This window comes from Rhopalosiphum maidis, chromosome 1, assembly GCF_003676215.2.
Source record: "Rhopalosiphum maidis isolate BTI-1 chromosome 1, ASM367621v3, whole genome shotgun sequence".
Classification (NCBI taxonomy): domain Eukaryota; kingdom Metazoa; phylum Arthropoda; class Insecta; order Hemiptera; family Aphididae; genus Rhopalosiphum; species Rhopalosiphum maidis.
Genome location: NC_040877.1, coordinates 84,938,663 through 85,072,492, shown reverse-complemented (window position 1 = coordinate 85,072,492; position 133,830 = coordinate 84,938,663). Strand labels below are relative to the sequence as shown.

At 27.1% G+C, this 133,830-nt stretch overlaps 11 protein-coding genes across 20 annotated transcripts; 5 read left to right on the top strand and 6 right to left on the bottom strand.

Moving 5' to 3' along the window:
• Positions 1 to 6,467: 6,467 nt before the first annotated feature.
• On the bottom strand, positions 6,468 to 12,335 carry LOC113556985 (deoxynucleoside triphosphate triphosphohydrolase SAMHD1). Of its 2 annotated transcripts, XM_026962244.2 has the most exons (10): positions 11,978 to 12,335; positions 11,661 to 11,907; positions 11,017 to 11,197; positions 10,707 to 10,871; positions 10,378 to 10,646; positions 9,694 to 9,756; positions 9,019 to 9,193; positions 8,365 to 8,600; positions 7,067 to 7,185; positions 6,468 to 6,613 (listed from the first exon to the last, which is right to left on the bottom strand). In XM_026962244.2, the coding sequence occupies exons 2-9, from the start codon at positions 11,855 to 11,857 to the stop codon at positions 7,068 to 7,070; spliced, it is 1,404 nt and encodes a 467-aa protein (XP_026818045.1). In that variant the 5' UTR covers positions 11,858 to 11,907; positions 11,978 to 12,335; the 3' UTR covers positions 6,468 to 6,613; position 7,067. The 2 variants fall into 2 exon arrangements, with proteins under 2 accessions (XP_026818045.1, XP_026818046.1); XM_026962245.1 differs by lacking the exon at positions 11,978 to 12,335 and having other exon boundaries at positions 11,017 to 11,183; positions 11,661 to 11,795.
• Positions 12,336 to 15,889: 3,554 nt separating this feature from the next.
• LOC113556344 (3-oxoacyl-[acyl-carrier-protein] reductase FabG-like) lies at positions 15,890 to 17,062 on the bottom strand. The gene has a single exon (XM_026961219.2). It carries the CDS (start codon positions 16,776 to 16,778, stop codon positions 16,008 to 16,010), a length of 771 nt encoding a protein of 256 aa, XP_026817020.1. The 5' UTR covers positions 16,779 to 17,062; the 3' UTR covers positions 15,890 to 16,007.
• Positions 17,063 to 40,830: 23,768 nt separating this feature from the next.
• LOC113558457 (NAD-dependent protein deacetylase sirtuin-7) lies at positions 40,831 to 47,466 on the bottom strand. Its single transcript, XM_026963913.1, has 7 exons — positions 46,719 to 47,466; positions 45,215 to 45,312; positions 44,724 to 44,939; positions 42,798 to 42,969; positions 42,473 to 42,709; positions 42,055 to 42,175; positions 40,831 to 41,982 (listed from the first exon to the last, which is right to left on the bottom strand). Exons 1-7 carry the CDS (start codon positions 46,818 to 46,820, stop codon positions 41,045 to 41,047), a joined length of 1,884 nt encoding a protein of 627 aa, XP_026819714.1. The 5' UTR covers positions 46,821 to 47,466; the 3' UTR covers positions 40,831 to 41,044.
• A 138-nt stretch (positions 47,467 to 47,604) lies between these two features.
• On the top strand, positions 47,605 to 49,397 carry LOC113558458. Its single transcript, XM_026963914.1, has 6 exons — positions 47,605 to 47,920; positions 48,007 to 48,161; positions 48,230 to 48,287; positions 48,387 to 48,497; positions 49,035 to 49,157; positions 49,248 to 49,397. The coding sequence occupies exons 1-6, from the start codon at positions 47,881 to 47,883 to the stop codon at positions 49,373 to 49,375; spliced, it is 615 nt and encodes a 204-aa protein (XP_026819715.1). The 5' UTR covers positions 47,605 to 47,880; the 3' UTR covers positions 49,376 to 49,397.
• Positions 49,398 to 49,719: 322 nt separating this feature from the next.
• Positions 49,720 to 59,406, bottom strand: LOC113557138 (transmembrane protein 94). 5 transcript variants are annotated; one of them, XM_026962465.1, is made up of 25 exons: positions 59,345 to 59,406; positions 59,127 to 59,280; positions 58,794 to 59,062; positions 58,517 to 58,710; positions 57,858 to 58,130; positions 57,589 to 57,783; positions 56,352 to 56,513; positions 56,116 to 56,287; positions 55,815 to 56,046; positions 55,627 to 55,720; positions 55,300 to 55,529; positions 54,982 to 55,205; positions 54,337 to 54,461; positions 54,051 to 54,220; positions 53,772 to 53,906; positions 53,587 to 53,709; positions 53,390 to 53,519; positions 53,119 to 53,327; positions 51,661 to 51,838; positions 51,459 to 51,579; positions 50,778 to 50,902; positions 50,444 to 50,705; positions 50,279 to 50,372; positions 50,052 to 50,213; positions 49,720 to 49,984 (listed from the first exon to the last, which is right to left on the bottom strand). In XM_026962465.1, the coding sequence occupies exons 2-25, from the start codon at positions 59,231 to 59,233 to the stop codon at positions 49,912 to 49,914; spliced, it is 4,059 nt and encodes a 1,352-aa protein (XP_026818266.1). In that variant the 5' UTR covers positions 59,234 to 59,280; positions 59,345 to 59,406; the 3' UTR covers positions 49,720 to 49,911. The 5 variants fall into 5 exon arrangements, with proteins under 5 accessions (XP_026818266.1, XP_026818269.1, XP_026818267.1 ...); XM_026962468.1 differs by having other exon boundaries at positions 55,815 to 56,034; XM_026962466.1 differs by having other exon boundaries at positions 59,356 to 59,391.
• Positions 59,407 to 61,737: 2,331 nt separating this feature from the next.
• Positions 61,738 to 70,919, top strand: LOC113557279 (BAG domain-containing protein Samui). 2 transcript variants are annotated; one of them, XM_026962719.2, is made up of 4 exons: positions 62,184 to 62,322; positions 64,521 to 64,616; positions 69,073 to 69,964; positions 70,452 to 70,919. In XM_026962719.2, the coding sequence occupies exons 2-4, from the start codon at positions 64,554 to 64,556 to the stop codon at positions 70,640 to 70,642; spliced, it is 1,146 nt and encodes a 381-aa protein (XP_026818520.1). In that variant the 5' UTR covers positions 62,184 to 62,322; positions 64,521 to 64,553; the 3' UTR covers positions 70,643 to 70,919. The 2 variants fall into 2 exon arrangements, with proteins under 2 accessions (XP_026818519.1, XP_026818520.1); XM_026962718.2 differs by lacking the exon at positions 64,521 to 64,616 and having other exon boundaries at positions 61,738 to 62,322; positions 70,452 to 70,918.
• A 3,946-nt stretch (positions 70,920 to 74,865) lies between these two features.
• LOC113555509 (peptidyl-prolyl cis-trans isomerase cyp11) lies at positions 74,866 to 79,617 on the top strand. Of its 2 annotated transcripts, none has more exons than XM_026959866.2 (9): positions 74,866 to 75,114; positions 76,156 to 76,477; positions 76,548 to 76,635; positions 77,409 to 77,438; positions 77,508 to 77,653; positions 78,301 to 78,418; positions 78,472 to 78,817; positions 78,885 to 79,019; positions 79,081 to 79,617. In XM_026959866.2, the coding sequence occupies exons 2-9, from the start codon at positions 76,171 to 76,173 to the stop codon at positions 79,558 to 79,560; spliced, it is 1,650 nt and encodes a 549-aa protein (XP_026815667.1). In that variant the 5' UTR covers positions 74,866 to 75,114; positions 76,156 to 76,170; the 3' UTR covers positions 79,561 to 79,617. The 2 variants fall into 2 exon arrangements, with proteins under 2 accessions (XP_026815667.1, XP_026815668.1); XM_026959867.1 differs by lacking the exon at positions 74,866 to 75,114 and adding an exon at positions 75,393 to 75,502.
• A 540-nt stretch (positions 79,618 to 80,157) lies between these two features.
• Positions 80,158 to 87,098, bottom strand: LOC113556213 (probable serine/threonine-protein kinase clkA). Its single transcript, XM_026961031.1, has 3 exons — positions 86,624 to 87,098; positions 83,671 to 83,785; positions 80,158 to 82,762 (listed from the first exon to the last, which is right to left on the bottom strand). The coding sequence occupies exons 1-3, from the start codon at positions 86,660 to 86,662 to the stop codon at positions 80,265 to 80,267; spliced, it is 2,652 nt and encodes an 883-aa protein (XP_026816832.1). The 5' UTR covers positions 86,663 to 87,098; the 3' UTR covers positions 80,158 to 80,264.
• Positions 87,099 to 92,449: 5,351 nt separating this feature from the next.
• On the top strand, positions 92,450 to 95,423 carry LOC113557034 (isatin hydrolase-like). Its single transcript, XM_026962312.2, has 3 exons — positions 92,450 to 92,886; positions 93,798 to 93,993; positions 94,214 to 95,423. Exons 1-3 carry the CDS (start codon positions 92,598 to 92,600, stop codon positions 94,497 to 94,499), a joined length of 771 nt encoding a protein of 256 aa, XP_026818113.1. The 5' UTR covers positions 92,450 to 92,597; the 3' UTR covers positions 94,500 to 95,423.
• A 4,901-nt stretch (positions 95,424 to 100,324) lies between these two features.
• On the bottom strand, positions 100,325 to 106,452 carry LOC113559358 (casein kinase I-like). Of its 3 annotated transcripts, none has more exons than XM_026965081.2 (9): positions 105,927 to 106,450; positions 104,337 to 104,447; positions 104,119 to 104,267; positions 103,401 to 103,629; positions 103,171 to 103,341; positions 102,961 to 103,109; positions 101,722 to 101,917; positions 101,396 to 101,537; positions 100,325 to 100,521 (listed from the first exon to the last, which is right to left on the bottom strand). In XM_026965081.2, the coding sequence occupies exons 1-9, from the start codon at positions 106,000 to 106,002 to the stop codon at positions 100,491 to 100,493; spliced, it is 1,254 nt and encodes a 417-aa protein (XP_026820882.1). In that variant the 5' UTR covers positions 106,003 to 106,450; the 3' UTR covers positions 100,325 to 100,490. The 3 variants fall into 3 exon arrangements, with proteins under 3 accessions (XP_026820882.1, XP_026820883.1, XP_026820881.1); XM_026965082.2 differs by having other exon boundaries at positions 100,331 to 100,602; positions 105,927 to 106,452; XM_026965080.2 differs by lacking the exon at positions 100,325 to 100,521 and having other exon boundaries at positions 100,632 to 101,537; positions 105,927 to 106,451.
• Positions 106,453 to 114,287: 7,835 nt separating this feature from the next.
• On the top strand, positions 114,288 to 114,930 carry LOC113557808. Its single transcript, XM_026963357.2, has 2 exons — positions 114,288 to 114,483; positions 114,553 to 114,930. The coding sequence occupies exons 1-2, from the start codon at positions 114,413 to 114,415 to the stop codon at positions 114,842 to 114,844; spliced, it is 363 nt and encodes a 120-aa protein (XP_026819158.1). The 5' UTR covers positions 114,288 to 114,412; the 3' UTR covers positions 114,845 to 114,930.
• The last annotated feature ends 18,900 nt before the right edge of the window (positions 114,931 to 133,830 follow it).

Genomic DNA, 133,830 nt, shown 5'->3' with positions numbered 1-133,830 from the left:
AAAAACTCATCGTCTTGTACTCAGAAATAATTAAGATTTTTTTATCTGACGGTTGACCAATCTTTCTTATCAAGTTTCTACTTTCTCTCTCTCTCTCATCATTTTTCGGGCAACTATCTTAGTAATTTTTTATAATCATTCAACACGTACTGGTTTATATCTCGAACCATTCTATCGGATTGCCACGTGATAAAATTATCCAAATTGTTAAGCTCTTCAGTCAGTTCTTGATTGCGTACTACTGACGCGGACGTTGACTGCACCATCTGCACCGGGTTCTGTAGTAATTCCAATATTTTTTGTAGAAACTTGGGGTCCATTTCGATCATGCCGATCATTTTACCAAACTCTCGAAAAACTTCAACAATGTTGAAATTGATCATGTTCATAATGTCGACCACATTGATATTATTGGCGTACATATTCAACGTTACGCCCGCTGTTTCATTTGCCTTGGTCCTCAGATATTCCTTACTGTCTATGAAGTCTTGTACGGCGCTATTCGTAACTAACCACAATTGAACACTATCGCCGCTCGCTACTTCTATCTTGTTGTTGATGGCTATCAACATGCCATTCAGTTGGCGCCGAAAACCATAATATTGCTGATAATTATTCAAATTATTGTCAGTACTACCGCGCTTCATCACGACCATCATTTCCAATCTGCCTAAACCGTATTTCGATTTGTATATAGTTTCTATGCTTTTACGTTTTTCATCGACAACGTTCCGTTCTAACCTGGTATTGACGGTTTCACGTAAATTATCAACAGTCAAATTCAAATTTTCCAGTTCTTCAGTGAGCTTGATTATACGATTTTGGAGTAAGACATTTTCTTCATTCAACCGCGCGGATTCGGTTCGATAATTCTCGATTTCACATACCTTATTTTTGATATCGAGATTTTTTTGATCGAGTTGTTCTTGTAATTGTCTTACTTGTGCCTCACTGTCCATCAATCGTCGACACCATTCCAATTCGCGTAACTGGTTATTTTCTAGTGTAATTTTCGACAACTGTTCACGTAACGCTTCCATCTTTGACTGCACTATTTTTAAGTCCAACTTGTATTGGAGTTCTGGTGACTATGGTCGGTGTTCATTTTCCATTTCATCTTCAGTGTACATCGTGTTATGTCGATTCTTTCTCGTACACGCACTGTTCGTCTAACACAATTGTAAATTCGGACAATTAATGACACTACACTGAAACAACTGAACAAGAGCGAATGGGCAGATGGCGACTCCCTGACTGCATTAAATAGTATCATCTTCATGATTATAATTTGTTTTTACAACAATAAACACGTTATATCGTATGGAAATTCCCAAAGTTCAGTACATATCCAGTATACATCACCCAGCACACTTATGACGGTATGCCACTGTCTATCAGGATTTACAGAATCAGAAGTGGGGACGATGACTCATAGCTCATCGGAAAAGCAACATACTGGATGCGGATGAACATAAGTGATAGGAAAAAATCAACGTCAGGAGCGGGGGTAACGGGTCCACAAAGTCGTCGTATCACCGGTCGGCTCTACCAGTTTCAACGCAAATATGCGATAAAAAACCAGTTGATGATGACTAAAGCCTTGGTGTAAAACTCTTCACTCCTCCACAACATATTTACATATAATATCTACAGAAAAAATATTTACAAAATAAAAAACTAATTATTTAATTCGGCTTCTGCTTATTCAACGTTTCAGTTTCCCCGAAAAATTCGAAATTTTAAAGTAAAATAATTTTTAAAGAATTTATATACATAATATATTTACATTTATATATTAATATTATATATACTCACCCTAAAGAATAGTGCCTGTTAGCCAAGTTATATATTTTGTCTTCAAGTATAGATAACCCTTTTTCATTGTCAAAACTATTGTAGATAAATTTATCGGATTTAATTGTCTTTAATTTATGTTTGAATAAACGATTGAACGAATAGAAATATTCACAATCTTTACCTCCAAAATAATATCGCCAAACAAACACCATCTATATGATCTTGAAAGCTTATATTGTGGTTCTTCACCACATGCTCACGTATTCCTTTTGCCTTGATATTCTTCTTTTAATTTATCTTGAATACATAGGACTTTGTACGAAGTGCACAAGAATCTGTCGGTAATCGGTCAAAATATCCAAATGTGTCCATTTTTCCGAAAATAAGTGCATTACACTTTACTTTCTAATAAAATATAAATATATTGTATTGTAATACATAAATTACGTAAGTCATTAATAGTAATAATATCACAAAATATACTGCACATACATTAATCAAATAATCAAATAACATATAATAAAATGTAAAATAATTTGTTTTTATAAATACAGTATACACACAATAAAATATTAAATAATTTGCTAAAAAAATAACTTCACTATTTTCTAAAAATGTAGAAAAACGTTTTAAAAATAAAAAATTTTATTTTATTTTCTAATAAAATTAGCAATAGCATTTAAACAATTTGGAATGTCCCTACTGTCATCATTGTATTCTTCACAAAGATGTTTTAATATGTTTATTCTTTCATTTTTCGGTGGTGGTCCAATGGTATACCCAGTTGACGCTGTACAACTTTAGTTTCGTATGATGCATTTTCATGCTGCATCTTTGTAATCAATGTTGACCTAAATCAAAATTAAACAAATTATATTGAATTATTTAATTTTTATACTTAATAATAAATACTTACTAAGTTTGAAAACCGATTATTCCATCCTACACATACATTGTTTAATTGTTAGTCCGATTACCGTTGAATTGCATGCCGTGTACCTATAAGCTTATCTTTATTAATCATGCACTTACGTGCACAATTTAAACTTTATTTTTTATTTATCTATTTTTTTTTTAACGCATGTATAGAAACATTAGAAACTGATTAGTTTCTAAATTGAAATATTTTTATATTGCAGTAAACATTTTACCAAATTAGGGGGGGATAACACTGTGGATATTAAATAAAACGATTGTAGTTTAAGGTATAATCAAGTAAATGTATTTTACATTTTTACATGGCATTTCAAATAAATATAATACATATTATAAAATAATAAAAATGATAGTTTATAATAATAAAATATGTCGATATGGAATATATATAAATATAATAGTAATAGCATTTTGTAAAACAGTTAATATTAATAAAGGGGGAATAGTTTAAAATTATTTAGAGGCCTAAATTACACTGAAAAATTACATTACAATATAATATAATAATAATAATAATAATAATAATAAATCAAAAAACAATAATAATAAAATTATTTCAGATTAATATAATAATGCTTATAAATTTGAGCAACAAACATTGAAGTGACCGATACGTATGTCTGTGAGACAGACCACAATACACCATAATAGGTACAGTTTTGTAAAACGTTTACTCGGATATAAAAATATTTCAATCTAGAAACTAATCAATTGTAACAAGTACTAACAACCATATTATAAAGCATTTCAGCGTTTCTCTTCGTGATTTTTTTTTTTTTAAATAGAAAAATCAAGTTTAAGACGTTCACATAAGTACCGTACATGATATAAATAAACTTGTGGATACACGGAATGTAATTTGGACATATCCCTCTAAGAGGTGACACACGCACTTCGGATATGAACGCTCAAAATATTCCAACAAATATGTAGCTTCTTCAGGCATGACACTTTTTAAATATAATATTAAACCTTAAAAAAATCAAGCTATTTATATTTTATAGACATTTAAAGTTTTAAATTATTTTTATTCTTTTGAAGTTAAACTTCTTTACGCAGGGTAGTGAGGAAAAAAAAAGCGAACGGGCGGCCGTACGAACGCAAACACGGACATGTCGTTGTGCGCAGCCACGGATTGTCGTAGCTGTATTTTGTAAACATGGGTTGTGTCATTAAGCGACAGTATTTTTGGTTGGGTTATTAAACAAAGAATACTCAACAATAATATTAATGAGATAAATATTTCGATAAAAACGGAATGATCGTCCGAGATGATTTCATACGGTCGTCGGGGCGGCGGTGCGAAGCGTATCAGTACGTCATATACATAATATCACATAATAATAATAATAATATTATGTATTATAAATTATAATGTTGGACGGTGACAGCTGATGCGGTTTCGACGACGACGACGACGATGATAATAATAATACCATACACGCGCAGTTGCGACTTGCGATTGGCGGTGGCGGCGGCGGCCCGCGTATATATAATATAACATTATATATATATTATATATTATATATATATTATATATTATATATTATATATATATTATATATTATATATTATATATATATAATATTGCATTGCTGAATGCTTGTTATCAAATAAAAATATTATAATAATGGTTGCAATCTACATCTCCCCAAATCAGAAAATGACTGATATCATCAAATTTATTCATAAAGCATTTTTAGTGTATAGCCATGAAGGTGCAGCTCTTTATGGTGGTGACGAAGATACATGTGCAATGGTCATGGGTGGGGATTTCAATGTTAATTTTGCATCTAGGTAACTTTATTGCGAGACAAATTCAGTTTGCAATTGAATAATGATCCAACAATATCGACTACTAAATCATGCACAACAATCGATGCAATTTTTACGCGATATATCGATAATGTTCAGTCGCAAATGTACGTTTCCTATTTTAGTTATCATATGCCAATCATAACTACTATACCAATTGAGCAAAATGATAATCAATCATTAGAATAAAAAAAATATAAAAAATATAATTTACATTGTTTCTTTTCTTTCTTTATTATCCTCATTACCCCATTCTATCTTTGCCTTACTTTCTTTTTCACTCACTCAGTGAGTAGCGTTCAAAAGAAGTTTAACTTCCCGCGCGCGTACTGGTAACACACACACGAGTTTTTTTTTTTCTATAAATATCCGTTGACTCAAAAAGCTTGAAAATGTAATACAATGTTACTCATACCTAAGTTAGGACTTGATGACCAGAAAAACAAAATAAAATTCAAAAAGTACTAAACTAAATTTGTACTATAGCCTATAGGTATTATATATCTCCGTTGATTATTAATGACAGATAGAAATGATCTGTATTTTCTTGATTTGTCACCTTTAACGGAAATACTTCATACTTTGAGAATTTTTACGATGATTGAAATTTTTTCTTTCTTGAAACTTTAACAAATACGTTTGGATTATTTTTTTCGAAAATTTTAACCAAACGGAACGAAATGTAAGATGACCCGGACATCGGCATATATTTATATACGGCTATTACGCCTAATAATAATCCATCAATATACCGTAAGGTAAATCCACTTCCCTTGCTAGAATACGCGTCTTGCTCAGTCATTGATTTTATGAACCCTTTTTCAATGCACTCCAGTTTCGGAAAAATTGCCATAGCTGAGATCTTAAACGAGCGGTTTTTAGAAGAATTATCAATATTTGGAATATTTGATGTAGGTAGCTTTTAACTTTAATTAAAATTGATCTGATATGTTTAGATGCGTACGACTTTAGTAACTTAACTAGTTCAGATTTAATCAAATTAAAAAATACATCGACGCTGCTAAGCGGCTATAATTTGCACCATTACAACCCACATACCAATCAACGATGCAAAAAATGTAGCAGATACAGTACCCAAACCTTCTGCTGCATCTGTGTGTACGCATATGCTCAATAATAGCCTTGCAGAGTTTTACATGACTAATTTTTTCCTAGTAATTCTGGGACAAATAATAATTAAACTTAAATAATTTGTTATACATTTTGCTTTAGTAAATAATAAGTCAAAGATTTTATTGCATTTATATTCTATTGCTTTCTAGTATTTCTAACAACTACACAACATGTTTCCGAACTTAATAAAGTTTCATTGATATGTCTTGTAATATATTAATGATTTTGTAATTATTTTCATTGTACTTATAAATGAAAAATTCAGGGTTGAGGAATATAGATAAAGTGCAGATTGTTTTATAATAAAATGTATTAAAAACCATTAAAAGACAAAGACTGAAGGCTTGATGGTGAGCATGTGCTTTATATTATGCTAAAACATTAGAAAAAAAATATTACAATACCTGAAGTTAAAATTAAAAAAATGGCACACACAAAGTAAAATGTTAAACATACTTTTTGTTATTAACATTTTTAAAATAAATAAAATAGAGTATAATTGTAATATAAAAATCAAAACAATTGTAATTTGTAAATAATAAATAATGGTTTTAAAATAAATAACATAATTTATTAAAAGCTATTATCACAACTAGCATCATAGATCAATGGTTACAAATAAAATAAATATTAAGCAAAATATAATTAGTTTTAACAAAAGTATGATTATAAATTAAAATATAACAATGTCATTATGTTTATTTATAAAAATATAATATTATAATTGATTGATATTTTATAAAATAAAATAAAAGATAATATTAGATACATACTTCGATTAGTGATCTATTTAATTTAATCAATATTGACTTAATGTAAGCGTAATACATTATTTATTCTTATTATTAATATATATTGAATCTTAATATTCTTTGATCTGATGTAATGTTTAGTCATAGTATTTAAATTGAATGTATACTTGAACCAGAAACTATAAATTAAACAATAATAAATTAATTTTTCTGATGTAGTAAATAGTTATTTATAAAAATATAACAAATATGAATGCATTGTTAATACTATTGAAATTTATGATTTATGAATATATATATAAATTAATGAACACAATCAATTTAACAATCACATATAATATATGTTTATAATAAATTATATATTTTATTCAAAAATTCTAAGGACTAAGAAATAAATAAGGACGAGTTTTTTTTTTTTTTACGGAAAAATATAATATATTAATCATAAGAGTTCAATAATAATATTATATTATATTATTATTATATAATTATTATTAAATTGTAATAAAATAATAACGTTAAATAATATAATTTCAATTTAATACTGAATTGGTTATAATAAAATTATAGTAATATGATAATATTTTATTCTATGTCTAAAAATGAGATAAATATTATATAAACTAACTTACATTATGGCCTGAAATCCTTTAAAAATGAATTGCAAGCAAGATCAATGTCTTTAAGCTGAATGTCATTTAATTTAAGTGATTTACTAAATACATTGATATCTCGTTTAAAAAACTCTAATCTGGAAAAAAAAAATGACTTATTAATGATAGTGCGATATAAATATATAATAAATGTACAAAATACATAACTTAATACCACACAAAAATAGCTCAATGCATCTCAAATTTATCAAATTGTATTAGTTCTATTACTGAACATGTACGTTTTATTTGATATACAAAAATTAATGGATATAGATTTTTCTATTTTCAAATTAAAATTCATTAATGAATATTTATTGTATGAATGTTTTTAAAATTATTAAATTTAAAGATTAAATACACAATACCAATATTTTATCAATCAATAAAAAACCAATATGTTAAATTTACATAAATTTATGTTATCTTATTCTCTATCAAAATTTTATTGTTTTGCCCCATTACCCTAATGGTTAATATTTCCTATATTTTTGATTCATTTTTCACTAGACGATTATAAGTCAAATATTATGTTCTAAAATTGTACTAGTGTATATAAGTTGATAATAATTTTGATTATTTATAAGCTATAACAGTGAACCCAACCAGTGTCTAGTGGTCTTTAAGTCTGTCGGCAGTCTTAAGTGAACTGTAGAGCTAATGATTATTTATTTAATTTGAAAAACAGTTTTAACTCACTAATTAAAAAATAAATACATTTTGATACAACAAAAAAATAATACTCCTGAGTTCTGACATAAAATAAACTTTAGAACATTCAAATAATCAAATATACTATGGACTTATGTGTATAATGGAATACTAATTAATTTAATTTTTTATTGTGATCAACATTTGAATATGTCAGTGTGTAGAACAGATAGCTAAAACTGAGAATAATTCCTTTATTTTATCTCTATGATTGAACGAGTATCGAGTATGCCAATAATAATTGTTTATCAATTGCAAACATGAGTTTTTTATTTTCTCTACAAATTATAATTAGATACAATTTTCATTGATTTGATTTTATCCTAAAATGTACAATAGAGGTTGTCCACGAGTGATCAAGTTTTCCTAAGTGATTCATAAAATATAAAAGACTAGAAAACACAGACCTACACTGATAGTTCAATTAAATTTAAAATAATTGAATGACTTTCTATGTTTGTGGTTTTGTCCCATGTGTATATTAATTGATCATATGTGTGATAATGTTTAATACCAAATAAAATAACAATAAAAATATACAACTAAAATACTAAACTATAACTTACTCATTCATAGGATATACATTTTGATAAGGTGTATCATCCAATATAACTGATGTATTGTTACATAATGGTTTCTTGAAAAATAATACTTTTTCTAATGGATTTATAAATGGATATCCACAATTTAGCCAAGTAGCTGTAATGCCAAATTCAATACCAAATTGTTTTTGCAATTCATTCTTAAGATTTTGTTTTAAATTTTCAACATCAATAGACTTGTTATAAATTTCTTTGTTAATCTTTAAAAATCATTTAAAAGTAATATTATTGCTATTACCAGTATTAAGTTTAATGAATATTGAATAATATTAATTAAAATTATTTTCATGGTGTCTATTAGCCTACAATTATTTAATACATATATTATAATTTATAAGTCTCAAAATCTTTATGTTTTCTGATATATATATATATATATATATATATCATAACCATTATTCAGACAATAATAGATAAAATAACATGCAAGAATTTTTCGCGTTGTTGCAAGTTGAGACAACAATTGTATTGAACATTATTTTCTATTTTTTCTCAACAATAGTTTCCAATAGCAATTTGTGTAATTTCTTCATTATTCATTATTATGAGATCTCACTGTATTTAATTTATCCTTAACAAACAAATATAAAACAAATATAAATTTAACATTATACTCACAAATATTAAATTATAAGAACCAATAAATTGATATAGATGTCTTGTATGTAATCTGTTTAATAAACTTTTGGCTTCTTCTAATTTTGGGTCATTGCTATACTGAATATCATACAGTATGTGATCAGTTAAACGAGACATTGCTTCAATATTTGTATGAGCTTCATTTAAACCAAACCTAAAAAAATATATAGTCTTAGTTTAATTGAATTATTACTTATGTTTAAATTAATAAAGAGAATAATACATAGATACATGCATTTTATTATGTAATAATCATAACTCATAATAAATTTATATAAGGTTAGGATGTTTATGAATTTTAAATATTTAAATATATTTTTTTTTTTTTAGTTTTAGATCAGATATTTTTAAATCATTGGTTATGACTGTTAAGAGTATTTAAATTATTTAACACATTTAGTGTATAATTATTGATTTAAATTTACTAATTTAATTTTAACAATTGTAATATATAAAAATATATGTATATCTAAATTAATTAATTATTAATCCATTTTACTAAGAATTTAAAGTATAAAATTTACAAATATTAATTTATATTGAAAAGCAATGAACTGTTATTCTTTAAAATAAAACTTTAAATTGAACAATTAAATAATATAATTTTTCTATAAAGTCAATAAAAAATTCTAATTATTATTGAACAAAACTTACTTGGTACCAGATGGAATTTGTATAGTGAAATAATTTTCTGCTTTTAATAACACATCAATCCACCTAAAATTTAAAAAAATAACAATGTTTTAATTACAGCGATACAGAATTTAAGCTATTTTATAAAATTAATTTACAAACAAAATTATCAAATCGTATTTACATTTACCATACATTAAAAATTAAATATAATCATAATATGTTATAGTTTATGTATATCATCTCTATGTACACTCGCACGAGTAATCTCTGTATTACAAATATAAGACATAGCAAAAACTATTTTGCACAGGAAATAACCAAAAAGGCTACAGTAATCATAAAAAAACAAAATTGTCACCCTATAAAAAGGAGAACTATGTCTGTAAAATATAATTTTTATTTTTTTTCGATATCGGAACTACTAAAAAGTTATTTAATTTTTAAAATAATGGATATTGAAACAATAAGAATTTTTTTCATTCAAGGTATACCAAAAAAATAAAAATGATATTTCACAGATAATGTTCTTTTTTTTAAGTGGAAAATGTTTGTTTCTTAGTTATTACTGTAGCCTTCTCTGTTTTTTCTCGTGCAAAACAGTTTTTGCTATGTTTTATATTAGTAAGATAGAGATTACACATGTGGATGTATCGTCCTCTAAAATTTTTAAAATTAATCTTAATAAGTATTTAATTTGCATACATCAACTCTGTGTTTTGAACTGCTGTGTGTTGGTAAGCTCTCAGATGTAAATCTGATCTCACTCTAAACATGTCATATATGTTTCTAGCCTCTTTATTTCTGAAAGCTATAACTTGTTTTGGTTGGTTTGAATTAGGATCCACAACTACTCTAGAAAACTGCATCAATCTTTTATAATCAAATGATATGCTTAAATTTAAACAATTTCCATCACGTAAAAAGTAATCCCATTTATCAACATCAATGCCATTATCTTTATTTGATACAACCTGAAAATAAATTTACTCGATTAACTATAATTTGTATTAATAAATTATAAACTGATTTACCTGATATAAGAAATGGTTTACTTCTAATAACTTTCCTTCTCCTCTAATAAATTCACAAATCAATTCAATGTGATACTCCACATTAAGTCCATACTTTTTAAGCTCTTTTTCTAAATCATACTTCTGTATAATATATTTAAGCATTTCAGTTGAACTTTCTTCATGCTTGAATAATATGTATCAATAAACAATTAATATAGTTTTAATTCAAATACATAATATGCACAAACAACTTTGTATATTATAATATACTATTTGGTTAAATAAATATATTATTATTAGTTGTATTAGGTATTACAAAACATTGTACCTTCCAATTGACTCCAGACGCTTTAAGATACCTTTCCCAACTGTGAGACAAAGGACCATGTCCAAGATCATGACAAAGACCTGCTAATTCAACACACAATTTTTCTTCTGGAGAAACATTAATATCATCACCTGAATTTTGACATAAAGCTTCTATCATTTGTCCAGCTAAATAACAAACACTGAAAGCAGTTTTGAAAAGAAAAAATATTTATGGTATTACAGGCATTAAAATCAAATGCACTATTTGCTACTTTCCAAATTGTATAGTAGAGCATAGACAATATTAAATTGTAAGATTCTTATGGTCATATTACTCAGTTTTTTTTAGCACACCTTCTTAATTTTTGCATCAAATATGGTTACAGTGATTATTAAAACTTAAAAATTCTATAATTTAGACGATAACATACAGTAAAATATTCAATTTAAAAGAGAAAAGTCTACTATACTATATTATGCTCTATTCAAAATAAACCGATTTTTGTATGAAGATAGCAGTGCCAGTAGTGGAAATGGAAATGTACTCTTTTCTGAATAGAATGTAAACCTTTCTATTAAATGCCCACAATATATTCTATATAATTATGAATAAATAAATAAAAAGGTAATGCTAAAAATAAATGAAAAACTAAAATTAATTACCCAATAGAATGTTCAAATCGATTAATGCTTGCACATGGGTAGACTAAATATGTAGTACCGAGCTGTTTGATGTTACGCAATCTTTGAAATTCAGGCGTATCGATGAATTTCACACATAGCGGATGGAGCAAAATGTGTCCGTGTATATTGTCATTAAAAACTTTGCCATAATCCGGACAAGACACATTCGTCGACATGACAATAGCAATTTCCTTTGAAATTCAACGACACGTATAAAAAATCTTACCTGAAACATAGTGTACGTTTGATTAGAAAAAAAAAATGACGTCCAGTTTTAAACGCCGAGCAATACCGACCTACACAGTCCGATTGTAGCACGAAAACAAAGTATAAACGAAGAAAACGACTTCGAGATGTGAAAAGCCGAAAAGTGGAAATACCTATGACGACTGATAAGAATATTTCAAATTTGGAGGACAATTCCACGTTGTGATAAACACGATCTGATGATAAAAATATAACCAAATCACGGTCACATATTTTAGTATTAAATTCTTTCATACAAGACCGCGGTCAAAACGATAATAATATTATTGTTGATAGTACGAGAAGAAAGTCGACTTTCGTGGACTATACAGGAAAAAAAATGGAAGTAAGAACTACTTTAGCGGCACTGTTATATAGGCCTGTGTAGATATTATTTACAGTAAGTTGTACTACTTGTACTGCAGCTCGCTAAAGCTAATGTGTCATTATAACGTCATGAAGGCGCGTCGCCTTAGTTATTATTTGTTAGGTACCTTACTACCAAAATCTCAGATATTGCATCCTACCACCTCCATAGATCCACTAGCTTATTGGTCGCCGAATAACAACTACTTAGTAGCAAGTCTACTCACCAGTAGGCATTTGGAATTATGACAGCAAGTGAATACTATAAATTATAACTTAATGTTTTACATATCCGCATTTCCACATTTTATATTGATTTTATTACAATGCGTATTTTTGTTATTTACCTATTTAGGTGACCGCCTTTTGGAGTAGTATGGGTAGCACGGACTAAGATACTATCTTAGTCCGTGACGGGTAGGTACTAGGTAATAATGCTCAAATGACCAATGTTCAAATTCAATATGTTTTCTGGTAGGAAATGAGTGAACTTATAGTTCACAGTAGGTACTTTAGAAGTCAAAACTCAAATAATGTTCAATAGGTACTTACTAAATAATTGGGAAAAACAAAAAGCAATTAGGAAAATGAGAACTTTCACAAAAAAACAGTTTTGGTTAGGTGGCATTTTGGTAAAATCGATTTTCTTATCTAGTTTTATTTAAAAAAAAAAAAAAATGACTTCGAAATAACAAAATACCTACTTAAAATTTTCAACAGATGTTTAATTATAATATTTTCTATGCCTAGTAAATTGTTTAAAAGTCTTTTTAGAGCGTTCAAAATTAGAATTTTGACGAATTTGGATATTTAGACGAAAAATAATGATTTAATTATTCTTTGTAACAATTATTCAAAAATATTTGTAAGGATTGAAACTTTTATGGATCGATCAGTGACGTAATTACAGCAAGAAATTAGGTGTCGTCCCTCCAAGATTTTTTGAAATAGTGGCCCACGGGCCACGATATATAATATATATATACTTATACTACAACAATTTACAATAGTACCTATATTTTATAGAAATAATAATAAATAACTCGAACCTCCTATGCTAGCTTTACATAACTAAGATAATATTACTTCGTAATAAATACTATTGCGCAAATAGATAGTATATTGTATCAGTGCCATTCCTAGACCCTTATACGGGAGAGGAGGGCGAACTTAATACATTATATATTTATATAAATACTCGAATTAGTCGAATTACTAGGTTAGTAATATAAACTATGAACATTTTAAGGAAAAAAAAATTAAATTTAAGTGTAATTCTTTAGTTATTTATATATTACTCTTGTTATGTTATAGCTATTCATATTTCATAAAAATGTTAAAATTGACCATGAAAAAATATTTAACGAACTAGTAATAGTAACTTAATGTAAAGCGTAAGTAAATATTATACGAAACTGTTATGTAAGTACTAATCAAGTATATACTACAAATTTGTATAGCCGGATTTAAGGAGAAGGAGGCAAGTGGTTATCCTTATTCCTTGCCTTAGGCGCTGTTGGTATAAGGGCGCTGTTGGACTTATGAAAAATATAAACAAAAAATTTGTATAAATTATAATATATTTCCAAACTTCCACCAAGAAAAACATAATGCATAATACATTGGTAATTTTAAAACTTATGTTTATCTTTTAACTATTTTCATTCGGTGTTAATGTATTTTATATAGTTGCTAAATTTCTATTAATTTATTAGTTTTCGGGGAAAACCCAGTCCGATGACCGACGAAAGTTGTATATTATTGAAATACGATGTGCGAATATATAATATAGTATATTTTGTATCATTAATTTGTTTCTATCCAGAGTAGCTAGTCGATTTAATTTAAACATTACGATTTTGTTTTTTTGAATTTGAAATTTAAAGCACGATAAATTAAATTGAATGAACTTGTGAGATTTATCCCATGCTGAGCTCACTCCTTAAATTTAATTGGAACCGTGTTACTAAATTAAAATAAAGACATTTTTTAATGATGTTGAAAAAAAATGTACATGCATTTTTCGCTCAGAATTGTTTTTTATTGAACTCAAATTTAACACATTCATTATTGGCTATTGCGGCGACCTAAAATTAAGTAGTACATTCAATTTTTTTTTTATTACATTTTGGTATGTTATGTCCTATGTAAAATACCAATATAATATAAATATTTATTTTTTTTATTCCGTCTTAAATATATTGTAAGTGTAGACTGACTCAACTCACTGAAAAATTTCTTTTTTTTTTATTAATCATCATGAATACATTCAAAAAAAGATATAGAATATATTATATACATGTTCACCGCTGTTTATATAGGTATTAAGTATATATATAGCTGAATATTATACAATATTAGTTATTCATATGTATCGATTAACTTCGCTTGATTATATTCCGAATGTGTTTATATATTTAAATTTAATAAATTCTTTTAATTACCAAAAAGGAAAAACGGTCTACCAATTTAAATTCGATACCTACAAAACCGGTATAGCTAGGTGGGACTGTGCGAGAGGTTTGATAGAATCCAATGGTCACCATGCCACCACAAGTGTTCTAACGAAAACTACATTTTTAACAAAAACATTGAAGTAAAAATGTTATATAATAAAAAAAATAAACATATTAAATATTCACCATAAGAAACCAATAATTTCATAGATTACATATTTTTATTTGTAAAAGTCAAAATTAACATCTACAACACTGATAACCGTCTGTAATTCTGCAAGGTGTACACAGTACACCTACCTACTCGGGTAGGGGACGTCTAAGCATACTTGACAAGAATCAACTCATCACTTATCAGAAATTCTATCATAATTTCCTAAAAAGTTATTAATCTTAAATATTGAAAAATATTTTTTACAATTTTTGGTACACTGTTCCTACCTAAAGTTACCTATCAGTTCAAACAATATAATTTTATTTATGTACAATGAATGTATGATCTATAATCTAATGTTTGAACGTTTTTATACCTTATTACTTAATTACTATAATTGTGTTCTAGTAATACTTAATACCTACTATTGTCCATTGATTATATAAAACATATGTAGTGTATTATGTAATCAATTTCAATACATTATTTAGATACTTAAAATAATCATACTATATGATATTTGCAGTTGTAAAAAATACCTTATGTATGTATTTTATTTTTAATTGTCGAGATATTGAAATATTTTGTTAAAATCTCAATAAAAAAAAAAAAAAAACTTTATTAAATGTATATGAGTAATTACTCAAATACTTATAAAATAAAGTATTTAAAATACCATCCAAATACTATCTTAAGAATTAAAAGAATAAAAAAAAGTATTCAATAATAAAAGAAAAGTGTTTAAAACATCATTCAAATACTTCAAAATAAAAAGTATTTGAGTACTTTTACTTAAATACTTTACAACACAGGATATATGAACTTATAATATTTTGTATAGGGATTAAGTAAAATATATTGTATATTTGAATGAAACTTAAAATTATAAAACTTTCATTAATTATTAACAATCATGAGATATTTATTTAAAATTCACAATAATGTCCAGGATATATAATTAAAACATATATTTTCAATTAGCCTTGTTAAAAAAAAAAAAAAAATTATTAAAAAATATTATATTCATCTAGATATATTTAGGTATATAGTAAACAAACAAAAAATGTTTCACTATTAAATCATATCGTATCATAACCAAATATTTTATCTTGGGCACATAGCGTGTCTTCCTCCATCAATAAAAACTGAATCGCCTGTTGTGAAACTAGCATCATCACTAGCTAAAAATGCAATTGCTTTAGCAACTTCTTGGACAGTACCAGGTCTTCCTAATGCATGTGTGAACTTGGTTTTTTCTAAAAATGTTGAATAATCTTCTTGACTCATTCCTTGTCTTGTCAAAAGATTTGTAACTACAACTCCTGGGTTAACACTGTTTACACGAACTCCTTTTGGTGCCAATTCCAATGCAACACATCTTGTAAATTGATCCACTGCTGCTTTTGACATACAGTATGCCAATACATTTGGAAACGATCTGGTTCCGTTTACACTTGATACATTAACTATATTACCTTTAGTCTTCACTAAATGGGGAACAGCCAACATGGTCAAATGATAGATCGATCTCACATTGGCATTCATTACACGATCATACTGATCAAGAGATGTAGACTCAATAGTTCCATTTTCTAAAATACCTGCATTATTAACTAAAACATCCAGTCGGTTATAATGAGAAATAGTAGAATCCAAAATTCTTTTAGTATCATCTTCGTTTGTTAGATCACCAGTAACCACAAGTGGTTTCAGTGAACAACTTTTTTCGCATTGATCTGCTACATTCTGTAGGTTGACAAGATTGCGTCCAGTAAGTGCTAGTTTTGCTCCCAATTTGGAAAAGTGTATAGCAGTTGCTGCACCAATACCTGAACTGGCCCCAGTAATTAAAACTATTTTACTATGAAAACTCATTTTACTATTACAGATACTATACAGATTAAAAACTTGCAAACGTTAAAGTAAATTACCTGTTTTTTTAAGTCTTAATCATCAATAATTTAAATTCAAGTTTTAATATCGTAGGTACACGAATACTTCGATAGTTCAATGTTCATACGTCGTCTTTAATTTTATCAGTTTTAAAATAAAAACTTTCGTAATCAAACTATATAATATACATTATAATTTATAACATACAGGAGGTTGAAATAATTATTTATTTATAAAAAGGTACAACATATTATAATGCCATTATACTAAATGGTAAATGCTAATCAAATATATTAATTATAATTTATAATTAATTCCTATGGTTTATACATCATTACAGAATTACTGTGTATAACATTTGATAGCTGCTAATGCATATTCTCATTATCTTAGTAATTTCTGGTACTGGCAGGTTGTTGTCATTATCATGAATTTATCAAATTTTAACAAACTTTTTATGGTTAGTGGTTATTCTGTGGTTCACTATGATTATTATTCTGAGTTGGTGATTAGTGATAAACTGATAACTTATTATTCATTGATTTTTATTCATTTTTAGCATGATTTAAGAGTAGGTATATCTTAAATCGTGATCTTTAGTAAAAGTAAGATATGATGGGCAAGCAACAGGAAATGAAAGAAACGGCAAACTTAAAATATACTATATATTACTGGCTGTACTTTACTGTTATATCACATGCTTCAATTTTTAACATGGGTTTTGAATAGAAAATTAGACCTAGTTTTTGCTTTAGACACACATATCAAAATTAATAATTCACAGTATTTTTTTCAAAATAATCGGTTAAAATAAAAACAAAAAATTATAAAAAAAATAAGGAAAACTGGGAATTTGTACAAAAATTTAATTTAGAACAAAATTGATTTTGTTTTTTGGTATACCTAACTTAAAAACGAATAACCGCAGATACATGAATTTTTCACTAAATGTATAAGACGTTTAAGTTATCATTTTATATTAACAACACATTTCGAATTTTTTTAGGATGTTTAAATTTTAAGAACTTTTCACTTTATATACTATACTATTAACTGTTATAAAATATACCCATAAACCCAGTTACTTTAACCAGTAATCAATTGATCAATAAATAAGTTTTAATTTTCAAGCATTTTAGTATGTGTTATACAAGCGCAACTGATATACAAAAATATCGTGTTAGGCGCAATTGGTCTATACCCATCGGCCATCAGTATTGTGTAGAAATTTGTGGTACCCAAACTACTAAATCTGGCAAAGGTGAAATTTAAAAGTGCCAAGAAGTACGTCTAATTATTTTTAAAAGAGTAGAGGTCCAACCACACCAACTCGAGGTCTCAAAATCTGGTTCTATGATCAAACAGAATACAAATAACTTCATCAAGTGGATACGCCAGGAAAGTTTTACAAATGTATATAACATTCAGATTGGTTTGAGTATTTGTTCGGCTTCGCGAAGTCAAACGCGTCACCCGTATCTGTGAATAATATGTGAAAAAAATATAGAAAATAATTAGGTACCTACCAATTCATCCACAACAGTTATTAAAATATCTACCTTTAATCTGTTATCATTTTTATTATAAATGATTATAAAAAACTAAAGTAAATTGATTTTTTTATTGTGTGAAAATTTAATAAAAAAAAAAAAATTGGTGGTCTACATATTGTCGGATAATAATTTCCGACTTCCGTGTTTAAATATAAGTTGTGTTTTACGTGTGATGTCACCTTATCTTAAATATGCGCATGGTATTTAAATATTTATTCCAAACGACTAGAAAAATTATAGATAAATATTTATTTGATGAACAAGTCATAAATGTGCATTTATAAAAAAAGTTGTATAACTTTTAGTTCATATTAGGTACATATTTTCATAGTATTAATAATGTTGTTTCAGGGGATAGCTTATAGGAATGATTAAAATTAAAAATATACAATAGGTAGATACTATAAAAGTAAAGATAAATTATTATTATTACCGGTCAATTTGTTATAGTGTGCTATGTAACCTTTAGACGTGACCGACGAAATCGGAAATTTTAATCAAAACCAATCAGCATCGTAAACTGGATATAAGCAAATAATAATTTCAATAATATTAAAGTTCTAGTTCCTTGCGTTAAATAGATCACCGCCTCATGTAGTACGTATTAACAACATCGATTATGTAGGTATATACTATATTTAATGATCGCGTAAGTAATAGCTAGCCAATGGAGTTATTTATTTTAGATTTAATTTACTATGACAGTTTAATTAAAACTATTAAAACTATTATGATTATTATATTTTCCAATTATTATTATATACACATGACAGAGCCGCTGTCAATATAGTCTATATATTACATGTGTAATATAACACGCTCGCAGTTTTGGACAGGACTGACGGCGGTGACGACGATGGGCTCGTGCGTTTACTGTCGCATCGTCTACTGGAGACTGTCGATCGAGGACAGATGTAGGCGATCACGTGGATGGATTACATATATTATATGTATATTATGCGAGCTTCTACGGAAACTGTTATAAATATTCTTGAACTAACTCAACGAGTTGGAACTCAATTATTCAAATATTTGAAAAATTTATGTTATATCCGTTTTGTACTTTTGTGCGTGATTTTTGTTTAGTTTTTTAATTAGTTGTTTAATAATTATTATTGACAGGAATGAATTTACAATCAATAGATACATATTAATAATTAATAATTATTAAATATTTCTCATTATCATCAATTTTAACATTTATATAATATTAAGCTTCGTTTTATCCATTTATTTTATTTAGTATTGTCTATTAATAATATTTTACGAGTTGTAGTTCTAAAGCATATCCTAAAATAATGTACATTTTATATTTGTATACAATTCAAATAAATTTTTTATTTCAGCGTTTGATCGGTACTTGAATTTTAACAATCAATAACTCTGACACACTACCCGACTACCTTGTAAAAATATGATCCCATGTGGCCATGTTCCAAGTGGGACTGTGAACTACGACTTATACAGTGGCGCATCTAGAGTTCAAATCTTGAGGGTGCCACAATTATGAATTGATTACAAAGTTTATACCCCAAACTTAACATAATCCCAGTAATTAGATTATACTAGTATTATATTCGCAATATCATTTTTAGAAAAAAAATATGACACAATTCATTTTTTTATTATAATATTTGATTATTTTAATAATATTAAATTCTAAAATGTCAAAAATCATTTTCTATCAATATTTGAAAATTTGTTTAATATTTCTTCAGAAACAAAGTCATTAGCTAGGTCTTTCTCAATATTTATGATTAGGGCCCGGAAGTTAATGCATTTGCGTGTTTTTACTGAGTGCATTATAAAGTTGCTAGATGAGATAACAATTTGAATCACAATCTAACGAGTTTAAAAATTAAATTGTAATGTACATATTTTCGCATACTTTGAGGTTTCTTAAAAATAAAAATAAAATAAAGGTTGTTGTTTGGTCGGACTGATAATTGTCGTTCATTTGTATTAGAAAACCTATCAAAATATTCAAAATCCTTAGTTGTAAATTTTAATTCTTGAAGTAAATATAATATATTAAATCATAATAAAATTGTGGATATTTTCCCCCATTTTTAAAATATTATATTTACCAAAAACGAAAAAAACTTAACGTAAATTTAAAACAAAATACATATTTAGCGCATATTTTGATAGATTTAATGCATGAACTTTCAGGCTTTATTTATGATTTTAAATTGCGCTGCTGTAACTTGTTGCTTCGCAACCAATTTTTCAACCTCCTCATTGAGGAAAAACTTCGTTCACATGTCGCAGAACTGACAAGTATGGTTAATGCAACCTGCATTAATTTGTATAAATTTGAAATATTTTATTATTTAGTATTTTTTTTTAACTATTGTTTGATGCATTTCTGTTTTTAAGCACTCTGTGTTTAAATGTATTATGTCTTAAAATAATAGAATATTTTGTAACTTTATGTATGTACCTATAATTTTTTATGTAAGAGATCCATTTATCCCGCCGAATAATAAAAGGTACGAATACGCGAATCGTTCTATATTATAGAGAGAACTTACAGAGACGATGGAATTATTCACAGAATATTGTAAACTAAGTAAGTCGGGTCAGCGAAGTTATAATATATAAATACGCTTGTAGGCTTTCTATTCTTGTGGGTTTTTTAGAACACAACAAATACTTCTTATTCATAACTACTTTACACTTCACCATATTAGAAAACTACAAACATATTTTTATGTTTAATAATATTTTTAAAGAAACAAAACAAAAAAATTAATAATAATAAACCTATGTAATACCTATAGGTATTTTATTTTTCGTTAGAGAAATTAGGTACGATTGATATTAGACACGTTTATAATGCTACTGATTTTTGCAGTCACCTAATTTTTCAACGGCCTTCTTGGGTTAACTATAAATTATAGTTGGCATTTTGAAACGTGACATAGATGAATTATTCTGTAAACAACTTTTGTTTTTAAAAATACTGAAAGCAAACACTTTTTATTTCATTCCTTTTACAGTATAAATACGTATTTGGATTACATTACAAACACTTAGTTTAATTAATATTATTTCTATATATTTAGGTTATATTATCTGAGATTGTCTAAGACAAACCTATATGATTATGATTATATTAAAATTAGGTACTTTTTGTTTTGGAAAATAATAAGTTCACAACGTAATTATTCATAATGTGAGTATATTGTATTATATTGAATGATAACTATCAACTTACAAAAACAAATTTGAATTTATTTCTAGTTTCATTCATCAATCTAAATATAAATTATTAAAATATACAATTTGATTTTAAATTATAATTATTTTTAAAATAATGACATTTTATTTAATATAATGGCTTAACACCTTTGGCCTCTTTTTCACAGAATTCCCCAAAAGGATCTGAAAAAATAAAATATAATTTTCAGTGGCGTTATAGGGGAGGTTAGTGGTTACCTCTCCCCTATATATAGGGGTTAAAACCCCCCATGAAATGTATGGTTAGTACAGGCATTGATTTTGATTGTATAAGTAATTGGAATTTAAAAAATGAAATTTTTTTTACTATATCTTTATAAAATTAAATAAATCTTCTATTAAAAAGTTTAAGATTGTTTCAAAAAAAGTTTAAATAAAATTACATGATTGAATGGGAAAATATATTAATAATTTAAAATCATAATTATTGTTAGCTATTACTATTTGAAATTAATAATTCGTACCCTTAGAATCGTTATGTTTTCTGATAAAGCGTATGTAACCATCTGCTTTATCTGTAAAATATAAATAAAGTAGAAGTAATTCCATATTAATTAATTTTTTTAAATTTTTTTTTTTTAAATAACTTATTATTTATTGGATATATCAATTATTACAAACAATTAATATAATAAATTACTGACTACAAAGAAAAGTGTTAATAGGTCGTAGAATCCACATGTGTTGTGTCCGTCGTACACATATTTTCGTTCACCAGATTCAGTATTGTGCTGTTAATTTTGATATTAGAGTGAACTCGCCTATTATACAATTTAAAGATAAGATTATTATCCAGGACCCCATGTAGTTTTTTATTGATATTGTTATATTGAAGTTATGATCATTTTAAAATGTGCAGTTTCAAAAAGATCATAACTTACTTAAAAATAATAATATCAATAAAAGGCTAAGCGGGACCCTGGATAATTATATAACCTATGAATTTTATAATAGGCCAGTTTACACTAATATCAAAACTAACAAACCAATATTGAAACTGGTGAACTAAAATTTGCAATGTGGCATGTGTGTAAGACGGAGACAACACATATGGGTTCTACGTCCTCTTAGGTATAAACATATAACATCACTAAATTACGAAATGTTTAAAATATATAATTAAATTTTATTTTTATAAATAAGTGTTTATTATTTATACAGTAATTAAAATACTTGTATTATAGTCACTTTTCCTGATTTTGGAATTTTGGAAAACACTTTGTCATTGAATTTTCAATATCCTACTACCCTACAGTTACTATTTCTTTAGTTTTCTACTTACAAATAACTCTCTCTTAAATAAAAATAGATATTAAACTAAAAAATAAAAAATAATATTAAAATAAACTGAATGTATCATGCCTCATAGTAAATTTAATTTCAAGTTTTAACCCACAAAACAACTTATAAAATTGTGAAAATTGAAGTTACTAAAATTTTTATTATCATTAAAATGATTCAGGATATTACATGATATTGATAGATTTTATATGATAAAATCAACCCAATCGTACAAGGGCAATAATACTATTTTACCCACATTTCTTCGCATTATTATAATAATTAAATTGGACGAAGATAAACTGACGATAAACTGATCGACCGCTGCCAATATGAGGAATGGGCATGAAACAATATTGAATATGACATTTATAGTTTATTGGTCGGTCTTGGGCCCCCAACTTACTTCATATCATAATTAAAAAAAATTCTTGTTGTGATCTCGTATATTAACAATGACGTGATAACTGTTGTTAAGACATATATTCAGATTTTTTAAGTATTGGAATGTGATATCTGAATAATTCAATTTGAAAAATTCGAATATTCTCGATTATTCGTAATATTCGGTTAGATTAGGTTAGATTATGGATTCCTACTCGAGTATTCGAATATTTTTAATATCTATTCAGATATCTGTGTTTTCAATGTTTTTCAATTAAGTAGATCTTTATTTTTATGGCGACTCGTGAGATAAATGTTAAGAGACTCCGGGATTAACACATTGCAATATCTGAATAGTAGGTATATTATCCGAATATATCCAAATGGTACGATTACCAGAATATTTAAATATATTAGGATTCCAAATATCCCAATTAATTTTTATCCAGATTTTTAATTATTAGAATTAGATAATTCCAACACTAGCGATAAGTAATAACCCGAAATTATTACTGAAAAATAAAATAAAACTAAAACATGAACGGTGCCACGTATTTCCATTATATCGACTCCGGAAAAATGAGATGTCGCAACTTATCTATTGTGAGGATACTGATAATATTTTAATAGTTGTTGAATTAATGTGTACGTATTTTTTTAAGAATATTAATATAATATTTCTTTCTTGTCAGGATACTACCTACATGCCGGTTTTTTTTTTTTGCGGGAACTGACTATTAATGAGTATATATAGTGCCATTAATGATTTACTCATTAGTACAATATTTTATTAACTATATTATAATTTATATAGTAGTATTATAGTAGGTCACCATGATAAGCATTATATTATTATTATTGTTGAGCTACACGGGGTAATCATTTTAGTTATCTTCTTGTATTTATTTATTAATAATTTATTACAATATTATTGTACAGCAATGCAGTAAACAAGTACTCAATTTTCATATACAATATAGGTATTTATTATTATTATTAAAAGATTATCAACAATTTGTGCTTTAATAGACATAATAATCAAATTAGATACATACACGGAGAGAAGGAATACAAACATGATATATACATGCATGTATATATTGGGGAGAGAGATCATCCAGTAATAGAACCGAACGTTTATTTTTTTTTTTTTTATTAAAGATTCTTAAAAATAAATTTTATAACACAATAGATAAAAGATGATTACATTTTAAAAGTTTAACTATTAAATGATAAAATAGTGATGAAACTATAATTGCAATGAAGTCAAAATAAAATAAAACCCATACTAAGAATTACAATATAATTATTGAAAAATAGTACTGCTTTTAAAAATTGCATTAATTGATTAAATACAACCATACAAGTTACAATTAAATGAATGTAAGTTTTTTTAGTGGTGGTAATGAATAAATGATGTTGAATCAACAAAAATAAACTTTAAATGCACAGGTCTTGTAAATGACAACTAAAAAGCTATTAAAAGATAATAAGTCATTTAAAGCAAATAACATTGGTATTCAACTGAACTTGAATTTGTTATTGTTATCAATCTATAATTAATAATTATTAAACAAAATATTTATTACTTTTACAAAGTATAATATATTTTTTATACGTTTAAATCTCAATTCTTATGGAAATAAAAAATACTAGATACTAGATAATATATTTCTCTCGCGAAGAACATTGAGAGATCATAGATATGCTTTTGGGTATAAACCATAAACCATATAAATTCTTCTCCACTAATAGATTTTAAATTAATGTTTAGGTCACTGCCAAGAATGATGTATATTTAGTGGATTTAGTAACAAAATTTAATAAATAGCATTACACTTACACGAAATTAATTACGTGTAATTGATTAAAAAATATAGTTTTTGTATTCACCCAAAAAACATATCTATGTAAATAAAATAAACGTTTACTAATTTATTTAAAAAAAACACACACAATCCTTATCCTTGATTTCTTGTACTTTCTAAATCTGAAAATAATCAATTCATAAAAATCAATGGAATACGTAATGTGAATTGTGATGTGTGTATTTGTGATAGAACTAAAATCTTTCATACATTTTTTGGTGTATGCATGACGAAATTGTGATGGACTTTGCAAATTTTTTTCTAAACACAAAAATTATAGTTTATTTATATAGGTATAATACAAAAATACCTTCATAATATTATTATGTATGGAATAAGTTTTATATTATTTTTTCCGATTTATGTAGGTAATATAAATTATAACCCCAATACGTACTAAAGACATTATTTTTTGTATTATTTATAAAACTTTTTATTGGCTCTATAAACGATTTGAATTTGATCAAAGTAAATATTCAATGTTACTTTATTAGTAATACATATTATGTTTACATAGTTATAAGTTATAAGTCATAAATATTGTAACTGCTTTACATTGTAAATGTTTTATTGATCAAAAAATAATATTATAATTACAAATAATGACGGTTATAAAAATTGAAAATAATAATTTACTATTGTAATCTTCTGCATCTAAATTAATTAAGTAATATAATACAAATAAATACCAATTTACGGTTAATTAGTTCCCCGTTAACTAATGCAATAGTATACTCATTTATACAAGTATCATTGTGAAAATTGGACTAGAGTCAAAATATGCTTTCGAAGAGTAGGTACCGTTGGCCGTTTCGGAATAGTTTGATCTGGCCACTTTCTATTCCAACAATTTAACACTGTTGATAGTGAATATGTCCAAAAATGTAAATACTAATAAAAATGATTTGCGCCCATTGTCTATTGTCAAATTTACACATTTATTCGGGAGTAATAATATGACATATTTTTTTTTATGACTATAGTTTGTCCAGCGAAAGAATGCGACCCAGGCTGACAAAAATCTGTTTTTCTACGCATTCCTCGAAGATACCCATTTATAGGCGAACCAGTTTTGTTAGCATAGTGACGTTGCACAGAATCGGCGCGTTCTCTCGCTGGAAAAGCTATAGTAAAAAATTCTTTTAATTGATTAATTAAATCATCAAAAAATAAAAATTGTTTGACAGTAAGAAAATATTTTTTAGGGCAGTTATAAATCCTTATCTTCTAGAAAATGCGAAACCTAACCTAACTACGCTATAATAGGTTTGTTATCATTATCATCATCGGTAGAGTGAGGATTTATATGCATTAAAAACCAACCAAATATGTGTTAAAAAATCTTAAATATGCAAAAATATATACACTAAATTATTAAAATGTGTATGAAAAATTAGCTAAAAAAAATTTATTTTTTGATCATTTAATTAATACAATATATTTAAAAAATTACGGAGCACAACGGAGCAGTAGATATTTATCTACTTTTCTTTATTTGTTTGTTTTTTTTATCATCTTGGTATTCGTATTTTATTCCCTGATTATTGATCTAAATTTTAAGGTCATATTTGGTAAAACCGTTTTTACCTAAAAGTATGCCGTCTATAAATTTATTTTGATTTTTGATATTTATCGAAACTATAAAAATATGATACTTTTTTCTTATATTATAATAGACAATACTACAATAGAATATATTTAAAAAATGTCTACAAAAACAAAACAAAAAAAAAAAACATCGAAATATGCACTAAAAAATTTTCATTATTTTATCGTTGTGTCATATAAATACATTTTTACTCATTTAGTACATCATATGATAAACTAGAATAAATATGCAAATGCATACAAATCCGCGTTCTAATCATCAGTCAATAATTGTTCTTATGAATTATATTATATTATATTATTATATTAATATTGCATATTACGTTGTCGTGTCAATTTATTGAGCGGAATAATATACCGGTCCTTCGTAAGTCGAACTCGTGTGTTATTATCGAATAGGACTACAACGTGTTTACCCGTAAATTTAAATTAAAATTTATTTTTTAATACGCATGGCCACTTTAAGCGCAAGCTACTATCAATTTTTCAGGCCAATCAATTTATAAAGTGGGCCAAATTACTACAATATTGGATTTCAAATACGCAAATGTATACCTAGCGTGGTTAAAATTACGCCACTGCAATAAGTAAACTACTTATGTCGGTATAAGTCCATTACGCACTTTATTCAGCCACCCAAAGACTTTAGCGGCATGATGGTGGTCAGCTGTAAAATGCAACGACGCCATCCGACTACAGTGCTACAGCATAGGTACCAAATATTACCGGCGATTGTAAATTGCGCCCAAGGCACAGGTAAACATAAAATCACACATGTAAACTGCGCCCGAGTTTTTTTCAAATATAACTGTGCCGTAGTAAAATTTTAAAAATGAAGAGCTATATTTTTGCAAAAATAAAAAAAAATTACAATTTCTAATTTATACTTAGTTCAATACAGCAATATAATATTAACAGTTAATAGAATAAAATTAAGTCACGCGTCCCAGCGTGACACCACTTCATGGCAACCAAATTGGTGTTAAACGCTTCAGTACGTGTTTTTAATATTTTTATCATCGTTGTCCGGTTTCTTCGTCGGTTGTTCAATCGCCCGCACGCCAACCTACATATAATACAAGTTTCTGAACTTATTTTTTATGTAGTATTTTTAATTGATAAAACACCATGGACATTATTTATTTGCTAAAGATATTCATTTGTTGTTTTATTCTAACCGGTAATGGTAGTGCGAGATTGATGAGAGGAATGTGCATGTTGAAGAGTTATGTTTGGCGATTTGCTTTAATCTTTATATTTCTAATCATTGTGTATAATGGAACTAAATATAGGTATAATATATATATATGTTTGTATAGTAAGCTTATTAAGTACCTATTATATTAAGTATATAGCAAAATGTATTTCTCATATAATAATAGCTTTTATTTAGTTCTTTACAGTTAAAATTACTAAATATATTAATGAATCTGTTAGGCTTTATGATTAAGTATAAAATATGATGTGCAATATGAATTAAATTAATAAAAGATACGAAACGATTTATGAGCAAGTCAGAAATTAAAGAACAGATAGGCCATTATTTATTATTTTTTAGAGTAGAAAAACTTAAAATTTCAAGTATAAATAATATTTTGGAAGGGTGGAATTATAAATTTGCAATACTGGTGCACAGACGGTACTTTTTTTACCTAGGGGAGATTTTTCTGTTTGCTATAGGAGAGATGCACGGGGAAGGTTCTAAATTCTTCTTTTCCTTTTTTTTTTATTATCATTCTTATTTTTCTTCTTAATATAAATATTACTATTTTTATTATTATTATAATTATCTTATTCTTATAATAACTTTTATTTAAATGGTGCGTTTATCGTCGATTGCACTATTGGGGTTTCGAAGCTTCTTGTTGTGTTGTGCGCGTGGCTCAAATTCAAGTAACTTTCATAAGCATTTGAAATTTATTTAATTTTTAATTTTTTTTTATTTTTCGTTTTATCAGAATTATTATTATTATAAACCGATGAATCTTCCATACAACGAAGTCGCATAATGGAGAATAGGAAAAAATCGTAATACAGGGGAATTCGTTAAAACATAAATATTTCATACATACAATATTGTTTTAAACAAAAAAAAAAAAAAAATTAACTTAAAAAAAATATACATCAAATACATATCATAATATCATATATCTTATTCTCTTATTACATATTTATCTATTTAATTTATTATTGAGTTTCGTTTGTTTATTATTATTATAAATTATTGTTGTTTTTTCGTAAAATGTTTATAAAATGTTTATAGTTGATCGTTGAACCATCATTCAAAGTGCTGAGGTAATACCAATATAGAAATATATATATTTTTACAACACATAATTATTATCAAAACTGTATTAAACTAATATAATTATATATTGATACAAGCATTAAGTATTCATTTTGACAATATTAAAATAATATTAGTAATAACATTAAGCCATTATTTGTGAAGTCTACCAAAGTATAATAAACGATTACATATTTTACTTTACATTCATCTGATGAATCCATTAGTTTAAAAAGTACCTAAGGTCATTTTTCTTACTATACACAGTCTTTCATGACAATAATTAAAAACCAAATGTTAAACAGTTAATAATGAAAATTGATTTGATTATAATGCTTTCTATATATATATATAAATACCTAATATATATGTTGATATTAGTATAGTATAAAAAATATACATATTTTTGTCTAGAATACTTTTTTTAATTAATTTATTTGAATGAAATTACTTTAAAATTCTAAATATTATACAAGTGTATATCAATATACAAACAAAAGTATGTTTTATATTATTTTTTTTTTATTGTTTTTCATTAAAATGTTAATACATTTTAAATTCATTTTTTGGTTTAAAAGTTATTTTTTCATAATTCATACTAATTACAAAATAGAGTTAATAATTTTTTTTTTTAGCTTCATTATTCCTTAGTCAAAAGCTTTTAGTAGAATGGTAATTATAATTTTGAATTATTATGGTTTTAAACTGTAATTTAACTTAAAGTGGAGTGTTAGGCATAATATATTATTATAAAAAATATATACATATATTTTTAAACATTTTATTATTTTTTGTTTATGATTTTATCACAACTTTTTATTATGTTTTCAGCATTTTATTTTTATTAGTTTATAATAGTTATACTATTTAAAGTTTTGTCTTAATTAATCTAAATAATTTTTACAGATGTTGTTGTGACACGTTTACTTTTTATGCAAAATTAATTTTTTTTAGTCAATAAAAATATATTTGTTAATAGTTTAATAAATATATCTAAAAAAAAAAAATGCTTTATTATTCTTTTTCTTGTTCATATTATATTAAAACATGTTCTTAAACATTTATTTTTATTTTTGATAGAATGCTTAAATTAATTTTTTAATTTCTATTTCTATTATAGGTAATGTAAAAAAAAAATAATAAAACATTTATTTTATTTGTTTATGAGAATTCAATAATGTTTATTATTTTTAAATTTGAAATAATTTATTTTATAAAACTATTTTTCTATATTTATATAGACAATTTAATTTACAATATATTTTATGAGTATATTTGGTTGCATTTCTAGTAAAATATTTTAAATAACAATAATAATAATAATAATATATCACTATTTATGTGTCATTTTGGAAGACCTTGTATATTACATTGTTTTAATTATAATATAATTTATATAATTTAACTTATAAAATTTTAATTTCGAAATTAAATTTTTTTTACAATTATAACCAGCTTTAAATCTGTACTAATAATACAAATTATACTCTTTCCAGAGTAAGAATTTTTTTCATTAAGTTTCAACAAAATGATTGAAGCCAAATATATTTATATTAATCAATTACTGGGATGCAGTTGCTAATGAACCAGAGTTCTTAGATCAGGTAAATTTTATGACCATATTTAAGTAAATATTATTATTAAATACTTAACCTTTTTTATGTTACTATCTTTCCATCCAGTTTAATAGCCAAGACCAGGTAAGAAAAGCATTGTTTTTGCCAAATTTTTCTAAACAAATAATTAAAAATAATTATTATGTTGTATTTGTAATATAAGTAATAAGTATATATAAATATATATCAACATTTTACAATTTCAAGTTTGAACTTTTATAATGATTATTTTATTTTACTTATTTAAAAAAAAAAATTATTCAACAATTTAATATTTAAATATTTTTATTAGGTGCGTAAACAACATATGAAGCGCATTACGGATTTCTTGGTGAAGGAGCTGAAAGTTTGCACACCTGAACAGGCAGTGTTTCGTACATTTTTTATTTATGCTAAAGAAGTATTACAGGCTTGTGTTAAAGAACGTAATGGATTACCTCTTATTAGTGACACATTAGCTGAAAGTTTTGGTGCTAGATATATGGAGTTTGAAAAATTTGAGGAGTGTACTCAAAATCTGTAATCAAGACTACTAAGTTTTTAAATTATTCACAGCAAGGGAAACATTTGATCGAATGAGATTTTTATCGACTATTAATGTTAATGTTACTAACATTACTCATTTATTTAAAAAATGTATTTCATACTATTATAAAATAGTAATTACAATTTTTATTTTTTATCTATAATCCATTTTATATTCATTTTAAGAAGAAACTTCCCTGGTGACTAGTTTTTTTTAAGCAATGGTAAAGCATCATCCAGTTATCTAGTTATACTCCGTTCTAAAAGAGAATACACCAGTTATACACACTTTTTCCCTTATATTGGTTAGGTTAGCCATTATGTAGGAGATGTGTACCGCTGGACGGAAACTGGTCGCCACCTGGTATAATCTCTTTTGGAACAGAATATAGTTAACTATCTGTACGCATGTCTTATAGTAGATCTATGATCATGTGCAATATTCAGTAACCAAGATTCTTTTTAAATGTGAAGAAGTATAGAGAATAAACATTAAAAATATTATTGAAATAATTTGCATTATTTTAATACTAAAAGTTCTTGTATTATTTTTAGAGAAATGGATAAACTTATAGGAACAATTTACAAAAGAATTCAAGAACAAACACGTTTAAAAATGTGTCGGAAAAAATAATTGCAAGAAAAATTGAATTTTACTGAACAACAATTTCAAAAATCAAATGGATATGAAAATCGATAAAATAGTTGATGATGTGGAGGATAAAGTGAATTAAACTTTAAGTAAATTTAAAGCTCCTCAAGCTAAAGGAGAAGAGGAAGGCCAGGGAGCTAATGGCGAGCCAACAACACCGGCTAGCCAAGCGACCTGTGCCCGAAACAAATCCGGCGGCGACCGCTAAACCTCCGTCCAAACCAGCGCCGGTGGAAGCAATGGAGGTGGACGTACCGGCAGCAAAAGGCGAAACGCCCGATAACGTCCACCACCCCGGAACGGCTAAGCCAAGCCGCGGACTTGGAGTCAATCTCCGAGGACGCCTGGTTAGCCGCGCCAGGGCCATCGCTAGGGGGGCTGCCGGAGATAGAGTACGACAAGCCGTTCTTTACTCCGGCTGGGTCCCTCGATCGGTCATAAAGGGGAACTAGGGAAGCAAGCAGCCGCAAGCGGTGGTGCAAGCAAAACCTACACCCCACGATCCACGGTACCGGTACAAGTACGCCCCGTGTAGTGGTTTGGAGTGGGAGTATGACACGGTACGTAACTCCCAGTCTGCACCTTATCAACCGCCACAACGAGCAAAGACGAGCCGACATAGTCAACTCTCCCACCACGCCGCAAAGGCGCAGTGCGGGACGGGAAGACAAGTCGGTCTGGGCGAGTGCCGGCCGCCTGGTATCGGTCTCTTTGCTTCAACTATGTAACGTCACGGAATTTTCGGCCATTTTATTATTATTATATTATTGAACTTGACAAACCCATTATATAATCTGTTATCGAATACGCGCTAATTCAATATGACAAACAACATTGCTATGCAATACCTGTCCCCCTACCCCTTCACACAAACAGTGTCCTTCGCATCGATATCGCAGCCGATTGCCTGTCGTCGCCGTTGCGCGACGCTGCCGCGGCCGCCGGCACTTGCCGACAGAGCAACCTGTTTCCCACTATATTATGTAAAATATCCCAAAAAAGCTCGCGATATGACGAAACCGAAGGACTCCCTCTCCAAACACTGTCACCAAATTCCCACCAACGGCCAAGCAGAGACGACGCAAATCTTTTACTTTTTCCACGACCGCTGATTCTAAAAGACGTATTTTCGAGTCACGCCGCCCGGACTCCTGTACCTTGGTCAACAAACACTGTTGGCATTTTCAACCGACACTTGTTATTTTGCTAACACTACACTTCCACTGGTGCATCATTACAACTACATGGGCTAAGAACAACCGTGTGGGACCATGGCGGTCGAAGCAGCCAACATCTCAATGCACATTTACATCGCTGTCGTCGTCGTACTTGTAAAGTATACCACATTTTGCTCCCCCCCCTTTTTCTCTCTAAACGTAATGATCAACATTTCCCTTTTTCTTTCTCAACCCCACTCCGTTTTTCTTTTATAATTAGATCGTCTGGAATTAATATAATCTACATTATACCGCATTGATGTACGTTAAAATGCAATTATATATATATCGAACGTGCTATACTGTTCCTACTGGTAAATCTGTAGTCACGGCACGAGTGTTCGTGGACCCTGCGGAACCACGTAGTAAAAAATTGTATTATATTATTATATGCCATACGGACGAATTCTACTGTTTATCCGTCAATACTTATTTAATATTACCTTACAATATTCACCATTCGGTAACATAAAAAAACATTACTTCTCTTTCCCAACTTATTGTCTTTTCCCTATTTTCTATACCTCAACCATGTGCTAAAAATCTAATATTATATGTAAACAAATGTTGCGATTAAATATTTCATACCTGTGCATCTGCCATGTGCCAAAATCGAATCACATTCTGTTAAAATTGTTATTATTCTTATATATTTTAAATATTTTATTTTCCCCTTTTTATTAAATCTTTGGTCTTCATTGACCACCGCGTGTGTAGAGCCTATAAGTTCCACCGATTTGACTTTGGGGTCAACACGCGGTGCGGCTTATAGGTCACGAACCAAGTGTTCCCCTTGGTTTGTGGGTAGTTTTTGAGCGGTACAATACTCAAATTCTTACAACCGTCACGATAACGATAACGATCTATGTAACACATATCATATACACACATACATTTTTAATCACGCCTGTTTAAAAGTTTGAACCTGACAGTCCTAAGCCTGTTAAAGTGAGAAGGAAAATGTGTGCGCAAACGAGTTGTAGCCTTTTTTTTTTTTCTACTAGCGGTGTCAATAATTATTTTGTGATTATATACGTGTTAATAAAGACTGTGTATTACACTTCCACTAGTGTTCGTCTTTTTATTTTTTGTTTTTACCAACGCACACCACGAGTTGACCGGCCCACCGCGGAACACTCAGCTCCAACCACCGCCGTGTAGCCGTGTCAAATTGGCTCCCCGCTGAGGAATCACCTCAAGTCAGCGTAAAGGTGAGAGTTTTTATTCACGCTGACTCATACCTCGGATTAATTGCTCATTATGTTAGTATTAAGGTATTTTAGCCAGGTCTGTGTTTTCCGGTTAGCTAGGATTCTCGAGTTACAGAATTACATAAGTATTGTGGTACGTAAGGGGGATTCCGTCGCGACCGCGAATAACCGTGAAACGGCTGTGGGAAGTAATTATAATATAACGTTATATAACACAACCCCGCCAAACACTTGCCTTTAGTCCCGTGACACCACCGCAGATAACAGCGCAGCGTACAGGTGAGAATACTCAAACCGGTACCGGCGACGCCGCAATCAGCTGCACAGCCGATTATCATTTGCGCGAGTGTAATCAAAACATTGATTGAAAACATCGCGCAAATTTCGTTTTTTTTTTATTATATATTTTTTCTCACTTCCTCACCAAATTTTCTCTGAGCATTCGTCCCGTATAACAGGCACAGGCTACCGTCAACGCAATAGTTTAACGTCCACGTTTGTAATTTTATCACAATAAATACAACATGACGGGAAAATCGTTACAACATTTGACGACGGCGGAGCTACGTAGCGAGTGTACGGCCCGCGGTATAAGCATGTCTGGCTTTAAGCCGGATGTAATTATCAGGCTCGAGGACCATATTCCGGAAAGAGGATCGGACCCCGCGAACGTCAGGTTCCATCGCGTGCAACCGTCAATCAACATATTGGCGAACGCTTCCTCGACGCTGGTAGGCACGGAAGCGAACTGGGTCAACAGGCGGCTGCCATCCGAGAATAACATTGCTGGCAGTAGTGCAGGGCAGTCGTTCTCGGGTGGCGAGCCAGGGCACAGCGCGCTCCACCCACCGGTGCGCCAGAGAGAACCCACAAACGCGGTGAGTTCCGACGTTTTTAAGACCGCGGCGGACCAACTGGCAATGCTGAAACTTACGATGCCTCAAACGACACAAAGTCGTTCGAGGCACGTTTGATGGCACTGGAGGCAAGCATGACGCGTTTCTTCGAAGAAATGCGCAGTACAAGCCAACAACAGCCACAGAGCCACCATCTCCCCCCCCCAGCACCTGCACAAGTAACTTTCCGTCCACACGGTAGTCACCAGTCTGGTGGTACTACGTCCGCGCGCGATAAGCGCGTAGATTATACAAGTAAGGCGGAGGGCGCGTCCAGCTACGGGTCATACGACGCACAGCACCAGGAAAGATCGGTGTTAATACCTTACGACGACTTGCGTACAGCGAGGTCATCGCTGCTCGAGTTCTCCGGAACAAGGGCCGAAGACCCCGTCCGATTTATAAATAATACAGAATACATTTTAGTACAAGCGCGTATACGCCCATCGAGTTGGTGTAGGGAATTCGAACCGCAATTAAAAGGAATGGCTAGTAAATGGTACTATCAAAATACTCGACCTATTCTGGGAAGAATTTTTCGAAAATTTCAACAACACCGAAATTCTATCTCAATTGCGCGCAGACATATTAGTGTCAAGACGACAAACGCCCGGACAATCGTTAACGGACTTCGTACTGATTAAAAACCAATTAGCGCACCGCGTAAATACTGGCCTATCCGAAGCAGAATTGGTAGGTATTATCGCCGGGTTAAGGCGCGACGCATTCCGTACACATGTTCGTTTGCATAGGCCATTAACGTTCAGCGAGCTACAACGCGTCGCAGGCGTTTTGGACCCACCAACGACTAACACCAAACAGTAGACCCCAAAACCGAAGGTCGCGCCAAACACTTCACGAAGAGCCCCCCGGTCAAAAAAAAATTTTTTGACAGTTCACAGGAACGCCACCGGGGCCGTGCAAATTTTGTGGGGAACTCCATTGGCACAACAAGTGCCCGCATAGGCGGATTACGTCGGGAAACGGAGGGGGAGTCGACGGGAACTAGTCCGCTCCATCGACTCAACACCAACCCACCCCCCACATCACCTAAATTCGGTAGTACTCACTGAAAAAAATTACGCAACACACACATGTTATATATTATATTATTATGTCCATAGCTAACATACGATTTTAATATTTTTATGTCTAAATAAACTTTTAATTTAATCTACTTCGTGTTTTTTTAGTAAATATTCTAGTATCTAAGAATCTATAATTGCTGCATGTATTTTAAGTTAGTGTGGTTCATCGAAGTCGCATGTACTAAGTACAACATTGTAGCATGCCGCCGATGCGCGACGCTAACGTTTTTGTTAACCACCACTTCAGGACAACGTAGCTTTCCAACTTTACCCAGCCATCAAAGTGGTGGGACGTTGTGCTGAACCGATTGTAAACGTATGATCTAACGTCAGCAAATTGCAAAGGCCACGACTTGTCTTGTTGTTCTACAAATAACAAGGACACCAAATTCTGTGATGACAGGTCGACTGCAGCCTCCGACTATTACGAGTTATATATCATAAAAGTATTTCGTTCTATTAAAATCTAATATCCATATTGTACATTCGATTTTGAATTTTATTGTTACACCATTTAGGTTTGAGTTACAATATACAGTCATAAATGATAGAGTATCATAATAATAAAACAATTATTCATACATATTTATTAATTTTTCGTATTATAAAGTGTATTTTCCATTTGTAAAACTTATTTATAATTAAAAATCGATTGTTTTCAATAAAAAGAATACAGACAATTAAAGACAAGAATAATTTAAGAAAATACAAAACGGGGAAACCTTGTCATGAAATATATATTTTTAACGACTTTCTTATACACTTTTAAACGATTATTTTTTTAATATTATGGCATAAAAAAATTCACAGATCATATTAAATATACTGACTATTTGTTTAGTTTTACTTAATAAAAATCTTTCTGAACTTATTTAAGGTCGATGCAATTGATTATGTGGGCGTAGTGGCTCAGATGTGAGGCAATTCTGACGATGGTACATTATCGTGCCACCTTAGTAATAACGAAGACGTTGAATTGATAATGGGTATTTATTACGATTTGGAAACTAGATAACTTTCCTCGCGATTATTCTGATGAAGTTCCGAGCGATAAGTTCATATACGCAGCGAACGTTGTAAACGAAATACAGTACAGTAGTGTATAATACTACTAGACAGTACTAACTTGGCTATTAATTTATCATTTTAGTTTTTAAATATGATTTTATTTTCCAATCTTCAATAAATATAATTTTTAAGAAAAAAATCATAAAATCACAAAATACTTTAAACATTATTTAACCGTATAGTATGATGAATATTTGGAAAATGTGATCGCTTAGAATTGTGATCCAACGGTTCCTTATGTATATCGTTAGAATAACGAAGAAAGTTGTCATCTGAGGTGATGATATATTGGCACCATAATAAATTACCATTGTGCGAAACTATATAATTCTTAAAGTTTATTATTACTAATACAAATGTTTATTTGAAATATATGTTGTCTAGATTTTCGTAACCCAATGCACTAGGGGATGGTCACTTTTATACAAAATAGGAAAAGAAATATGTTAAATATAAACATTTTTACTAAAACCTTTTCATTTGACTTCTAGTGTCCCCCGAGGTTACGTATTTCATTGCTTTTATTTAACTTGGTGCGAGGTATTTCATTTATCATTATTATATGCCGATGACTTTAAATAATGGTTTTGTAATATTAAAACCTCCAATAATATTAATTAATATACATTTTCGTTTCGTTCTATATTATTGTATGATATTTATATTTTTTTTATATATTTTTAATTTGATTAGACCAGTTGGCTGAATTGTGTACCGTCCTTACGTCGGTTGTTCAGCAGGTGGAATACATCTTTAACATCAATGTTAACGACACAGACTCTGATGACTCTAGCTCTACAGGGGTATGCATATTATATTATTTAGCCATACAAATTATTCATTATATCTTTTTTTTATATTTTAAACTTGATTAAACAAGATCAGGTATTGGATGATTTGCCTACCGTTTAATCAACCATTCAGAACTGAATAATGTTAGGTACTCGTGTATTACTTATTTTCGTCCATCCACCTACTTTATAATCAATCACAAAGTGCTCATATTCGAGTCAAGTTCCCTATTCTCATTTAATGTCTGATGAAATACGATAGATTCAAAATGTTAAGTTTCTTAGTATGATCTTATAGTTTTATACACTCTTATATCAAAAATAACAAATAAAAAAAAATCGATTAGACTGAAAGTTTAAAGTTTAAACTATACTACTAAAGATGCGTTAGTGCGTTACTAACAATTATGTCAATGAAGTATATAGGTTAATTTTGAATACAATTTATTTATAGACCTATGTTTTTATAAGACTAAATACCAATTTAATTTTGTTCAATATAATATTCAAGTTTATTATTAATATATGTATGTATTCTATTATAATTGTGCAATTTTTTACAAAGCAGCTTAGAACTTATCACTTTAATTTTGTCGTTAATGTACAACGTATATTAATATAGTTGATTATTTAAAATTAATAAGTTAATATGAACTCTTCAAAGTCAAGGAGTTTTATTTCAAAACTCAATGATGTATGAAAGAGTTATTATTATATATTAACTTAATCATTCTATATTAATCAATACAGATGCATGATTTGATAACATTATAAAATACAAAATTAGCAATTTCAAACAGATTTTTACTTTTAAAGTAAAGTAGGTACCATCTAGATCAAATTCACTACAAGAAACCACCTTTAAAGTTGAAATTTTTTACTAAATCAAAAGGTGATGACAGTAAAAAATAATGTGATTGTATTATCAATAGATTACATAGGTACTTACCTACATTCCGTGTAACTGTTCATATAAATGTGAATAGAACTAAAAATTATTAAATACAAACATATTAATGAACAAGTTAAAAAAATATAAATATATATATAATTATATATAAACAACTTCTAATATTAGGTACTTATGAATAAAAAATAATATAAGTACCAAGTTCAAAATAAGAAATTTTTTTACAAAATAATATTATATGTAAGCAATTTGTATTAGTTTAATTAAAACAATGTAGGTATTAAATATAATTTATATCATTTTTTAAAGTGCTAATATACCTAATTAAGTATGTAATAGTAATTAGTTTTAGTTTTAAACAGAGTAGATTCATTTTTGAACAGCTCTTGTAAAATCAATTGTTGAAGGTCACTTGGGTTCAACTTAATGTTAATATAAATTTTGTGTAAATTCTGTAAATAAACTGTATTTTTGACTTGGAAAATCAAAATTGATAGTACATAATTCCAATAGGATGAATGTTTAGGGGAAAATAATAATCAGATTTATTGATTATGTACTGTTAACATAAAAATGTTTTGCTTTACATTAGTAAGCTAATCTTTTTGTATAACAATAGATTGGGTAGATTTTCAATAAAAACATTTAAAAGGTATTTTAGTTTTATCTAGAAGTTAATTTGAAATTTGTGCCGTACTTGATATATTAATAAATAACAATAAAACCTAAAACATTTATTTTTCTTCCACTCAACACCACAACAAAGTGTTTGCAGTACAGTATTTTCAAATGTAAGTACCATAATCAATGAGTCCTGCACATGTTCACATTCACATGAGACATGACAATTGTACTATTATATTTATATTTAATAAATTACTTAATAATTTCAACTAATGAAATTTGTCTCAAGTTGATTAATTCACTACACTTAGCATACAAATAATAAATGTATCACTAGCAAAGCCGTACATTACATACACACATTAACTTTTATATTGTTCATATTAATGAGCAATGACAATTATATCAACATTAATATCAAGTGTGAATAGTTTGACATTTAATCCAAGACTAAATGAACTAATTATAAAGACATAATCCATAGTTAAATCCAACAATGCTACATTTGTAACAAACTATCAAACACAAACAAAAAACCAATACTAAGAAGTGCAAAATGTTTTTTCACCATAATATACTTCTGAAAATATCTCATATTAGATTAAAATATGTACATTTGATTGAGTAGCATGGTTAGAATACAAATTCTGTAAATGTACCACTGTCTATTACATTCAATATTCTATTTGTCATAAACAATAATCGATAGGTACCATAGAATACAGTAAGTTGTGTCTTTAAAAGTTTTTCTGTTAATTAGTTACATATTATAATAGAATAACACTAATTTATTATAATATAATATATTATAAACCATAACCAATAAAAATCAATGGGTTGGAAAGGGCATTATTTTTAAAACAATATTTTGTAATTTATGTATTAAAATATTTAGTACAACTGTAATCAAAACAAAATAGACGTGTATTACCTAGCAAAATTGTAAAAGCACAAAAAAAAACATCGATAAATAATAGTAAAAATAAAAAATGAATAAATCACAACAAATTATTATTGCACTTCAGTAAACCACATTTAAATCTCATTAGAAAAATTACTTTTCTAATACAATAATAATAGTGTAAATGAAAAGTATTAAATAATTATAAATCTAACAGAAGAATGTAAAAATTGAAAATATGAATAGGATATTATAAATTAAAATTCTGGATAGCAAAGATATTTTCAAATTTTAAATTATAACAAACTAAGCCAAATCTAAACATGATTTTAATATAAAAAATATTATAATATAAATATCAATAAGTCTGAGTAAACATAAATAATAAATGTTACCAGATGAATACTCTTAAGATAATAGATATTCTTAGAACTATACAACCTTAAAATTGTAGTACAACTTAACTTAAATACTGGAAGGTAAAGAAATAATGAGAAAAACTAATTTTAAATTAGATTATTATACCTATTTTTTTTTTTTAATTCTTTTCTTGTAACCTTTTCCAAACCAGCCTGCAGTAACTTTGGCTTTTTCTATAACTTCATCATTCTTATCAGCTATGTCCTCAGTTTTCAGTTCATTTTCATCTTCTTCATCTGTATCATCATCACAACACAGACAATTGGCAACATCATCTTTGAACTTTGACTCATATTTATGATAAAATAGACATTTAGTTGAGCCATAAACTGGATGACAAAATGTACAATATCGACTTATTGAAACATCTGTTTTTTTAATATCATCTTTATCTTCACTAATATCTTTTTTCTTTTTTTTTAAATTGTTTGTCATCTTTTTTTCTATTTGTAATTTTTCAACTGCGGCTAATCCTATACATGCTTGATAAACAAAGTTCTTGTAAAACTGATCAACGGGTGTAGGAGACAATCCTAAAGTTTCCATATTATTGATAAAAAATGGATTTAAGTATGGTACTATTGGTTCAACCAATGATAGCATATTGCGACCTTCCAATGAATTTGGATCTACACCCTCAATAAAAGGCCTCCAAAAATTATTTAAATTTGGAACACTATCCATGTTTGAACACGACGGAGAATTAATTGACTCACTTTGATCAACTATGGATGTATTATTTTCTAATTTAACTAAACTGAGATCAACAGGTTGAATTAGGTCTTTTGATCCTGAACACATTTTGGTATTATTTTTATTGGTACTAATATCTAATTCTATTTTTTCACGTTTTGTTATTGTACTGGAATCGTTTTTTTGAACATCATCAGTTGGAACAGCTAAAACAGGATGTACTGTTGTATGTTCTTCAGCTGCTACCAACATTGTGGCATGATGAAATATAGGATCAAGACAACGTTGATACTTGGGAATATCCAAATTTAAGATCGACATTACTTTTTTCATAATTTCATCACATTTACCTGAAATATTTTTTTATTATTTTACCTGTTATATTTTTAATACTTATTAAATAAAAGTAATTATTTTTATACCGTTTATTTTTAAAGTAGCTTGATCATCCTTAGGAGTCCATTGAAGATTTACAATGTATAACTTTGGTCTTTTCTTAGCTGGCCTATCCATTGACCAAAGCCATGGATACTTTTTCAAAACCTAATAATAAACATTTATAGGGTTATTATTGTTTAATATTTAGTGCTTTATTACATTAAATAAATAAATCATTTATTTTTCGTTTGCTGATAAAAAAAAAAACTAGAATTATATACTGTTAATATTATTAATTATTTACTTATGTTAATATATATATATATCAATCAAAACTAGTCACGAAATAAAACATTAAAAAAATCCTCACAGTCATTTAAAAGTATATAATTCTATTTCCCTCTTTTTTTTTTTGTTAGATAATCATTAAAATCAATAAAATTCAATTATCACAAATATTACCCTTAAGCTGGATCCTAAGCACAAAATGACATCAGTTTTCTCAGCGTGTTTACATGCCGTTGACCAATTAATAGGCCACTGTAGTTTACCACGTTCTCCAAAATGAACAATTGTGTCTTTCAATGGTTTGTGACAAGCATAACATAACCTTAGTGTTTTGTGATTAAATCTTGCTGTATGTTCAGTCACGTCAAACATTCGTAAATAATGCCTGTTTGGTTTACAATTGATACATACCTATAAATTAATATTTAATTTTAATTTCTATGTTTAAAAATATAATGAAAACATGATAATATAAATAAATAAATAAAATTACAAATACCTCAATAAACATATCACCATGAACTTCTGATAATGCTGGTCTTGGTAGACCACTTCTTAAATGCAACCCATCACAATTTTGAGAAACGACATGCCCTAGTAATCCTTCACGATATAATCGATATAATGCCATATGCGTTAATGTAGGTTCTGCTTGACTTAAGTCGTGACATCTAAATAAATAATTAATATGACCATGTATTTTTTTATAATATTAAAAATAATTAATTTTCAGCTTGTAATATTATTAAAAACACCATGGAAGGTAAAAATAGATTCAACAAAATACTTGGCAAAACTAAAGAAATGTGAATCAAAACATAATACTGTTGACAAACAATTAAGGTCTACACAAAGAGTTATAAAACTTAATCACAGCTTGGACTTAGTACTTTAAAGAATAATTATTATAAACTAACAAATCTTAAAATATGTGCGATAATATATCCTTTTTTTAAGATTTAAGCATAGACGTTAAAGAAGTGGAATAGCATGGGCATTTCTTCCTCATAAATGCCTGAATAAGATAAGTACTAGATAGGCCAATCATTACAACTTTTACTAGTCCAGAAACTATTAAAACGGGTTAAAATAATTAATACTTAAATTTGGTAACTTATTGGTTCTATCTAGGGGCCTATCTAAAGATAAAAATAGGATTTATTTTTTTATTGATTATAATTTGATTCTTATTAGTCATTAGCTATATTCAATTTTAGATTTTTTTGTTTTTTAATGAAATTTTTACATAAACTGTAGATTTAAATTGTTATAATAAAATTAATTAATTAAGTTTAAAGTAATAATATTCAAAATTATCTGAAAAAAAGCTAACAGAACAAGGAATCTACCTTAAATCTTGTGATCTACTCCACAAATTGATAAATGTGATTTGATATAAAAATATAAAATACAATTTATTGGATAAATGTATCACAAAATTACTCTCATTCAACTTGTTGACTATTGGTGCGTAAATAAAATATAGAGTATTAGAGTACGTATGGCAAATTACAGAACAAAACTGTTCAATTGAGTGAGTCAATAATTCATCCCCTTTGCTCAAAAAGGAAAAGGAATGGTAGAGATCTATTTTTATTTTTATTTATACATCAATTAAAGCATTTTAAGTTTGATGAGTTTTTAAACGACATGAAGCAACCTTTCATGATAAATTAACCAATAGTTATTTTTTTGTATAACAACCTTTTTTAAGTGTATTTTTATATCATGATTTTTTTATAAATTTATAATTAATAAAAATTAGAATGAACTATTTATTTTTAATTTTAGGTAGACACCAGGGCGGTATATATGTGAATCACAAAAAAATTATGGTAGATCATTAACCAAGATTGACACCAGTGAACTATATGTAGATGCTAATGACAAAGTTATTGAAAAAAAATTATGGGTAAATTTGTAATCTGTTCATTTTCTATTTTCCTAAACTTTCTATATTAATCTACAATTTATCAAAATAAACATAAACATAAATTAAATTTTAAGTAGCTCAAATACTGAAAATATATCACTAAAATTCTAAAATGCTTAAACATATAAAAAATTTTATTTTATACTTGGAATCCTGAATACATAAAATAACTGTTTTACTTTTTTTATGATATACAACAGTGGTGGCCAGCAGCAAGAAGATACTCATGAGAGCCGCCAAATACATTAATAAATATACATAAATTCATATAAAAAAATTTTTTTTTGTAAGTGTTACGATAAGATGTGAACTGTGGTTTTGCTACCCCTGATACATAATAATTCAGGCGCGTAGTTAGGGGGGTATTATAGATGTAGTAACACCTCCCCTCCAACAGCTGTGGTATACTCATAGGTTTACATTTTTTTTTATTAATAATAATAGTATGGTATAAAACTAGACTTGTTTTGTAATTTTGTGTTAATTACTTACCCAATATCTTTTCCTTGATCTAATAATGTCCATATTCCATTTGAGCCTCTATAATCAGGTATTTTAGCTGCTGTACTTATTCCTGCACCAGTATACACTACTAAATTGGATGCAGACGAAATAGCCTTTGCAAGTTCTTCACATTTTTTATCTAGTATTTCAATTGGATCTTCAAATTCTTGACATCGCTCTTTTAATTTTTTTTGTCTATCTAACCTAAAAAATAAAATCAATAAATTAATGTTAATAATTATTGTGTTAATTAGTTATCAAATAATCTATATTACTGAATTTAAAATATTTAATGTAAAACAGGTAAAAAATGGTTTGAAACATAGACATTTTTATAATTATCATACCAATTTTAATGAAAAACAGAAGTATGATATTGTAAAAACTGTAATGAAACTAATTTAAAATGCTCACTTTATTAAACAAAGTTAATGATTAATTAATGAACAGGTAATAAGATTTTTATAAAAAAAATATACCTTTGAGATATCTTCTGTACTGTATCTTTACATGTATTAAGAATTTCTTTGTCATCAATTGTTCGTTCAGATAATGGCTTTTGAATGATTTCTAATATCTGTAAATATTCAACATAGATTTAAATATAATATTTTTGATAAACTTTATACAAATCTACAGTTCAGTTATAAAAATACCAGACTAAAAATAAAATTTATAAGAAACAATATAATTTATTTTATTTGTATTATAATATTTTATTAAATAATAAAAATAAAGATTTTATTTCAATAAATATATCATTGCAATAGCTGTATTATTCAGGTTTAATCAAATAAAAAAATTACAGTTTAAAGTTTAAGAGTGGCAATTTCTATTACATATTTAGTATTCACTGACATAACACTAATCATACCTTTTTTTCTCAATATTTTTAAAAATTATTATTTTATTTTTGTTAGAAATTTTAGAAATTGAGATATTAACATACAATGTTAAGTATATACAATATATACAGTGAAACCTGCCTAAATAGACTACTCCAAATAGTGGATGTTTTTCAGAACCAGGGATATTTTCAAAACTTACGTATCTATAAAAAAACTTAAGGACAGTCAAAATAACGCTTTTTTATAATTAGAATTTGAAAATTTTTATCATAATTATTGTCTAAGTATAATTCCACCATAGGAATTTGCAGTCTTATATCTATTGAAATGTTATCAAAATATTACAATAAACAAGGTAAAGTAACTAATTTTGTTTTAAATAATAATACATATTAGTACATCAATACATACAAATATACATAAGTGTATAATCTTTTTGATATTTTTCATTTACCTCCTTCCCCCTTCTATTTAGCGGACAAAATTTTGGTAACAAAAAATTTCCAGTATTTAGATGTTTCACTGTATATAGTACATATTCAAAAATTACTACTGCTTAACATTTCCATATAAATGTTAGTAAATAGATGTCATAAAATGATATGAAGTGTACCTATATCATACCCATAAATTACAGTAAGCTATAAATCAATTTACTAATAATGAGTGCTTAATGTTAATGTATCATGAAATTAGTGTTTATATTATTAGGTAATAGGTATGTCAACAAAAAACTGATATAAACTTTCAAAAAAAAAAAAACAAAACTTAGTTAGGTATTTCGATTAAGAACTTTTAACCTGGGTAAATAGGTATTTATTGTTAAGATTGACTAATAGTAAATAACCATATTAATTTCTTAAAAGATGATTTTAAATATGTAACACTTGATTAATAATAATATAGACAAAGGATATTTAGATACTGTTTTTAGAAAAGTCGTTGGAAATATCCAGCAAAAAATAACATTACTATAGTTCATGAAGATAATTTGGTGCTTATAAGTCAAAACTTTCATTTGTTGTTATTCCTTTTCTAATGTAAACAAAAATCACAAATCAAAATCAGTTCTAAGACAAAACATTATCAGGGCTGCGTTCCCTGCTATTCGCTAACATAATGCAATTGCCCTTACTTTTTTATTTGACGCATTTCTCTCTGTTTTCATACAAAACGTTACGTTCGGAGCCGCCTTCCGTTTTCTGAACTTAAGTTTGCACACTCTCTGATTATCCATTACATACGAGAATCTAATCTCGTTGGCCGCACACGACCGATCGACCGAATTAAATATCAATCGCAATGATTCAACCGAGCATTCAACAGACGGCGTTGTCGATCGCTGTCATGGTGATCACACAGTGGTGGCGGCGTTGCGACGGGACATAACCCATCATCGTTGGCTATGCATGTACGCATCGATAACGGGACTGCGGGCTCACGATCATTCGGTTGTACGTTTATGGCATAATAAATCGTTTTGCGCCGATGTACAAAATGAAATGACATGAAACGCGAAACGATCGGTTGTAAACAAAACCTGCAGACGATTTCGCACACGGGACGTCGGTAAGACGTGCGGACCAGTCACGGTTAACAGACCTTCGGCTAAGTCCCGTCACTCGACATAGGGTCGATGTTAGAATTTCACTGGATTTCGTCAGTTTTCCTGCGCAAAATGTGACGACGGTGATTTTATTTGAAACGCAATGATTTACAATAATTAGCGTACAATGTAAGGTAGACGATGTTGTCGGTGTGTCCGGACGGCGAACAGCATATCGTATCACACATTCGTATCGTATCGCGAAGCAGATGTTTATTATTATTATTATTGTTATTTATTATTATTTTGTTATGTGCCGAGAGTTGACTACCGAGGAGTGGAGGATAGTGGTGACGGCGTTTGCGCTGTTTGGGGGACACGGCGAAAACACTGATGGTCGGCCACGAGCCCACGGCTGGTACTGATAGCACAAAATTGAATATCAAAAACACAACTCGCCATAATCAATTAGACAAACGTCAAAGTACGGGTGTCTCAGTCGTGATTAGGGTTCTCACATAAGGCTATATTGAGTAAAGCCATTTACTACGGCTTGAGTAAATATTATTTTAATAAATACTATATTATATATTTTTTTAAATTGATGACCCGTATGGGTGGCATGGCTGCAACTGACCGTTGAATTTTAAAGTTTAATTCATATTCACATTTTTTGATATTTGTTTGTCTATTGAATTTTGTCCATCATACGCGTAATTAATCGATTTATTAACCACAAAATTATATCAATATGGCCGATTCTCGTAGTTCGAATACAAACGTTTATCAAGGTAAAAATCATTATTTAAGTCTGCGAGATGTAATTACTATTGACCTTCGATTACTCAGATTTCGAAATTTTGTTTGATTTTTTTAGGTGGTGGTCATTTTGAATTTTCTTCTGAAAAAAATTGGGGTGTAGAGCAAGAAGATTGTCGAATATTTGATTCTATTGATATGACACATCTAGCTGCAAGTATAGCTAGTATACCATTTCATATACAACATGACATACCTGTTGAACTATTTACTGTATGTAACTTTTAGATATATATAAATCTTTTGATATTTTTTTTAAATCCTAGTAAATTTAAATTTAGGCAGAGCAATTAGAAGAATTTGAAGTAGAATCATCTCTCGCTTTGAGCCGACATACATGTATGTATAAATACAAAGTCTTAAATTTTAGAATACATTTTAAAATTTATATTTATTATAGATGAATATTATATATTATACATACATATTTATTTTTAGCGCTATGTAATTCAAAATTATTAAATATTAAAACTGGTTTGCAAACTTCTGAAAGTAGTCAAACACCGGCAGACACAAATAAATTGTTTTTGAATAATGATTCTAAATCAGGTAATATGAAGTCATAAGTTATTAAATATCAAAAGAAAAAATAATTAATTTACTATATTAATAACTATTAACTATTATATATTTAATTGTATGTCTTGATTTTAGGCAACTTTTGTTATTATTATGAAATAATTAATAATAATAATAAAGGTATAAACTATAAATATAATTCTGAGTGTCTTCCAATTGCATGTGATTTTTATTCATTTGATAGTTTTTATACTGAGCAGAAATTAAACGGTTTACTCTCAAAACTGAAATTGTTCTATAAATATAGTAAAATATTTATCAAACCCTAATTAAATATTTTCAAAATTTTAAATAACATAAAGTTATATCTAAATTCTAAAATTAGTTATTTTTAGTTTTTGAAATTTATAAAAAAAAATAAATCGAATCAGTGAAGGAAGACTCAATGCAGTGTTACTTAATAACTGTATACCCTACTCATCTTTCCTTTGATATTAAAAATACATTTTTGTTTTAAATTTGTTCATGCATTAATTTAAACAAATATTATAATTTTAAATGTTTCAGAAGTTGGTAGTGTACCTTTTGGTTGTGAGATTCAATCTAATATAGAACTAGAAGAAATATTAGGAAATAGGAAACCTTTATTTAACATACTACAAGATGAAATAAATTCAGTTACTAGTATAAGTATAATAAAAATGTTGATATTTACTTTTATTATAATGAAAAATATTTGATATTCTTATAATTTATTATTATTATTATTATTTTTTGTAGACAATGGTGAAGCTGACTCAATCATAGTTTCAAATCAAAAAATATCCAACAAAGATGATAATAAAATTGTAATAACAAATCATAATTCAGGGCATTGGCTTGATTCAATGTTGGATAGTGATGAATAAAAATTGAAACTGTATTTTTCAATTATTTTAAATATTTAATTCTGTATTGATATTTATTCATATAAATGGTTTTGTAGGTATATAATATACATTATGTATAATTATTAAAACAGTGCTATAACAATGTTTTAATTGAAATAGATTCAAAAACGATTAAATGTAAATATTTCAAATTCTTAAATAAGCACATTTAATATTTTATTTTTTATCTCTCATTATTTTATATAATAAAATATTACACACATACTTAAAAATGTTGTTTTAATTGTAAAAATGGACGTATATTTTATGTAAATAACAATCATTATTCTAATAGTCAAATTAATGATTTTTTATAAGCACTAAAAATAAGCATAAATATTAAATTAGTATAAATAATTAGTTAACTTAAATTATTTTAAACATTTACAAAAATTTTATAAGTAGAACTCTATAATGTTCAGTCTAATGCAATTAACAACAATATTAATATCACATACATTAACTACTTGTAACCTAACATCAACTAACATGGGAAATAATTAATATTTCTTATTTTAGAACGGAGAGTTCATACCAAGTTTAGTTCCAAAATCTAACCTTGCTCTTTTTTGGTAACGTACATTCAACCTAGAACAAAAATATTATATATAATTATAAAAACAATATTAGTAAAGGGACATATTAAAAAACAGACCTTATCTCTTGCCAATGAACAATCTCGTTCACAATGAAAACCAGGAACAAAGATACAAACCCAATAATAAAAGTCAACATAGATAGTTTGGAAATACTAATGTTATTTTCAATACTATCAAAGTATTCATAATGAATTGTGTATGCCCATTGAACTAGAATACTGTTTTCATAGATTTAATAAGACATCTTTAATATTTAATACACTTAATATATTTGAAAACTTACATGAACAATGAAGTGAACAAATAAGGTTTATTTAAATGTATTGTTCGCTTCCAAAGTAAATAATCTCGATGAACAAAACTTAGAGATACGGTAACTGTAATACAACATCAATAAATAGTTAATATTTAATTTGTTCTTAAACTAAAAATATGAATTAATAATTACCATAATGCATCACAAGGAATAGCAACATTAATCTTTGTACACTGATAATAGAAGGCTCAAATTTTGACCAACCACCCCATTCCGTTTCTTTGGGATCTGGGTATACATACCAACATTTTTGGATTTCAATGGTTGAATTGTTATTAGCAGTAGATATAATTAAATCACAAGCTTGACTTAGTGACCATATAAACAGCAATACCATATTTATTACAACAGGTAAAAATTTCAGGCCATAAAACCACATTACGTAATAAGACAACTATAACATTTTAATCATAGATTTAATGTAGTTTAATATTAAAAGTTTAAATATTAAAATAATTTAACTTACTTCAGATGTAATAGAACATTGATTTTTTCCAGTTGGCTTTTGCATAACTTCAGGATCTGTTGGACCTCCAACCAAAGATACTGACAGTAATGGCACAACAATACATGTAAGCCATAATATTTGGCCTAAAGATAAAATAAATATTCTTTACTAAGATAGAATAAGCAGTACATAAATAGCTATTTAATTCAATTTTTAAAATATTAAAAAATAAACTATAATTTTGAAGTAATTAAGTAGAAAATTGCAATAAAAACAGATTTAATCGTTTGACTGTCATATAGTCGCCAAGAACAGCACAAAAATGGTTATGCTTCATAGATCACTGACTACCAAAACATTATTCTCAAAGGGACACTGGTCATAATATCTCATATCTTATATTATTCTTAACTAAAATATATTTTGTCACTGTAGTGGTTCTGGCACTGTGACATAGTGTTGAAAATTATAATTTAATGTATATTATATTATGAAAACAAACCATTTTTGTAGCTGTATTACAGTCAACATGTATTTAAAATTAATTTTTATAAAAAAATAAATACTAATCTACAAGGACATTATCACTAAAAAAAAAATATTATAATACAATGATATTTTTAATAAATACAATTGAAAAAAAAGCTTTTGTGGTAGGTTACATAAATCATAAAATTAAAAAGTAACTAAATTACAAACCGACTGATAAAATAGGAGGTAATACAAGAGCAATTGCAAGTAGTTGAAGAAAACTAAGCGAAACCATGCAACTAGTCCAAAATTGAACACAGTTCCATATCCCTTGCATTAAATATCTCCCCTGTGAAATAAAATAAAATTAAGTCATTGAACTAGTGATTACTTTAATAAGATATTTTAACTTTTTTTTTAAATCAATTACTTCCATAATAAGATGGTACACTGGTAATGGATCTTGACGGTTAAGTGAAAGGCAACAAGGAAGAGAATTCAATAATTCAGAGAGACCCACTGGAGATATTGGAGCATCTATTGGACTTGGTTGTTGCATGATGCTAATTCGCTGACACACTTGTGGATAGATCGGCTCAATAGCAAGACTATAGTTAATATAACAGTAAATATAATTATAGAAAAATGGCATTTCATGTATGTTATACATGGTCATGTGGATAGTTAAAAATCAAATTTCAAAGAAATATATATGTATGTATTGATGATACTAATGAATTTAAGATTCTGAATGCAGTGGGTGATTTTTCATACAAAAATAGTAAAAATATTCTTTTATTATTCTATAAGTATAATAATAAGTTTTTAGAAAATTGAAAAAAGTATGAAAATGTTCTGATTAGAAACAAAAGATATCCAATGTAATAATTTTTGAGTTTAGATTTAAAATAACCATATTGTATCACTTTCTGTGTCGAGATGAGCAATCTTGAATGATTGTTAAGTTTATGAACTGCTGATGGAAAACATTTTTTTATTATATTATACATTATACAATATATACAATTATCCTACAATTACAAATTAAATATTATATTTATAATTTCTACTTTGTTGAAATTGCTAAAAATTTGTATTAGGTTTAATCAAATTAATTTTTTTTTTGTTAATAAAACTAATATATGTATATTAAGTTATAATTTTGTTATTAATTATATAAATATTAACAACTAAGCTATAATATATTTAAAATTAGCAAAAGTTATATTTTAAAAATCATTTAAAAAATGTTCTGTATTATATCTACAACACATATTATTGATAATTAGAGATAAAACCATTAATATTTATTAACAAATTTTTTAATACTTAAATGTCTCAAATATAAATATAATTTTGTAAATAATATATTTATGTCTATTAGCTTTTTTTATTAAACTATTAGAGCCAATATTTAAACATTAACTAAAAACAGTGATGATAAGTTAAATAAATAATATTTTTTAAATTAGGTTTTATTTTTTATTTTTTAATAATATTTAAAATAAGTATAGAAGTATAGAAGAAAAATTACATAGTAAAATCTGACAGGCAAAACTTTAAAAATATATGTTAATAGATGTATTAAAAATTGTTAAGAAAGATGCAAAATATTGGATTACGTAATACATAATATATGTGTAAAATAAGACAAGAATAATTATTGAATTAAGTGCATTTAATTATTATTATAAAAAGTAAATTAAATGTGTAAATAAAATACTCATTTTCTTATTTGAAGAAAAAAATAATCTTGTTTAATTTGAAGTATTCATACTTTACATTTTGCAATATAAATTTGTATTTTTACAAATTAACTGAGAAAATGAGTATTTACCATTAAAAACAGCATCTGCAAATACCATATTTTAAACAAATACCTAATTACCTTGCATCAGCTTGCATAAATATACCAATATTTTCAGCATTTGGAGATGATCCCAGTACACAAACAACTTCTCCGTACTGCTGCATTATGGATATCATTTCTTTAGTGGCTTCAGGAGTGCAATCAGTGAATAATGAAACTAAAAGTGGAACATTGTCTATACATTCTAGATGAGGTCGAATATTCTCAATACCACGTGGCAGTTTGGCCTATAAACATTGTTCATTTTAAGTAGGTAACAGAATGGAAAGATATTTATAGGCATATTTACTCTATTATACATATCAAAATTAACAGGAACACTTTGGTCAGTACTATCAGATATGCAACTTAATGAGTGCCATTCTTCTCCATTTTTTTCTATTTCAATTACATTGCTATTATCATTCATAAGAGTATCCCTTGAAAAAAGTTTATAACTTATAATTTATTCAAATAATATAAATAACATTTAAAACATTAATATACTTTTGAATGAGCATTGGCTTTATAATTTTTTCTCCATCATGTTCTATTGTTACTTGGGCGTAATCCATATTCAAAGCAGTTGGTGCTGACATACTAATTGTACGAGACATATTAAGTGCAGTACTGAAAAAACATATTATTTAAAAAAATTGTACCTAATAATATATTTTGAAAATAAAAATTACCAATTTATATTGAGGGGAGGAAAACAATCAGCCGATAAATTATGTTCATATTCAGCGAGTTTTTTCTTCGACTGACTAGTTGATGTTAGTGGTATCAAAAAGCTAGTTTCATCATCACAAGTTGCTGCACCCTCACTCGATTCAAAATCAAAATACAAACACTCAAATTTACGTGCTAATAGTTATAAAAATCAAATAGTGCATTTAAACAACAATTAGATAGATTAGTATTAAAAACATCAACACTTCTAAAACAATAGTTATTAAAAATATTAGTACCTAGGGTCAAGACGAGTTCTTGTTTGAGTATCACCTAATAAAGAAATATGACAATTCCATCCACTTTCCAAGCCCATTTTTTCAGAGAAAACCCTAGACCGAAGTTCATTTTCTTTACTAAAGTGAACAAATCGTATACAAGCTGTTTCTAATAGCTCAATCAATTGAACCTAAACAATTATATATATATATATACATATTATAAAAATACTATATTTACTAATTTAATATTATTATACATAAACAAAAAACTAAAATTAAAGCTATTCATATATTAATATATTACCATATCATATTGAGGTTGATACTGCATAGTAACCATTCCTAAAAATATTTGATTGCATTGTGTTTCAAAACAACAATTTACATCTTTTGAGTTATATTCACTGCAATCACCAAATAGTAATGAATCTGAAAAATAAATTGTGAATTCATCAAATAAATATTATCATAGTAAATTTACAGATGTGAAACATAAACAGTGGCGTGTTTAGGGAGTTAGCCTGGTAGGTAAGTGTCTACACACATTTTTATATAAGTACTAGACTAGTATAAGTCCGATGCTCAATGAAAAATGAAAATATGATTTATAGTTAGAAAAAAAATTGTTTTGATTAGGTTAGGTATTTTAATAAAAATGAAAGATTTGAATATTTAAAGAGTTTATGTTTTAATAAAAGGTAAGCTACCATTTATTATAAAAATATAAAAATTAGTTATTTAGAATAAAAATACTAAAACTTAAATAGATCAAATTATAATATGAGGAAGGGTAAAACCATTCTGAACTTAACTTTTGTGGACCATCCACAAAAAAAGTTCTGGACACGCTACTGAACATAAACATAAAATAAAATCTTACATTCAAAGATTAAACACTATTATAAAAAAATATTAATAAATCTTATATGATTACATATAATATACTTACCAGAAGAATGAAATTGTTGTTGCCTTATTTTATGAGATGTTGATGTCCACGGTTGAGGTGTTGGACTACGACATAATTTTGAATATAATTGACGACAATCAGCAGGCAACTCTAAATACATTTCTGAAAAACTTTTGTCAGGAGGTAATGGAAGTGGCCGGTATGAAAATGCTGTACAATAAGCTGTTAAGCTAGTTCTTTGATAAAAATCTAGTACTTTCTTCCTATAAATAGCATAGTTTATTTTTATATAGTTGACTAACACAAACAATGTCTATAGCCTGTAATAAATGCTATGGTTATAAAATTGATATATACCTAACAGAAGGAGAAACAGGACTGAGATCATGACCATCCCAAAAATCTATGCAAGCATCCAATATTATGTCAGCAGTACCTTGGCTGAATAATTGTAAACTTGTTGCAGCTTTACCAATACTCCTCTCTCTTAATCCCACACATACCATGTGAGGGAATGGAAATTTTAATTTAGTAGTATTTGGTAATGATCTGGCAAATTTAATATCTCTTCTAACAGCATCAGCTTGCTAAAATTCATATTCATCATATTCAATAATTTATTTAATTTTTTTGTCGTATTACTAATAATAAATACAACTAATAGGTTGTAACCCAAAAACTTACGACATGTCTATAAGTGGATAACTGTAATTGAAGTTCAAAAATATCATCAGCAGATTCTGAAAATCCTATTTGTCGAGCTAATTCACAAAGACATCTAGCAGTAACACATAAAAATAATAATAATAATAATAAAGCATTTTTACAATTTAATTGCTGAAGTAAACTAGTAAATACTAAAAATAATTTACCTTCGGTTGGTAACAGGAACAAGCACTTCACTATATAAAGCTTGACAAGATACATGTGCGCAAAATTGAGCATAATGAGCGTGGGTTGAAGGGTTGCAAGTATTTAGTAGTACTGCTAGACCTAAAGGCTTCAGAGAAGTTATATGATTTGACCAAGTTGCGTCATCAAATTGTAATCTCCATGCTGAACCCCGGTCATGAGTTAGATCAAGTACTTCAACTGAATAATTTTCTGTTTAAAATTTAATATATGAGACGTGATATTTCAAAATCACATTGATTTTTATATTATTTCATATACCTTGATTCTGAATGGTACTGTCATAACTTTTTCTTTGTGTTTCTTTACAGTTAGGAGTATCTACATAATTAGACATAGAAGACGATTTGGAAGGATTTTGCAAAAAAAAAACTTTTTCAGCAGTTGGATTAGGCCATGACAGAATACCTTTTTTATCGACACAACATAAAGCCTTTGACAAATAGTTAAAAATAATAAATTTATGTTTAATTTAAATATTCATTTAAATAAATTACCGTAACAGATCCCATAACATGCAATAGATTAGTAGATCTATGCAAGAAACTACTATTTCCAAGTATACACGAGTAAAAGTTTTTCCATAAATACTTAAATGAAAATTCTAAAGAGTTGTTTTTTGCTTCAGTTTCAGTTTCTTCAAAAAGGTCTTTATTTTTCTAAAACAAAAAATATATACTTATTTAAATAAAAATACAATATTTAAGTTTATATATATAGTAAAATAACCAGTATTAAAAAACACCTGATTTATTTTATGCCTTCTTGCCTAAGGTTAGGTTAGGTTAGTTTTAAAATTATGATTATCAACTAATTAGCATCTTATGATAAACAAAAAGTAAATATTAGTGTAATGAAAAAACCATTATGTATGTATTATATTAACATTATTAACACTACATCACTGCCAACTTATGGTTTAATTTTATTATATTTATTATACAATAATGGTATAATAGTACATGATCTAATTATAAATAAATATACCTATTGTATTTGATTTCAACCAATATTGTACTATTTTTTTAATTGTTTTACTAGCAAAATGTAGATGAAAAAAATTGGATAAATTTTTCGAGTATATAATTATGTAAAATAAAAAGTAGGTAAAATGCAATAATAAATATGTAAAATACATATAATAAAGATTTATCGGTAAAATAAAATTTTTATTTACAACCTGCATTAAATGGAAAAAATATCCGAACCCAACCGTTTCCATATTACACAGGTTTTACTGTATATATATTATTTTTATAGAGAAATATTAACAAAAGGTATTACATTTCAACATTGGAGTGAATTAACAATATTAAGCACATATATTAGTTGTGAGTATAGGGTGCAGTTATTATTTAAAAGATTTTAAAATTATAGAATAAATTTAAAAACCAATTTGATTACAATACAATTATTATATGATAGAGTTATCATTTAAGATTTTTTTTAAATTATGTTTGTTTGAGGAATATCAAATAATTATTAGACATATAAAGAAAATCACAAGATTCACCACCACAATTAATAAAAAACTACTGTAAAAATATGATGACTGTAATTGAGTCCTAAGATGAAGGAAAATTTCAATTGAAAATTATTGTTCATTTGCAACATAAAATTTATAGACAAATGTGGAAATTTATTTAAAAACATAGGCATAATATACTAGTCAATTTTTCTATTCTAGCTTCTATAATTTATGAACAGATTGAGAAAGCAGATTAGAGATATAACCTGAACTATGGAAGACGATTGTAATACAGCATTTCCATAACATGTCATAAGTGTCCATGCAATTGGTAACATCAATGGTAGAAGTGGAATAAGTATAGAGATTGGAATTACAATAAACATTGATACCCAAGTACCAGATTTTAACCAAAGCGTGACATAAGACCAACGCCACCAAACCGTTAAAATGGTACATCCCTAAAGAACAAACAAATATTCATACAACAATTTTAATTTAATAATTTGATAAAAATAAAATAAGATATATTCACCAAAAAAGTAGCAGCAGCAAACTTTTGCATGAAAATTATTTGTAATAAATATAAGCATTTTGTATAAAAGCTACATGGTCTATTTTGTGATAGTTCCAATGCAAGTTTTAAATTATTTAAATATGGGGTTTCATTTAAAATATATGCAACATTTTTCAATGGATTACGAGATACCATAGTTGGTACAGTGGTTTTGTTTTTCATAGTAGATGCAATATCTGGGTTGAATATTTCCCATCGAGTCAATTCTGCCGGAGCCCATTTATCTTTATCCTGTTCACAATAAAAACGCATTTTATAACAATTTATAATAAAATTAATAATTATGTCAGGTATCTTTGTAAAAAAATAATAAAATACTAAATAAACTAATATAAGTAAAATATATTATAATGATAATCTACTGAATTAATTTAAAATGTTTACTGAGAAGATTTGAATAAATTAATTGATATAGTTTAGACACTAGATAACTTTAAAATACCAATGTCCTGAAGTAAAAACCATTCAAACCAACACTACTTGTTTGTAATCAAATATTCTAGAATAGTTAGGTAGGTAATATAATTTTTTTAATTTCTTTTAATTTTAGATTATCAATAGTATTTATGAATTAAATTTAATTGTAGGTAATAGTGAATATTAAATAAATTACAAACCCTAAGCCTGGAAACATGACAAGGTGAAGTTTGTCCTGGTTTCAAAAGTACTATATCACCTTTTACCAATAACGCCCAAGGTAAATTTACAAGCACACCATCACGTTGAGTCCATTGTAAAGTAACTGATGGAGAAAATGGCATACATAAATGCGGATAATTTTCTTTCTTCCAATGACATTTGTCTTTATAACCTTAAGTTAATAATAAAATAAAAATTATTTTTAAGAATATTAACTATGTTAATACTATTTTAACAGTGTAAACATTATCTTACAATTTAGTTTTTTCATCACATTATCAAGTTTGGTAAACATTTCTTCATGTCTTAATTTGTTATCCCATAATACAGTAGCAAGATTGATAGTTAATAATATGAATAATAATATTCCATCATCAAACAGATACCACATTTCATCGTATACTAAACTAATGATGACTAATGAAAAACCACAAGCAAAAATTATCAAAGCAGTAATCCAACAGATACTAGTAAATGGACTATTATGTTTCAACGCATCTTGAATCCACAGTCTATCTTTGCCCCTATTAAAAATGTATTATTATATTATTATTTATGCTAAACAGGATACAAGATTATAAAAAGTACTGTTGTGTGTGTTGATCTTTAATATGATTTCTGAGCGACAATATTTCATTATATAATGTATGTAAAGCTTCAGTAGTTGACAATCCTGGAAGCCCTTCGGTAGTCATTGCTTTTATTTCTCTACATACTTTTTATCAAATAACATCAAAATTAGCTGTAAATTATTTAATAGTTATGTATTGTTAATTGTTAAAGTTAAACAATTCCATTATACCTACCTAGTACCTACTTAATTTTGTATTTTGTAAGGAAACTGGAAAAAATAAAAATGGAAAGCAACTGATAAAATTGTGTGTTTATATTAAAACTTATCAGTTATAAATGTTATCAATTTGTCCTTAATTTACCACAGAATAAATTGTGGATTATATAATAAAAAAAAAATAGTACATTATTTTTCTATAAATTATAATTAGTATAATTTATAATAAATCATTTTTATAAAAAATACAGTTTTATTTTATTTTATATAATATTATATGTCTATGCCTAAAGTAATTTTATGGGGGCCTCCGAAAAAGCGCGTAATTTGCCCTCTGTGGCTCTCGTTACATACAAATTGCATCCTAACGTAAAAACACTATTTTCCTTATATTTTACACAGATTTAGAATTGTTAATAGAAAATTATGCTGTGGCTCTGTCAAACTCAGCCATTCGACATTGTAATGTAGAATTGTTATTCCACAACACAACGCACCTATCAAGTGCTCGTGTAATACCTTTATTTGTTATTTATTTTTTGATAGAATAAGACTGCCAAATCACAAAATGTATCAATTCTGAATTATAATAATATTATAATCTAAAAACGTCACATTTAATATAATTTTTTTCATTTTACTATCAAAATGATGTTTCATGGACCGCGGTGTCTGTGGCTTAACTACCTAATTTGCAAAGCGATAGAACTTTATGTCAGTTCCTGTCATCCATTTCAAGTCAAAATTCAAGACTGCCTTGCCTATTTAATATTTCTAAAATTGTATTGTTCTAAGGCATACGTACATTGTTTCAAACTGTATTCATACTAAATTGTATTAATTGTATACCAATAGATTTTTATTACGTAATAACATTGATAATGGCAATTGACAATATTATATTTTCTGAGTTAGAATTAGAAACAAATGTTTTATCTTGAATTTTAATTTATATATATATATATATACGTATTATTTATACGTATAGTATATTTCTTAAGTACCTATGTAAAAAAAAAATTAATAGTTCCCGGAATAGTGCGACGTATGTAATCAGATATTCCGTAGATACATCTAGTATTTTTCTATGATAGACATACTTATATTGAATGTAAATACATATTTTTACTAAAACATGATAAATTAAGTATTGCAAATGAAAAATTAACTATGAGTCATAATTATTTAGATTTTACTATTATCGTATTGTCTTGTTCACTGCGATAGTGCGATCATCATAATTCATACAGTGGCGGATCCAAGGGAGGGGTAAAAGGGTAAATACCCCTCCCCCTTAATCTTATTATTTTTAAATTTTATAAATTTATAAGAGTATAAAAATATTGTCATTGATACCAGTTTGTAAGAATAAATTCCAAATGGTGAATATTATAATAAGTAAATAATATAAGTAATTAATGTTTATATTAATAAGTATGTTATTAAGTAGGTATGAATAGTATCTGATGGATATATTTTAATTACCCCCCCCCCTCTTGATGAATTTCTGGATCCACCCCTGAATTCATAATAATACCTACTATATACTAGCCACTAGACCAGTCTCGCTAGTACACTGTACAGGCTTCTACATGAATGCATGACACAGTATTATATTGAATTCTGCGATGGGTCACGGCTATAAATAAATTATTTCACATCAGTCATAATATTTATGTATTAGGTATTTGGTAATGGACAATGTTATTATATAGGTGCATTATAAATCTTGGTAGTAATAATTAATTAAAGCGTTTGAACCTAATCAACAACACACACCCACGTCCGTCATATACGTAGGTACACGATTCACAAGATCAACACAACAATAAGAGCGCCACCGCGATCACGGAGAATTCGCCTTAGATCAGAAAATAACATATTATTATAAATAATAGTTGATATAATACATGAAAAACAATATAATATTATCTAAAGAACCACGAATTATTAAATATCATAATATATTATTATGATATTTTAATTCGTGTAAGGAGTGCACGGAAATCAGCGGAATCACGATTAACGACGTGTTCCCGCCACGGCGCCACACGAGTACCGGAGTTTAAACTTCTAAAGAATGTACGTCACGGATGTCTGTGATGTACGCATATGTGACGCAATGAGTTTTGACTGTAACCAATGTAACCGTACTCTTACCGTTTATACCACTGACAGCAGAAAATAGAGAAAGAAAAATGAAAATCATCTTATATCCTATGGGTGGATTGGATATACAATATACATATACCTACATATTGTGTAATGTCTCGGGTGTTCAGTGTTATCACTTATCATACAATTCTACGACGCCATTGGTCCGTTGTCTTGGTCGGCGGGGGACGGCTGACGCGACCGTCCGATTTGCCGTTTTCACGTTCTCCGCGCGACCGTGGGACCGACCGTATTTACTCGAATCTTCTAGATTTGTCCGCCGTATCACTGTATCTATTTAGTGTATAGTATATAGTATATAGTATATACTGTATCACGAGTGTTCACTGATTGTTTTCCGACTTGCCGTGTGCTATACACATATAGTATTTTATTTGCAGCTGGTCCGACGGTCGCGTCGGATGCGTTTTCTTCTAGCGGTCATCGTTATTTATTATTATTTTTATCATTAACATTATAGTAGACTCACCCCCAGACCTTTCGACGTTGTCGTTTTTATTACCGTACCTATAGGTTTTCTGTTTTTCGACACTTTCCGGCGTTCGTTAGCACGGATTTTCCGTACGCCGCCGTTTCAATCGACTAGTCGCGGACGTCCATTGATATTCTCTCGTAAATTGCACCAGGGACGATCGATGCCGTGTCTAGAGTAATATGCCTTTTGCTGATCGTCGGGATCGTAATAAGTCAAAGTTGAGCGATCGTATTCGCGGCAAATCTACGGACGAAATTTTGGAAGAAATCAACAGAGAGTTTGGCAACACAGGCGGGAATAGCATGTTTTTCGACAAATCTGACTCCAGGACTTCTCCTCCAAGGGTACGTTCGTATTAACATGCATTATACCTGAGTGTTTTTGTGTGAATATCGTTAATTCGCTGGCTTATTTTATTTTGTTGAAATATAATTTTATGAAGTTGTGGGTATACAATATGTGTTTGAAAAGTTCTTAAGGACGATTCTAGTAAAATTACTTTATTATTATTCAATTAACATGATTTTATTATTACAAAATTCTATTTTATTAATCAATTTCATACTGATGTTACACCTAAATACTTTACGATTTTTACAATAAAAATTATCTGTCTCCTATTTACATATTTGCTTGTATTAAAATTTAATTTCATGTTTTTATCATTTATACTATCCCTACTGTAGTTTCTAACTAAATTAATTGGTACCTATAACCTATAATAATAATATGTATTTAGGGGTTTGAACAATAGGATCGTTACTTATTATTTATCAGACATATTTAGTATATCATTTTAATAGTTTAATATTGAGTTTTTAACTTTTTGAAATGTTTTTTAAATTACATAACCTAACAATTATTAGGAAAGTATAATGCAAGTGAGAGTATTAACTATTTTTTCTTTACCTTTGCAACAATTTTACTTTATTTTTTCCTACGATAGTATTTTAATCTGTGTAAACAAGTAAAAATTTATGGCCACCAGAAACAATACTATGTTTGACGAATTCCTATTACTTATGAACATTCTAGTTCTAAAATTTAAGTTAAAGTGTAGATTTAAATATACTTTTCAATTGGTAGGTACCTACACTTTTAATAGTCTTAGAATTATTGAGAACAACTCATTTTAAATTTGTGTAGTTAAAATATAAAAATTTATAAATCATAGTTCATATTTAGCGATGTACTTTATTGTTATACTACATTGTATAGTTAATTAAAATTTAATTAACCAAAAAGCACATTCTGAAGGTTGGTACAATAATTTTCAATCAAATTCTAAACTTCTTAATCTCCACTTTTGTAATCTTAAGTTGGTTCTTGACCTTATATTTTATTTTTGATTTTCAAGTTTCAATGAATTTAACTTTCCACGCCAATCTGTAAATTGTTGTGTCTTTAGAAAATTGATTTTATCTAATTTAATGAAAGTGCTTGTAAATTACTTTACTTTTGCAAAAACACAAACATTTTTTTTAAACATCGAAGAAATAGTTTTTTTAAACCACAATCCACATTTATGAGATACCTTTGTAATAAATTTGTCATATAAACTTTAAATGTTAAGTAAATTAAAATTACATTAGTTAAATTAATATTTACTTTTAAACATTTTGAGTGAAGTATCTAATATGGTTTTTTTATAGTAAAAATTGTGAAATAATAGTTACTTTACAAAATTGTATGCAGTAGATTATATGAATATGATATGTGCATTCTTTGGAGATTTTATCCTAATTCCTATGCTGTTTTGCCATAGGTACTATAATGTGACAAAAAACAAACTATTTTGTTTTTTTGCCACATGCAAGGCTCTAAAAAAAAGTAATGTTCAAAGTACTATTTATTTTATTACAGCACTATATAATATAATTTTATTACCAAACCATAAAAATTGATAGAAAATGAGTATAGCAGAAATAATTAGGTTTATCGCTGTGTATAGGAATACTATACAGAGTGTTTTACATCATTAGGTTTTTAATATTTTTAAATTGTAACGTCTATAAATTTATTATTTAGTTACCTGACTAAAAAAATTTAACTTATTTATTGACATAGGTAATAGGTATAAATCAAACTTATTTGTTAATGATTAAATTCACTTTTTTGCAATGATTACAAATGTATATTTTTAGGTAATAATTTTCTTTTGATTTTATAATTTTTACATTGATATAAATTAATCAATTTTAAGCTAATCAAATTTATATTTTATCCAATTAAGGTCTTCTTTTAATTGGGTTATGGTTTATTTGGCACACACAGATCTAGCATTCCTCATTGATGAATATTCTAGAGCAGTTGGTGTGGCTATCGCCTACACAATTTAATGCCCACACATTTATAATAATGTTTAAATGAAAATGGTTTTAATCTGTTATAAATAAACATATAGTCACTGTTGTTTGAAGTTGTTACTACTCTCCAGTGTATTCTTACTTTAGAAATATATGTATTGACTAATAACTTAAATTTTATCTAATATATCAGTATTTGTTGTGTGATAAGTTTTTTTTTTTTGTGTGTTCTTCAGTGAGTAACAAATATTTTGCTGTTTTTGGATGTTATGGAAGCGGCCAAAATTAATCCTGTCATTTATCCTTTATCACCCTCTCATAGTTCCACATTGGTAAGTTACAAATATTTATTATATCAGGGTCCAGGGATATATTTTATATTTGTAATAACATTAAAGTTAAAAAAATATCTAATTATGTTTTATTAATTATAATTAAAAAATTCTCCAATTAAACATTTTAAAACTTTTTTATACATATTTCTTGTATTGTTATATACAATTTTTTTCAAGTATCTAAAATACATGTCATACAAGTTTATATCCCAGTTTCTCATACTTGAATCATAGTTTATCACAATTTAATCAAACATACCGATCACTTTTTATTTGAAAGTTGCATTATTGTCAAAATAAAAGTCTAAATTAATATACCTAATTTATTTTTTTAAATTTTTATTTTATTTTATGTTTTTTATTTATTTTTACCTAATCAAATTATTGTGATCTTAAACACAAATCCTCATTTTTAAAAACTGTTATTTTAATTATAAAATGATAATTATAGTTTAATTAAGTACATTGTACTAAACTACTAATACATTAATTATAATATTATATTTTTATGGATTACTTAACATTTACACAATAAACTAACATGAGAATTATTATCTACATCCTCAAGACAAAACTTATATTTTAAAATTATGTTTTAATTAATATTTGTAAAATATTTTTTAATATTTATTAATAATAGCTTATTAACTATTTTTCAAAACAGGTATGTAATTAGTTTTTCTAAAATATAATTAAATATATGGTATTATTATTTTAAGTTAAATATTTTATCTTATATTCAACAATAACTTTTGAATAATTGATTTATGTAAATTACAAGTATTAGGTAGAATTTTTACTGGGCAAAATCCTTCCTAGTTCCTACCATATTTGTTCAAAGTGGTAATATTTTATGAGTTAATGAAGATAAATGAAATGCATGATGTACTTAACACATAATCTATCTTATTATTTTCCAAAATAAAAAAAAATCAATTGTATATTACTTATAATATAAATATGGTTTCAGTATGGCAGGGTGTTGCAATGTAAATTTTCTTTTACCGAACAGAATGAAATTAGTTTTGATTTATTGTGTAATACTCAATTATATGACCTAATCTGGATTCAACAGACTGGTAAATTTCACTAAATACCTATGTTCATATTTTAACATATAAACAATTTAGACTATACATGCCTTGACTTAAATTTTAATTAAGATTAGATCCATTAAATTTAATAAGAGTTAATATTATTTTTTTTTATTAAAATTTTAACTAATAGAATCAATTATTTTAATTTTAATAACTAATAACTCATAAAATATTGCCAATTGGTAGAAAAATAGAATAGATACATAATTACCTAACAAATATAATATTTGGATTAGTTATCAGTTCATTAAAAAATATTAAAATAACTGTGTATAAAAATAAAATAATTTTAAACTTAACAAGTGTAGTACTCAAGTAACAAATATTTACCTAACTATCATCTATATTTGTTTATGTTCAGTAATCGTCTAATGACTAAATGTCAATATCAAATAATAGATAATTTGTATGAATAGGATATTCATTCAAATGTTCTTTTTTCAACATACTCACTAATAATGATAAAAAAAATATTGTCAGTGTTGGTTGAAATATATGTAAAATGAACAGCTAAAATATTATCATTATGTTCAATGTATAATGTCTTATAATGGTTTTCATAAATGAGATAGTAATGAACTAATGAGAATATGTAATGATGAAAATTTTTTAAAGTATAAACATTAATGTTTAGGATATCCATTATTAAAAAAAAATTGGAAAACTTGGGTGAATTTAAAATAGAATGACTGAATGATAAAACGTATTATTTGTTTTGTACATAATTCTACCAACTTCAATGATTTTCTTGTACTGTAGTATAATAATTATCTAATAAAATATATGTTTATTGATAATTAATTCTTATACCTATATAAATTAGAAATATAGTGAAAATTCTTTATAATGTAACTCGTTACAACGAAAAACTATATAACGTAAATATTACATTATAAAGGTTGGTATTATTTATATTCTCTTATTTTTTTACACCCTTTCTATAACGAAAGAAATCTTTTGGTCCCTTCAAATTAGTTATAAAATGTTCACTGTAATTAGCGAAATTAGAAATTTTTTCCTTTATATTGTTTTCACAATACAGGCGTACAGTTCTATTTTTATAATTCAAAATTCAAATAATAAATTTAAATAATTTTAAGTCATATTCCATCTTAGTTTTCCAAACCTTATTGCTGTTATCTATATTTTTATGTTTCTTCTTTACTATATTTTATTATTTTTTATTTAAAATTAATTTTATTTGAATAGTTATTATACTATCAATTATAGTTATATTTATAATTTCTAGATAATAATTGTTAATTAATTGATTTGAAAAGATTCCTCAAATATTTAAAATATTAAACTTGAGTCTTAAACTTAAATTTGTCATGTTTTTACAAGATATAAAATAAATATGAATTATACGTAGGTATTATAATCCAACTTTTTGTCTAGAACTGCGTTTCATAATCGTATCTGGATACTACATTGTAAGTTGCAAATAACTTTAAATGTAGCCAAATAAAATGTGTATCTATAAGTTATAACAATTTTTATTTTTATGTTTTTAATTTATTTCTGAGTTTAATTTTTTCAGGTTATCAAGTAATTTACTTATAATCTTACTATAATATTGCCTATGATGTAGCCGATATAGGATATATTTTAGTGTTCGGTATGAGTGTATAATAATTTGAGATGAATTATTTTCTAGCTGAATTAGATACGTAATATTTAATATAACTTATTTGGTATGTTTAATATTGTGTATTATTTTCCATTTGCCCATCGTGTAAAATAAGAAGGGCGTAGATTACTTGTGTAAATAATATATTTAATATTTATATATAGTGTAAGTATTTTTATGTATAATATGGATTTATTTATATTTCATTAATTAGGTTAAACCCATATTATTATTTAATTATTTTGGTTAAAGACGAGAAGGAAAATACCTCCTATATATAATTTTATAACTATTATTGTTACATGTATTTTACAATTAAAAATGCACATATAATCCAACATACAATTATTTTTCTTCATTTAAAATATCCAATTTATACATAAGAGGAACATATTGAATTAGAAAAAAAATAATTTTAATTGTATTTAATAAATAAGTATTTACAATATTTGAATTTATTGTAAAATTATTTTTATCTTTTATCAAGTAGATTAAAAATCCTTTTTATAGTTCGTAGTAAACATTTTGAGTTTTAGCTATGGAGTATGTACTTAAATTTTTGTTTCTTTGTGTACTTAGGTAATTTACGAATTCAAGTAGTGAATAACGTGTAGTTAGCCCGACTTAATTTCTTAATTATTGTTCTAGTGCTTCGGTAGACAAATATGTAATGGGTTTTGTTTTTTATTTTTAGCAACAAATTATTGGCCTGGGTCCCAGCATCGTAGTCTTGGCTGCGTTTCTATTTCATGTAATCCCCGACGGCCGACACTACTCGTTTAATGTTTTGTAACATTATTACTATAGATGATATAAAAATTTCTAATCGTAAATTCGTGATTTTTGGAGTACAACAATAATATAATATTTTTATTAATATTACTATTTATATTTGTTCGTACAAATATACAATCATGTTTGTATATATTATGTATAATATTATAGTGACTTAGTTCATAGAAAAAAATATATAGGTATCTATAATTTATTGTTTTTTTACTTTTCAATAATAAATTTATTAATTTGATTGTAATGAATATCTAACACTTTTCATGCAATTACTGTCATAACTACAGATGATCAATGATTCAAAAACAAAATAATAATCTTATTTTAGTAATTTAACTTAAAAGTCATGAATCATAAGTAGTTTTTATTTAAATACATAATTATTTCATGGTCACTGATGATCCAGTTTTATTTGATTTAAAAATAAACAAAAATTTTTATATTTTTAAAACTGATTATGAAATGTTAAATCAGTAACAACTAACAGGATTAAAATCTAATGCAATTTAAAAATTAATTTGTACTTCTGTAAATACGTTGCATTATCTTAGCCTATTGTAATTTAAACTAATCTTCATGGTCTTCCTACCCACACACGGCCGATAGTTATTACTCGATGTGCAAGAAACCATTCCCTGGTATACAGATTGTGGAAATAAAATATAAGAGGTTGATATTCATTTCTTCATAATTAACGATCAACCGAACTGTTAAATATAATATTATATTTTACGCGCATTCTGTTTATCTATGCAGAATTCCTTAATAATTAGTTAATATTATGAAGTTCAAACTTTTTTTTTATTATTGATGAATTTTTTTTTGAGAAAAACAAATAAAATATAAATTCTATATTTTGGCCGTAAGCATAGGATTTTATGATTGTATGAGATTTACATAAACATTTTTTTTTAACGAATTTCTTTATATTCTTTAGGAAGAATTTCCGTTTGATGATGACATGCTAAGAGGTCATTTGAGTGTCCGCTCACATTTAGAAGATTTAGCCAAAAGACACCCAGATCTCGCCGGTCATTTGCGTTGTCCACCTTGGGGAGGTGAACCTAGTTCGAAGAGTTGGAGTCGTAAACGTACAGTGTCTGGAGAAGATAACGTGCCTGAGGGACCATCAGATCTTAACCATAATTACAACGATCGAACTGATTCTAGTCCCGATAAAAAACGATTTGAAGAAAACATGGATAAGCAAAACCAGCATCCGTTTGAAAATAATTCAAGATCTCAGGAAAATGATGATAAACCTCAAAGATTTGTATCTAAACTAGAATTTACACCAGTAAATCCTATTAATAATCAATCTGAAAATATTCAGCCACATACACAAACACAACCTCAAACTGATGCTTCTACAACATCACACGGAAATCAAAAACAACCTAATGTGCGACACATTCCGATTTATGTGGAAGGCCGTTCTGAACCTGTATATCCAAAGAATGTTGATCAACGATTTAATGAAAATAATAGCTCAACTTTGCCAAAACGATCTGCTGGTAAACAAACTCCATTTGCACAACATCATTCCTTCCATGATCAAAATACCGCACAACGCCGTCAAACACCTCCATCCCAAAATCGTCAGCAAACTCCTCCAAATGAAACCAGATCTACTCCTCCGCCTACTCAGCGCCAACAAGTAAAACCAGTAGATGCTTTGGAAAAAGTGCAAATTGTTCAAGCCGATGTAGAAGAATTGGCGGTAGCTGTTAATCAATTTTCAGGTTCCTTACGTAGTGATAAACAATATATTTATTTGGATGAGATGCTTACAAGAAATTTGATCAAGCTAGATACCATTGAAACTGAAGGTAATATAATATGCTATAGTGTGAATATTAAATATATTTTTGCTTTTTATCACAGTATAGATTAAATATTATATACCATAGATTATAGAATATAAATGACCCCACAGGGCATGGAAAATGCTATTATTTTGATTGAATATTCTTAAATTTCATTTTTATGATGGTTGAACTGTTTTAATCACAAAATATTTATATAAAGTTATCAACTATTTATTTAATATATTAAATTAGTTTATAATTGTATTGATTGTACATAACATCAGAAATGTATATTTTACTTGTCTCAGTTAGCCCAAAACCAAATCTGATGATATGAATATTATATTACAACTGTGTGATAAATATTTAAATCTATTTATATCTATTATTAAATAACTTCAAAAAACTAATTACTCTATTCCTTATCTTAAATATCTTAAAATTATTAGCATCTAGATTTTTCAAGAGTTTGATAAAAAATGTAAGACACTCATTACTTATTTTATAGGAAGAGATGATGTTCGCGCAGCTAGAAAAAAAGCAATCAAAACTATCCAGGATACAATTTCTATTTTAGAAATCAAAGCTCCTCAACCCCAAGAAGAATCGGCAGGTGAAGAATTATCCTCAAATTCAACTGAAACTGTCCCAGCTGAAAATGAGACTTTAGAAACTGAAAAAGTAGAAAGCAATAATTAAAATGTAAAAACCATACCAGTTCAGTTCTATACAAAATATGTTTTATTTTTTCTGTTTAACAAAATATTCTATAACTATTGTTCCAATATTTCATTTACATATAAGTTTGTTTCTTGCCTGTCATATTTTTTTTTCAACTTTCGTAGTTTTTATTAATTTAAACATTTTATTGTAATAATAATTCTGTGTGAAGACTGGATACACTGAAAATGAATGTGCTTAAATATTCAAATTGTCTTTAAGATTATATTTAGTAGAAGAAATCATATTTTTAAAATTACACTTTAAATGAGTTTTTATTTGTATATCTTCAAAACAAATAATAATATTAATTATGAAAAATTGTAAAAAAATATTTTGCCTTATATATTTTTTAAGATTGTGATTTGATCATATATATATTTATTATTAATATATGTGTGTGTGTGAAATATTTTATAGTGTCAAATGATTTATTTTAAACTGGAACATTTTTTTACTAACCAACATAATGTGATAGAACGTAATCAAACACAGACTTGATTAGTTATCAATCATTTGTTAAGGATATTAAGCATTGTTAAAATCGTTGAATTTTATTTTATAGATTACAAATTTTGCTTAAGCTAAATCTTTTGAACTTCACTGTTTTATATTTTATATAAATAATGTATTAGATTATTTCTATTATATAAGTTATGTATATAACAATTTAATAACAATTTTAATGTTTTTGATAGTCTTAATGTAATTGTTAAATAAATTCAAAAACTGAATTTCAACATTTTTATCACTATTATTTTATCTTTCAATTTAACTGTTTATGGTATATCGTTTATAGGTTTATCATTAAAAAGTAATTTTATTAATAAATTCTCACTGCTCACCATGATGTTTTGAGCTTACATAATATATATATATTTATAATATATAAAAGAATAAAATATTTTTCTTACAGCAGTTATGCAGAAATAAAGTTTAATACAATTGTTAAAATCATATATTTTATTTTACATTTATTCTTTATTTCACTCATAACTATAATATTTTCTTAATATTTTAATTTTCATTTGATTAATCTTTGCATTTAAGTTAGTTATTAGTCATTTTAATGGGCTGTCAAATTGTAGGCACACTGCAACATGATTGCTTAATACTGTTATTACTAAGATAATGGTATTAAGTTGTATGATATACTATTTGTATTTCATGTTGATTGGTTTTACCTAAGTAAGTAATGAAGTTCAACAATTTTTAAAACATTTAAAATATACTGAATTAATTATTAGTTATTTAAAGTAATCACCTTGTATTAAATATTAGCTATATAATATTATTTTATGTTAAATGTTCCATAGATGCGTATAAATGAAATGTATCTTATTACAAACCTAAACATCTTAAACATATAATTATTATTTAAACAAAAAATTGCCTATTGCTAAAAGATAAACTACTTTGTTAAATTTTTGTCTGCGGAAAAATTATATTAAGATGATATTATTTTTGTTAATGTGGTCTTAAATAAAATTATCAAACGTAAAGTATTAATATTATTATAACCAATAATTAATATAAATTATTAGTATTATTAGCCATGTATTACTTTCTAATGAATGTGCAATTAACAATAATTATTAAACAAATGTGTGATTAAAGATTATTATATATGTAATTTTATTTTTCAGTGTGGAAATGACAATAAGACAAATCATTTAATAAGATTATGTGGTATACTCAAGGTTGTACCCAATTGTGGGAGTTTAGAGTTCAACCCCCTTACCTCCAAATATTAGTTCTGAATATTATACCTATTGTTAAATGATTTCTAATATGCATATGCAAAAATTAATGTTTGTGGTATTTTTTGTTGGTGTATTCAAAATCTGTACTATTTAGTTAATGACAACGAAATAAAAAAATTGATGTTTACAGTTTTGATGCATGAATATGATACCAATTTGACTTATATTTTTTACAGATACAAATACGCAATGTATTATATTTTATTGATGCAATCAATTAAAATAGACTATCAACTTTCAAGTATCAATTTCTAGAAGCCATTGTATTTATATGTGAAGTATAAATTAAATGTATATTATTGTGACACTCACAATATTATACACTTGTTTGAATAATTGTAAAAAAATATCATCGAAGTGATGAAATCCGTGTAAAGCTGGTCTAGTAAACAAAAATTACAATTATAATTCATTGTTTAAGGTAGATATTTTTCTAATCTTTTAGTAAGCATCATAAAAATTCTGCACATAATAACGTCAGTTAAACTAATTTAAAAAAACCAAATTTTTTAAATGGCTTATAGATATGATAAAATAATATGTATTATAAATATTATTACAATAAAATTAAACAGTTCTATAATATATTTTAGAATGGGTATTAATAGTGAAAATACATTCAACTGGTAAAAAAAAGTCTTATACCAAGTAGTGAGGATGATTTTAATGTTGATATGTATGAAAAATAATTTTCACCACTGGTTTTAATGATTAGTATAACAATATGTTACAACCTTCTTTTGGTTTTTTGGCTTATACACTTGTAGATTTAATAAAAGGACAAAGTTATGAAGTAAGTTTGTCTAAATTAATTGAATAATATAGGTAACTTTAATTATTTTAGGGCGAGTAGGAATAACTTCTTATTATTTAATCAAAGCCCAAAGGATGAGCTATTTTTATAATAGAAAATCGTCATGCAAATCATTGGATATATGTGAAATATAATTGATGAGAAAATTATAATGTTATGCGAACTAGAGAATTAGGTACTCAAAACTATTCTCTGCTTCTGCATTGGTAAGATTGTAAGAAATAAAATTACCTACGTATATAGATTGTTTTTATCTAAAAACAATTTATACATTTTTTTGACAAGTTACAATTATATAGATTCAATTAGAAGGAAGTTGTGGGTTTTCAATTGTTCACAAATTGATTAATTTTATTGGCAAATCAAGCTGAGGACCATTGGGATATTCCCATTTACCACAAATACAAAAGTCTATTGAAGTGCATTCTCTCCTAGATTGAGTAGTACTATAAAGCAATAAATACTATTAATATAAATGTTTGTGATTTTCATTTGTATTACCTACTTTCTAGTTTCTAGTGTTTCATTGTTATTTTAATTCACACTAAATTAGGAAAATCAAAACTACCTATAGTAAATAACTATAGGTTTCAAATAAAAAATTGATTTTAGGTCCTATGTATTTTCAGTTTTGTTTTAATTTAGTGGGCTTGTATTAGATTATTAAAAATTAAACTATTGGTTTATAAATCTTATATTTTTTATATTATAATTTATTTAGTTTAAGACACAAGAATATCCGCAAATTATAAAATTAACAATAATTTATTAGATTTGTTAACCTGGAAAGCAAGTCTTAATAATTATATTCAGAGATTTTTCTTTTATTTGTGTAATCGTGTGTAAAGTATTGATTTATGCATTTTTATAAATTATTATGTTTATTATATGATGGCATGACTACTAAAATGGGTAAGGTTAGTATGAGAAAAATTTCGGTGTAACGCACTCCTACAGGCTACAGGCACAAATTGCACAATAATAATTCGTAGTTGTTATGTAATGTTATGCTTAAGTTGTATAAATATATAAAATAAATTTCATCTATTCTCTATCATAGACATTTTATCATGTCTATGGTATAGTCATAGACTCACAGAATGGATTTAGGATTAATGAATTTAATGATGTAATATATTATAATTATATTTTCGTACCAACTGATATATTCGTCATAGTAGTATAGGTATAGTACTATACTCAGTATACTCGGAACGTTTACTATACTATTATATATTAAATTAAAATTTTATCCAAGTACGTATTCAGGATCAATTTTCGAGAGGGGGGGTTAAAATATTTTTAATACACGAACTAAAAGGGTTGAACCCTTAACCCCCCCTCTGTATACGAGCCTGATTTAATTTAATCTAGTATTCAACAATTTCTACTAAGTTTTTGCGTTTTTCGCTATCTGACTAATGAGTATCTTAGATCATATACATTTATTTTTATATGGTCCAAGAACGAGTATTATGAATAATGATTACTACAATCTATTTGTTTCGCATATTTATGCGTTGTGACCGTACGTCGTTTCGGGACAACAGTATTGAACCCATTTTTGTTTTTCTTTGATAAAAAGGTCCACCAGGCTGTTTGGGATCATAGACCATGGTTCGTTACACCGACACACGGTCACTGTGTATCTTGTACGCTCATGTTGTTTTTACAGAACGTGTTGTTTGCCGCTGTGTTATTATTTAGTTTATGATATTTTTCTATTATGATTTTCGATTTCCTTATTGTTTAATTTTTAGTCCTTAGTGGTTTAGTACAGTATAGTACATTCCTACTTCAGTTTGCGATACACGGAGAATCGCTCGGATTAAGAATTACTCAGATTTTATTACTTTAGATCGCTGGTATATCGTGTAAGTATTGCTCGTCGTTTTTTTTCGTCGAATCACGTCGTAGCGTCGTGGTAGTTAGTCATTTATCTAGATGTTTCGTAACATGTTAACAATAATAAACATATTAATAATAATTATTATTTTCCCTATTGCATTTGGTTTTCACGAGTTTGGATATTAAATATTAAAGATTCTGTTATCGAGTAAATTGTAGGTACGTTTATTGTTGTTAATGATTGTTGATAAGTATAATTTTTTATTTGTTATATAAGTTGGCTGCAGGTCTGTTTCTGTAGTGTGTTTACACAGTTTGGTTATATTTAACTGTTTTATCTAATAACATTTTATTATAGTTTACTATGAAACCTGTTTCAAGAACAATTGTTTGAAACAAATGTTTCATGAAGCAGTTTAGTATTTCAAATGTTTATTAGGTTTATCGTTATTTTTTTTTTGCCAATGAAATATTTTTAATTTTTTAAATCTTGTTTTTGATTAATTATTGTAGTATTAAATGTGGTTGAATGTTATTTATTATTTTAACTATTTTCTTGTAATATGTTTCAAGAAGTAGATGGTAAAAAAATCAAAGAAAAAATGATTTAAAAAATATATTTTTAATATAAATAAGTAATAATCTATACTTATATTATATCTATTTGTTTTTCAATCATTATTATTGATTCAGAATAGCTATGGTCACAAATTTTTAATAATTCTACAGTTTATTTATTGTCTTCATACTTTTTTCTGTTAATTCCAACTTATTTTCCTAATATTGTTTAAAAATAATATTATTTATTTACTTTTAATACATATTATATTTAAATTAATTATTTGTTACTCTAAGTACATAATATAGATTACTAACACTTCAAGCATGTATTTAATAAATGTTTCTATGGAGGGATATTGAATTATAATTTATTATTATTAACAAAGTTGATGAGATCATAATTAAGTTGTATCAAAATAAACAAATAATATTTCATTATTATTACATTTAAATTGTTCACCATTACATATGATTGCATTGATAATAATTGGTATTTTTTTTTTCAGAATTAAGTTTTCATAATGGGAGTTGACACTGAATTAGTAAAGACACATGTTCGTCCTAGGTGTTTTATGGATGTAGCTGTTGATAATATTCTTTTGGGTCGTATTGTGTTTGAACTGTTTGACGACTTTTGTCCTCTAACTTGTGAAAATTTCCGAGCATTGTGTACAGGCGAAAAAGGTTTGGGTAAAACTACTGGTAAACCTTTGCATTTCCAAGGTGTAATATTTCATCGCGTTGTTAAATCATTCATGGTTCAATGTGGAGATTTTTCAACTGGAAATGGTACAGGTGGTGAATCTATATTTGGAGGAACTTTTCCAGGTATAAATTTGACGTAACATAAACGTTAGCAATAGTTATAATATATAGCATGTTTTATTTCTTTATTTAGATGAAAATTTTGATTTGAAACATGACCAACCATTTTTACTTTCAATGGCTAATCGAGGACCAGATACAAATGGTTCTCAATTTTTTATGTAAGTTTAAAGAAATATAAATTTGCAACATGTTTGTTGTATGATTACAAATTACAATTAGTTGCTTATGGAACATTTCAGAAAGTAAAAATGATAATTATAATTGTTAAAATGTATTTTATCTTCTATACCAATAGGTATTTTAGATTTTCATGTGTGTCACAAAAATTTACACATTTAAAACAGTCATAATTAATCATTAATAATAATTGTTTTAGTTATAATTATTAACATAATTATTATTATATTTAGTAAACATTTAATTGTTGGTAATAATTTAAATCTATTCTTTAAAAGTTTGAAACTAGTTAACATTATTAATAATTACATTTTTAACCTATTTAATTTTTTTTTCAATTTAAAACCAATTTTTTCTTGTTTACAATTTTAAAATAATTGTTCAACTTTAAAAATCTTAATTATAAATTTCAAGAAATAAAAATAATTTTGATGTTAAAACACTAATAATACAATTTTGGCATTTATTGTTGTATTTAAATTTATAAGCAAAATGTGATGTAGAAATTAAATCGCATGTTTCTTTTATAGCTTATTAATTATTTTGCAGTTAGAATTTAAAATTAAAAAAATAAGATATCAGTGATATAAGTATGAAAATTGTATTATTCACTTCATAGATCGTTCACTCTAGGGAAATAAAATAGATGTTTACTAATGTAATTTTGATTTTGTAATTTGAAAATGTGTTGATGGGATCAGTGTATCAGAATAGCCTAATAAAATTTTGGTCGTATGTCATGTGTTTGTTGTAGAACAACTCAACCAACTCCTCACCTAGATGGGTAAGTAATATTCTATTAGCAAACTATAAATATTGTGATAAAGGTATTAATTAGTTGTTTTTATTATAGTATACATGTGGTATTTGGAAGAGTGGTTTCTGGCCAGCCGGTTGTTATGCAGATTGAGGAACTTGGGGTTGACAAAAATTCACGACCACTTCAGGATGCAAAGGTGGTGAAATGTGGAGAGCTTATATTGAAGTCTAAAATTAAACGTATGTTTATTGGTTGTTTTATTTTTAACTCTACAATTACATTAGATTCTCGTTATGTCAAATTTCAAGATGAACAGGAAAAAGTGAGATTTCAAGTTTTATTAAAATTCTTAAAAAAAATTATAATAATAAATTAGTAAATAATTTTGAATATTTAAAATGCATAATTTGAATACTTAAAGTACTAATACTACAACTACATACAAATCTACAATAATTAATAAATAAATTGTTTTTTAAATCTGTCATTGCAGTTTGTTTAATTTTTAATATTACTTTTATTTTTGTAAAAATGTAAAAAAGGAATTGTAAAGACATTTAATTTACGCTTATTTTCTATTTCACTATTATTTTATATGAATGACTATAAACATTGACTACTATCGCTTGAAATCACAATCATACTGAATATATTGCTTAATTTTTTTACTTTTACTGAAATAAAAATATTATTTGAGTATTTGAGATAATGAAAAACAATTAATTTTATTTAAGTTAAAGAGAACAAAAAATTTTTATGTGTAATGTTAGTTTCAAGGGGATTTTAATGTTATTCAAGATAGTAATGTTCGACATAATACAAATCTACTGTAATATAATAATTCAAAATATGTTTAAAAATGATCATATTGCTTGTCTTTGTGTAGAAGAAACTGAGAAAAGTGCATCTGATAGTGAAACAAGTTCAGGATCAGACGATGACAAAAAAAGAAAACGAAAGAAAAAGAAGAAGGAAAAAGAATCAAAAAGAAAAACAGAAAAGAAGTATGATTGTATAATTTGTTGTTTTAAATTTAATTAAATAAAATTTGTTCTAGATCGGACCGTTTAAAGGAAGAAAATGATGATGCTGATGCAGATGGTCAGCTACATCCACTTGTATCTGTTTCTAATATTGACCCTGAAGAAATTCCAGCTGGACCCCCTAATAGATTTTTGTCTCGAGGCGGTCCTTCATCTATGTTTCTTATGAAACCACAAAAAGATAATGATGACAGACCAAAGAAAAGAAACAGAATTCGTGGTGTTACAAAATCTGGCCGTATTGTTAAAGGTCGCGGAACTCTCAGATTTCGAACTCCATCTCGTAGTAGGTCTAGAAGTTACACTCCGCCTCATTGGAGACAAGAACAAAAAAAAATGATAACATTCAATGAATTTGAAGTAAATTTAAAAATTTTTACTTTAATATTAATATTATTGAAATAATAAATACTAAATATAATTTTAGAAATTAGAGATTGAACGTAAAGAAAAAGAAGAAGAAATTAAAAGACGTGAAGAAGCCAGGAAAAAGAGGCACGAAGAAAGAGAGAAACGTGAGAAAAGTAAAAACGGACAAACACCTCCTGGATCTCCACCTAAGGTAAATAAAAATATTTAATCAGATTTTATTCAGCTTATTTTAATTTAATTTTTGTTTATAGGGTTCTGACAAACAAAGTGATAAAATTGAAATTGACATGATGGCTAATATTGAAGATGTATTTCAAATTATACGTGATCGCAATATAAAAAATGGTTCAGATAATCGTGATCATAAAAAAGCAGACCAACGTTTAAGTGATATTAAAAAAAAAAGCAAAGGAGATAATAGAGAAAAATTTCAAAAAATGGAAAAGAAGTTTGATAGACGTTCTAGGAGCCGTTCACCAAAACGTCGTTTTGATGACAATTTTCGCCGAGATCGGGTGCAAAGAGATGGAAATAGATATCGCAAAGATGATAGGTACAACAATAAATCAACACAAGAAAGACAAAGGAATCGTTCTAGGGATAGAGAACATTTTGACAAGAAAAAGAAACACCATCGCAGATCAAGCTCTAGTTCTTCGGAAGATCGTAAAAGTAAAAAAAAAGTTAAGAATGAAAATAGTTTTAGTTTATCACCTGAAGTTAAAGATTAAATTATAAATATTTTTTGCTATTTTATAAAAAAAAATAAACTAGCTAATTGAACTTAATATTTTAAATTTAATTTTGTTTTTATTATTAATTAAATACCAGTTATCATAATATTAAAGATAATTTACTACTGAAGATTTAGGTTAGAACTATTGATTACTGAATGATTTTGCACATTTAATAATTCAAAAATATAATGTAAAAGTACTTGGTCTTATCATATCTTACATAATATATTGATAACTAAAAATCATACTTGACTTTTAACAAAAAACAATGATTAAATAAATTTAAAATCTATAACTTATGTATTTCATAATTCCATAGGTATTATAACATAATTGTATTAACTGTTAAATGTACATTATGTGTGTTCAATTTTAAAAATAACAGAATATCTTAAGACACAATTTTAAGAATGAAATACATGTAGTTTAAATAACTTTTGTAAACATTTATTTTTGTATGTACTATTACATGTTATGGTGTTTTTTTTTATTGTAAAAACTTTTTTCAATAATCAGTTCCATGATTTACAATTATTATAAACAAATAAATTAAATCAATGCTTCACCAATATGAATTATTTATTGCTCTATTATAAAAATAATTCTTAAAATTAATTATCATGAAACAAAACAAAATGTATACAATTAATAATTGTAATTTGGTAGTTTGTTTAAGTAACAAAAACTTGAAATATTTATTAGTAACCAGTATTTGAAGGTGAGAAAACTGCTTCATTTATGCTATCACCATGTTTATTTGTATCAAAATTATTGGTTCCGGGGTTGATTGGTTGGTTGGGTTGATTTCCTGGTGCAAAATTTGAGAAAGAATTGAAACCTGGTTCGCCAAAATTATTATCATTGTTAGCATTAGAAGAGATTTGCACACCATTTCCTGAACTTGGTGAGTTAGAATTTTGAAATTGTCCTTTTGGAACAATTGTGGAATGTTTTTTTTGGTTTCGAATTCCATAGCCAGGATCTGCTGGTGATCCTGTACTTGTTTTATCATTACCGACGTCCCCGTCATTTTTGGAAGCGCAAGGTCCTATTCCTTGCCCATAACCTGGATGTGAACTGGAACTTACTTGACCTGAACTCTGTGTGGTCAAACCATTTTGATTATAACCTCTTAACTGAGTCGTAGCTATATTGGGTTTAACGATGTTTTCTCCGTAAGATTTTGAGCCTTGTGATGCTCCTTGAGGGTAAGCGCCATTTGTTGGAGAATTTTGATTGAAGTTGTTTTTAGTCGTAGATAATGTCTGAGATCCTGCTGGACCATAGTTATTGGGTCGTCCTCCTGGTGTACTCTGGCAATTTTGTTCAAACCCGTTCAACACGTTTGAAGGACTTCCTTGATAATATCCACTGCTTGAGGGTGGACTTGAACCATTTTGGCTGTAACTGTTCCCACTAGGAGATGATGGTTGAAATTCAGTTTGACTATAGTTATTTGATACTCGTGACGTAGAGGGGCTGCTTTGATCAAAAACATTAGGACCAGTCGTTGGTCTATCTTGGTTATTATATCCACCGTTCGCTGGTCCATTCGATGAACTTTGGATAGGATCTCTTCCGTTTATAAACGATTGAGGAGCTGCTGGTGGTCCGTAGCTATTGGACAGCTGTTGGTTTTGTTGATCTTGATTAAATCTACCTGTATTATACGTTGGAGAAATTTGACCATAGTTCTCTTCATTTCCGATTGAATAAGATCCTGACTGTCCAAGATTGTTAGAACCTTGTAATTGGTTTGGTAGGTTTAAATTGAACCCGTTTTCGTAATTTGACAAACCTTGTTCCCGATTGAAACTTTGAACCTCTGGTGAACTCTGGCCGTACGAATTTTGGTATGTTGTTCCTGATGACTGTGCCCCATTATTGGTTCCTACAGAATTGAGACTTTGAGAGCCAATGATGGCGGTATCAGCAATTTGGTTTTTATTTATTCCTGTAGGCTTTTGATTGTATGGGTTGGTCGAACTTAGTTCAAATCCATTATTAATTGGCAATAATTGATTAAAAGGTTCTCCAGAATAAGGTAAATTCTTAGAATTCAATGAATAATAATTGGAGTTTGGTTTTTCAAAATCATTTTGTCCATAAGTTTGAGATGTTGCTGATACGCCTTGATTTAATCCACTGGGGTATTGTCCATACCCGGATGACGATACTTCTGGGTTATATCCTCCAGCTTGGAAACCACGACTATTGGGAGACTCGTTTTGTCCATAATTTTTATTAATGATTTCATTACTGAACTGCGGTGTACTTTTAATTATTGGATTATCTTGTGCTTGGATGTTTGGAATTGAACTGATTGAAGACGGATTGTTCGAGATATCTATACTCTTTTCAATACTAAACTGTGTGTTAGCTATATTTCCATTTCCATTTTGATTATAATCGCCGTTTGTATATTTTTGACCAAACGAATTGGGTATTGTGTTACCATAACCATTGTTGTCTACAGAAAATGATTGACCTCTGTTTGGATCAATATTTCCACTACCTCCTTGACCGTATGAATTCTGACCATCAATTCGATTATTACCTTGAAGCAAAGCTTTTGATGTACTAAAATATGTGTTACCATAACCACCTGCCGTGTTCTCAGCTGTACTTTTCTGGCTATACTGACCGCCGGCTGTGCTTGGGTTCTGACCAAACTGATTAGCTGCCGTTGCTTCATTGTAATTATACTTAGACGGTCCTTGATTTTGAGCAGTTTTCAATAGCTCGTTTTGTCCATAACCGTCCGTTGTTCCTGTTTGTGCAGTAACACCGTTATTAGTTGGTATCGATGTTGTGCCCAACAAAGTTCCATAGTTGTTATTAGTTCCTGATAAATTTACACCACTAGTATAATCGTTATTCTTGTTTGAAGGTTGTCTAAAATTGTTTCCTTCTGGTGATAAAGTATTGTAACCATTACTCTGGTCCAAGGATGACCCAACGGATCCACTTGACATACGGTTAATTGTATCAAACAATCCTAGAGTACTATCACTCTCGTCTTCGGGGGTTGTTGGTGATAGATCATAGTTATCTGTTGTAAATGTGTCCTGGGAGTTTTCAACTTCTCCATAACTATTGTTATTATTACCAAAATTATTCGATGCATCTATTTGCCCTCCAAAACCATTAGATGCGACAGAATCTATCTTCGGTGGCAAATACATACGGGATGGATCTATAACGGCATAACATTGTCAATTATTGTAAGAGTAAAGTATATTTTAACATAAAATATATAAACATGAAATAAAAATAAAGATACTTTCAAAGTAAAACTAGGTTAGTATTATTGTCTTCTGATATTTTCATTTGTAACGTTTGGGAGCAGTATAAAATATATTACATTTAATTTCATCTGGGAGACTAGGAATGTGAGGTTTTCCTCATAAACGTTAAAATGTGTATACAATACAAATTAACTTAGTACATTCAGAATTGAATTCTAGGTATTTATGTTTAATCCAAAAAATGAATTTGCCATTTCTAGATTCTAATGAGGTTAATTGTTACATTATTATTTAATTGAAAATCGTAAATAACATACTTTTTCTTAGTACTTATTTAATAGTAGCACTGGTAACAGTTATATCAATATTAAAAACTATACTAGCCCAAATAAAAAAATTTAATTTTGAAATGATTATACCCATAGCCATGGACTAAGATAAAAAGACTGGTAACAAGAACTTATTAATGGGCCCGGAGTCAGTGCCGCGTTAAGCTATGTTGCCGCCCTGGGGCAAATTAAAATATGCTGCCCTTAAATAAATTACAATTCAAAAATTTGCCGCCCCATCAAACATCATAAAACCCCTCCACCACTTGCCCTCCGTTAAACACAGCTCTAACCGGAGTGTCTGTTGAAGAGCTGGGTCAGTGGGTTGGATGATTTTTATATTTAAAATAAATCTAGAGCTATTTTATAAATAAATCAGAAAACTAGAAAAAAAGGTGTATACCTAAGTGGCTAAGTATATTAGGTTGGTTGATACAAGGTACCTAAATATACATTATATAAAATATAAATACATACTATACTTATATAAATAAATATTGAATACTAAAAAATACATAATATTATACCTGGTGCTTGTCTTTCCTTTCTTTGAAATTCTTCAACATAGGATTTAGTGACATGATTATACGTTTTGATTTTCAAATCACATTTGGAGAACACAACTTCGTGAATTAGCAGAACCTGAGGCAAACACAGTTAAGCAATTGCTTAATATTATTAGTGTGATCGTATTAATAATAAAATATGACTATGCATTTTTTTAATGTTTTAGTTTATTGTTAATTTACTTTAAATTCAGATTTCTCAATGCCATTTAAAATTTTTATTTTTGTTTTGATGTACCGACAAAAATGATTAATTATATATTTATTTTCAATAACAATAATATTACACTATAGATGGATCGTGAGTATTTTTTCAATTATATTCTATATAATAGATAATTTTTAATTAAAAAATAAAAATTATTAATTTGATATAGATATATTATTTAATTATTATTATTATGTTTGTTATATGTTTATAACTTACAATAGTTATTAATTTAATATAATAATTTATAATATTTGTTAGGTACCCATGTCTATAATTTTAACTACTATAAGATCAATTTCATTATAAAAAACAATAATTTTGTTGTAACAATACTTACGTAACATGGTACCTATACATAATATACGATGTCGTATAATATGTAGGTATATATTGTTACCGTAACAGTTCAGTGTTCATGTTTTAGGTAAAAACAGTAAGGAAAGATGTTTTAAAAATAGTTAAATAATATAATTGTGATTGTATTCAATTTTTAAACCTTAGATATAAATATTAAAAATATATAAATTTTAATTACAAAACGCCCATAAAAATATGAAGATTTCACTCAACTTTTTTTAAATTCCATTATTAACTTATGAGGAGAGACCTTGTTTTAAATTTTCAAAATTTTTGACGGAGTATACATTTTTTATTGAAATTTTTAGAAAATTTATTATATATCTTTAAATAATGTTAATCAATTAAAAAAAAACCATAATATTAAAAAAATATACATATTTGTACGAGTTATACTGTGTATGGAAAAAGTCAATATTAACATTTATTGGTTACTAGTTTACTACGTATAAGAAAAGTATTGGGAATTTTTTACTTTTGACCCTCTAAGTAGCAACATAATTTCCTAACTTACCAGAAAGGTATTAAAGATTATTGACTACTCCAAACATCAATGAGATAACAATTTTTTTTTAATGTTCTGATAATTTGATAAATCTCTTAATATTTATAATAGATAGGACATTGAATATATTTTCAACATTTGGACCATTGTAAATTGCATTTATGTTTTTATTTCGCGGTTAGCAAAAAAAGAGAGCTCTTATTTATATGTATATATGACCACTTATAAAAGTTTGTAAATATTTGGATAGACTGTTGTCTGTAGACTATATAGACCTCCACAAAAATCTGAGTTTTAAAATATTATAGGAGATATTATCATTCTTTCCAGTATTTAATATATAATAATTTTTAACAATAGTAATTTCAAATATTAAATTGTAACGATCGATACCTAATAAATTTAATATATATATATATATATATATTACCTACACAACCTAAATAAGTCATAATGATAAATAATTAAATTTTGATTTAGTTAACCATTACAATTGTGTTTAGTATGATATTTTGTTGTGTTTTACAAATTATCCATTTCTGCATAATATAATATCGATAAATAAAATAGTCAAGTTATACGAAAATTAGGGTATTTTAACAGGTGAATGTAAGTTCCTACACGAGAGTAACAGGTACAAAAAATACATACGTTAGTTCCTACACGATAGAAAAAGGTACCTATGCAAGTTCCTACACGGTAAAAACCAGGTTTGATGTTAATTCCTACTCGGCGGAAAAAGATACGTATTATGTAAATACGAATTTTCAAAAATAAATATATGATGATTAAAAAATATAATAAAAATCGCATTTATTTTTGAAAATTCGTGTATACATGTTTAATTTTTTCCGCCGTGTAGGAATTAATATATACATATCTGGTTTTTACCGTGTAGGAACTTTCATATGTCTATGTAGAAACTAACGTATGTAATTGTTTACCCGCTACTCTCGTGTAAGAACTTACTATTCCTCATTTTAACAATTGCAAATTTTGAAAATGTATTAATAAATTTATATACTATAATAGTAGGTAGGTATATACAATGAACCTCTATAAATATTGGTTAGGTTAGTGAATTAAATATAATTTGATTGATTTGAAATTCAAATTCAGATCAAAAATGAGGAATGGCTGAAACGAATGCTGCACGTAGCACGTTTATATTTATATGATAAAGATAATTTGATAATGATTTTATAAAATCGTATGAATTTCATTTTCAGCACAAAATATTTATTTATAAATCATTTTAATTTAGAAGTTATTTATCAGAATACATTTTGAAATTATGTCAATTATTTGGCATTCATATAGGCACTTTATATGTGTATGGGCTTAAGAACTTTATTTAATATTTTTGGGGAGTCTACTCAAACCCCCTGATTTCCGACCATGCTAATGTGATACAATTACGGTTTTCAAACTTATCACTATTAAATATTGAAAAAGATTAAAGAAATAAATTAAAAACTGAAGATATTATTATTAAATTTTTAACCGAAGAAGTGAAGACTGAAAAACTGCTTTGATACCTATGTATAGTTGATAGTTAAGAACCTACTACCTTCTACCTATTAGCCTATTTATTATTGATTTTTTATTTAAGTACTCAATCGATTATTATATTATTAATAAAAATGCTGTCTATATAAATGGGATTAAAGTAATTTGTATCGTAATAAGCATTGTGCGACCTCAGCTCCCTTATAATTAATGTCTAGTTGCGCCTATAATCTATGTTTATACCTATTGACTGTTACTTGTTAGGTACACAAATTAAACACAACATACAAAATAATATACCTACGTATTATATAATCACAGTAATCACTCACGGTTAAAATGTTGACGACGAAATAAAAACGCAAGTCCATTATTGTAACGGCGACTGCTGCAGAAGACCGACCGGTACAATATCAATTGAAGTATTACAGGCGTAAGCTTAAATAATACCATATACTATATACAGGTAGACGATTGTGCGATTCAATTTTATCATTCGAGTTAGCACGACGAGCGTCTGGGCATCGCGTCACTTGCCGTTCCGTTATTGCGACTATACTAGACGAACGCCGGGGCTTATATATACATACTTGCACATTATATGTATCATTTTCCTTAAGACGCGTATTTTTATATATATATAATAATAACTCGTACACAGACGTCGTGTCTGCACGTCGATTATATATATTACGTGAACGCGTGTGTGAGAGAGGGACTGAGCGAAGCATCCCCCGACGCGCGCACCATAATAAGCCTATAGGTCGCGTACATAATATTATACGAATTTTTTTTCTCCCGCGGAGCAACGGCTCGTGGAATATAAATATATATAGTTACGTTTTTGATTTGCTCGTTATTGTACCCGTATACGTATATGGTTCCCTTTCCCTTTTCACGAAAAACAAAGAAAACCATCGGTGTTATTACATTATATTGTATTATATATATATGTATATATACAGCAACAGTAATAATGATGATCACAATAATATTATATATTATATAAAAATATTATTATTGTTGTTGTTGTTGTTATGTGCTACATAGACCGCCCTTGAACCGCGCGTGTACCTACCTATCCATTGTGTGCATAATATACGCGACTAATAAATATATATTATATGTACATCACCCACCCGTGCGCTATGCGTACATAATTTGTGTTCTTACGTGCGGTCGCGGATTCATCTGGAGTAGGTGTCCTGCAGACGGTTGACGGTAACTTAATCGCACACAATATAATATAATATATAGTGTCATCAGCGCGCGCGCGCGTTTAGTTTTCTGCGCAATCTCCACAGTCGCTGCTGCGATGAGTGTACATAGACAATGGGCACACGAAGGAATAAATTTATGTCACTATATGCGTACACAATATATGATATCATATACGCGCCCAGGCCACGAATCAGGTCACGGATCCGTAAGACTCTATAGGTATATACAGGTGTATACAATTAACGGATGGACCTTAACGCCCCCGCGCGCTCGAAGGACTGAATATTGTGTATCGCAGGTACATATGATGCGTGTAAAGTATACGTTATCTATAGTAGAGTATCTGCATAGCATGGATGCATGATTTATGCATGATGCACGGATGGGAGGGGGTGGGGGAGAAGCGTATACCATTTGTCTCCAAAAGTACCTTTTTTTTATATAAATTCTCCCCAAACTAACTTAAACAAAACCTACCAATATTGTCCTCACATATTATATATATATACGCAAAACAGGGGAGGTAAATGTATGTTAGGGACGAAAAGCTCTTCAACATGATGGAAAATATAACGCGAGTGTATAGGCAACCATAAAAAAAAATAAAAATTGAAGATTTTATGAATACATGTAAAAATAAAATGTTATTAGAATATATTTTGTAAAATCTGTTAGTTGTTTATCATTATTACAAAATATAATAGATATAATTATTATGTAATTAGAAATATTTAAATTTTTAGGTACTATTTTTGGGAAAAATTCCATAGTATGCCAAATTATTATTGTTCATGTTTTACGATCATATTATGCACTTTAGATTCTAAGCGGAGTGATGAATGTATTTTTATTTTCATTAATTTACACGTTTACCTTCTCTATTTTACGGGTTAGAATTGTAACCGCGCATCCGAGAGAAATTGATACATTTCGATTGAAGGAAAATAAAGCAATTAGTATAATATAGGTATACATTTTTAAATGCCGAAAACAGTTACTGGTTGGTGCCTGCAGCATTCAAGTTAGATACATATGTATAATAATATATATATACAATAATTTACTTAATAAACACTATTGCGTTCCCGAAACATAATTTAACTGTTCGAATTTAGTACCTACAGGTAATAGGTATAGTCCCTGTAAAATTTATCTTTTTTGAGACACAAGTAGTATGCAGGGACAGATATACTTGTTTAAATGTGGGTAAATGACATGCAATTCGGACAGACACTTGTATGAGATGGCATGCAATTCGGACATTCCAATTAATGTTTATTTTTTTGGCATCCGAACTGCATGCCAAAAAAAGTCCAAATTGCATACCATCTCTTATTAAGGGGTAAATAAATATAACTCTATTAATTTCATTATTATTAATAATAAATATATGTATTAAATTATTATTATTTATTTTATATATTATTATTATTTTTTTTTCGCGTCATCACTGAACTTCTAAATTTTTTTCCGAATATTTCCCGATGTTACAATCGCACGTATGCAGGCCCATATTATATAGGTACACGATTATAAAATGGATAGTATTTTGTATGGGTGTCTTCATTAATTTATACTTTTGTTTTGTTATGTTAAATAACAATAAATTCACCACTAACTTCAGTCTGCTACTGTAACTTTGTACATCAGCGTAATCAAGCATCAGCTATAGGCATCAACTACTACCTATAAATATATAGGCATATATCTATAATATTACAAAACATAAACAATGACTTAAATGTACGTCTATTATATACACACACACACACACACACACACACAAACATATAGTCGTGTTATACATTTCTACATGTATGATGTTTATTGTCCTTGTAGTTATTAACAATAATACATATAGCCTTTATATCTTTTATATATTTAATAGCTATGTAGACCTGAAGATTACAATATATTATATACCAAGCTTCATTCATATGTTTTAGTCATAGCGAAAGTAATTTTATGACATAGGCATAACAAACATTAAATATTTATAACGATTCAATTAAAATAAATAACATGCAGGTTAATATGAACATGTAGGATTAAGATAGGTACATGATTCGCTTTGAAAGTAGTCTATAATAAAGTCACTAGTGTTCGTATTTCATGAATATGTGGATTTATCTTTTAATGGGTTCCTTACTGTCAATAAGTTATATAAATGAAGAGTGAATAGAGAGGATATAGGATAGTATAGATATAGCGAAGCACATGTAGTTTTTTCTAAAAGACTATATATTTAATACCTAATTCGTTTTTCTCGAACGATGTGCTTTTTAACTTAAAAGTTAATAATGGTAGTAAAGGTGTCCAGCGACCAGTAGGTACTCATAGACAAACAGACGTTGTTTACAATACTTTAAAAATAATAACTATTTAACAAGTAGCAAAATAACGACTAAATTATTTTAAATTTCACACTTTTAGTGTTGGAATGATTAGGTACTTAATATATATTAATATTTTTACACAATATATTACAATAAAGGTTAATGATTATAAAATATAAATACGTCTAGATTGAACGTATTAATAATACCTTGGTAGGTGAATAAGTTTATTGTTTTATCAATGACGTAGTGATATCTATCTTGTATAATTATTATGAATACATTTAAACTTTAATTGTAGATCTTATGAATTTATCCACACAAAATATTGGGACATTTTGACGTTTAGAACAGTGTAAATTAATTCAACCTCGGTTGGATGAAACTTGAAAGTGAGTTGCCACACTTAATGTGTTAATTTCAGTTTTTTTTTTTTGTATTAGAATGTGATGCTATTATTTTGAAGGCTTCTTTTTTAATGTTTGCGAAATGACCTTTTTCACGGGCCGTAGGTAAGCATAAGTACTTCTTTTAAATTTATAGAAGTAGTGTAGTGCGATAATTTAGATTTAGAAGATCATGGTCTGTCAGTCTGTGCCAACTATAATCCATTATTTACTCATATTTTTGGTAGATCTATAAATATAATAATAATTATATAACTTGAGTGAAGACCCTATGTATTTAATAGATTATAGAAGTATAACATTTTACGTACATACAATATATGTATAGCTACTAGCGAAGTAGCAAGCTAGTATATTATTATAGTGTCTAAATATCTAATTACTACTTTATAATCTTGAACTGGTATTTTAGAAAATTATTTTACATAAAAATCTGTGTATACGAGTACAATATGTCATCATATTCCAAACTCTAAAGTCAATACGTGTAAGTTGTAAGTGTATAATTAAAATTGTCTTAAATTCTTGGTATTTAATATTTAGGCGACGCGCAGTGGACCGCCGTATTATATTCTGTTTCCCTATAAAGATAACACAGGAAAACTGGGAAACGTGGAGGCTTATTCAGTGATTTATTTCTAAAATATGACATTTTCTATTAAACTTAGCTTTGGTGATAAACACAAGAATTATTCATTTAGTATATGCAATTTCCATGTGTCTATAATTCTCTGTATCTATATAAAATATACCTAAAATTATTTTTATCTGAATTAAACACAAAATAAAATAAAATTAAGACTGATTCTATTAAAAATATTATTAATATTTAAAATCAGATTATACAATAATACATAAATGATAAATAAAATTTTATGTTTACTAGAAATTATAACTTTTCCAAACCTATAAATTGTATGTTTATAAAAATATAAAGAGCGAACCACCAAGTATATATTATATAGCGATCAATGATATTATTTTTTTTCAATATTGTATAGTCACTCAAAATCTAATTTTTAGGATTTTTATAAAATAAGCTTTAGGATCAAATTTATGAATTCTTGAGACTTTTTGTACTACTTAATGAATGTTTTTTTGGAACATGAAAAATTCTGTTTTTTGATTGAAAATCCCTTTTCTGCTATTTAGCGAGTAACTTTTTTTTTTAAAAATTATTACGTTTCAAAATACAAATGTTTAATCGTTTAGCTTTTGAACTATTTAACTTTTGTGTACGATAATAAGTTCATGATAATGAATTTGGAAGATATAAGAGCTATGGTGATTTAGCATTTTTAGTAATTAATAATAATTTATCAACATTTAATAAATACTAGATCCAATAATAACATTTTTAAAAAAATTGTTCGCTAAATAATTTAACGTAAAAAAGTGGGTTATCATTTGAAAAACAGAAGTTTGTATCACTGCAGAACACGTCTTTATAGTAATACAAACGATCTCGTGAACTTTAAAACACAATTTTTAAGTATAATTAAACATTCCAAAAATCAGAATTTAAATTAACTCATTATTAAATTTAAAAAAAAAATGGGGGTGAGCACTGAGCATTCTTGGGAATCGCCTTATATACAGTATACTTGTGTAAGTTGTGATAATGCTTGTATAGGATCTAAGCATTTGAATTATTGTTCCTTTCAAACATTCAAACAATCAAATACTATAATTTTGAAGTTTTTTTTAAAATAATTTAACTATACCTACATAATATTAATTGTAAGTTATTTTTAAATTGTTTTAATGTATTGCATTCACAAATTATTTTTTAGAATTTATATCATTATAGTTTGTTTTTGCTATGTGATATTTAAAATAAATAAAAATTGAATTTCAATGTTTATTTACTTATATATAGTAATAGTTGTATGTTGACCTATTTATTCTTTATTTCTTTATAATAGGTACATATAATACTGTTGTTGCAGTATAACACATTAACACCTTAGTAAATATAACAAATCAACAACGATTATTAATATTTAGTAACCTACGTATGACCTCATACTAGCTATACCAATAAAATTAAACCAATATATCAGAAACAATATTACAGCTTAATATTATTATGCGCTAATCACTTTTTTTTTTTAATTTTATTTTGTTACTTTAATGTGTTATTAGATACACCTTGTATGTACAGATAGATATAGGTTCACAGATATATTATTTTACAATGCGACAAGCCATTGAGGTGTGGGTAGGGAGTATAATAGTTACCTATAGGGTATAGGTCATCGTACCTACTGTTCATAAATATAAAAATTGTTAATAAATCAAGTGATTCGTTGTTTTTTTTTTTTGCGCACATTTAATACGTGATGTATTTATATGGGTGGAACTTAATTTTGGTAATTTTGGTGGCAAGGAAAGCTAACGGTGTTGTGATTGATTTAAGTCATGGTTATCAAAACCAATCTACTACCTGTTGGAATCCAACGCAGCGGTTCGAAATATTTGGAGTAAAGAGAGGCGAAAGTTCTAGATGGTATTCAACACAGAGTTTTTCAGTATCTGAACATTGTGGCACTCATTTAGATGCACCTTATCATTTTTATCAAGCCGGATGGAAATTAGATGATATTCCATTAGAGCGCATGATAGTTGAAGGCAAGTTAAAATAAAACATAGCTAGGTTAACTCTTTAAAACCGTAGGTATCTATATGGTATAAAAATACGAACTAAGAGTGTAAACATTTTGTAAATTTTGTACAAATTCGATTTAAATGACATTAAAATGACTTAACCTTAATCTAAATCTAAAAGGTTGTTCAAAACTTAAAATAAAAACCTCATGGATGGTTTGTATTTATATTTAAAATTTTTATAACTATTCAAATTGATTACACTTTAAATTATTACCTACTATTTACAACTTTAGGTACAACGTTTAATTTTTTAGTAGCCATAAAGAAGTCCATAAACATCAAAGTCACTTATAGGTATGCAGATATACATCATTGGAAATCCATCCGGTTGTATTATTTACATATTAATAATGGTCTTAACTATTTATGCATGAATTGAAAATCTATTATAATATAAAATTAAAAACATTAAATTATTAAATTTACATAAAGGGCATTTGGACAGTAGTTATAACATGGGCATAGGGTATGAATTCATACTTTTAGCGTGTACAATTTTTTAAAGCATACACGCGTAAAATGTTAAATACTAAAACTACTCTCATAAGCACATTTAGTAAAAGTTGAACAAATGTTCAAAAAAAAAACTCAGAAATCAGAATAATAAAAATAAGGTCTACAAAATAATAATATAATTATTTTCAATATGCAACTTTTGAATTTTAACGTAATCGTGCATAGGTTAGGTTAGCATATGGTTTTTGTTCGAAAATTTTACAAAACCACTATACCAAAGAAATATTTGAAAAATATTAAAGTATTTGGATACTATTATAACAGCAAGTCAGCAAACATAAATGTTTAAATAATTTTGTAGTACACAAAAAAAAATGTATCACTAATAACTTATAATTTTAAATGTGTTTGAATAGGTGTGCATCTTAATGTCAGTCGTGAAGTTAATGGAAACGGTGACTTTTTACTGACAGTCGATCATTTGAAAAAATGGGAACACGAAAATGGTCCACTTCCACAGCGTTCTGTGATATTAGTCAATTTCGGTTGGGCTCACAAGTTTGGCAATCGTCAACTATACTATAATAACGACACAGAGCGATCATTATTAAGGTAATAATATGGTATACTTGGTAATAATAGCTGTATAAAATATAATGTTCGTATATAATTTATTTTCTCATTTTAGCATAAAACAGTTTATACAATATAATATACTACTACTATTATTATTGCATTCGTCATTTATATGAATGTAGGAATTTTTAAATTTAGTATATGTAGTGCTATTAGTTTTTCTAAGTGTAAAATAAATCTATTATTATTTTTAAAGTTTTCCAGGATTATCTAAAGAAGCAGCACAGTGGATTGTGGATTCCAAAAAAGTATTTGGCATAGGAGTAGATGGCCCGAGTGTCGATGCAGGCAGAACAACGACACACGATGTGCACAGAATAGTATCTAAAGCGAATATATATAATCTTGAAAACGTAGCTTTAAATGGTACGACATTACCATCAAAAGGATTTAAACTTATTATCCAGCCAATCAAAATTATAGGAGGTACCGGTGCACCTTGTCGGATTTTAGCTTTTACAAATAATACACTCGATAAATGAATGACAATTCAGTACTTGATTATGTACATTTTAATAAAGCGCCCAACTATAAATTATAATGGATAATTGATCGCCATAAAATAAAGTCACACAAAGGTCAAATGTAAGACAAGATATTGTCTTTTTAATTTTATACAAACGTAATTTCTTCTGTATGCTATAATAATTTAAATATAGATAATTATGTAGGCTCTTACATATTTTTTTGAAAAATTATGGTTATAAACTTGTAATATATTTTTATTTTTTACAAACATATATCCCTTTTAGTGATAGTCACGATATTTTGACTGTTTTAAATTACATTTTACCTATTTTATTAGAAAAATTAACGCGAGTTTACTGTGATTAAAGATGTGATTATTATGAATACAAATAAAATTGGCTTACCGTGGACAGAATTACAGAAAATACTGATAATTAATAAGTACTTATAGACTTAGTTATAGACTTATAGATATGATGCCAGTATTTGATTTGTCAATACCGGTGTAATAGGAACACTATAAAACAAATTCTCCATAACAAAATTAATTTTTTACACAAATTATTACGAAGAACTTTAATTTAGATACATTAAAATCGGAATACTGGACAGTATTGTATGATAGTCCGGATTTCGGAATTAGTATACGTTGAGATTAATTTATTTTAATATAATTTATAATAAAACATCTTTTGCAATAGACACGACTGACAGGCTATTACGAAAACATTAATAATAATAATAATAGACTTAAAGAATGGATAACAACAGGTATATATTATACTATAATACTATATATTATGCTCAGCTTGAAGAAAACAAAATTTGTCTATAAAAATTAAATTATCAATCCTTATAAAAAATGAACATGCTAATAACAAAGCGTTCCTTATGTTCTTTGCCACTAAATACAAAAATAATAATAAATTTATAACTATTTTATAACCAGTAAAAAAATCAATATTAAAAATTGACTTTATAACTGTTAGCTTTTATAGTCTTTATTATGTTATTGGCTGGAAAGTGAAAATACATAATATTTATACTTATCTACCTATTCACATTGATTATAGAATAGTTTATTAGTCTATTATATAATCAATGCTATTTTGTTATTCAATTTGGACATTTGGTATAGTTATTAGTTTGTATACTTATTTACTTTTATTTACAATCAGTATATTCATAACAATTTTGTAAGCGCTTTCTATACATAATTTTAAACAATTTTTTTAAAAACAAATCAATTTATATGTACTTAAAAAAAATCAAATTTTAAAAATTCGAAATACATAAAATTATTTGTACAAATTATAAAAAAAATCAAACAGTTTTTAAAAATAATAATACGATTTGTATCTATATGTACGTATTAATTATTATCATAAAAAAAATACAATTAAACAGTTATTCACAGGTATATGCATTTAATAATTAATGTTTATAAATTATGGATCTCATCTCAAACTTTTATATACACCTATAGTGTTATACATCGGTAGATGTACTCACTCAACTGCACTCGTAATATCATTGATATACTAGGGCGAGTACTGTACGATAGCCAAAATATGTAAATAATATGCAGATAGTTATAAATTTCTAAGCACAGAACTAGAATCTATAGAAAGTTTATCGAGGCACTTAAAAATAAAGGTACTCATATTTTTACATTTTATTACGCAATAGGTATGCAATTTTTATTACTTATAAGTCAATAATAAAATATGCATAGTAAATTTTATTATACATACCTATTATATTTGTAACTTTGTGAGTCAACGTCAGATACTGTAATTTTATTATAAATCTATTAAATATATACCGAATTTAACATATAAAACAGATTGTCAAATGAAAATTTCTGTATCGAATGTACATCTTTTAACAATTTATAAATAAAATAGTTCATTTACAATATACAGTAAAATCTCGTTACAACGAACTCTAGGGGAGGAGGCGAATTTTTTTTTTCGTTAAAACGGAAATTTCGTTGTAACGAAAATTCGAATAAGCCCTTTATAAGCGCTGCTTTTCGGCAGGGGACTTCTATGACTTTCGTTATAACGGGAATTTACTGTACTATCTTTTTGAATGAAATTTCATTTATTCTGTGATGTATAGCCTTGTACATGTACAGTACACACCTACACCTGTAGACTAAAAGCCACTAAGGGTTAAGTAAATAATAAAATAAACGTGCCTAATGCAAAATAAATAAAATATTTATACATTATTTGAACATCGCAGATGTTGTAAGTACCTACGAACCTATGAGTAATACACGTCTAATACTAGCATTTAAAATCTGAATTTCTATAAGAACCCCGTTGGCTAATTCAATACTAAGGAATAAACGTGACAGTGATGGGTTCGTGATTTCATTGTCTCTTTCTATTATGACGCTGCGATATACGATGTATACCCATAGGCCGTATATTCCATTCAGCCAACTATGGTTTTGAAAACAATATTGAATAACCAATCGCCATACAAAGAATAACCAACGATAATATTAATATCTTCGCGAGAACGAACATACGACGATAATACGCGTGTTCGTTGATGATATTTTTTATATATGACGGACAGAGCCGGATTAAGGACCTAAGCCGTCCTCGAACAATGTAAATATATATTTAATACTCTTCATCGATAAGGAGTTGTCAAAATTTAAAACAACACAATATACTTAATGTGCTAACAGGCATTGCCTGAACGTCCGCACTGTTACAAGTCTCATATTATATATTGTGTGCGAAGTTCTTGCTGTTTAAATTCTATACATTTTCTTGTACGTCACCTGTACAAAAATCGTAAAGGTTTATATGTCCCGAAAATTAATTAATTTCAACATTTTGCGACGTAATTTAACAGTTTAACTAGTATAGGTACAGTTATATACAGAAGATTAATATGCGCACGATAAAGCGTTCAAACAAATGTGCATTAAAGAAATTTTGAATTTATCACATTTTTTTTTTTGTCCTTCTATAATATTATATTTTTATATTACGAAACATATATTAAAATAAAATATATATAATGTATACATGTTAATGTAAATTATTTTACACGACGAATGAATTCGTGCACATCGCACAGATTGTAACCGTTACTTATTTTTCTTTTCAAAATAACCTGAATAGCTAACGATGATATCATATAAAATATTATAGTATGCGCGTGGAAGGTGTGGAAGTGTCACAGAATCTCTAAGGCGTCGAGGAATAAGTCTTATTATTAATGTTAAATAATTTTTTTTTTTTTAACTTAATACGTTCATCGCTTTAATTCTTTAAAGTGAGGTTTTTTGATGAAAACGCATGCCTGTGCTGACGGATCAATGAAAATCACTCAGCGAAATTAATGTGCGAACATAAATTTAGACGTAATTTACAACACGAATATTTCGACGACTGTTTTCGCAGCGTAACCGGGTATACAAAAAAAAAAACTCAGGAAGAAAAACTTCGCAATGGAGACCTTTGTTTGTTGTTGTGTAATACAATATCGGAAAATAGGTTGAACTTTTTAAATTAAAAACTTAAATAAATAATCATCTCAGAATTAAAAATTAAAACAATAAACATATTATTATGTATTATATAGACAAGTTTATATTACAAAATGACAGTATAATTTGTATTTTATATTACAAAACAAATCTGGCAAATGAGAACTTAACCAACAAACCTCATTATTACATTATAATTAAATATTAATTAAAAATTATACATAGAAATTTGGAAAAATTAATTGTTTACAAAAGAAAAAAAAATGCAACATTTATGTTTTTTTTTCTATTTGTTAGAATTCTAGTATAAACTTAATAATAAAATAATGTGATGAGTTTTCTTAAAAGTTGTCTGACACTGTAAATTCTAATCAAACTGTCCAAAAATGTAATATATAAAAATAACTAAAATATGTCATATTAAATATTATACAAAGATTGATCGTTTAAACATTTTAACATCACAAAGGTTTTTAATGGTTTGAATAAAAAAAAAAATTGTGGTTATTTCATAAAATCTAGTCGAGTGGGCGGACACAATGTCTTAAAGTATGATGCTCTTATTGTTTCGTATAATGACAATGTACACATTTTTAAAATATAATTGACTAACATTTTAATTTAATCATTTATTAAGTTGTAAAATTGCCGACAATGATAATAGGTACATCTCCGCCATCTACTAGATACATGTTGAGGAAAAAAAAAAGAAATAGAATAAACTAATATATAGACACCAAAAAGTTCCCACAAAAAAAAAAAAATGCATTTACACCACAACTGGTATATAAATTCAACGAGGATATCACGGAAAGCATTATTATTATACAAATTGCAAGTCAAACTTAAAACCATTAATATATATATAAATATTTTGTCCAGTGTATCGAGAATTCCCTGAAGACTAAAACTGGATAGGTACTGGTAAATGACAAGTCAAATGGCCAGAGTTAAAATAATACAATATGTCAAAGCACAATTATTATTAAAAATTATATCGTGTAAATCAGCGCGGTTAATAACAAGAGTACATAAAGCAAGTTGATTTTTAAAATCTCATATGGTACGCCTTCAGTTTATGTAGATTTAATATAATGAGAATTGTTTTTTATTTTCAATTTAAGATATATAAATAATAAATTCGTCATTTTTTAATAAGCATGGAACAAATAGATTTTAGACCTCGAATCTTGATTGTTATTGAACAAATTAAATGCTTCACATTCTCAATTTCAAATGAAGGAGGTGGAGGGTGTAGATTACACAATAAAGCTATTTTTATATAGATCACTTATTAGTATTGTTTGATGAAATTTATACATTCAATAATGTAAAAGTAATCGAGAATACAAACATAGATTTCGGTCATTGATTTATACAAGAATCATATCCAATCAAAAAGATATTCTTGGTTTCAATAAATGATACATTTAATTGGTCCATTTTACAATTATATGTAACTAACACAAAATATCAGTCGATAAGAGAATTAATATTGAAAGACATTTAATACTGACATATTGGTATTGTATTATTTGTAGTAAAAATTTTCATATTAATAGAAATATAATGTAATAGATTTCCTACAGGGTTTGATATAATTTGTTAATAGACAAGATAAGACATTAAATTATTAGTTAAAAAAAAAAACATATGAAAATTGTTCAATAAAGAACAATTTTTTTTTATATAAATATAATAAAGGGATTTTTTCAGTTGGTTTTTTAATTCATTCATATAGCTGAGGTATGCTAAAAATATATATAGAACTATGCAAAGCGAGACATTAAATATAGCATACAGAAACTCCATTGAATGAATTCTATCAAAGTCAAATCCCATAATTAGTCATGTGTAACAATGGAAAATGATGGTAGCTAAATTTTGCAATTATTTGACAGTGCCAATAGAAACAAATTATAATTTAAAGGGAATCAATAAAAAGAATTTATTCCATAAAATTAAATAATAATAAAACAGCAAAAAAACTTAAAATATTTAATAATTAATATTAATAATTTTCTATTTTATTATAAAAATTAATGAGGGGTACAAAGATTTACATTTAAATAAAACATATATTATTTGTTTCTATAGTTCATATTTATAGAAATGAATCCAAGCCCATAACTATATAATATACTATATGTATATATATATTTATTTTGTAAAAGTTTAGAACATTATTTAAAATATTTTTATATTGCCCATATTATTTTTTGGGTTAAATATTAATTTTATCTAATAATTTTTCTTTGAACTTTTTTCTAAAAGGTTTGTTAAATTGTAATTAATGAATTTTTATTTTATTTGAATTACATAAAAAATACTTAAGTATATCTTAACCAAAAATAACTAAATTTAATAATAAAATAAAAAAAAATAAAAAAAAAATAGGCTAGGCTATTTACATAATTTCAAACGCAATAGTTTATTTATGCTGGTGCATGATTGGCATTCTATCCGGTGCTTTGACCCATATTGGGGCTCACGCAGGTGGTATCATTGAACCGGAGACGCTTCCAAAACAAAGAAAAGAAAAGTTCTTACATAAATTCTCGACTTTGAAGTATTAATATGTGTAAGGTAGGACATGAAAGCTATGGGCAGCAACACATGTTAAAAAAAGTAAAAATCAATAATACATATATTTCTTAAATTAAGTTAAAATCAGTTATGCAACTCCTTTAAATTACAAAGAGTATCATATTCTAAATAGTTATTAGCTATATGATACATAATTATGTTATGTACAAAACCACCTTATGTTCAAGTCAACAATCTTAAGAAAAAAAAAAAAAAGAAAAAGAAGAAAAGTAGAATATTCAAGAGCTGAGATTTAATTCAAACATTATAATTACTACATACTCCCACCAAAATTACATTAGAGATAAAGTAGTAATATTAATATATTTTATTTATACAAGAATACTTGAAAAGTTTTAGCCATAAACATTGTTAATACAATTATTTTAGTAATGTGAGGCATGCATTGATAATGGATAACTAAATGTACACAAGCACACCAGAAAAATTAATTCAAATTGAGTCACAAGAGAAACGCTCTCCTATTGCTTAAACATTTCTGATAATTATTAAGATATCTTAAGTATAGAAACTTACGCCAAAAAATAAAATAAACAGCTCAATGCCAATTCCAATTTTGGGTGCAAAATTGTGAAAATAAATGCAACAATGAATGCCGTTTTCAATACCGGCACAGTTAATATGTATTATTTTAATGTATAAAAAAAATGAAAAATTAATATTTTTCATTTAGAAAATGGTAGTAGAGAAAAAAATATCATGTTAGCTGGTGTTATGAGAAAAACATTTTTGGGGATTTGTTAGAATTAAGTTTGATGGCGATTGCGTCTGGTCACAGATACTGACTTGGTTTGCAAAGGTTGAGTAACAGACGGCGATTCAGATGTTGCCATTGCTGAGCTTCGAGTTTGAGTTCTAACTGGTCGTGCTGAACCAGGATCAGCACTATAACGCAATCTTGTTGGTAACGGTTGAATAACACCACCGCCTAATATAATTAAAACCAATAATACTGGTATATTACTTATATAATATGATATTAATATATTATTATTAATTTTTTTTTAATTAGTGTAATAGTTATTGATTATTGACATTTAATTAAATAAATAAGGTTACTATAATCTATCAATACAATATTATTATTTTTATTAATCATATTTGATATTTACCTGAACAATTATCCATTGGTACCAGAGGAACTTTGGATAAAAAATTCTTTATCCCACTCTGATCAGCTTGAGCGCGACTATTTAGTGGTTGGACGTTAGTAGAAGGAGAGCTACTGTCTTGCATTGCACGTCTACTATCTTGATGCGAGGCATTTTTTTGATCGTCTGATCCACTATAACGAGCACCATTTGCTCCCTAAAATAATATTAATAGTCAAACATATTACTGCTGAAATAAAAGTTGAGTTTTTACCCTAATGTATGCTAGAATTAAATATTTTAAAAAGATGTCGTATACTAACTAATGTATGCGTTACTAACACAACATTTTAAATTCAGAATGATCCGTTTTACTTTATTTTTAATATCAAAATGAAATGAACTATTATCAAATGCTTTTGATATTTTAATTTTGAAGCAAATAATAAGAATTTTAAAATTAAAATTAAAAATGTTTTAAACAAGGGCTTGGATTACTTTTAAATTTTTAAATTTGATAATAACTAATTTAAAACTTATATTAAAAATTAGAGTAAAACAGATTCTTCTTAACTTGAACTCTGCTTGAACAACCTTGTTGCTTGTGTAGATAACACGTAACAGGCTGTAGTGCTGTACGGAAAAGTTAAATAATATTTATATAGCTTAAGATAATATGTGATATAATAATTATAATTTAAACAAATTATTAAACTGAAAGAATACAAATAGTGATATTTATTATAAATTAATTTTATTTGTTTTTTTTTTTTTATTGAAATCTTTAAAACTAGAATGTAAATACATTTTTTTTAAATTTCAGGTAATGTATAGCAATTTGTTTTTTATTTAGCAGACATTATGTTTAAAATAATTTTTTTATGGAAAAAATATTATTTTACGTACTATTAACATAAACTTTTTATGAACGAAGGAATGTGAAAGAAAAAAATTATGGAAGTTTATACCTAGTGTTTCTTAAAAAAGTTTGGTTAGATAAAAATTTTGGAAGAAGAACTCGGGAACGCTCCTCAATATTTGGTGACTTTAGTCCCCCCCTCAACATTTTTCCCACTTTAACCACTGCATGTAGGTATAACAACATTCTTACAGAATTCTAAATAAGCACAGTGGAAACTGTTCTATTCACAAATGTAATTAAACTATACAATTTTCATATTTGCTACTAGTTAACTTCATAAATAAAGACATATAATAGATATTAGATTATATTATCTAATATTAAAAAAGTATACTCACAAATTTCAACATATTCCAATCAAAAATATAGTCGTATGTAAATCCTTGACGATGGAACAACTGCCTAAATAATTGCCTTAAATAAGTAAAATCTGGTTTTTCTGTGAATCTCAAAGCACGACAATATAACAAGTATGTTAAAAATTCATCTAGAATAATAATTTATGATTAATAAGGGTTTTAACATGAAGAAACTTTTGTTTATTTTACTTGGATATCCTTTGCATAAATCTTCAAATGAAGTAACAATTTTTTTTTCACTGATACGTTCATATTTTTGTCGTTTAGTAACTGCTTTTAAACCTTGCCATGGCAAAGAACCACGATTGAAGTACATTAATACATAACCAAGAGACTCTAGATCATCTCTTCGACTTTGTTCTAAATATTTAATTAAATATTAATAAAAAATATAGTTCTTCTAACCACATAATAATTACCTATTCCTAAATGGGTATTTATGGAAGCATATCGAGCAGTTCCAGTGAGATTTTTGTTCTCTCGATACATTATATGTTCATTAGTTCGGCTATCGCAATATTTCTTTGCAAGACCAAAATCTATAATATACACCAAATTGCCACGTTTACCCAAACCCATTAGAAAATTGTCTGGCTTGATATCCCTGTGTATGAAGTTTTTACTATGTATATACTCTATTCTATCCAGCTGAAAATGAAAACATAATTATTAGACATGGTATTTATTTTAAAATATATAAGTATAACCAAATAATGTTCAAGCAAAAATAATAACAATTTTTATGACAAGATATAATTATAACTTTTTTTATAAATTTAAATATTTATAAATGCTTATTCTTAATAAATAATACATTTGTTATTTAAGTTAGATTAAACAAAATATGAAAATTTAATATTTAAAAAAATATATATATTATGAAGAAATATGAGTACATAGAAATACTTAAATTGCTAAAAAATTGTTGTGATTGAGACTTTTAATATATAAAAGAAAAAACTTATTATAGAAAGGTAAAAATTAATTGAAGATTTACTATTATGAATGATTGGTGTAAAATATGTTGTAGAAGTCAATGTACCTATTGACTATAAAAAAATAAAAGATAAATCTTCAAAAAAAATATTTTTAAATTGTATTTATAATAGCATTTTGTTTAAGTTATAAAATAATTACCAATTGGTCAGCTAATAGTAGCACAGTTTTTATTGAAAATCTTCTGGAACAAAAATTGAAAAGATCCTCTAATGACGGACCTAGTAATTCCATTACCATAACATTGTAATCTCCTTCGGAACCGCACCATTTTATTATAGGTATACCAGCTAAAATTAAAATAAGAATTAAAAATAACATTACACTGATATTTTCAAAAACTTCATGTTGTAACTTACGTGCTCTTGAAAGCATTTTGTAAATTTTGGATTCTATGTGCAACTGGGGGTGTCGCGTTTTTATACATTCTAATTTAATGGCTACTTCTTCTCCTGTAGAAATATTTGTACCTAAAAAAAAAAATAAAAATAGTTATTATAAGTTAAAACAAATACATAGATAATAATCTAATATACTCTTTTTTTTAATTTTAATTGAAATGAAATACAGGTTACTATATGTTTTGTAAATGGATTACGCGAGTGACTAAAAAAATGGTTTTCTAATGTTTTTCTAAAACATGTTTAAGTTAACCTATCTAAATGATAAACTATAGGTGATTGTGATCATTTCATTTTCGTTATATAAACCCAAAAATGCATTTTCACTCATGTCTAAAGTGTTTACTTTAGTTAAAAGTTTGAATGAATGTATCATGTATGTTTGTGAAACGATCAAAACATTATAATTTTTAACTAATTAGACAGAAATTTCAAAAAAAATTATTTTGTTTTGTTATCAAATCATTTTTTAGTCAAAACAGTGTTATAAAAGAAAATGATATTTAATTAGTAAATATATCAAGAAGAAGCAAAAGTAATTTAATTATCTAAAATAGGGTTTTCAATTTTACCATACAAATATACAATAAAAACAAAAAGATACACATTAAGCAGATATAGATATTTTACATTTCTTAACTTTTATTTTTCAGTCATTCTTTAATAGGAAACATAATGAATGTTTTGTTTTTTAATTCTAATTATTAATGTAATAAATTATTTTTTAAACATAATTATTTATTATATTATTAGAATAATAATCGTTGGTATAGAGGATAACTTTAATAGCATATCAAATCAAATTAAATAATACAGTAAAAATTTGTAATTTTACTATTAGTTAATAGGTAGTTACACAATAACCCAACAGTACTTACTAATCTTGTTAAATCAATAAAGGATATGTTAAAAATATTTTAATCAATTTATAATTTATTGTGGGATACTTTTATATTGTTTTATAAAAATGTTGAGTTAATAAATCCAATATCAAGCAAGTTAATTATAACTGATTAGTTACAAAAAGAAAAAAAGAAATCAAGCAACCAAAAATTTACAAGAATGACAGTATTACCTGAACTAGATCACAGGAAGTCAAAAATAATTATCACAGAGAAAAATCACAAACCATATGGACAACAATTCTGATTTGCAATAAGAAATCAGTAGATTTCACATTACAAGGGATTTAATAGAGAAAAGGATGTGAATGGGATCAGATTACACCAGAGTATGAAAACACTAAATGACTATGGATACTATATAGATGCTTATGTTAGTACTTTGAGATCTAAGTATGAACATGTATTGTGAAACTGGATTAATCATTAAGGATTTGATGAGTGTTAGATAGTACACTGTTGACAAAAGTGGTGGACGGACTGTGTCAAGTAAGTGGCCGTCGAAGGTAGTCGATCACAGGAAACAAGGATCGAGGGAGTCAAGACAAGGGTCGCAGACTACCGGGTCGGCTGCAAGAGACAGAGAACGTATACGGCTTGCATCGTCCGTGTCGGCTGTGCGGACCACCACGACCGATGAACTCACCGAGGTAGATGTCGCCAAACGAACCGCTACCGATCTTCCGTCCCAGCCGGTATTTATTGCCAACCCTCAGTTCCATCGCTCGTCGTTCATCTAATACACCCAAAGCGTGGTGCGGAGCTGCTCTGGTGGTGGTGGTGATTGTGGTGATTGTGATAGTGATGGTGGTGGTGACGGCGGCGGAGACAGCAGCAGCAGCAGCAGCAGCAGCAGCAGCAGCAGTGGCTGAGTGGCGGCGGCAGACGGATCACGGACACGCAGCGGTGCTGTCAACAGGACACGGGAGACGGCGACGACGACGACGACGACGCGACGGGGAAACGTGTGGCGGCAGAGGTGGTCATTGTCCAGTCGTCCATCCAGCGAGGCGCATAGCGGCCATGTTGATTGTGTGTTGATTATAATTTGTCGACTCGTCTCCTCGTCGTGTGCGTGTAAGGTGTCCGTGTGTGCGTACGTGTACGAGTGTGTGTGTGCGTGTTGGTCCGTAAGTACGCGGTCTCGTGCGTGTGTGTGTGTGCGTGTTCGTAGCTGGTGCGCGCGTGTGGTGTGTATATTGTAATGGTTATAGTGTGACAAAAGAGCTGCGGAGGAGTGGGAGGAGCCCGACCGTGCCACTGGCGGCGTTCTCTCTCTCTCGCGGCGGCGGTTTCTCTCGCTCGGGCCTCCGTCGTCTCGCTCCCTCGCAGCCGTCTTTCCGCCAAACTCGTTATCACCGTTCCGCGCGACGTCGGACGGGACGTGGACGGACGGGCGGTCGGTCAGGCTGCCGCGACCGTGCGCGCTCGTCGAACAGCTGTTTTCCCTTCTCTCACCGCCGTCCGCGGCCGCACATAAGTTTATAATAATGACGCGATAAAAAAAAAAATAGGCTTAAAAAAAATACATTATAACGTCATTATTATGAATAATGTCGCCGTTTTCTCGGTTCTGTCGTTGTCTTTCCACTTTCGGCGTACGATTCTCTCGCGTCGTCCGGCCAGAGGATTTCCTACGAAGCGATATTATTAATTTCGGCGATTCATCCGTCCGCGGGCCGAGGGAGATCGTCATCGTTCCGTCTCGTTTTCTCCGTCGCTCGCCTCCACCCCTCTCCAACCACACACACACACACCGCCAACCGATCGGCAGGTCCCCGACAGAGATAACCGCCGTGATAACGCGCACGTCCGCCGCGACGTGAACGCCATTTTTTTTTTTTCACGTTTCAAATAAAACGCGTCGAAATTTAGACGGACGGGGCCCCCCCGATGATGGTTACATGCAATATCATTATGTAATATAAAAATTATTTTTTACGCACCGACGCACAGTGGTGTTATGCGACATCTCCCTTCCCCCGTACCACCCAACCCGTCCGCCGACGACCATATAATAATATTATTACTCATTAGTTATATATATTATTATCGTTTCTCTCCCCGCGGACCAGACGCTGTCTCTCTCGCATCATTGAAGAAACGCGCACCGAATATTACTGCCGTTCAGTGGCAACGCGAACATTTTATCCATAATGAGTTCAATAATATTAAAGCTATATCCACTCACCCGCACATGACGTTGAAACTCGCCCGTAATATACTTTATTTTATTGTAAAATTAAATTTAACATATTATTCTACATTATCTGCAATTGTCATTAATGTTTGACTCCTTAACTACAATTTTTCAATAATATAATATAGTAATAAATATACTCTAAACGCATACGACATACCAACATAATATTATTTCCTCTGATCCCTTAGATGAGTAGATATAGGTCGTGTAGACACCAGACACCTCGGTCTTGAAATTGGTATAAAAACCTGTAGGTTTTGAACTATGGATATGTGTCTAATATATATAGACATCTAGTATACCCAGTATGGGTGCCATATCTCAAGAGAGACACGAAAATTTGCTTATAATTAGTTGTGTAACGGGTGTTAATGGACCCGGTGTTGAGGTGGGTGGTAGCTGGCAGGTACTAGGTATACCACTATATGGAAAATTGTCATTTAGGTAGTATTTCAGATCTCGGATCATATATCGACACCACTGTAGATACGAGTGAAAAACACGACGGAAAACGAATTGTGCATAGTCATTAGTCTCTAATGTTTACAGACTAGTTTGGTTAGCTTTACATAATATAATATAAAGATTAAAGACATTGAAAACATTATTATACTTATTAAATATTCATACACGATACACGGTATTACGAAAAACCAAAAAAGCATAGTTAATATTATATGTCATAAAGTCAGAACCCACATGCAATGAACAATATTCCATTTGATTCGATTTTGAGAGACATAATCCCTCCGAAAGAGCAATATTTAATAATATTAAATTTATTTGATTTGATTTATTATATTAGACAGCTTATACATTCTTGTACATTGTTCAATTACAGTTTATATGTATACAATATACATAATAATTTATTGAAATATACATATATGTATTATTGTGAATTTATTTTTATTTTAAAACAATTCGTACATTTTTTTTAAAATTTATTATAAATTATTTTAAATTGGAGACATCTATCTGACTAATGATCTATTCATAGTTCATATATAATAGTTTAGTACTGCTATTTTAATTATACCATTATAATACTGCTTGTGCTAAGCTAAAATAGGATAACTCTATAGTCAACATGATTTATATATAGATACCTCCTAATATTATGTTTTATGTACAATTAACTTGTTTACAATTGAGTATTATATATAATCGTAAAGATTTTCTGCTACTTTCAAGCGTTACATTTATATGAATAAAAAACGGCAAAAACTATTATATGCGTTATGTGGCATGACCCGGTAGTAGTCTGCGGGTTTATTTTCATACCAATAGCGAGATAATACGTAATAGTGACGATTGTTCCATAATATTAAGCGTAAAATTGCTAATTTAAAAAGAAATCAAGTTTTTTTGTAATTTTTACTAAGAATACCACGGTTTTTGAAATGACAATTTTTTAGGTTTTTTTTTATCGTGGAACTTTTTATGTAAAAAGAGCAACTTTTGTTTTAAATACAATATTTCAGGTTCAATTTCTAAAAACACAGAAAAAATTATTGAAAATTCGTGCTCAATAGTTATACATCATAGATAAGTATGTACCAATGTACCTATATTGTGTACTTTATATAATTATAATAAATTATAATTTAGAAATGATGGTTTTATCACATTCACATACATACTACATTACATACACATACGAGACTACTGCAGGTCTGCAGCAGTATGTAGGTACAAGATATACCTGTTAACAATGAAATAATAACGTGTAAGATTGTTAATCAGAGAATATAGAAATCAAACTAACAGCCGGAGAAGTCTGCTGCTGCTGTATATAGACATATAGTAGTATTAAAATAGTACCTAAGTATCGAGTGTAAATCTGTGTCATTGAGTAGGTCGATAGGTATAGGGCACTGCAATGGATGTGTTAAATTTGATTTCAATATGATAAATCATACATTTATACCTACAGGAAATCAATTTTGAGCGTAGGTAGGTGACAAGCATATATTTCTAACTTTCTAAGGACATTATGTTATATGTATATTGTATACAGATATTTACATTGATATTTTATAGCCATTTATTTTTCTATAAGTATAGATAAATATTGAAAATGTAATAGATTAACTAATTTTTGTTAAAAACAAATAGCATATAATGTATATATAAATACGTAATATTATAATAATTGTTATAGATAATATTATTACTAGCCGCCAGCTGTTTTATCCTTCATAATATAAATAAATGTGAACATTCAATTATTAAAGAATTAAGTAATTAAATAATTACGGATAATATTTCTATACAATAATATATAATATATCAAAAATACATAATAATTGAATTATACATCATTATTTCTTAAAATTAACAAAATATTAAATTTAAAACTGTCATGATGACTTGTTGAAAAAGTATCCAACGAGGTGGACATTTTATTAACTATATAATATGTTTATATAGTTAAAGTACTTAAAAAAAAATGAATCGGAACCGGATTTTTTCAAAAAATATTGGATATCAAATAATTTTTTACTTTTAAAAAAATATGCATATTTTTTTTCCTTCACGAAGGAACACGAATACATAATAAATTGTGCTAATAAATATGTGAACAATCAATATTTCCACTTAATAAATCATATACAAATATCACATCCATCAATTGCTTTATAAGAAACAAGATATTTAGACCAATTGAATACTAAACAATATTATAAGTTCCTCTACGGATAAAGGTATATTAGTGATAAATTCTACTCTCTTTAAAAATATGTATTAAACAACTTGAAGATCATTGATACAGGCGTAAATTGGGGGGAGGACTTAGGGGGGCTTAGCCCCCTTCATTTTTAAAAAATTTTCAAGAAATTTAAGGTTATTTATTAGAGAGAATTATAAAATGTAAAACGTAATTCCTAATCAGGATATCCGATATGTATGTGTTATGCGAACGTTTAAGTTTCATGTACGAATTTTGTATAGTAAATTTGTAATAAAATTAAAATGATTGAGCTATACGTACATATTTTATAACGACAACGATAAAATAAGTTATGTATTATACGCCGTTAAATAAATCATTTTGAAGTTGTACATCTTATATAATAAAAGTTACAATATAACTGTAAAATTTATATGTAGGGATATGGGGGCGAAGCCCTCCGCGGGCCTGTTCTATGTTTATAATTTTAGCCCCCCCTTCTAACAAGGCAAATTTACGTCTATGATCATTGATATAAGTTGATACATTTTGTGATCAAATTATTGAGCCAAATTTTAAGAAAGAACATACAAGAGAATAATATAAGTTTTCGAGCAATAGAAATTATTAACATTTTTATTAATGAAATCAAGCATCTTAAATAATTTATTTTTAATATTAGCTTATGATTAATTTTAAGCGACCAACCAGGTTCAAAATGAATACTCAAATCTTTCATGAGAAAAACTCTGTTCAAATCATTATTGTTGATTTTATAATTAAAAATAATTTGTTTTTTGGACTGAGTAAAGGAAATAAACTTACATTCAATACTATTTAGAGGTAAATAATTAATTTTACACCGTGCAAAATAACAAATATTTATATCTGTTATATATAACAGTTCTTCTGCAAAAGTTCAGAGTCTGCGGTAATATTAATTGGACACTAAAGTTTAGCATCATCAGCGTAAACTGTAAAGTAATATATTTATAGAGTTTTTAAATTATTGAGGAAGGTCATTGATGAGGAGTAAAAATTAAACAATTATTATAAAGTAAATAAAACAATAATATTTCACTGGAACCGTGTATACTGTTTAATGCTTAATTTCATATTTCATATTTCTTTAGAATTTTTTAAAATGTCTATTAATTCACTGAAAACCGAAATGTCCATCGCTAAAAACTATACAAGTAATTCAGATATATGTTACTTCAAAAGAATTATACGTTGATAACTTAAAGCTTATTTTACAAGAAAATGTTTACCTAAACTTGTTTCATTTGTAATTTTGTGTACATTGGCTTTTACATTACCTGCAGTTAGTGCCCTCGCGTCTGAGAGAAGCTTCTCTACAAGTGCGACGTGCATTCACATGTATACGCCAGATAAAAATATAGTTACGGATAACGTCTATGTTATAAGATAGATTCAATCAGGTGCATATGTATTATGTTGTACACAGAAAAATGCGAGACAAAAAATATTAATGAAGAAATCATTCTTAAAAATAATATTATATCAATAATAAAATAAAATTATATGGTTTTGTAAACTAATTAATTTTGAAGTATTTATGTATAAATGTTATATTGTTATGCAATTATTGAAAAATATAAATATAGGGGTACGGGGGATGAAAACATCCGTAGGCGTATGGCCTGTTCTATGTTTATAATTTAGTCTCCATCCCTTTTAACAAGCCAAATAAACGCCTATGGTCAAATGTCATAATATATAACTTGTACTCACGGACTCGAAATCGTATAGAATGGTGTAAATATATGTTCATGGTATAAAAATAAATTAACGTTAATTGAAATATTTTAAAAATGTAATTGCGTATAGAGTGAATAATATTACATCAACGAAATGATGAAAAGTTCGAAGTCCTTATGAATGAAATGAAATTTTTTAAATGACAACAAAATAACTATTTAAGTTTAAGTTTAAATATCCAATTATATGAAAGTACATTACTATAGATGGCTCCTTTATAAGTCCTTAGTATTTTTTTATAAGTGGTTACCTAATTTATTTTATCTTATTTTATATTAATCTTATAAACATAATTTATGCTTATTGTAAAAATGTATTTATGGATTTTACAAATTATAAATTCAAAAAATATATACATCCAAATACCTATCTAATTTGGTATTAAATTGGTATCCAACTTATATAGTTATATGTCAGTGTTATTTTTCGTTTAAATATCGTTTATAAAAAGAATCTCTCCCCTCTACAAAAGTACTAACTATAGATACAATTAGCTACTATAAACTAGTTTTTGTTATATATACTTTTTCGAAGTAGAAGATTGAAGATTGTCGAAGCATTAATAGTTTATATTTATTTAATATTATTTACCTAATAGTATAATACACAGCTACTATGTTTTTTGTTTGATGACATTCCGATTTTTGATTAAATATGATATGTATATAATATATTTGATTTAATTAACCTGGAGTAAGGATACCTTATAATTTGTACGTTTTCTAACCAAACATCAGATTATTAGTCATTAATAATTACATTTACAAATCGTATATATTATTACTTTTTAATAGTACATAGGTATATGATACGATGTATCATTCAATCAATTGGAGTTTATATTACTTATTTGTCATTCTGTGCAATATCTTATTGGTATGATTTTCACGTAAAGGATTTAAATCATAGATGTGCGTAGGATTTTTAGTCTATTTCAACAAGAATATTATTAATCAGCCCGACAGAACAATAAACACTAAGCAGCCCACTTATTTATATCATTACGACATAGATAAAGCTAGCAAAAGGTGCACTAGGTAAAATATAAAAATGATGTAAGTAGGTACTCATATATTATGAATTTATGATAAAGTTAAATTGGGTTTAGTTTAATAGTTTTAAACTTTAATAACATACATAGCCTGTATAGGATATAGGTACAAATTGCTTATAACTTTAAATGAGTATCTGCTGTCTATATACACTCTATTAATGCGGGTTGTGCCTGTAATAAATATAATTATGTAGGTACAAGGTTTTGTCTGCTGTACAACTTGCAAATACGATCGTCAGTATATAAAATCCACTCCTCGCATTGACAGATAATTTAATAATTTATCATTCGATCAATCGATAACATTGAACATTCATATTTTAATTTAATTTTGAATTCAATAGTCTTGAAAATTATTTTAGTAATTTATGTAGGTACGCAGCTTTTTAAATATTCATTGGCCCGCTAAATCCAAAATAAATGGTCAAATGCAGCGAAAGTGCGAAAGTACAATATGTCGGTTATGATCGTTTTAGACTGCATTACATTAAATGGAAACGTCGGAAACGATACTTGTAAATACCAATTTACCTGTCTTAACGATGTTCAATATCATGCACTCATGTCGAATTAGATAATATGTATACATGTATTTGTGTATATTCTGCATCAAGTTTCGATATATAGTTGAAACCTATCAATAAATTCAATATCTCGAAAACATTCAAAATAGTCGAGATGTTGCCGAAATACATTGGTATACACGAGTGCAAGACTGAATTTATTAAATAGTTCTGAAAAAACTTCTTCATCGGTTAAAACATCCTTCATAATTTATTTAAATATGATATAATATGAATATTAGGTGTAAGACAAACATTATTTAGAATTATCATAGTTCTTGACTTTTTAAATAAAATGCATGCAATAAATATGCGATAAAGTAACAAACGTAATCTAAGTGTCCAAGTCAAACTATCTTTATTAGCCATTTAATTTTTAACTGAGCTTAAAATTTAAACCAATTTTAAGAATAATTTAAATTTAATTTTGGTCTAAACTAGACTGACACAGGTGTACGACTAAGAGTTTAGGACTTATAGTACAAATAGTACAATTTATTTAATAGTTGATATATATATAGTACAATTTTTTGTACAATTGGGCATGGGCAACCGGCCCTTAGGGTTAAGGCTTACATTTTGCCGCGATCTAGTGGCAAATATATAAGTTGTAAATAATATGCGATCACTAATTCAACAGGCAACAGCAGATGCAGTTGTAACAGCTGTTTTTCTTGTGAAAAGGACAAAGTGATAAGAAAAATCAGCGATATGAGTAAATTGCGATATTATCAAATATCAACATTGGTGAATCGTAATAATATTGTACGTTTGGACATCTAGAGTTGAAAATTACTCGAATTTTCAAACCCCGGGCAAGTGAGAGCAATTACTTTTATAAAACACAACTACAGTCATGTTGTCAAAACAGTTATGGAGATCGTTTGCCGCGAGGAACAAAATCGTAAACGGTTTATTAAAGCACAAGTAATGTTGTCATATTTTTTTTATAAATCAATTTAATGAGTAGTTAATAATTTTAACACTCGTTTTTAGTGAAAAGAAAACGCAGGTATTGTCGTTAGTCACTCGAAATGCATCCAGTAAAGATGTCGATATTGATGCAGAGTTAAATAAACCTGTGAAATACACAACAAGTCCTGCTCACGATTGGAAGGCACAACATTCTCGAATTGGAAGCAAGGCTGAATTTGGTCCATGGTATGAACCACATGCTGTCAGTCTTAGCTTAATTTTATTTATGATATATTTCTTTGTATTACGCGAAGAAAACGATCTTGATTTATTGCTGGACAAACCTTTGTCAGAAACATTAAAAAAGGATTAAATATTTTCTTATTTTAGAATTTTATTAGGTGCCTATGAATACATGTTAATTAGCCTAATAAATCATATTATGTACATTTGTTTTGATTTTCAGTAGTACATTTTTACATATGAATATGTCATAGGTTTATGAGAAATATACAAATTATGTAATTATTATAAAAACTAACATGTGTATGTATATTTTTTAAATATTTAAGCTTAATAAAATATTACTTGATGGATCAATCTGAAATAAAATTTATTGTAAATACCATTACTTAATGTTTTTATAGACGAGATTAAAGTATTGTACAATAACACATAAGACTACTATAAATTATAAAAATACTTTAAATGCTCTCTCAATATTAAAGTATTACACTTTAAGTATACATGCAAAATAGGTAAGGTCATTGGTAACTATGTAAATTCTTTTAAACATGTATATACTATTATTGATATTTTATTTTAGGTGTTTTTGCGCGGAAAAGAGCAATAATAACAATAAGTGTTATAGGTGTATAACTAAATAAATCATCAGATTTGATTTCTTACTATAAATTATATTTTATCTTATATATACTTAAAATGGGAGTATGACCAGTGATTACTAGTTATGATTGTAATATTATTGTTTATGATAGTAATAGTATAATTATCTTATGTATTTAATTTGTACATTTAACCGCAACATTGGTAGTAATGGAAAGAATGTTACCCTTTAGCACATTCTTGAATGGTTGTCGGAACTGAATTAAAGTGTAAACCTATGGTTTAGTACTGCCTTGTCAATAATCCCTTTGTACACTCATTATTGTGGTTAAGATTCTAAAAACTTCATCTATTATTTAAATATTATTTATTTTAATTACCAAAGTAGTAGTTTACCACAATAAATATTTACTGAAATGATTTTACCTTCAACGATACACTTTTAATCCAAACTTAAACAATCATTTTAATTCTAAACATAATATTATGGACAATCAAAAAAGTTGTTATGTACATAAAAACTTCATAGATTAGAACATAGTTAGTATTTTAATTTTTAATATTAGAATAAAAATAAAAAATAAAATGTTAATTATATATAAAACTAATGATAAAAGAATTTGTAAGAAATATTTTTTTATATTTTAAACCAAAAGCGTTAAAGCTAAAGCAATGGAAAAAAATATTAAGAATAATCACCATTATACTACCTTCTGTTTTACCGCCTACTGGTTTATACTAGTTAAGTATTAGACTATGTTATTTGTTATGTATTTTTTTTTTTTAAATTGAAATATTTTAAAATTTATCAATCATAGGTATCTCCTAATTACACAAGATGATCTTTATTTTATATGACTATGAATACAAAGTTTTACCCCTATCAAAACATTTGTATATTTATTAAATCTTATTTAAAAAATAAATGTTTCTAAAACTAAATTATTAAAATCCTTATTATGGGTGGTCTGAATATAACTTTATTCAACATCATTTTCTTTTTATCAAATAGTAATAATATATTAAATTCAGTTGTTTGTAATACGATTTACCCGGGATAAAACCACAGAATATGTCCTAGATTTTCATATTATATCCAATAGGCAATAATATACCTACTATGTTTATGATTATAAATTATGATACATCTATTACGGGAATACTGATTACAACCCAGTTCGTGTTTTTACCCTCGAAAATGTGTATTATTACAACCAATTTAGACAGTAACCACTAAATATTCATGTTGTATAGGGGCATAATTTTTGTATTAAAGAGGCGCTAAATTACTAAAAATGTATCACCAGACCAATTACTGTTAAGAATTTAAGATGATGTTGTACCAGCATGATGTGTTAACTTCACCTAATGCATAACAGTAAATTTTACGAAGAATTCATTTTACTTTATTTTTAATATTAGAGTGAATTCAGTGAATTAACTTGTTATACAATTTAAACTATTTAAAAATAAAAACATTATTTATTTGTTAATATTTTAATTTTGAAGCAAATTATGAACATACTTTAAGTTGCAAATCAGTTGTAATCATGCAAAGATTAAATAATTATTAATATTATTCAATTTTTTGGTAAAAGTCTAGTACCTATACAATCTATAACTTATGTACCTACCTATATCGTTAAACATAATTATTAATTATATTATGTCGAAAATATGACACCAAACTTTATTAAAAATTAATTTTAAGGAATAGGGATAGAAATATTATCTCGCTTTAAAATTCTTTATAAATTTTAAATGTCGTCAAAAATATTTATGACACCAAACTATCTAAGTATCTTTTCAAGGTTACGTTTTGGTGGCAGGATGTTAGGATTTCTTTCAAATTACATCTAGTTGATGAGAAGTGCTATTTTTCAATACATATACAAGAAGATTACTTATATATTTAAATTTAACAGATCTCAATAGTCTTTCTGTATTTTCGTGGGATCTGACATTTCCGGATAAATAAAAGATTTCAAGTTTTTAGTGAATGAATACATGTCTACTGTTTGGAATGTCTATCTAAATTCTATACTAAATTCTAAGTATAGAAAATTCATTACACTTTTTATCATAGTTGGAAAAAATAGAATATTTATCCTAAACTAGTTATTATTGACGAAATCGATTTTGTTTTTCCGCCATAATTCAAAATGAAAAACCATATAAACTTAACATTTTAATTGAATATTTATAGACATAATAAAATTTTCAAAATAGCTTGGTTGTCTTTGTGGTATTTTTAAACATTAACATTTTTTTTTCTTAATTTATCGAAAGTATAGTAATAATTTTTTTTAAATAAGCGTTTGAAATTCAAATTTTATTGAAAGAACGTCTTGTTGAGAATCGATTTTCGTATAATTGAAATATAATTATTAATATCTATACCTTATTACCTTAAGAGTTTAGATGCAATTGAATATACGTGATATATTTTCTTGTTTTCACTTTTAACCTTCTATCATCAACTGTCAAGTTCTCGTAATAAAACAATTCTATTGAAAAATTAAAAACTCATGCGCGTATTGTATAAAAAGATGTGCTATATTTTTAAATGTACTGAAATAGGTCCAAAAACGGATTCATCAAGTTCAATTGAGAATATGGCACACGAATACTCGATGTCTATTTAATATATTTTAATTTCGGAGTAGGTAGTAGGTACCTAACCTAAGATTTGTATTTAAAAATTTATAAATGAATTATAGGTATACTTACTAATCCTAAGTAATAACTAAAGATTTTTTATTAAAATTAGAATGTAAAATAACTATGCTATTTATTATTATTATATGTTTAAAATGTTGTTATATTATTGATAAAAATACCCTTAAACTTAAAAAATGAAGAAAAATTATTTATATTTTTTAATTAAATAAACAATTTTGTTTTATAAATGCTTTTCCTTTGTATTAAATATAATTTTCTAATATATTTGCAGGTATTTTAAATTTCAACGTATATTTTACAACTGTTTCAGCTTTTAAATTGGCTCTAATAACAATCTATTACCTAACTGAAAAAAAAACCAATCAACAACAGTGGTTGGGATAAATTTGGAGTTAATCCTCTCCCAAATATTTATATTCATTTTAGGGACAAATATATTAAAAATCGTAAATTTTATGTTTAATCTGATCCTTACACAAAACTTCATATTATGTGTACTAATTAAATTTTAGTTGTTTTATAGATACTTTGAAATTTACAATTTTAATTAATAATTTCTTATTGTACCTATCTAGATTACATTATATAACATGTAACTGGAATATTTATATCGATACAATTTATATTTTGCATTAAGGCTTTCTTTCATTGTGTTCTACTTTTATCTTTGATTAAACTCAGTATACTTTCAATTAGGATGTGACGCATTTCCTAAAGCGCATCGTTGAAAAAAATTAAATATAGTTGTTGCAAATTTCAGATTATCCATGATCTGAATAAATAACCTGCAATCCGTTCGGTATAAATAATCGATGGTTCGTGTTCAGCTGACAGCTGTTATAGTTACTATATAACTATAGAAGTTAGTAAGTAAAATTATTTATTTTTAATAATTTTTGAACACATTTTTTTAATAGGTAAGTACTTATATACTTTGTGCAAGTAGTGTCTAGAATACGTAAATTACCTAACCACTTCAATGACTACGACTGCTCTGTATTTTTCACTGTTGATATGTGCTTAAAACTTTTCGAAACTCCGCATTGCTTGGTAATTAATATAGGTAATATTTCAATTATTAATTATTTTCTTAGAATCTGTTATCTGTTATTAGGTATTATCTGGATTTAATTACCTGTTAATGTAAAATGTAAATTTAGTAAAATTGATTTTTTAGAATTATATTTTATCATTATTATGATATAATTTAAATTTATTGAAAAACTTCACTTAGTATTTCGATCGCTAGGTAATGTTAATTTTTTGGACAGTGACAGTATATTAAAGCTTAAAAGTTAGCTTCTGCCCTCTTTGTACCTATGTTAAAAGTTGAAAATATATCATTTATTTATGTTTTAATGTTTTTGAAACAAAAAATAGGCGAAAACAATTAAACTTACATCACATATCTAAGTATAATTTTAACATAATCTTGAAAATTTAAAAAGAATAATACATTACTATATAATGTTGTTCTGAAGTGAAAGAAGTGAGACGAGTGCCTAAATTAGGAATCGTTAACCGGACAGCTTTTTTACTATTTATTATTAGTTTTCTTTTTATTAATTTTGTGAGATCATGGATAGCTTTTTTCAAATATGACTACTGAACATTTTTAGTTTCTAATTTAATTTGGTGTTCTATAGTTAAGATTAATATAACAGTTTGTTGATATATATCTATTCTAATGTTATAACGGAACATGTAAAAGAACCAACTAGATAGTAGAAGTGTAGATAAACACAGTGATACATGTATATGTAAAAAATAAATTCGGTGGAGGGAGTTAAAAATCATAATCTATATAAATCACAATATATAAGTAATACAATTTTTCATAAGTCACTAGAATGATGTGTTGTGGGAGGAGGTGGATGATTGAACCTGTAGATAGATCCTTAATACAATAATACGTACATAGATATAAATATGTAATATAATATATTCTAGATTTATATTTTATTATAGTACCTAGTCATACAGACATATAGTTCATCGTAATTTTAAGGTAATTAATTCTTCTGTATAAATATATTATATACTCTATATTTACGTTATAATAATATGCATCAGCAAATTAATAAGTTATTATTATTATAATTACTATCTACATAAAATGTCATTTTTGTTCCTGTTTACTAAGTCAATGTCGATAACCTTTCGGCGCAAGGAATATAAAATTGTATGGCAATTGACAGAACCTTGTCCATGATAAAATACAATGATATGCATGACAGAAAAATTTCCGGTTTCCTATTAATACTAAATAGTTAAGAGCATGCGTATCAATGAAAACAAATTATCGTATCAGAACAGTCTTTATTATTTTTCGAGCCAATCATACATATCGTACGTTCATACATGTATAAATATTTTTTCTGTTTTAAAAAAAAGTGAATTGACTTGCCACCTGTAGTTCTATGGTAAAAAAATTAGATGAGATCACAGGTCATATTATACAGCATAATATTATATTGGATAGATGTGTGTATGATGTTTTTATAGTTTTTTTTTACCATAGGTACTGTGATTTATACTTCCTATTTAACTTCCGATATTGTGTGAGGAAGTGTGATTGTTTCATTATAAAAAAAAATTGAAAAAAATTTACCTAATAATAATATATTAATTTGTCCATCAATATGTATATTCTAGTGTAGTTAAATACAAAAAATAAATATAACAATTTTTTTGATTTACTTAATAACTAATACGATATTAGGAATAAACGGATATTTTAGTCACTTATAAGTTGGTAGTATAAAATAATAAATTATTATATTGCATGTTTAATAAAATTTATTGACTCAACAATTTTATTATTTTGTAACAAATTTAAATTATGTAATTTCATAAGAAATGAAAAGAAAAAATGAAAAAAAAAAATTATAAATGACTAAATGAGGTATTTGAACGGACGACTATATTTATCGATTAGAAATTATATTTATCTGTAAATTCAATTAAATTATCTCGAACATGATTGTTATTATTAAGAGAAAAATAAATATCAATAGAAAAGAAAGATCCGTAAGAGGTTCGCAATGAATAATAAGTAGTTAATAACAAACTGTATAGACGCACACACGGAGACTTATTTACCCCAGAGCTATTAGGTAAGTTGTAACAATTATTATACAACACGTGCAAGGTCTTTATTTCAGTTGCGTTAGTTGCATAATAAATTAGGTTGGAGTTTATATGAACTAAGTGACCGCCACAGTAAGGTCTTTCATATGTGGTCCTACATTATTCCCGCGAGTCCTAAGGAAATTATTGCCATTTGCTCCATTTCTGGCCTACAATACTATATTTTATCGTTATCGACGATTGTAAACCCTAAACAATTGAAAAATTCTTATAATATTTAGACTTCGTCCACGGTTAAATACGTGTATTTGGAGGTTGGAAGGTGCCTAAACGGCGCTGCGTTTATCATAATTTATCACGTGTCGAATAAAAATACAAAAATATTTATGAGTTGACAGTCAACCGTTGACTGTCGTAGGACACTATTTATGTCAAAATCTATTTGTTAAAATTAATTGTACAACATGCATTTAAGTATATTTCAGAACAAATATATATATATAAGCCACTGACTATAAGGTCTTAAGAAATTGTTGATATATGTTGGTCGATGTTTATGTTTGTTAAGGGTGCAGTTTACAATCGCATTCCCTATCGACAATCAGAAACAAAGCACATGTTTATACATAATGTCCTTTTTGATTGAGATAATAATTTGGGCAAGGCTTACATAATAAAAGGTCATTTGGGCGCAGTGTACATATTAGTATATTATATACAACAACAAACAAATAAAATAATAACGAAATTCGATTTTGAGTGAAGTAACACTAATTTTTTTCATGGATTTTTAAGGATTTAACAGGCGTTGATAATAATAAGCTAAGACTTGAAAAATAATAATATAATAATTGGAGTTGTAATTAATTATTTATACATTCTATTAATTTTTAAAAATCTAGATGTTCATTATTCATACTTGGCAATTGCCGTGGAAAAATGACGAACGCACTCAGTAAAATGCGTTTGATTATTATGATTTGTCATTGGTTTCAGATTCGATAATCGATACGAGTTCTAGTAAGTATCATCACTCATCAATACTTGTGTTTAGTGTATTATAAATGTTTGTTTACTTTTTAGCATGACTCTTTTGACATTCTATACATTGAATAAACATTATCTTGTATAATAATAAATTCATCGGATAAAAACGATACGAAAAAAGTCTGGTATACACGTATGTATGTATTGCCTGCCAAATATAGGTAGGTGACCTTTTTTTGACGTAACAATTTTATTTTAGGACGGATTAAGGTATATGATTTTTAAAAAAGTCTAGCGAATGATATAAAACGATGGTCCATCATGATGGACGTATACGAGAACAAGTTCAACTTATTTAATTACTTAGCTTTCGCCCAAGTTAAAATTTAAAATTTAATATAGGTACCTGACTGCTATAGACTATAAACTTAGTTTCTATATTCTATTAATTAGATTTAATTTATTTATGTAAGGAAATTTGAGTATTAAGGGATTAATTATCTAATGTGGAAGGCTATTCGTGTGTACCCAAAATCTGTAGTGAACGTATAGTTTAAACTTTGTGTAGATGTTTTGCTAAGTACTAAACATGGAGTAAGTCATTTTTATTTTGTTAATAGTAAATATTATGTATGGTGTGTGTGTTTACAATCCACTAAAAATAATGAAATTATATTATGTACATGGTTTCTCAAAATAAATAATACTTAAAGTTAAAATAGGTAAATTATATAAAATGTTAAATCACCTGCAGTTATAATAGTTTTTATCGTATTCTACATAAAATCATAATTTTGTTCGAAACGGAATAGTTATAATAATAAAACAAATAGATTCTCAGTGGAGAGTGCTTATTATAAACAAATAATTTATTTTTATACGGATATCCTTGACATCATCACTGTAAGACAATTTAAATACAAGAACATTCTTGATTGTTAAAATTATAAATTTTTGTGTGAGATATAAAATATATAAATATTTTTATAGTTGGTAATTTTGCAGGGAAACATAACTCATTTTACTTTAATATTTTATTAAGGAGAATGATAAAGATCTCAGATCTAAGTGATATAATAAATATATCAAGTTATTTTTATAAACTATATGAAGGTCCTATACTTCTACAGACCATTAATAATTGAGTGTTTTGGTTTTTCATACTGTATACAATCAATTTGAGCATTGTGTATGACTTGCAAACATACATATATGCATAACCAATCGTGTTAGTTTTGGTATCTAGTTGAATAGTGATTTTACGTATCTATGCAATATGCATTTTTATAAATTTTTTTATAAGTTTTATGTTTTGATAAAATGATATTATGTGTAAATTTATTTTATCATGCACTTTTTGGGACAATAAAAGTGCACCAACATTTTAACATACAAACGTAGGTACATTGTATATTATGTAAAGGATTATTAATAAAATGTATAATAAATGTACGATTAAGAACAATAAATAATTGAGCATTGTTCAATCTTTCTTAATCAGTTATGTAAAAAACAATATTGTATTTAATTCTATTAAAAAAATGTTTCTACTAATTTACTATAATTAGTATTTACAATTTTTTAAAAACAACAAGTTTTAGTAATGAGGAAATTTATTGGAATAGTTATAGGAAAATAACATTTACTTTTAGAATATCAATCATTAAATTTGTATTTTTTAATAGATACCTGCAGCAATAGTAAACAATGCAACATATATATATACATACACACAATAATAATACAATTTAATTTTAAGTCTAAATATTTTTTTATTGACCATATATGATATGATTACTATTATTACGTATTATCTAAAATATTTATTTTATAATAATTAATAACTTACTAAAAAAAACCATTACTCATAATAATATTTTTATCATTACATATTACAATTTAGAAAAATATTTTCCTTTTACTTTTTTTATTAATTCAATGACGTTTTTGTAAGTGCTTTTAGAACGTTAATTTATTTTTAAACACTAAACTAATTTTATTATTGGCATATTGCAAGTTGAAACTCAAAAATATCTTACAAATTACGGATAAAAATTAATTAATATATAATACAATATTAACGTATAAATGTATAAAAAATGTTTATTGTTGAGTATGGTATTATAGTAGGACAAGTATTATTGTATTATATAATTTATAATCGTATACAAATTTACTTTGTAAAATTGATTTGAACAACTCTAATAAGAGTCATCCGTAAATCAACTTTTATCATTTATAAGGAATTTCTGTATTATATGTTTGCAAAGAATATGTCTTTGTATGTAGCCATGTAGGTTCTAATTTTCTTTTATAAGATAACAATACATAAATAAAAAATTTATACATTATTCTATTTAAAAATAATACAATAATATTATTTTAAACTCAGTATCATAACTGTAAAAAGTCCCGGTCATAAATTGATTACAAATGAGTTGAACATATTTCAAAAATAATCAATTGATAGAAAATCTTCTAGATCTTATTTGTTATAAGACAAAAAATAATTGTTCGAATTTTGGTAGGTAGCTATTATTTATTGTTCAAATTTTAATGATTTAAACTTCATCTATGTTGACATTCATACTATAAGATCAATTTCGTTACTTTTTTATTAATTTTTAAATGCCGACGCTGAAGAAAATATGTAAAATATACTGAATGATGTAACATGCATGTTTACCCCACTATTTATCTATATTTAATTTATTAAAATTTTAATTATTGGAAATTTCAAGTAAATTTTATCTACGGGGCATAAACAGTTTGGGCAAATTGACCTAAGGCATGGTCTGTTTGGGTGAATAAATATATACCGTTTATTTATTCAACTAAAACTACCGTTTGGATGGTGTAAAAATGTTTATAATATATACTCAACAATTAATTAAACAAAATTATATAAAATATAAATAACTAATAATGAGTTATATTAAAAAAAAAATATATATTGTTATGGATATTAATAATATTATTATTTATAAGCCGAGTAGTTAGTAATTTACAGTCAAAAAATTAAAATAATAAAATAAAATTACATAATATAATATAATTAGTAGTTTTTAAAGCAATCTATTAGTCTGATATTTTAAACCTAAACATTTTATGTATTCTAATTGGTTACTATCCCCTATTTTATATTTATTCCATTTTTCTTGTACAAACTCTTTTTTTTTTATAATTTCTTTTCGTTGAACGTTAGGAATATTTTTTGAAATGGAATTGATTTTAATCATATTTTCAGTTTAGATTTCTATTTTCTAATAATACTGCAATGACTTGATGTACATGAGGGTGTGGTGTGTAGAACTATTAATTAAAGTTGGAATGAAATGGCTCTGGTTCATTTATGGTTTTGATATGGTCAAATATTGGTGATGACGCCCATAAATGAGGGAGGAACTCTGAATTTTCGTCTATGTATGTGCCCAAGATATAATCGGCAAATTGAATACATTCATTGTCAACTGGCATAATTGATAACAACTTTGTAAATGCATCTCCTACTTCGGCTGTTGGCAAAAATGATAGACCGAAAAAAAAATTTGAGCCACAATCCGACTTCAGAATCCTTAATTAAATAGGGTTTCGATAATTTTGTATGTTTTACTATTTGCATATACCAATTTATTTTCGATAATAAAGATTAATAATGATTAGCAATAATATCATCCGTATCTGTCACCAGGTTTTTACCTCACACAGGTAAAAATATTTTCACTCGCCCAAACGACCACTGCCCATTTAAGGATCAAGTATTTTTTTATTTTGATTTTGATGCCATTCAAAGAGTGTCGGGTGTTGATACAAATTAAATTTTTTCAAATGAGGCAATATTATTACAAATTTTTTTTACTGTACATTTTTATTATTTTTGTTTGAAAATTCTGATGTATCTAAATCGAATTTTAAACGAGTAGTTTTCGGAGTTATTAATACAAATTATAATACTCCTTAAAAATGATTTTACAATAGTATATAACAAATGTAATATTGGTTTTAGTATTCTAATACATATTTGTCATAGGCCCTAGTCCTAGTTCATACAAATTGTATAATACTGATAGAATAATATTAATTAGGCACCTACTCAAGTTATAAAATAATTATTGTCTTTGCATTGTCCAAACTCATTTTATCACGTAACTTCTATTCTTAATATACTTTTAAATAACTCTAGTAAATAAAAAAAATCTATCAATAATGAATACACTCAAAATTGAGATGAGCATGCTCGACGAACAACTTTATACTTTAGTATAATCTGTATTCTATAAATTATATTGCACTATTTAATGAATATTGTTGATACCTTAGTACGTATTTCACGAGACGTAGTTATTGAAATTTTATTTACTTGGTTTTCCGTTATATGCAATTATTTGTATTAAATTGAATTAGGTTTATGGTTATGTTCAACAATGGTTTAAAATGTAGTTTTTGTCTTCATTCAATCGTGTCCCACTTAATTCTTTCATAAAAATACTTATTTTGATTACATGCCCGTTACGACCTTATAAATATTTTGTTTATAAATACACCATATATATTATATATATATATATAATTTAAGTACAATTTAAATGATACATTTTTCACCATAACATGACGCTGATCAATTTTTATTTCGTCCGCATAACTTATAATAATAGGTAGTAGGTACACCAGCTCAAATTTATGACGCACACTCACACACTTAATAGTACAAACTAGTTGTACTTCATAAATAATATATTAATATATGATGTTCAATGAATGTAATTATCGTTATCTTATAATAAATAGGTAGTTTTATTTTTATTATTATCACGTGGATAAGAAAATAGTGAATACTATCCAATGAAAAATCCAATATACGAATTCGATATTTCTAAATACATTTCATTTATTGAAATCCGATATTTATTTATAGATATACACTAAAACCTTAAAAACAAAATAAATATAATTTTGTACCTAATTATAATTTTTAGCATATAATATAATTATATGACCATGAATTTAAAGTATAATAGGTATGTAATACTACTAATACTATAACGTGTAGTATACAAGTATACTTGTATATTATATAAAACATAGATAATATATCATAAATGTATTATTATTTATTATTATAAGTAATTTGTATTTTAGAAGATCAAAGTATTACATAAGTAACTTATATAGTATATGTCTATATGATAAGTACCTATACACCTACCTAAAAACAATAAATTATTTGAATAATTTTTTCATTGTTCATGCTGTAATACGGTTACCTATATAGTAAATTTCCTTGAGTTATTAGATGTGACAAATAAAAATGTTAAAAACGTGACTTGTACTGAGAGGCTTCACCGGTAGCATACCAATAATTACGGTGTACCTACTATAATAATGCAACCTGAATTTCTTCTATGACAGCTTACTGTCTTACTTCTAGAGTATATACTGGGATATGTATCGAGTATGGGTTAACCATATGAATTTAACTTCTTCTGACAGAATATCTAATTGAGAACCTAATGCGTGTAATAATTTTAGTAATGACAGTATATATATCGTCTAAAATATTACATTTGTCTACATTTTAATAAAACCTTTAAATTTAACAAATTTTTAATTATGATTTACGTTTATTTTATAGAGTAGGTATTTGTAAATGAATCATTAAACAAATGGGAACAAAAAAATTCAGATATATTTTATCCAATAAAAGCATGTGTTGTTCAAACAAAAAAAAAATTGACAATTTTTAGTTAGCAGGTACTAGGTATGCAATTAAGTAAATTATTAAAAAATTGTATTTTTCAAAGTGTTTTCCTCATTACATTACAAAATAAATGTAACTACAAATTAAACAATAACAATAAATAATATACTTGATAATATCTATAGTGTGTAATTAGCTACAAATAGACGTATGATTATTGTGGTCCGAGTAAATACTAATCACGTACCTGTAATCTCTGCGTTGACGAAATTTTTATTTTTTATTTTAATCTATCTCTGACTATGCTTTATACACACTTCTCTGCAATTCATAGAAACACATATTAGGTATATGATTATTTAAAAAGGGACGTGATGTTTTTAAAAATGTATCGAGAAATGTATCTAATAGGTAATTTTTTTCATTATATTTTGAATCGTACGAGGTAAATAACAAATGCGCGTTAAGGCTTTAGAATGTTTACGCGTTATGTGTGTATTTCGTAAGATAATATAAATTCATTGACATCACGCGTTAAACGTGACCGCAGCAATAATAAACACGAGAAGAAATTGGCTACCCATTGCGGAAGTACAGTAAGTGATGTTAAAAACAAACAGCCGAAAATCCGAAAAAGGTTGTGTTTAAATATGCGAGAAATGCGAGCATTTTAAACGGCAGAAGGTTTATATAATATAGCTAAGCCGAGTCAACGCGTTATTGCGCGTCATAGCTGATGGTCCATAGGCACTTAACACTCTTATTTTCAATTTCCCCACGGTTCAGATTGATGCATGGCAGCCTATAGCTGGTTCTCAATAAACAACGCAAATATTATATCGTGTACGCACCATGAACAGTAAGTCATTATCTAATACATTTTTGATATTTTGTTTTGTTTTTTTAGCCATTGTTAATGGTGTTTTCACAGTGTCTATGTGTATTTATTATATTATATAACGTTTAGCGCATTTGGAATGTGTAAAAAACATCAGAAACAAATATCTAGGCGGTTAGGTACTATTGTACTATTGTTTATTGTGTATATTATGCCAACAATTTGTTTCGTTTTATGACATGGTTATTAATTTTATTCAGAGGTTGGCATAGTTAATGAAAATTATTGACTTAAGTTAATTAAGGCATGTAAACATTTAGAAGTCATATGAGTTGATAGTTGACAGACAATATGTAGTTGATTTTTAGTGACGAAAAAATATACAATGAAGTTAAAAAGAAGTTGATTTTTTTTTAATATCATCTGTTCTAGGGGTGCCATTTTAATGAAAACTCTGGGAGTTATGAAGCTTCCTATTTTTCAAGTTTGTCTTATGGCTGTGGATTACCCGATGAGCAGGTTTACCATAAAATAAAATTTTTAATTAGACAGTGTTAATGCCAAACCTTTGATTTTATTTAGCAATATATTGTATATTAAGGTACACGACAATATTAGAGTGGAAATTCGATCGTTGACATCATAATTAATAGGTATATATTTTACTATGATAGCAATACGGCTTTATAATACTATATATATATATATTACACAAATAGAATATATGAATAATATAATCATATTGTAATTTATTATTGCCTATAAAATGCTATTTTTATCCAAAGTAACATTACTAAATTACAGTTATATGAATATCATTACATTTTGATAGGTACCTATAAGTTCAAGACATCTTTTGGTGGCAGTGTGGAGGAATTTGTAGATCATAAATTATAATAGTAGAATATAGTTTTTATCACAGTTATCCAAAAATAGTTTTTGATACACGAATTTAAATAAACCTTATTTATTATATGCGCACCCGCATAGTTTAAAGTTTTTGTGTAATACATTTTGTAATTCATAAAATTTACATAATATCACCGATGTGGTGATATGCCATGAGAAAATTCCAAATACACCACTGATGTCTTCAACTTGTCAAAGAAATTAACTTAATTTGACAAGGCATATTAATGCTTTTTTTTCCTTTTTCATTTTTGGTCCTTGGTTGATTCAGTTTAATGTTCAGCATGATTGCATAAAGTAACCTTGAACACTTCCATGCCAATATAAATAGAATCTTCCTTCACGCACATACAGAGTGATGTATATATATACACCACACGGCACACACATTAGCACAAACACCTGGATGAGTTTATAGTATATTTTGTTTTTATTATTCTAATGTATGTAGATACGTGAATTCATGAGTAATTATTAAAAACAAATTGCCGATATATTCAATTATTTTTAGAAAATATATTTTTTCTCCGTTAATTTATATCAGAGTTAGAATGGCTAGATTCCATATCGTCTATAAATAGTTAACACATCATCATATTAAATATGGAAAAAATTATTGTATTTATAAGATAATAAATAATAATTGTATGGACTAAAGTAACAATGTTATGCGAATATAATTTACTTTGACACAATTTTTTTAAACTATTTTTCGGTTTTGGAAAAAAGTAGTTTTAACTTTTAATTATATATAAAAATAAAAATAGAAATATATGTATTAAATTACTCTTTTAGAAAAATATTTAAAAAAAAAAGTATCAGCATGCCTTACAATGACTGCCTATATTACTCGTCTATAACGTCGGAAATAATCGGAAAGATTTTGCATGTAGATTAGTCCTAGAACAAGACACGCGCTTATATGATTTATGACATTAAAACGTTCAATTTATTTTCACGCAATAGTGCATGTAGTATTATGTACTCGTATTGTATACAAGCGATTAAAATCGTGTAGATCTTAGATGTATATAAGTTTACGGGGTGGCATGGCATGCAGGATGCAGCCACTATAATATAAGTTATTGAACGTCATTTTTAAGTGTATAATATTATAAAGCAAACGTATATAGGATAGCAAATCTGAATAATAGTATCGGCTGAATTGAAACATGAGTCATGACAACGTTTATGGTGTATTTTATATAGATTATAAATACAATATTATACATTAAAAAACGATTAGGAATCTCAATAAAGCCGATGAGGTACAAGGCATATTATGCTATTTATGGGTACCTACTACCTATTTTAATGTTTCTTATGATATAATTTTACCATATTTTTTCAATACAAATTTAAAAGTAAAAACACGCGCTTTGTTTAATTAAAAATTGAATAAAATAGAATTATTAGTTTATGAAATTTATATTATGCTACAACAATTATAATAATTGTCATAACTTACAAGTAGGTATAGAATACAAATATAATTTCAGTATTTATATGAAGGAGATTATTAAGAGAATTTTTGATTAGTAAATAATTATATTTTTAGATTGATCAATAAAAATATTTATTATCTTATTTATTTCATGACTAAACCCAATTTTATTTTATTTTTATCTTTTGAGTTATGTTAGATTTATTATTACTAATTTTGGTAGATTAGATAGGTACTTTATTTATAAATTATCTTTATTGAGACGGTCCATTAACCTTATTGTTAGTAAATAGTGACAGTGCTTGGTAAGTTATTCGGAACTTACTAGACTTGTTAGTACAATTAATAGTATTAGTTATCAAATCAAGTAGTTAGACATTAAAACATGGTTAGTTTTAATAAGTTATTGAATTAATTATTAGTGATATTACTAAATGAATTAAAATACGTATGTCGTATGGGTATATTTGTATTTTGTAATGTGGATGAAGTACTGTAAGTGCAGTAATTATAAATGAATCAAGCAAATATAAATTATAATTGTATTATAACAATGTTATAAGTATAATATATTGTGTTCTTTGCTTAAAATATTATATTGTTCATTTTTTATTTTAAGGAAAGTTTTTCATTGTTAAATTAAAGATTACTAATAATTATTATTTTAGTCAAAATGTATAATTGCTTCTTAACAAAAATGTATACTTGAATAAGAAATCATTGTAAATTTTTTTATTAGTGTACTATCACAAAATACATTTATACTTTCATATTATTGTGATACATAAGTATATAATTTAATATTGACGACTACCTACATTTATATAAATTTTTTTTACAATTATCGCACTTTATACTTTGCCATAAGTTATAACATTATTTAATTTATTCGGTTTGTCAGCGTACCTATAACATCTTTTTTGGCTATATAATTTCTATTTTATAGTTAAATTATATATTTACATAAATTTAAAAATATAATTTTAACTATAATAATATGTTGTTATCGTGATGATAAATATACGAATAAGTATCCGTAAATTGGGAAATCGAGTTAGTTATTACTCGGTGTTTACAGGTTGAATTCAATGATTCTACATTGCAATAAATGTTCAATAAAATTATTATGACATTAGTTTAAAATATGAATCAAGTTATATTACTATAATATGGTTTCATTACTTTGATACGATATGTAATAAAAATATCCATATTTACTTGAAATAGTTAAAGAACGATCTTAAATAATGATTTTGAAACAATTTTATACATTTGGCCTAATTTTAAGGTAGGTAGGGAACGCAATAGTTATTTATAAATTTTATCGTTTTACTAGGTATACTGTATATGTACTTAATATACAAACAGAAGTTGAAGTTAAATTTCTAGAGGATTTGTCAACTTTACGCCGAAATTACGTTTGAATAATACGAGTATATTGTATTTTCCACATGTACCCTGTATATTTATAAACATTTATATAATATATAAATGTATGTTATTTTGGTTGTTTTTCGGTATTCGATAAAATTCTTCAAATACCATGTTCAATAGGTACCTATATTGTTTGAGAAATACTAATGCCATGATTGTAATATTTTATTTTCAAATTGAACGATTTGTTGTTGACAAATTATTTACTATAGATTTATTACTATTAGTAGTAAAAACATACTGAATATATAGAAAGGAACTTAAGTGTACATATTAATTATCTTGTTAATTATTAAATAATGTATTATATTTATATAGTTACCTCAATAATATAATATGTGTACAGGTATCAATTTTTTTGTAATGAATATAATATCTACCTACTGTATTTAAGGTATTAAGTATAAGGTTTTAGGTATTACTATACACTATTATAAGTATATAAGTATACAAGTATATTATTACTTATCGTATTTTACATATTATCATAGCGTTCGGCGATTTTACTATATATGGTTTTACAATAGTAATATACAGGGCTGAGCATATTTTATATTTTATATACATACATATATATATATATATGAATATTATGCACACGGTCTTATATAATAAAAGATCAAATAAAATATTCATAAAATATGTGCTTTTTATTGTTACAAAAACGGCTGTTTAAAAATAATAATAATAATGCTACATCAAAATATATGAAACACTAACTTTTTTAGTTGTCTCGAAAATAAAAATTATTGTTTAACGTTTATTTTAAAGAGTGTGTCACTCATCTACAGCGAACAAATCTATTATGTTTTAATGTTTTATTAAAAAAAAAAAAAAAGAATAATATAATATTATCTTATTAGAAAAATAATTCTGACTTCTGAGATGAACCCTATTTACTAAAGATGTTTATGAGTAGGTAGTTTTAGAGTTTTAAATGCTCGTAAAAAAAAATTACGAGTACATTATTTCTTAATTTATTACCATAGGTAACTATTTTAGAATACGATGTGTATAATTTTGCATTCATGTTTAACCATTTATTATTAAAATTTAATGTTTTATTAAAATAAAACTTATTTTATCTAAAATGTGTCTTGAAAAAAAAAACGTGTACAGTGAATTTTAGTTTTATGTTGTATCGCGTGTTGTGTAAAATATCAAAAACCACTAGATGTATTTCATATTTCAATAGTAATATTAATGTTTAGTCAAGATGTACAATATATATATATATATATATAATATCATAAGTTTTGTACCTAAAATGTTTTGTTTTATTAGGAAAAAAATATTATGAATTCGATAATAAATGCTTTGAACTTGAACCTTAATCATTGTCTAGGTGTAGCAGTGTTAACCTTGCTATAGTATTCGGTTTTGTTGGTATTTTTTTGTTTTTTATTTACTACGATTGTAACACAATTATTT

Coding starts and splice junctions, on each gene's coding strand:
- LOC113556985 (XM_026962244.2), bottom strand. CDS start 11,857: ATGTCGACGAATGTGTCTTGTCCGGATTATGGCAAAGTTTTTAATGAC. Junction 11,198..11,660: donor CGATTTGAACATTCTATTGG/GTAATTAATTTT, acceptor AACTGCTTTCAG/TGTTTGTTATTTAGCTGGAC. Junction 7,186..8,364: donor AATGTATATCCTATGAATGA/GTAAGTTATAGT, acceptor TTTTTTTTCCAG/ATTAGAGTTTTTTAAACGAG.
- LOC113556344 (XM_026961219.2), bottom strand. CDS start 16,778: ATGAGTTTTCATAGTAAAATAGTTTTAATTACTGGGGCCAGTTCAGGT.
- LOC113558457 (XM_026963913.1), bottom strand. CDS start 46,820: ATGGATAATCAGAGAGTGTGCAAACTTAAGTTCAGAAAACGGAAGGCG. Junction 42,970..44,723: donor GATCAAGGAAAAGATATTGG/GTAAGTAATTAA, acceptor TTATTTATTTAG/ATGTCACGACTTAAGTCAAG. Junction 42,710..42,797: donor ATGGTGATATGTTTATTGAG/GTATTTGTAATT, acceptor ATTAATTTATAG/GTATGTATCAATTGTAAACC.
- LOC113558458 (XM_026963914.1), top strand. CDS start 47,881: ATGGCCGATTCTCGTAGTTCGAATACAAACGTTTATCAAG. Junction 48,498..49,034: donor GAATAATGATTCTAAATCAG/GTAATATGAAGT, acceptor TAAATGTTTCAG/AAGTTGGTAGTGTACCTTTT. Junction 49,158..49,247: donor AAATTCAGTTACTAGTATAA/GTATAATAAAAA, acceptor TATTTTTTGTAG/ACAATGGTGAAGCTGACTCA.
- LOC113557138 (XM_026962465.1), bottom strand. CDS start 59,233: ATGACTACCGAAGGGCTTCCAGGATTGTCAACTACTGAAGCTTTACAT. Junction 56,288..56,351: donor ATGTTATGGGATCTGTTACG/GTAATTTATTTA, acceptor TATTTGTCAAAG/GCTTTATGTTGTGTCGATAA. Junction 50,214..50,278: donor TTGTTCACTTCATTGTTCAT/GTAAGTTTTCAA, acceptor CTATGAAAACAG/TATTCTAGTTCAATGGGCAT.
- LOC113557279 (XM_026962718.2), top strand. CDS start 62,158: ATGCCTTTTGCTGATCGTCGGGATCGTAATAAGTCAAAGTTGAGCGAT. Junction 62,323..69,072: donor CCAGGACTTCTCCTCCAAGG/GTACGTTCGTAT, acceptor TATATTCTTTAG/GAAGAATTTCCGTTTGATGA. Junction 69,965..70,451: donor AGATACCATTGAAACTGAAG/GTAATATAATAT, acceptor CTTATTTTATAG/GAAGAGATGATGTTCGCGCA.
- LOC113555509 (XM_026959866.2), top strand. CDS start 76,171: ATGGGAGTTGACACTGAATTAGTAAAGACACATGTTCGTCCTAGGTGT. Junction 77,439..77,507: donor CCAACTCCTCACCTAGATGG/GTAAGTAATATT, acceptor TTTTTATTATAG/TATACATGTGGTATTTGGAA. Junction 78,419..78,471: donor AAAAGAAAAACAGAAAAGAA/GTATGATTGTAT, acceptor AATTTGTTCTAG/ATCGGACCGTTTAAAGGAAG.
- LOC113556213 (XM_026961031.1), bottom strand. CDS start 86,662: ATGGACTTGCGTTTTTATTTCGTCGTCAACATTTTAACC. Junction 83,786..86,623: donor TCGTCGTCAACATTTTAACC/GTGAGTGATTAC, acceptor TGTTTGCCTCAG/GTTCTGCTAATTCACGAAGT. Junction 82,763..83,670: donor AAAGGAAAGACAAGCACCAG/GTATAATATTAT, acceptor ATGCCGTTATAG/ATCCATCCCGTATGTATTTG.
- LOC113557034 (XM_026962312.2), top strand. CDS start 92,598: ATGTATTTATATGGGTGGAACTTAATTTTGGTAATTTTGGTGGCAAGG. Junction 92,887..93,797: donor AGAGCGCATGATAGTTGAAG/GCAAGTTAAAAT, acceptor GTGTTTGAATAG/GTGTGCATCTTAATGTCAGT. Junction 93,994..94,213: donor ACAGAGCGATCATTATTAAG/GTAATAATATGG, acceptor TTATTTTTAAAG/TTTTCCAGGATTATCTAAAG.
- LOC113559358 (XM_026965080.2), bottom strand. CDS start 106,002: ATGGAACTGAGGGTTGGCAATAAATACCGGCTGGGACGGAAGATCGGT. Junction 104,448..105,926: donor GTTTGGCGACATCTACCTCG/GTGAGTTCATCG, acceptor TTTTTTTTTTAG/GTACAAATATTTCTACAGGA. Junction 103,342..103,400: donor AAATACCCATTTAGGAATAG/GTAATTATTATG, acceptor TTAAATATTTAG/AACAAAGTCGAAGAGATGAT.
- LOC113557808 (XM_026963357.2), top strand. CDS start 114,413: ATGTTGTCAAAACAGTTATGGAGATCGTTTGCCGCGAGGAACAAAATC. Junction 114,484..114,552: donor AACGGTTTATTAAAGCACAA/GTAATGTTGTCA, acceptor ACTCGTTTTTAG/TGAAAAGAAAACGCAGGTAT.